Consider the following 144,179-nt stretch of genomic DNA (forward strand, 5'->3'; position numbering starts at 1 on the left):
GTTTACTTCCTACTTTTTTTTGTGTTGTTTTTTTTTCTTAAAAAAGTTTGTGTGCTCTGATAATTCTTATTGTAATAAAACACAATGAATCTGATTTATGATAAGAACAAGTTTTCTTTTCTTTATTTTTCAGCTGATTCTGTTGTTTCATCATTCAATGTGTTATCATAAATTAGCCCAATCTAATGTGTTTGGTATACATCTTGTGGCAATGGTGACCAATTTTGGGATATGATTATCGTATACAACGTAGTGTTATTTTGTTTAAAATCCTTACTTTTTGAATGTGTCAAAGAGGTGATGTGAATATTTCATATGTAGAAAAACCCTCATTTCAGCTGGTTTTAATAAAAATTACTTTTCAGAAAAGATTTCAATTGTTGTTGCTTCTTTCTAGAAAACGCCATTGATGTTGTTCCTTCACAAAAATACATAGGGGCTTCGCCAAAAATCCCCCAAATCACGACCACCACAGGTTCCCTCTCACTCTTCTCTGCCTACAAACGCAATGCCTTTAACCCTTGTAAAATCACTTTCTCTCTCTTCAATGTCTGTCTCTCTTTCTTTCTCTCCCTCTCTATTTCATGTTTTTTTCTCTGCTGCAATTCTAGAATTTTAGATTAATTTTGGAAGAGAGAACAAATTGTTTGTCGAGACAGAAAAGATCGAAATATAGGGTGGGGAGAGTTTCTTCTCTCCTCAATGGAAGGCGGCGAACAGGTTCCTCCTTCGGCCACCGCCGTCATTACAACGACCGTTAATGTCACCACCTCGCCTCCGCTCGTGGATCCCTCCGTTAATATCACTTCAAGGAGAAGCTACCTTGGTTGAGAAAGATGAGCTTTCGACCTGCAACTGGAGGCACCGCCGATCGAAAGCGTCTCCGGCTCGTTCCCTTCCTCTTCCAAAACGGGTTCACCAAATTGCGAGAAACGCCGAACTGTGCATCCACCACTGGCGCTCCAACCACCATTTCCACTTTTCTTTACCCATTGCTTCTTTCTTCTATCTGTTGGGTCTCTCTTTGTTGTTTGTCTATCTGGGAAGAAGGTTTTTGGGTAGGATTTCTGGGTGATGCTTGTAATGGAGGATGATTTTCTTTAATATTTTTAATCAAACATTTTTCATGTTAAACTTAGGACATTCCACATAACACTCAGCTTATGTCATGTTTTAAAAATTAACACATCAACCTCTCACCTGTGCAAATCCCGTTAAGTAAATTTAACAGTGGGGTTCAATTGATTCAAATTAACACTTTTAAAGACTCAATTGGAAATTAAAAAAAATAAGGAATTAAAATAGGAAAAAAAAAAAAAAGAGACAACTAAAAGTTTAAACCTAAAATTTAATATAATATTTTTTATTATGTGAATAGAAAAAAGTGTTCAAGTTAATTTTAGGTAGGAAAACTAATGTGATATAAAGAGGAACATAAAAAAGTTTGGCAAAAGTGAGATCGAAAAGATAATGATCAAATATGTATTTCTAGTTGTTAAAAAAAAATATTTCATCATAATCATAAATACTGAATCAACATAATTTTTCTTTCTTCTTCCATCGTGAATAAGATTAATAAGAGGATTAAGGAACTGAAATTTTGTGATTAAATAGTAGAACTGTTCAAAAATTCTCGAAGAAACAAAACCATTGCCATATAACGAGGCAGAGAAAAAATAATTTAAAAAAGAAGAAAACAAAGAAAGAAGAGAAACGTAACCCTAGAATTCGTGCAGTATTAAAATTGGATGTAGCGTACTCTCACTAAGAACACGCGCCTCTTCTTCCTCATTCATCTCTCACTCTCTCTTCCTCTGCACCGTTTCCTGTCGGCTTTCTCTGTCCACCCTCTTTCGTCGGATTTTAAAACCCTAGACTACCCGTTTCTCTAACCCCAACTCAAATCAGTTCGAATCCAATCCAATCGACGCGCTAGGTAACTCACTCTTCCGAGATCTTCGATATTCATTCCGAATTCATCTTCTATTTTTCTCTACAATCTATTTTTCGTTGAACATATCCATCAGCAAGCTACAGAATCATCATTTGTGCGTCCTTTTCGTTTTCCATTTCATTTTTCTTTCTTTGAAATCTGGAACTGTATTCAAAGGACGGCCTATGAATTGATGCTTTTCTTCTTCTTCTTCTTCTTCTTCCTCTTCCTTTCGACTCTGTGGAAACATAATCCCGAATTTGATTGAAGATTCCGCGTTTAGCACAATTCAGCAAATTTAGAACGATGAAGATTGAATTGGAATATTTGTCTTTTGTCCTTCTTTCTTTCCTGCTTGCATAATCCACACAAACAAACAGATAACCTGAGGACCAATTTATCATATTTTCTACTTCAATCTGTTTCTTCCTTAATTAACTTCGATTTAATCGTATGTGATCAAATTCACCATATTTGGGGTATTTGGTAATAATATTTGCTAATTCAACTTGTGCGTTTCTATAGTTATTTATTATTTATCGGAGTTTGTGATTCCAGGTACTTTGAACTAAGTCTCGGGATTTCCCTCTTTCTCTGTTCACGTTTGTTTTGGTCGATTTTTTCAATGATTTATTTGAAAGGATTTATTTTGTTTTATTACTTTGTTTTTCACGGGGTCTAACCTGTGTGTAAAGAAAGTTTATAGTTAGTCCCAGCGTCTTCTCGTTTTGGTTGGGTTGCGCTTAATTTATTGAAACAAGTTAGTTGCTCAGAGAAGAAGTACAAAAAGAAAGAAGAAACAGTTTTCGTACTAATGCTCGTATTTATGCATGTTACTGTGCTATTGTGTTGTACTCTTGTTCAATGTCCTGGTTCTTTTGTTCGCTTTTCTAATGATGTGTTGTTTTGTTGGGAAATTATACTGTCGTTATCCTGTGTCTCTCAACGTCGCCATTTTTCTTATTTTCTTGTTTTCGTGCTATTGCTTCCTAATTGCTCTGTTGTAATATTTGCAGAACTTTCTCAATCGATGCAGTCAGGCGTTTGTTGCTAGGCTGCTGTATTCTCGTAGCTGCTCCTGCTGTTTTATGGAAATACGTGTCATTAGTAATAGGTGAGGTTCGTTCAAATGCTCTCTCATATTTTCTTATATGCTAAATTTTGATGCATCAGTTAAAGCTTGGCAGACATCTAAGTCGTCTATTTTATAATGAATCATTTGGCATGATAAAAGTCTCATTATGGTTTTAAAAAACAGCTGGTCACAAGACTGGTTTCCTCCAGTTGGTTCAAAACACAGTATAAAGTGGTGGTCATCAGGGTCTGATAAGCACTTTTGGTGTTCTTGTGAGAAACAAACTAATAGAGGAGACAGTTTTTGTGAGAAACAAACTTACAGAGAAAGCAATGTGCTTGATTTATGAAATGCTGTATGGTGTAAAACATTTTATATATAATAACTATTGATTACTTCAACTACTTTCACTTGGCGTACTCTGGACAATGACTCAGGTACTCTCCATTTGGGGGATTATTTGGGTTGATTTTTAACACCTTTTTGAAGGGCGGGTATGCAATTTAATGACCTTTTGCTTCATGCATAACCATAACTATAGTTTTTGTTTTGCTGGCCTGTGATGCCCTTGCAAAACGGAGATCTTTGTACCCAGTTCATTTATTTAAGTGTTATTTTTTATGATTAGATTTATCCGCTTTCTTGATGATTTATCTTACGTTTCAATCCCTGTGGATAAAAATTCTAAAAGAAGTTTATGGACAAGTTTTTTCTTTGAAATTTTAATTTATAGTCTTTTTCTTATTTTGGGCCAATGAACATCTGGTGTTTGGAAAACATAAGTTTATTTTTTGTGAGTTTCTCTTCTGATGCTATCTATTACCCATTTTTATTTTAGCGAGCATGCAAAACTTGACTGCAACCATGTTTATTCTGGCAGATGTTCCAGTTCTGGCCATGTGGTTCGTGAATAGTATGATTGCTTCCATGGTGTGTTTTGGAAGGAGTCAGACGTTAGGTTAATTTGTACTTGCAACTGACAAACTGAACCTCAGCTTAGCCTTTCTATATCTTATAGATGGATCGGCGTGATACTTCTGGATTTGTCAGCGGGGGTGCATTGTACACCTGTAGACATATCTAACCCTTAACTTTGTAGATAAACATCTATATCTTTTTTACCCTGAAGTCAGGAAGGTTGTTCTGTTAAATTCATAAATAGGAGTAGATATTGTTTCCTACAGTGGTTTCATTACTTTAATGGACGTGAGGTTGAAATCATTTTTGGGATTTGCTGCTAATCATTCTGCAAATGCATTCAAGATTTTGGGCAATTCTATGCAAGCTGAAGGAAGGGGAGCTGATCAGTATGGTACAGATACCATCTTACGACTTGATTCCCCTGGTTCTTCAATTCCCACCCATGTGCCCTCTCCTAAGGGAACAAAAAGGAAGTGGGATTTAATTGATGGATGTATGGGTCAAAGAGTCGACTCATCTTTGTCACTTGGGCTTGGGCGTTCAACCAGTTCCTCTGATAGCAAGGGTAGTTCGGCTGCTGCTTGCACAGCTGTGTCTTCAGCCAAAGATGTTGATGAGGAATCATCAATGGATATTGAACTGGACTTTTCTCTCCATCTTGGCTGTGAGAAGGTACAAAGCCAGAAGAAACTTGTTAATTCAAGTTTGAAGACACTGGAGCTGCAACCAAAATTTGATTTGGAATTAAGCCTTTCTACTGGGCCCTGTGAGTCAGATATTACAAGCATACATCTAAATCCTTCACCTCTTCAATTGAATATGGAGATGCCATTAGCGTTCAGTGGGACACAGAATGCAGACGAGGGATCAACTTCATGTAGTTGGAAGCCAGGGATTGTTTTGCCATCTTCAAAGACGGCATCAAATACAGGCACTAGTTTTCTTCTAAATCAGGCTTCAGAGCAGTTTGATCATAGTCCCGTTGTTCTGGATCTCTCGTCAACCAGACCTAAAAGTTCAGTTACCTGCACTTCTGGGCTTACACAGCAGCAACAGCCACTGCGCCCCAGTAATTCTAAAACATGTCAAGTGGAGGGATGCGGAAAGGGTGCCAGAGGAGCTTCTGGAAGATGTATATCTCACGGTGGGGGTAGGAGGTGTCAGAAACCTGGCTGCCACAAAGGAGCCGAGGGTCGCACGGTTTATTGCAAGGCACATGGAGGTGGCAGGCGATGTGAATTCCTTGGTTGCACAAAGAGTGCAGAAGGACGTACAGATTTCTGTATTGCCCATGGTGGTGGCCGGAGATGCAGTCATGAAGGCTGTACCCGGGCTGCCAGAGGGAAATCTGGATTGTGCATACGACATGGTGGTGGTAAGAGGTGCCAGAGAGAAAACTGCACCAAGAGTGCCGAAGGTTTATCAGGCCTTTGTATCTCACATGGTGGAGGTCGTCGATGCCAGGCTCCTGGATGTACAAAAGGGGCACAAGGGAGCACAATGTTTTGCAAAGCACATGGTGGGGGAAAACGGTGTACAGCACCAGGGTGCACCAAAGGCGCTGAGGGGAGCACCCCTTATTGCAAGGGCCATGGAGGGGGAAAACGCTGTACGTATCAGGGTGGTGGAGTATGTACTAAAAGTGTGCATGGAGGTACCAACTTCTGTGTGGCACATGGGGGTGGAAAGAGGTGTGCTGTACCAGGATGCACAAAAAGTGCTAGAGGAAGGACTGATCATTGTGTCCGCCATGGTGGAGGCAAGAGATGCAAGTTTGTAGGGTGTGGAAAGAGTGCTCAAGGCAGCACTGACTTTTGCAAAGCACATGGGGGAGGCAAGAGGTGCTCTTGGGGCCATCCTGGTTCAGAGTATGGTATTCAACAGGATGGTCCTTGCAATTCGTTTGCAAGGGGGAAAACAGGTATGTGTGCTCTTCATAGTGGGCTGGTGCATGATAAGAGGGTTCACGGAGGTATCTCACTGGCATCTGTTGTTCAGAATCCTCATTCGAGTAAAACAGATGAACTAAAACAGTTACTCGTTGACAAAAACATGGATATAGATATGATGAAAATAGGGAGTAGCCTTGGCTCGGCTGCAACCTGCTCTGACTTCAAGCAGTTTGAAGCTGTAACTGCTCATATCTCAGCCAAGGAAGGTGGTCACTTGCCAATGTCAGTTGCTGTTCCTGAAGGCAGGGTGCATGGTGGAAGTCTGATGGCAATGCTGACTGGGAGTTCTAGCCGTGGCACAAGCAGCGGGAGAAGTCTAGTTAGCGATCCATCCGAACCAATCAAAGGTTATCCCATGCCCCAGAATTGGATGGAAAGCTAGTTATCGTTTTCTTTCTCATTGTCTCCTTAGTTAACAAATTTTATCAGCATGTTACATTATTACTCCATTCTACGTTAGATTTTGACGAATTTAGTTATTCTTTTCTTCCTATGAAATTGAGTTGGGAGAATAACCAAGTCGTTTGAAAATCTCGTGGAGGGGATTTATCATGTTAGGAAATTGTACTTTGATCAGGTAGTTGGTGATGTTCTTTTTCACATTCTTCCTTCCTCTGTAAATATTACCTGTAATGTAAGTTCTGTCAGTGTGTCATGTATTCTATTTAATAATAAAACTTCACTGAGATTGTATTTGTTATAATAGTACTTATTTTTCAACACACGGTGATCCTCGAGTTTGACACCCATTTTACAGGATTAAGGGGCCTTATGAGGTTGCATTCACTTGCTAATTTGTGCTGATATCTTGTACCGTCTCAATATTTGCTGATAATTGTGTTCTGTTTTTCACCTTTAATCTATCAAGGTTGATTAATGGTCTTTAAGGTCTGTATTATTAGGTTCAGATATTAAATATAAATAAGGTGTACAACGAGCCATGTTAAAAATAACGTAGGTATTCAAATACTAAGAATATGTCAATATAAACGATGCAAGAGGCGTGATTTTTAACATCTAACACAAATGGTTTGCATTAACTGTATTATTTTTTTAATGCATCAAATTTGTTATCTTTAATTTAAAAATTCTATTTTCTTAGAGATAAACTATATTAATTTTTTTTTTCTCTAATGCCAACGGTTCTTTTAACGCGATGTAAATAAAAAAAGTTACAAATTTATACTACGGATATGAAACTGTGCTTTGGATACTTTTATTTATGAACGTCAAAACTATATTCGAATTATTCATTTTCATCTTTTAATTTTTTTTAAATATTATGAATTAATTGTTGAAGATATGGAGACTTTAAATATTTAAAGTATTCTTGATAAAGTTGTTTACCTTCAAATACATTAAAATAGAGCGCATGTTATTATTTTATCAAAAGTAATCATAACTTTAAGAACAATACAATTTAAGAATTTACTGCTAAACGTTATTATATTTATATCTTAATTCATTTAAAAACATCAATAAAAACGACACTAAATAAGAATAACTTAATGTTAAAAGTCTAACTTTACTAAATTGTATCTTTTACAGGATTCTAATTAAAAGTATTATAAATTTTATTAAAGTAAAATTGTTAAACAACAAAAGTTACAACTACAAATCCGCGGTAACACTTTAGGACGGCATTGATGGATTTAAGTGCCTTACAGACAAAAGGTGCGGCATTACTGCCCTTTTATTTCTTTGTTTGCATAAAATAATTTTGATGTTTAAAATGCAGCATTAAAAACAGTTGTATCTTGTTGTACCGGGTGACTGATTTCGAGATTGAATGACTTGCTAGAAGCTATTTTGGACTCGTATGAGCAAAATGAGGAGTTTCATCAAACAATGTTCATGTATGAGTTCACTTCATTGAAGCTAGAATTTTGGCTGAAATACAATGAAAAATTACTGTTCAACTGAAGGTGGATGTACATGGGCCAAGCAAGATTTAAAACACAACAAGTGAAGGATGTATAATACAATTTTCTCACTTAGAATACATATTTTTTTAACCTTTAAGCAAATACATCTTTTTAAAAGCAATTTTTAATTAATATATATAAATCATGTTTCTATTTAATTTTTATTTTACAATTTAAAATTGTTATGCAGTAGTGGTGAGATAGGTTAATGTGGGTTGAGACCTAAACATAGAACTTGTATCCAACTCTTTTGTATGGTATGAAATTTAAATTTTATTTTATTTTCAGCTTAAGTAAATCTTATTATTTTTGAAATATTATTATGATGGCTATATTATATTAGAGTAAACTAATGATATCTTATATATTAATATTAATTTAAAATATAATAAAACTATTTTAAAGTTTATATAAAATACTCATTCCGAGTAAGGAAAACAAAATAAAAACTAACATAAAATTATTTGTGCATTTCTTTTACTGGTCTTTAAAATTTATTTTTATTAGATTATAACTGACATTATAGTTATAGTTATTTATTACAACCTGCAATACAACCTACCAAAATAACTATCTTTGATCCAATTATGACATTTTAAAGCGGATTAAGAATGGTTATGATTAATATTCATACTATTCTAGAGGAAGTATGTCACAAAACCTAATTTTTACTAGTGTGTGTGTGCGTTTTTTTTTTCTTTCAAGTATTAATTAACACAAGATGTTCATTAATTAATATCAATTAGTAATTAACAACCACGCACAGCAAAGTCCATCTTAGTCTTTGTGCCGGCCACCTAGTTTTAAACACTTAGTCTTCTTCTGACCAACCAAACATCGAACTCCGACCACCATAGTTCTCTTCATTGACCCTAGACCATGGGTAACTGCAGCAGCAGCAGCAACGGCGGCGGTGCCGCCTCCTCAACCACCACTTACTACGACGACCTTCCCCAGCGCAACGGCATCACCGTCCTACCTCCGAACACGAACCCTTCACCCCCACCCCCGAAGCCACAAGCGTCGTCCTCGCTGGGCCGGGTGCTGGGCCGTCCCATGGAGGATGTCCGGTCAATTTACATCTTCGGGCGCGAGCTGGGCCGCGGGCAGTTCGGCGTGACGTACCTGGTGACCCACAAGACCACGAAGGAGCAGTTCGCGTGCAAGTCGATCGCAACGCGCAAGCTCGTGAACCGCGACGACATCGACGACATCCGGCGCGAGGTCCAGATCATGCACCACCTCACCGGCCACCGCAACATCGTGGAGCTCAAGGGCGCCTACGAGGACCGCCACTCCGTCAATCTCATCATGGAGCTCTGCGCTGGCGGCGAGCTCTTCGACCGGATTATCACCAAGGGCCACTACTCCGAGCGCGCCGCCGCCAACTCCTGCCGCCAGATCGTGACGGTGGTGCATAATTGCCATTCCATGGGCGTGATGCACAGGGACTTGAAGCCCGAGAATTTCTTGCTGCTCAACAAGGACGATGATTCCCCTCTCAAGGCCACGGATTTTGGTCTCTCCGTCTTCTTCAAGCCAGGTTAGTTAGTTACTCTAATCTTCTGGTCACTGCTCATTGATTCTGCTTGTGTTGGGTCGTGTTTGGATAATTAGTCGGAGGAGGAGAAGAAGAAGGTAAGATGTTTTAATTCTTGAATTAAGTTTTTTCTCAATTTAAAATTAATTTATTTACCCATTAGAATAAGTTTTTTGAAAATGCCAAACAAGAAAACTCATAAATTAGGTAATGAATAAGCTAATCATAATTTATCATTGAAGCTGAGTTCATTTTAGTTTATTTATATAACCAGTTTCATTAACATTTATAGAAAAAAGAAGAAGAACTTTTCATGAGTAAAAATTAATCTATTCACTTAATTCTAGAAGCGTTCGCATTTAACTTTTTCAAAAGTTTACATGCTTGCGTTGATTTATTTTAAGAAACTTAATTTATTTTATATTCTTATTTTCTTTTTATCTCTTGCAAGTGTTTATTGTGAAATTTATTAGATTGTTGGGTTTTGAGAACAGGAGATGTGTTTAGAGACCTTGTTGGAAGTGCTTACTATGTTGCTCCTGAGGTGTTGAAAAGAAGTTATGGGCCTGAGGCTGATATTTGGAGTGCTGGGGTTATACTGTACATTCTGCTTTCTGGTGTTCCACCTTACTGGGCAGGTAGAACTCCTTCCTTTTTAACTCCCTCACTTTTATTTTTTAATGTCGAATAAAAACCATACCCCAAGGTTTCATGTTAAAGTTGTTGTTGTAATCTGTGATCCCTCAAAAGAACCTATGATTGTTTTGTTGAGCTCCGAAACGATTATGTTGGCACTTTACTGTGGAAGTTTTCTTTTCTCGTACCCTGATATTCTCAGTTTAGACCCTTCCAATGGTTTTCACTTTGTTTTTAATCTTTTATGTGAAGAAAATGAACAGGGTATCTTTGATGCTATTCTTCGTGGACATATTGATTTCGCATCGGATCCTTGGCCTTCCATATCAACTAGTGCTAAAGATCTGGTCAAGAAGATGCTACGTGCTGACCCTAAAGAACGACTTTCAGCAGTTGAAGTGCTAAGTAAGTTAAACTCTACTCATGAACATAACATTTTAGTTTTAATGCCAAATGTGCTTTATATTTTATTTTAATCTCACTGACACAGAAGAAGAGAGTCATTGTTTACCTTCATAGTGAGGTTCTGAACCTGTAGGATGGATTATGCCATGATTCAGTGAGGCCGAGATAGCTGCCGAGAAATAGGACATAAGGATATCCAAAACAGTTGTTATTTGATATATAGATCTGTGATATTGATAAGGACACTGGACTATTGGAAAGTGTGATTCGTTAAATAAAAAGAAAGAGAATGAGAATTAATTGTCACATCCAAAATACTTCAACCCCCCCTAAATAAAGTTATAAAGAATAAAAGTGTAGGTTAGGACCCATTGATTCTTTCTACTAATTCCTGGATTTACATTTTCTTCTTTTCTGGTTTATACTGTGCTCTTGTTTTGTCCCTCATTAGGATAAATTATTTGGTAGTTATGAACCAATGCTTGTCCTTGCCTGACCAATCTTCGTGACATGTATAATTACTTATTTAAGTATTTTATTTTAAATTTAATAACTTAAGTACACGTCACTTAAGCCTTGTTCTTTTGAGTGGATTTGAGGGAGTGGATTTGAGGGGATTTGAGAGGATTTATTTGAAGATAAATTTTTTTGTCGTTTATTTGAGTGAATTTGGAGTTAAATGAGACTGAATTTGGAAATAAAATTTGTGAGAATTAGTATAAAATTGTATTGACGTGACAAATTAAAAAAATTTATTTCCAAATTCACTCTCATTTACCTCCAAATTTACTCAAATAAACGACTAAAAAATTTATCTTCAAATCCACTCCCTCAAATCCATTCAAAAGAACAAGGCCTTAATGATTGATAGGAACCATAGAACAGCTGGTGGTCCAAACCACTTTATAACTTCCCCCTACTTACACGTGTTTGATATAAGGATAGAGTTATTAGTGGGAGTTTATTCTGATTAATATTTTGCTTGAAAGTCAGATTGCCTCTTTTTCTCAAGCACTAACGCATCATAATCACATTCAAACTAAAACTCTCTTGGTAGTTTACTTATTTGAATGAATCCATCATAACATATCATATATAGATAGTTCAATTTGTGTCACATATCTATATTTGACATGTATCGGTATATGATACTTTGGGATATTTTATCGACATTTATCAATGAAGTATTTAATTTATAAAGTACTAATACTTTTATGATAATAATAATTTAAATTTTTTTTGTTTTGACAATATTTAGTACATATTATTTTAATTTGGATTCACATAATAACAATCATATATTTATCATATTATTTTAAAAAATTGTATATTTTTCAATATGTATATATCACGCCTTGAATCCTTTTATTTTCAAATTAAACATATTGCCGTTGTATCTAATACACATATAGTATCCATGCATCATAGATCTTAACATAATATGTTATATATGGTGCAGATCATCCCTGGATGAGAGTGGATGGAGATGCATCTGATAAGCCTCTTGATATTGCTGTTTTATCCAGAATGAAACAATTCCGAGCAATGAACAAACTAAAAAAAGTAGCCCTGAAGGTAAATCATCTTTTATCGTCATTTTTTTTGGTTCTCATCATGAACATCATCAAGTTTTTTGTAAAATATCTGCAAACTCCACTATATTAAAATCCTTTTGGATTAAGATAGTATGCGTTAATGGAAAATCCATAATATAAACAAATAAATATGTAGAGAAGGTCTTCATAGCTGACTTGATCAAAGGATAGATGCTTTTGTTTCTTTCAGTTAAGCTAATACTTTGGCTGCTAGTGAATCCGCCTCCTCATATGCCAATGTAACGATTCTAGTACTTTGGAAGCAGTATATTATTTAGTTAGCAATAAGATAGATCCGTCTTAAAGGAATTCGTTTCACACACACCTTCAAGACTTGGTTTCACACACACCCTCAGTGTCCACTATTCGGATTAAATGGCTAATGAAATGAATTTTATTAATTTATGAACTATTTGATTGCAGGTTATTGCTGAAAATCTTTCTGAAGAAGAAATTATCGGCTTGAAGGAAATGTTCAAATCCATGGATACAGATAACAGTGGAACAATCACATTTGAGGAGTTGAAAGCTGGTCTCCCAAAACTGGGTAGTAAACTTTCTGAGTCCGAAGTAAGGCAGTTGATGGAAGCGGTAAGATCAGTGTCCTCTTCTTTTTCGGTTGTAAGTTTTCTTATTGGTTCTTCCAAAAGATTTGCACTCCTTTGTTGATTACCTAATGAGAATGTTTGAAGTTTACACGATATCTCATCCTATCTCTAAATGTGACCTTAAATACTACCCAAAGTTTTGTCACCCAGCATGCTGTAAGAAATTGCTATTGTAACATGAACTGGCAGATACCCATTGTGGTTTGCTTCAATTTTTACTATTCAGACTCTTGTATCTCTGGTTCATTTCATCGCAGGTTAAAAGTAAATTGAGTAACCTAAACTTGGGTTGTTTGATGAACTTACCCTTCTTCTATAGTATCTCAAGTTAAATTTAGCAGATCATGGTGAACAGTTATATATTCTTTCATAAATGAAAGGTACTAGGAAGCAAGAAAGACTAAAAAGAAGAAATTAAGTATGAAAATATTTCTTCTGCAGTAACAGGTCTGAAAAAAGGGTGTTCAGATCCTGGTATGTTCTGTGTACACGGTTATGATAGTGTCTAGTCTCTCCCAGCCCAGGCCTAATTTAACCTACCTTATACATATCTTTCTTTACATACTCTCTCTCTCTCTCTCTCTGTACAACAAACTCAGGTGCATTTCACCTTTTCCCAATCGTTTCATACTCCTTAAGCATCTTGGGCCATGGGGCCACATCACTTAACTACTGGAGCTTGGCTCCCCATAGCTAAGTTAGTTTGTGTGTGAAATACCGTTAAACTCATTCTGTGCAAGCTCATCCTGTTTTGTTTATATCTGTATCAAAAACCTAGGTTTGCATTTGTGATGCACTTATGCTAAACACATGGAGATATTCTCCCCATATCTAAGTATCTCTCCTAGCCCATGTACATACCTTATATACAGTTAGCTCTTTGTTTGCACTATTATTTCCTGTCCTGTAGATAATCATAAGCATGTAATCCTTTTTTGCACGTATAAAGAACTTGGTGCTTGATGCATCTATGTGCTGTGTGTAATAATCACCGAGACTGGAGATGCCAAGATGGATAATATTTTCATGGTTGCATGATATTGTAATCACTAGTCTGACACTTCTCTTGATTTTACTGATGTTTCTACATGATCGTAATTATTTGGTTCTCAGGCTGATGTAGATGGAAATGGAACCATTGATTACATTGAATTTATAACTGCTACCATGCACATGAATAGAATGGAAAGAGAGGATCATCTATATAAAGCCTTTGAATATTTTGACGATGATAAGAGCGGGTAATTTAATTTATTTTTCATTCATAATTTATACTATAGCAACATTATCACCTTAAATGTTGATTTTTGTGGTGGTTTTCTTCTTGTTGCTTCTGTTTAGTTACATCACAATGGAAGAGTTGGAATCTGCCCTCAAGAAGTACAACATGGGTGATGAGAAAACAATAAAGGAGATCATTGCTGAAGTTGATACTGACAATGTAGTTACTTTCCTTTTACTCTTTTTTGCTCCTTTATATATGTTTTTTTAGCATAATCACAATCACATGCAACAATAATGTCATTCTGGAAAATGCTGTAATTATATTGTTGGGTAATACTGCTTTCTTCTTTCTTTATAGAACAGGTCTAGAATTTTTCCTGTCTGTTGTTATCTAGAAAAGCTGTATTATCTCACAGGGAACAACATTGACGGTTGTCCTAGTTCCAAATTGTATAAGTTTATGCAGTGTTGTTTAATTATCCTTTGCAATATTAACTCTCAAATTTCTTGCAGGATGGAAGAATTAACTATGATGAGTTTGTAGCAATGATGAGGAAAGGCAACCCAGACATAAACCACATAACCCAAAGACGTCGCAAATAAGTTCTGCATTACTTTGTTGAGATCAGAGTCTTTACTCGTTTTAGTATTGCGGCCTGCTATTTGACTGGGCACTTACATGATATTTGTGGGTCTAGTTGCACCAGTTTTTTTCCCTACTGCCCGAGCAGACATGAATGTGTTTTCTATTTTGTACAAATCCAAGAAAAAACAGATCCAACTTTTTTCTGTAGTGAGTTTAAGAATGTGCGATTTAGTTTCTCTTGGTTTACGCTGAGTGCTAACTTTGTATACCAGATAGATCCTACGGAGACCTATTCGTCTTATGAATAAAGTAATCTCAGAATGTGGATATGTCCCAAGGGCAGATCAGGTATACTTTGTAATTGAGTTAATTGATTCTTCAAGATGTGAATCATGGCCAGCAGTGTGAGAATATGGATATGCATTTTGTGTCTGCAGAGGTACTGGGAAACATAACGAGAGACCATGCAGAACAGTTTCTGTACTGTGATAACTCCTAATCTGCTTTGTAATCTCAAGGTTGGCCTTTCTCTGCTATTTGCCAACTTGTAACAATATCAGACTCTGAAAAGTGAAACAAAGTCAAAAACCAATACTAAAAAACAATTATAACAAAAGTGAACAAGTTAACAGAATTGATTTATGGTAAATTAATTGATGATTTGCCTTTTTCCATCTAATTATCTATGGATTTGTTTAACTTTGACCCCTTTTAGATTATGTTAATAACCCGTGCAGTTTATAATGTAATGAAATTAATTTTAAATATATAAGTATAAATTAACATATATTTAAATGAGCCTTGATTATGGTTTTTTATAAACATATTTAAGATTTTTTTTTCTAAAAGTATTTTAACTAGATTATCTCTGAACAGTAATGCCATTTCATGAAGTAGCAACATGAAGTAGCTACAAACATGCAGAGACAGGTATTAGCATTTTGAACAATGCTTCTTACACAAATTCCATCATACAGGCTTATGATTATCAATCATCATAATTTATGTCATTACGAATATTAGAACAAACATTCTCTAAACTATTTTTCATATTTATTGATAGCAAATTGTTATTTTATCAAAACATGTTATAGATGGAAATTGTCTTTTACCATTCTGAAAATTATATGACTGATGTCACGAGAATAAAGCTTAAAAAACTGAATTAAATAAAATATATTTTGCGAATAGTTTTGTTAAGTAAAATGAGATTAATTAAGATTACTTATACTGTAGACTGTTTAGTATATATGCGAATTTCACTTGTTAAAATTTGTGAAAATACTTTTACAAGAATAAATTATTTATGACATGGTCTCTCAAATATCAATATTAGGTTATTATGAGGGGATATATTTGATTCATTACTTCTTTCACTTCTAATTAAAAATCATTAAGTGTACAAGTTTATTGTTTTACATAATAATTATTTTATAATTATTATTTGTTCAATTTAACTTAAATTAAATTAACTTGCTCGAATTAGGTTATTTATTGACTGAATTTAATTTTTGTGAATGTGGACTATTGTTCAAGTAAACTTAAATAATCTAAATATGATTATAGTTGGTTTTCAGGAAGGTTGAATATGGTAAAATTAAATGAATAAGTGTACAAGATTATATTTGTGGTATTTATAGAAGTGTAGAATTAATTTTGGAAAAAAAAAGGGTTGAATCAATTTCTTAAAGACAACTCTTTAAATATGATTCCAGATGTCTCTATTTGTATGATTTTTTTTAGCTAATTTACACTGAATTAGTTAAAAATAATAAATTATCTAATTTTAATTATTTTAAAAATTATTCTTGCATATTATAAAATGAAGTAGTTGGGATAGATTTAATATTTATGATTCTTTATATTTTCAAATAAGAGAGATAAACTTTTTGTGATTTATTTTAAATATTTAATTAAGAGCGTTTTAAGAAAAACAAATCAATACATCATTCAGTTTAAATACAAATAATTTTCTGAAAAAAAATTATAAATAAGACGAGTATTATATATATTAAGAATTATTTCCAGGTTAACTTGCATCACCATTAATGATTTTGAATTAAAGGTAAAAGTTTAGACTATATATACAAATAATATAATAGTTTATATAAATTTTGTTTGTTTTTTAATGTAAATTGGGCCTAAATTGTAACTCAGACCAAGGAGTGTTTGGTTGAGATATTACAGGCACTTTTACTAGTACATCTTGCAATGGAAAAACTAAGTTTATTGCGTAAATAATAAAATAATCAAACACGGTCTACATTGGAGGCAATTTCGCGGTTCCAATACAGTTGGAGTGGATTTTTCCATTCCAAAAGCGAGCGCAACGAACTCTTGTTCTGTTTTCTTCTTCGCTATGAGCTCAGATGCGAGTAGAGAACGAGGTGCATCAACCGTGGTACATTGTCTCCTCTCTTTTTTCCCTCAATTCAAACATGGACTTAACCACAAAGTATATTACAAACGTTTTGCTATGCTTCTGGAACTTTCTTCGCCTGTTTTCCGTTTTTATCAGATTCGTTATTCTGAGAATCGATGGAATTCTAACGAATAAATGCGTATTGAATAAGCACTGTTTGTGTCGACGTAACGAGATAATGTGCGAAGTGAAAATGAGATTTGTTGTTTCAAACTCCGTCGTCAATCTAAACGTGGATAACTGGCCTGAAAACGGAATATGGTTTGGCTGTATAGTTTGAAAATTTGGAAGGCATATAAGCAATCACAGGCAAATATATTTTGCGTCAGAAAATGAGAAAGAGATGCGAGTTGTTGTGTGGAGAGTATGGTGAACGTATGCTACGTTGGTAGAAGCTTGGGAAATGAAAATGGAATTCTTCTTGAACACAATTTGCTACAGTATATCGTATGCTATATTGGTAGAAGCGTTTTATGCAATATTCGTGTTCTTCTTCATTTCTTTTGTCTTTTATTATTTGGTGGAAAACGAGCAAACTTATCATAGTTGTATGTATGCCTGCGCGGAAGAAAAGGAAATAGGAAAAAAAAGCATTAAATATCTATATAATCTATTATTTTGTTCATTGCTTTCCCTTTGAACCTAAATGTTATATTATTAAAAAACTTGAAGTCATATATGTTCATAATATTTTTTTTTTTTCTCAATTAACAGGTAGAGCGGAAATTTCAATGTAGAACACTTTTGTTTTTGGCATACCAAAGTTTTGGCTTTTTGTTTGGTGACTTGAGCCTATCCCCACTTTATGTTTATCAAAGTATTTTTTCTGGAAGACTAAAACCAGTCCAGAATGAAGATGCAATATTTGGCGCATTTTCTTTGATATTTTGGACTGTTTCAATTGTTTCTTTATTGAAGTATTCAGTTATTCTTTTAAGTGTAGATGATAATGGCGAAGGTAAGGACTCTTTTCTTTATTTTTCTGTCAAACTAAGGTCTTTTTGTTACTCATTACTATAATTATTGTGGTAATGCTAGTACATTCAACACGTACAGGGGGAATTGTTGCTTTGTATTCACAGCTTTGCAGAAATGCAAAATTTTGTTTGCTTCCTAATCATCAAGCTTCGGATGAGGAGCTTTCTACATATCTCAAACTTGGTTCCTCAAATAGAATACCACCATCTCCTTTGAAAAGATTCATTGAGAAACACAAGAGTACAAAGAAGGCTTTGCTTATTTTTGTTTTACTGGGTGCTTGCATGGTAATTTGTGTTGGTGCACTCATGCCTGCCATTTCTGGTAACTTTACATTTTTCTCATTACAAATATGTTATTGTGTCTGGTGGTACAACTTATCTGATTGATGTTTACCATTGCATCAGCTCTATTGCTAATAAGAATTCTATCTTGCAGTTCTTTCATCCATTAAAGGCCTGGAAATTGAAGCAAAGATTACAAACAAAAGTAAGTGGAAATGATGCTAATCTTCCTCCAAAGTGTCTAGTACTCAGAGCTTAAATGATCTACATGAATAACCCGCTAGGTTTGGCCTAAATGTGAGGGGGTTTGTCTAGTTTGCTCAAGCTCTTACTTTCAAACCTTGTTAGCATCATTGTGCACACAAAAAATCTAAATGAATTAAATCAACCTACTAATAAATTGATACATACAGACTATATAGAAAAAAAGGTAACATATAATGGAATATTAAATCATGGAACGTACTTCAGAAACTGTTATTGTTACTTAAAAATAAAGTGATATTAAAGACCTTGACATAGATAACTCCCCTTATTTTATGCCAAGCTTATTATATGGTGCATGCGTTAATTAAAAAAAAGTATCAGTCTCTTGATTACGTTGTGCATTATGAGCTTCTTTATGAAAGGTTGAATTAAGCTTGATTTTCATTGTTCTTCAGCATAAGCAAAATTACTGAGGAACAGTATCTTGATTATATAATCATATTTGGAGGCTCAAGATTGGTTTTATTTAGTTTTAATATTGATAATTGATGTATGGTTGTATCTTGTATGATAAAGATTTGTTCTCATGATAACAATTGAGAACAAGTCTCACTTGACGTTTGTTATACGCTACTGGTCCTATATTCCTTCCTTGAAAAATATTATGCATTTTTGTTATCAGAACATATGTATATATCATTTAGGCGTGGTCTCGTATTTCCTGTGTTCTACTGATTGGACTTCTTGTTATGCAACATAATGGTTCCTACAATGTTGCATTTTGTATTTTTTCTATCAAAACTTACGTATATATCCTTTCATAGGTGTGCTGTCTCGTATTTCCTGTGTTCTAGTGATTGGACTCTTTGTTATGCAACACCGTGGCTCCTACAAGGTTGCATTTGTATTTCCTCCCATAATCATTCTATGGTTACTTACTATTTTCATGATTGGCATTTACAATGTCATCAAGTGGAACCCACGAGTATATGGGGCTCTTTCTCCGCACTATATTTACAAGTTCTTTAGGCTAACAGGAAAAGGTGGTTGGGTTAATCTTGGAGGAGTATTTCTGTGTGTTACAGGTCTGCATCTCTTTTAAAATTCAAATTCTGCTTAAGCCTTATGCTTTCCAAATTCATTATTTTTCTCGTCATTTCCAGGAACTGAAGCTATGTTTGGAGACCTTGGTTACTACAGACAAATACCTTTGAGGGTATGTGTGGCCAATAAGTATTAAGTTGGCTTTGATTTCACTGTTAACTTCCAATGTTGTGTTCTCGAATGACCCTCTCAATAGATAATACCCAAGAACTATTAGTGTTATTTAACTTCACGTTTCTGTAAGGGTGATTATTATCTCCTTAGGTCAGTAATAGTATGTGTACTAAGTTGTAATATACTTTTTAGACTTTTGATGTGCCTGTGAAGAGAAATAGTTGATGTTATTATGCTACTAAAGAACTGAACAACAGATTGAAAGATACCACAACATACTAATTTATATTATACATATATTAGTATAAAAAAGACAAACCTTTGTTCATAATGCATAACAAGTGATGGAGTATAGGTGATGTAGAATTTAGGTTCGAAAGAGAAAGAAACAGAAAGACGGGAAAAAAATACGGGAAAGGTGGAAGAAAAAAATAGATAGGACAGAGAGAAGAGAAGAGAAACAGAGAGGTCAAAGAAACTGTGCACTGCACTTGATTTTCATTTCAATCTAGATTCAACTGTCCAGAATACAACAACCTACCTCACTTTTAGGCATGCCAAACAACTATGAACTAACAATAGCTTACTAACTAACTAGCATCCTTCTCTTATTTATATTTACATATCAAAAGGGTTTATTAACCTGTAGGCCAATAACATTTAGAAAGTGATTCTTTAATTTGTTATCTAGAACATTTTGGCTAAAGTGGAACGTGCGAAATTCAAACTTTGAGTTGATTTACCTGATTGGTAATGTATTACATAGAACATACTTTCATCTAGGGGGGACAATGCGGGCAGGCCAGCCCAGGCCTAGGACTGGCCCACACTTGGCCTGCAAAATGTGGATTGGGCTGACCCGCGCCTCTTGTGAAAAGCGGGCTGAATATTATGGCCCACTTCGTATCCTTTGTGGCCCGCGGGCATGCGGCCTGACTAATATAGCAAGAATGTTCTCCAGTGAGTTGACTTTGGCCTCTGCCTGGATTCACCTGTTGGTTGTTGATCTTTTTGCTGCAAGGTCGTGGATTTTATCTTTGTCTTGGTTTCTCATTCTTTGCATATTTATCAAATTCTATCTATGGTTCTGAGTTCAGGCAAGTTTTTCAAGACGGACTGAAGAATCAGATTGAAACTCGACATTCTGTTTCTTTTTGCTTGTTCTTTAGTCCTATTGGGATTCTTACTTATGTCATCATCATCATCATTGCTTTACAGAAAGTCCACGAAATTGAACTTCAGCTCATGGTTTTGAACAAATGCCCCCAAGTTGGGAACAATTATATATATGGACCAAAAAAGTAAAGAAAATGAAATAAATTTATATAGGAGTAGAAATTACCTTAACCATAATATAATCTGCAAAAACTCCCTAGTATGAAGTTAATTTTGTACTTCACATTTTTTTCTTATATGCACTCATGTAAAAATTAGTCCCAACAGGTTCTCCCCAATCCTTGATCTGTTCTATACTCAGTTTGCAAATAAATTTTCCAGTAGTATTCAAAACCCAGCAGGAAGGACCCGATTGGGCAAACAAGTTTAAAACAATGGGAAGATCGAAGCTTCAAACTCACATTCGAAAAGTTTCAATCTTCCGCAACACGTCACTTAGATGAACCCATGGAGAAATATGAGAATGCTGTTAATTTAGTGTGGCCAGGCAGACCAACCCGTCCCATCCCAAACCCACGCGGGCTTAATTTAGTGTGGTCCGGCAGACCAACACGTCCCGTCCCAAACCCACACGGGCTATGGGTTAAGCGGACCAGGTTTATGCAGGTCAGCGGGCTCAAAATCTTAGCTCGCCTTAAGCTTTTCATTGCATGCCTGTTACCTGCCTCCTCAAGAATCGACAAAACAAGAAGAGTGAAAAAAATGTAGACAAAGATCCTTTTTCTATATTATTCAACAATTATCAACTCCAAACACAAGCATCAACTTACAAAAGAAAATTCTTCCTTTATATAGACATTCTCAGAAAGCCTCACCCCCCATAACAACTAACTTCTTAACTATTTTTATTTTTAAATTTCTTCCTATAATACACTTTCCAACCCCTCTCATTACTTCCCTGCCTAACAGGTCCTTTACATAATATATTGAGGTCTTAATAATGATTCCTCATTTTAAAGAGAGTTATAACTTTTAGATTGATTTTATTTTTGAAAATGTTTGTTGTAATTTTTATAATTTGTTATTGCTCCCCATTACTTTGCAGGTTGCATTTTATTGTGTCATTTACCCATGTTTAGTTCTTCAATACATGGGGCAGGCTGCTTTTCTTTCCAAGAATTTATCTGCAGTGCATATAAGCTTTTATGCTTCTATTCCAGGTCAGTTAATGTCAATACTAAGAATAAAATATCTCTGATAGGCCTTCTTGTAGAATTCTAGAAGAACGTGGAAATGTATTATGTTTTTGCTCCTGGTCTCACAAAATGTCATTTATGAACTTATGCTGACACTGACAAATTGGCAAGTATTAGATACAAGTTCTGGTTCTCCCTGGCCAATTTAGGTGGGGAAATTTTCAGAGATAAGATAACTTTAACCTTTGAGATTATTAATCTAACAATGAAATATTTTTGTGTGAATTCTATTTAGGGTGGACGTTTTACTGTGTATTTTCTTTTCACAGCATGTTTTTAATGAACTTTAACTTTTTCTTATATAAGTTGGTTTCACTTACATTTTCTATTTCTGTAAATTATTATTAATTTAGTATGATTTCCTAATTTGAAAAGTGATATGTATCACGTCTTGCTTAAGGTTATTGTTTCAATGTTCTATAAATTAGACCATTTTGTGACACTGTCTTTTTCTAACTGAATCACAACCTCTAACTAGAATGTATTTGATCTTATGTTGATCCGAAAAAGCCGAGTTCTTGTACATGAACTGTACTACTTTTAATTTATGGTAGAGGTTGGTGAACAAATTGGTAGATCAGATCCATTTCCTACCCCTATTATTCAATGTATCAAAGCCATTGTCAACTAGTTTAGCTTAACATTATTCGATAACTTTGGAGATAAACCCTAGCCAGTGGGTTTATCGTTCCTTGTGGTTTAGTACTCTTTTAACATTTTTCCCTATAAAAGAACCACTTAGACGATCCATGCATATAATTATCTTAACTTTTTACGTTAGCGTGCCGTGTATATATGCTTTCAGTGGAATAAAATCACCGTGTACTTGTAGTATTTGTATCAAGAAACTTACTTTAATGGTTAATGGAGCAAAATAATTGAGCTGGTACTTGTCTTGTCATATGTTTTTTATAAGACTGCAGTACTTGCTTTCTAGTATCCGTAATATATTTCAGAATGTTTTTGTCATTTTTGTAGATGTTCTATTTTGGCCAGTATTTGTGGTGTCTGCTTTGGCGGCAGTAGTTTCAAGTCAGGCTGTCATTGCTTCAGCATTCTCAACAGTCCAACAATGCCATGCATTTGAATGTTTCCCTCGAGTTAAGGTTGTGCATTCCAGAAGGTGGATCCCTGGTCAGACATATATACCGGAGATTAACTGGATTCTTATGATAATAAGCTTGGCTGTGACAGTTGGTTTAGGAGACATAAACAGAATAGGACATGCTTATGGTAAGTTGACAGAGCACCAGATGGTTGATTGGAGAATAGTGATGTTGGATCACAAAATACAATGAAGTTTGTTGGTCCAAAATCATAGATTACTACAGAGATGAATTCTCTGTATAAATTACTAGAAATCAGAACAAATCTTCCCCCCTAATTCCCCTCTTACACACAAATTTAGTATTATGTATTCTAATTTTCTGTCCTAAGCCGTCATCATCAAAGTTACTATTCAAGGTATTCTAATGTACACCTGCTTTTGTTAATTGTTTTTATATTACACAATTTGAAATGTTACTTTCTGCTATTGACTGTTATATAACCTCCCCTAACCCTCAGTTCCCATCATAAATTGTGTAACATTTGTTTTTATCTAATAGGGTATTTATTTTAATATTATTTGATATGGAAATATGATTGAGTTATGATTCATTAGCACTGTAAAGCTTTACATGCTCAATTTATAATGCCATCTATTTCAAAAATAGTAACCCTTACTGGAAGTGAAAATTAACATAATTTTGATCCACTGTCTGCATTAGAAATCTCTAAATTGTTCATCAATCGCGTAGTCCAACATTATTAGAAGAGTTGATTACGATATTAGCTTCCCAAGAACTTTAAGCCTTTTTTATGATCTTGCAGCACAATATTGAATGCTAGGGTAGAAGTTTCGCTAACAGTGAAACAAAATTAAACTTATTTTGCACGATTGTGTTATAGAGGGTTCAACGATTATTTGTGAAAATACAGTGATGTTCTGGGTTATTTTATATTCACTATTTTTTTCAGATCGTGGTTGTTAGTAACATCATCCTTTTGTTTACAGGAATTGCACATCTGATTCTTGTGTTTGTGACCACATGTTTGACATCACTAGCCATCATCCTTGTATGGAATCAAAGTCTTATAATTGCTCTGGCGTTTGCTTTATCCTTTGGTTCGATAGAGATTCTCTTCCTGTCATCATATAGCCTGAAAATCCTTAAAGGTGGCTGGATTCCACTCGTGCTTTCTGCAGTCTTCATGGTTGTAATGTATGCGTGGCATTATGGTTCCAGGAAAAAGTATTTATTTGACACGCATAACAAAGTTTCAACGAGGACCATCCTAGCATTAGGTCCTAGTCTTGGGATTGTTAGAGTTCCTGGAATGGGCCTTATCTACACTGGATTGGCTACTGGAATCCCTGCCAGTTTTACTCATTTCTTGACAAATCTGCCAGCTTTCTACCAAGTGGTTGTTTTTGTTTGTGTTAAGACTGTACCTGTGGCTCGTGTGCGACGTGAGGAACGTTACCTCATTGGTCGAATTGGTCCCAAATCTTACCGGTTGTATCGATGCATTGTCCGAAATGGTTATAAAGATGTGTGCAATCACGAAAATTATTCTGAAAATGATTTTGAAAATGAACTGGTGATGAGCATAGCTGAATTCATTCAATTGGAAGCAGAAGGTTGCTCTGGAAAGGCAGAAGGTTCAGCGGATGGACGGATGGCGGTGGTGAGAACATCAGGGAAGTTTGGGACACGATTGCTGATGTCGGAATCTTCTTCTTTTCAGGAAGGCAACAATATTAATCTTCCGGGAGCTTTGACCGTTACTAGCAGTAAATCTCCAATATTGAAGAGGCTGCAGGCCATGTATGAGCGGGAATCGCCTGAACACATCACTAGACCACGAATTCGATTTGAGTTGCAAAATGTAATATATAATGACCCACGGGTCAAGGAAGAACTCATGGAACTGGTAGAAGCCAAGTGCACTGGAGCAGCGTATGTAATTGGGCATTCTAACGTGAAGGCCAACTGGAACTCATCATTTATAAAGAAGTTTGCTATCGACCTCTACTCTTTTCTCCGGAAAAATTGTCGGGCCCCAGTTGTAGGACTAAACATTCCTTCGATTTCTCTGATTAAGGTAGGAATGAATTACCATGTGTAGCGTAAGTTGTGACTGTTTTGACAGGGGATGTATGTAACGTGTAACAAACCGAGTACTGAGTGGGAAAAGCAGGCAGAGTTAGTCACATCCCAGGAACACGTAGAGGAATATCCTATAATGGGAGACCAGAGGAAAAGTGAGGAAGAGGAAAAGCAACATTAAATTCAAAGATTATGTGACGTAGTGGGTGTGTCTCTGGTATGTGAAACCTCTGCCTTTCTGACTTTCTCTCTCTGTTATCCTTCACCATATTTCTTGATTATTCTCTCCTCGTTCTCCGGTTCCTCTGCCGTGAAAATCCTCTCTCATCCGTCTTACATATGTTTCTTTTCTCTGCAATATGTTATGCAGCTTGATACTTTTACATCAATAAAATTCCACGTTCTTACCCATTTCTGAGTTATATATCAGTTGATATTATTGGTTGTTCCTGTATTTTTATAGTCTTTGTGCACACAGTTACAATGTAATCTATGCAAGCCAAAAAAGAATTCCCCTTACCTTATGTTTGGACGAGGGATTTCAACAATTCTACCAAATTTGAATGATTTACTATTGAATTCTCTTCGTTTTTTAAATAATTTGTTTTGTTTGAACGAAGTAATTGAAATATCTCATATTTCAATTTTTTTTTGGGGATAAAGTAATTTAATTTCTATTTTAAGACAAACTCAACTTTATCTCAATTGAGTTAGCTCGACCTTCGACTCGTCTCGATTTTTAGTTTAGATCGATTCTAAAAAATTACACTTGGGTCGATTAGGCTCGATCTTTACTCTAGGATAACTGGACTTGACCTTCAGCTAGGATTTATTGATTTCAATCTTCAGTATAGGCTGACTCAGTTCGATCTTTAGCATGGGTTAACTCGTCTTGAATTTTGAAACAAGCCAATTTGACTATACCTTTGGTTTGAACCAACTCGATTAGACCTTTGACCTTGACTAATTTGGCTTGACTTTCGGCATGACCCTACTCTGTTTGTCATTCAATCGGGACTGACTCTACCTGATTTTTGTCCTAAACTGACTTGGCTCGACCTATGGCTTGGGCCACCACGTCGATATTTTGCTCAAGCCAACTCAACTTGACCTTGATCGAGTTGACTATGCTTAACCTTCAGCTTAGATAAGCTTCGCTCGACCATCGATTAGGCTAGCTCTACTCGACCATCGATTTGAATGGGTTCCTTCAACCATGGGCTAACTCGGCTAGACATTGACTTGGGTCATCTTGGCTTGACTTTTGGCACAATTCATCTTGTCTCGACTTTTGGTCCAAGTCGTCTTGTCTCTATCTTTATCTCGAGTTCACTCAACTAGAACTTTGTCTCGACTCAGTTAGAATTTTTAATGAAATTTTAAATTTTTAAAAAATTGAATTTTTTATGTTATTGCTTTGGTAATTACATGATTATATTTTTGAATTAGTAAATATTAATAAATATCTTTAAGTTTTAAATATTTAAATTTTTTTTTTATAAAAGTATAATGTTAACAATTCAGTTTTTAAAGACATTAAAAAAACATGCAGTATAAGTCTAGTAGTTATTTAAATAAAAAAATTGATAAAATAATTTAAATTGATTTCTCAAAATAAAATATTTAAAAGAAAGATGAAATTTAAATGCAAGTAATTGAACTTTCCAAATCCTTGATATTTTAAAAAAATTCAATGAAACAATTAAATAAATCAATTTGATGTATATTTAACAAATATTTAATTTCAAACATATCACCATGTAATGTTTCAAGCTTTTTTGAGGGAGTACACAAAATACAATTTATTTGTTTGAAGATATATAATGTTTATGTGGAGGGAAGAGTGTTTTAGACTTGTCAATTTACTATGATTTGATTTGAATGGAAGAAAAGCATAGAAAGTGAATTTGTTTGCATTTGAACAGCAGACATATACAAAGTAAGAGAATGGATGGAAAGCAATTATTTAAACTATTATAATGGTTTTAGAAAAAATAAATTCTTTAAACAGGGTATTATTGTGGTGAAAATAATCAGGACAATTTTAGTGTGAGACAAGATACTTTTTAAATTAAGTATATTGATTTTTTAAATAAGTGGTCTAAAAATAATATCTAACACATTTATTTTATTCATTAGTTATATAATTAAATTGACCTTATGTAAAGATATTGATGTTTAATTTCTTCTTAAATTTTTCATATTTAGTTTTACTCAAATTCCCTCTCTCTAATGAGTTGGATTACCCTCCATATTATTTATATGATCTTTATCATTTTTTTCTAATGGGATAATGATTTTTTATTATTAGTTTGGTTGGTATATACTAAATACCCAGCCACCAACCCAGAGACATGATTTTCTTTGTATTTGTATGGGAACACCATTTACTCAACACATTAAGATTCAATAGTATCTATCTGTGAGCATTAATATTCCCAATTTCCGATTGGCCATAGTTGCCAGATGCTACATCAAATCTGGTGAGAAAGTTTCTTCCTTTTTTCAAAAACCCTTATAAATTTAGGGTCAGAATTGAACACCACGAGCAGAACGGGATATACCATTTCAATGAGTCTGGATAGGAAACAAGCTTGACCTTGGTCGCTGTCTTTTGTTCTCCTTGGATGGAACAAACTGAAAGTGGGTAGAAAAGTTTCAAATCACATTCTCCTAGCTACCTTCTTATCCTAACCATAACAACCAATCCCCAAATATTAAACCCTTTTTGTTGATGTAAGGGACTAATTAGCAGGGTGGTGTTTGGGTTATTAGCCCTTAGGGTTTATAAATGTTGAGTACCTCTTCTTATTCTGCCTTTAGCCGCTCCTTTCTTCCGATCAAGGGTTTTCCCCGACCCGTCGCACTACGTCCTTTTCCTCGGATCTTGGAATCCCATGCCAAGTCTCCAAGAAATGTAAGCATTATGTGATACCTCTTGAAACTTGTGTTTTTTATTTTCTCTTTTTATTTATGTTTCTGTTATTTGCTGTTGGAATTATTTATTACATTTTTTTAGAGCTTCGAAAAGAAAAAAAAAAGAAGGGTTTGGAAATGTTCTTACCTTTGTCCCTATGCACCTGGGAATCTGAGTCCTCTGTAATTCGTTGTTTTGTGGGGGCTGATGAGTTTTCTTTCTGTGCATGCACACACACACACATATATAGTCGAACCAATTGTCTGAGCTAGTTCTGCTTCGCTGTTTTAATTTTTTGGGGCTTTCCTTGCAGAGATTGAGTATTCAGTGCTTTAGGCACGATCATCTTTCTCCAGAAACACCCCAACCTGAAGTTATAGAGCACTATTTTCATGAGGAACTGGTGCAATCTGAATTCAGTGACTCCAGTGTTGTCACCAAAAGAGACTGGAAATCATCCCTTCAGAAGGTCACATGCTTATTGTTTACTCTTATGACAAATGGTTTTCCATTTTCTAAGTGGATGTGTTGTGTGGTAATTTAAAGCTTGGTAGTCATATCGAGGAACATGTGTGCTAGTGAACGAAATTGAAATCTGCAGCTGATCCCTACCGTCAAGTTTCATGTCAAGTAAAATTCACTCACACTAATTAACGATGGTTTACGTTGGGTTTTCTTTCCTCACTGATGATAAGTAAACTTTGGGATGGTTTGATGGAAGTAGCATTCATTTATGTTTTAAAATCAAGAGAGCTAAGTAATTATTTGGTATGATATGCTGTTATGTGGAATTACTTAATGTTCTATTCTGCATCCTTACTGATAGATTCTAGTTTGCATTTGCTAAATGTGCTTAACATATACAAATATGAAGGTTACTCTTATCAGATAGGGGAGGTGTTACTTGAAAATAATATACGAACTCTTTATAGCTTAATTGCTTGAGCGACAACTCTCTGTAGATGTATATTTATGTACATGAACAACTACAATCATAACCCTTGATTCCAAGGATGACAAGTAGATTGAAAAGAGGAAAATAATCCATGTATAGTGTCTAAGTTTGGCAAGCTAATGGACATTTAATAAAAAATATTCGACATTATTCCTGAAGCTAGAATTTATAAATCATATGCTTGCATCCTTTTAGTTATCACATGTACCCAGGGCCACCCAGAGAAATTTGGTGAAGATGTTTGCTACTTACATACAAACTATCCAATATCACTTTGTAAGGAGGCAATCTTGATAACAAGTTGATGAAATGGTCAATGGTGAGTGCCTGTTGTGGAAACAAAAGATAAACAAAAATCTTAGAAACCTGTAACAAACAGTCCATATAAATTTTTCAATGCAGGAATCTCTTTGATAATTTCTTGGCTCCATTTTGGGTGAGGGAAAGCTTCCAATGTTGTCTTTGGGACAGACATGGACAGTGAACGAACAAGAAGTAAAGGCATAATAGGAAGGAGAACGATGATAAATAAAATATTATAAACAGGATTGGGTACCTTTTCAGACGTGATTAAATGAGGAGATGTACTGTCCTTTGGAGCAATATCTAATGAACGGGTAGTCAGTTGTGCTTCTCAAGAATAATCTGAGCTTTCTTTGTCTAGTGTCCACATGATGTGTTAGGGGCTGACGAGTATACGAGAGAAGGAGATATAGGAGAGGAAGAGAAGGGGACCGTACGGTAGAGGACAGGGGCCGAACGGTGGAAAGGGGGGAGCACGATGGCCGAACGGTTAATAACAAGGAGCGAGCGGACCAGATGATAGAAGGGGGAGAGGGATCAAACCGAGCGGTAGAAGGAAGAGAGAAAGAGGGCCGAACGGTGGGGAGCAACGAGGAGCATCCTAACTGACACAACAGTTAGGATGGGCGGGAAATTTATTTGAGTTTAAGGACGTATCTCAGGATATTATTACATATAGGTTAAATGTAGTAAATAAGGATAAAGTTATTCTTACCAGATAATCATAATAAATAGGCATAATTACTATTATTCTTTACCTTTTCGGGAGGGAGTGATTACTATTGATAAAGGGGGAACCTAGGGTTTTAAGGTATGTTTTTGATTGAGAGTTTTGTAAGAGAGGTTAGGCTCTCAGGTAAGTAACGGAGACCCTGCACCCAGTTATTGTTTGTTTCCTTTGATACAGTTATTTCCATTTAATAAAGAGGTTTATTCAGCGATTTACCAGTGTTTATTGTCTGTGAGTGTGTGAGCGGTTGTGTGTGGCAAGTTTACGTACTCAGGTACCTAACATGATGTCACTGGTGATAGATTTGAAAGGCTAATCTTTGAGAGCAGGAGTGACAGTGGAAGTAATGCTTCAGTCGTGGGACAAGTAATTGTTACATATATTGACGGGAAATAAGAGCAGAAGAGAGAGGGACAAATTTTTTGGCAACTAACGTCGTCATGTTCTAGAAGATGGTCATGTTCTAGAAGATGGTCATGTTCTAGAAGATGGTCAAGTTCAGGGAACTACAATATCCAACATGTATGGTTCGTCTGGTGGCAAGGAAATCATATGTGAAAAATAAGTGAGAAATAGGATGAATGGAAATAGGTAGGAAATAGAGTGAAATGAAAGTGTTTGGTTTGAGAGAAATTGGGAAAACATGAGTAGGTGAATGGAAATTGGTGGGAAGTATGGATAAGAGAACTAGTAGACCCCACTCCTTTTTATTTCTTTCCTCCCCACCTTGTTTCTCTTCCACCAAAGGGATAACCTAGTGCATCCCAAGAAGTATAACCTGTCTATCCCTTGTGTATGGTCGTGAGCAAAGAAGTATAACCGAATATGCATAATTGAAAAAAGAGAGAATAGACTCTATGAGATAAAATAGAATAAGGAATTTGATTTTGCAAGACTGAAAATAGCATTTGATTGATGAGATAGCAAGATGTAGTAATGGAATAAGGACAATTTCTATTAAGTAGTGATGCTTGTATTTTGGCAACTGTTGTTTTTTTTGGTGGAGTGTGTGGACTAGAAGATTGATGGCGAATATCAAATGAAGTCGTAAAGGATTAAAAAGTCACAAAAATATTCACTATTATTATCACGATGCAAATTGGATCAACAAATTTAATGGGTTAATTTAATTATGTATGGATTTTGATTCAAATGACTTGAAAAACAATTTATATCTTCCTTTCATTAAATATAGCCCGGTGCAAGTCATCAATAAAGGTAACAAAATTATTGAGATCCCGTCCCACATTGACTATAAATATAGCCAAAAGTAGAGCTTATAAATATGAAGGCTTGGCAATCATCTGAGTGAATAACAGAAAATGGGGACAACTCTCAGTTCTTACAACTAGGAAAGGAAGAACAAACATTATTTTAGTTGACTAGAGTATTAAGCTTTGATTGATTGACAACTCTATCTTGAAGCTTGGACAGGTTGGAATGTCCTAAATTACAATGAATCAATTTTGAAGACCCAACAGTGGCACATGAAACAAATGAGTGTGGTACATTTAGCTGGTACAGTCCTTGATATTTGCATCAGGAATAAATTCTGTTGTGTTTCCTGATCCTGCAATGTGGCAACTTGACAAAGTAAGCTGAAAGTAAGCAATGTGGCAAAACAATATAAGTGAACCAGTAAGTTGACAAAAAAGTTCAAATTAAAAGGACAGCTTGGAGCATACAGAACTCGTTTTAGTGCCAAAAGATTATTTTGGACTATCCATTTAGCAAAATTTTAGAGCCATGAGCCAAGACATAGATGCAAGAAAAGCAGATTGTTCTAACTTAAATTGGGCAAAAGTGCAGAAGTATCATAAACGTATTTAGAAGCAGTGACATCAAGGATCCATGAACCAAAAGGAGTAATACCGGTGATGAATTACCTAAATTTGCAACTAAAGCAATCGAAGTATCAGCCTGGTTAAATGCTTGTCGAGGAAGTTTTTATAATCATTGCTTGAGACATAAATGTCTTATTATTAGAGGGAGCTTCAGAAGTCTTGTTAGATTGAACCACATTGACATATAGCTACCTTGGAGTAATAATGTGAAGGACATAAAATCAATCGTGGGTATGAACCACTCAGTTGCAGTTTGTATATGGGTATGATTACCACAACCCTGACCACTTCCCTGTCTCACAAAAAGGGATAACAAAAGGAGGACGTCGATGGTAATGCAGCATACTGAACATTGTCTTTCCCAACAGAGGAACCTGATTGTAGGATTTGTGCAAATACATCTTCAATGGAAGGATTTGGGAAGTTACCCAAGATTTATTGTAAAAGGCATGACTTCGGGTGGGAGCCCTATGTTAGTGTAACTACTCGAATTTAGAAAAATTGCTCATGAGTACTATCGGCATCACTATGCAAGACATTAGCACATTTTTTAAACTCTATTGTTGGTTATCAATGTCTTGGAAAGGACTACTTACTAATGGCTCTAACTAGCGTAGGAAATGGCCAGACATTAATAAGCTTGAGCCTGACCTTTTACATATCAAAGACTTTTTTTAAAGACCTAAAAGCCTTTTTAAGACATCTCAATTAGTTGGAAACATGAAAAGACAAAAAATCTCCTCGAAATTCAAAAATAGATTTATACAAACCCAAAATACTAGTATTAATATAAGCAAACAAAAATATTCAAATTGTTTGAAAATGATATTAACGCTATTCACATGGCCTAGTGAAGTCTTAATGCATTAATTGTATGCTAGTGTCATCCTTTTCACCTAACATAATCTATACTCAATATAAATTTCCTGCATCACATAATTCCATGAAGAATAGTTATTTGAAAAATGTTTGAAATAAAATTCAAGTTTGCTGCATGACAAAAAATAAAAGTAAATTTTTATCTAATAGTTTTCTTTGAAGTATCTGGAAAAAATATAAATATGGTGTATTTCGTTGTCTAAAATTGCATGCTTCTACATATATGTGGTTCACATTCAATAATTATTGTCTAGAGGTGAGATTATTTCCAAATTAGATTGTTAATTGCTTCATTAAAAAAAATTATATCCTTTCACAAAAGTATTTTTTCAGAAATTAGGAATCATCCTTAATAGTAAAACTAATTTCACAGATTATAAACTTTAACAGAACTTTAAAAGAGTAGGTTAAAAAGAAGCTGGAGAAAAAAACGTAAGCTTATAAAAAAGTGTAAACAATGTGTAAGGTGATTGAGGAAAAGATTAAAATCTACAGAATGATACAAAAGAAATGAATAAATCTTACATAGGTTATATGTTCTACTTATATTGACAGTGAACATACCAAATGCCTTCATGGATAGCTTTTCGAGAGGTTTTGTTAATGGTGATAGATTTTGTTTGTACAGATTACATAACTGACACTAATAAAATCCCATTATGATCGGACAATTTCAATTTTAACTCGTGCTAGTTGCAGATTTGTGACTTTTTAGTGATAGAGACATGAAAGAATGCAAAATATTGTGGGAGAATGCAAAACACAATGTCTCCTATTTTGTTAAGTTAAACTGGGAGTACAAAGCATTGTAATTTTTTTATTCCTTCTAGAAATTTGTAATAACATTTATGTAGGCCGGCCTAACAACTCTAACAAACTTTTTCTAAGGCCTGAACCTTGTCTTTTTATTTAAATAGGCTTTTTAAAAAACCTTAACCTAACCTGTCTAATGAACAGGCTAAGCCTTAATTAGGCTAGGCCCAAGGCTCTTGATTGGCCACCTGACCTATTTTCACCCCTAATATTGGTGGAGGGTTCTGACTAACAAGGAAGTTGAGTAAAGTATTGTAGAGTGAAGGTCATCCAGATGTTCTTGGGATGGTGCTATGATAAGAACTTGGGTTTTATGGAGTGTTGAAGTCTTGTATTGAGTAGTATAGGATACTTGGTTGGGTATTTAATTAGTAGATTATTCTCCTTTAATAGCTAGTCTTTTGAAAGTTCTCCAGGTGCTTGGATGCTTATCAATCTCCCATCAAGTTCTCATTATAACACTTATAGAAACTCTTAAAAAGTGAACTTTAAGCCTAATTCAATTTTACATAACTAATTTGCAAAGTAATGTTTGCATCCCCTTATATACTAAAATTTTGTTATATATTTAGTCAATATGAGATCTTCAACGGAAACAATGGAAAAGAGAATGAATGATTTCTGGAAGAATTATTTCTGAATCTAACAAGTTGGAATATCAGTGGAAGGACTGTATAGTGTTGAAAAGCCAAAACACGAGCTGCAGAAATAGATTCAAAACTTTGAAAAAAGTGTGAAGCTGTGTGGAAACGTAAGAAAATGACTAAAATAGGTAGCTGGTTGCGTTGTGTTAAATAAAGCTGCGAGTTTGCCTGGTTGCATTGTTTTAAATAAAGCTGCGAGTTTGCCTGGTTGCGTGATGTGTTAAATAAAGTTCCAAGTTTTGTGATTTGAATTGTGGTGGTGGAAAAGCCATCTACATCTGGTAAGAATCTTGAGAGAATGTCACCACAAAAGCTAGCTATTGTAGTTGGAGAGTCTATGGCCTTGTAAACCCATGCTAGAATCTCTTGCAGTTAGATCCTAACATCTCACCACGTTATATGGCTGTGGTGCCCATCCCAGGTGTACATTTATATACATGAACAAATATATTCATATCCCGTGATTGCAGGGGTTACTACTAAAACGAAACAAAAGCCAAATAATATATTAGCTGCAACTGTCTAACTTTAGGAAGCTAATTATATTCAACGATATTCAATGGTGACATTAAGTTGATAATCTATAAAATGCATTTCTTTGGTAATTTCGTGATACCTAATGCATTTCATTCTTGGTGCCAATCACCCTTTGACCCTCAATCTAACATTAGGATTATGAAGGCTGAAATAAGTTTGGTCGATAGTTTAGTTCTTCCTGTCTATTAAAAGAAATACTTGTCATCAGGCATCTGTTTTGTAGGAATTGTGTGAACAGACTTTGTCAATTAAGTACCATGTAGTCATTCTGTGGAAGTGACGGGGTATGGAATTATGTGATATGGCTGAGGTGAATATCTGCCTTTATTTATGCAATTGACTGAGAAAAAAAAGTGTGGTTTTCTTTGTCATGCCGAATGTTTGGTTTGTGGTGTTGTTCAGCGTGCTGACATACAATATATCCAGAGAATAGAATATCTACTTTTATATACATTGGAATTTATTTATGAGAAGAGAGTGTGGTTGGTTGATTGTATAGGCTAATTTATTTATTTATTTTTGTTCCTTTTATGTAGGATAGATGTAGGATTTCAGACTTGATAGGTTGGAATAAGGTTTTCAGTTCGGTTCATGGTAGATTATAAATTAATTGGTGTATATGGCATGGAGATGAGGGTGATTTGCAGAGAATATAGGTGTTTTAGGGTCAGAGTAGTGACTGTTTGAGTGCTGTGTGCGGTACCTGCATTACCTGGATTTTTATTTTTTGTTTTAGGGCAAATTGATGAAAGAATGAAGTAGGATTTTGTTGTTGTAATCTATCACAATGTCTGATAGGGCTGAAGATGAGCATAACAGATACCCAGGAGTTAAAGTGTTTGCTTCTCACAACCAAGATTGCAGTTTATTTTTGCTTATAATACATAAAAATGATCAGTCTGTTGCAAGAAGGAATTACATCTGCCTACACTAACGTCAAACTCTTTATCAAATTAAAAGGAGTAAACCCAAATCCAATAGACTCTAGTATTACTAAACCTGTAAGAAAATTTCCATAAAACAAAACTGAGAGAAGATAAACATGAAAAGTCCTAGATTTCCTTCATGATTGAAATAATTATGGTCTAGTACAGTGATGAAATAATTATTTCCAATGGATTGCACCATATGCTATCTGGGAAGGGAGAGGTCTAGTATGGCGGCACCGTAGGCCACAACGGCATGTTTATGTCGTTAATTTTTTGGCCTTTTGTCCAATTCCCCATTTATAACAATGGTTAGCACTAAATTTGAAACTGAACTAGAATACTAGAATGATTTGCTCTGTAAACTTAATGCTTCTTGATTTTAGTTCATCTGCGTCATACTTGTCTGTCGGTTAAAATATATGAAGCTTTAGATGGTCTTTGCATGTGGAAATATCAAACATGCATCATTGCAATGGACAACAGAGTATTGTACAACGTTGTCAATGAAATAAAATTTTATATTTTAAGTGTTATCTAATGTCAATCTGTTTACCAAAATACTTGTTTTATTTTCAGGCTGCAAATGAAGTATTCAAGGTAATTGGTTATCCATGGGTTGTGCCATGGACTGCAATAACTATATTACAAGTAAGTGTTTCCAAAACTTTGAGCAAGTTGTGACTAAGTAGATTTCTCTTTTATATTTCAATTCCCCAGTTAAAAACTTATTGATACATGTGATGAGTGGAATGGAGATAAAATGGTTTTTGAACCAATTGAGATAAATTAAAATTCGAAGCAATAAACTGTCAACATGAACTTGTGACACGCAACATCATATGCAGGTTATGCTTCTTTGGACGACAGCATTTTGGTTTATAGGATCTTGGATGATTCCTTTTGCTGCCCACATAACTGGCTTTAGCAAGGAGTCTTTAACATTTAGAGGGCAAGCACTGTTCAGTCTCGTTACCGATGTAACTGAAGGACTTGCTGGAGTTGCAATTCTTCTTCGATGTCTTTCTCGATTTCGCCCTCTTCCACCGGACTGGTTCAGGTTTAGCCTGAAAGGCAATTGGCAATTAGATGTCATCATGGGATGTCTCATGTTTCCACTTGTCAATCGGCTGTCACAGTTCAACCTGGACCTACTACCCCTTTTACCCTCTACACCTGTCACCCTTTCTAGTGTTGAACAATCAATAAGGGCAAGGGATCCAGTGGCAATGCTATTGTATGCAACAGTTGTATCAGTCTGTGCTCCTGTATGGGAAGAGATAGTTTTCCGTGGCTTTCTACTCCCATCCCTCACCAAATACATGCCAGTGTGGTGTGCAATACTGGTAAGTTCAATTGCCTTTGCGCTTGCACACTTCAACATACAGAGGATGCTGCCCCTTATATTTCTTGGCATGGTAATGGGTGTGATATATACACGGTCAAGGAATTTACTGCCACCAATGCTGTTGCATAGTCTTTGGAATGGTTTTGTCTTCTTAGATTTGATGAAATAGCTTCTTCCAAGTTGTGATTCTCTGTCAGGGAGTCTATGGTGTAGGTAGAATTGCAAGCACTAGGATGCGGGCTGCTTTGGATCAGCATCTTCACAAGTAAACGCTGACCAAGTGCATGTGCTAAGAGTAACAGCAGTTAATGTGCTCTTACAGTTGTACATTGTAAAAAAACAGAACCCCCCATTTGTCCATATCTGTGCTGATATTTGACAGGTATAATTAAAACAATCTATTGAGTAACCCCTCTCCCTTTTCTGTGAAATTAATTCATTTTTGCTCACATGATGCTGAAGGACGGTTCTATTTTATATTCTGAAGAAGCTCATCCTTTAGAATTCCATCTAATGATAATGAAAAAGTACACTACACAAGAACTGACTCCATAGTTGGTCATTTAATTGTTTTTGCCTTTTATGGTCGCTGCTAACACCAGTCATTTATATGCACGTGTTGCTTGTAAATGAAAATCGATTTATTTATTTATTTATATGAATTTTATAAAAGGAAAATTAGTAGAAAGTATGAAAAAAAAATTAATAGTTTGACTTCAAGAAAATAGTGTCTTTGCAAATTTTAGACTTGGTAAAAAGATGAAATTAATATTACTTTAGTCCTCTTTTATAAATTTATCATTTCGAAATCTATATTTTGATGATCTAGAAAAGGTTAAAATATTAAAATTGAATTATTTGAATCCTTGCTTGACCTTGGTTTTCTTTCAGCACCTAAATTCAATCATATTAACTTGTAACTATACACTCCTAACATGTAACACCCTGTACTCCATCTTGATATATGCAATTAAAAATTCAAATATAGGCAACTATTTTTATTTAAAGTAATTTTAAGTTTTTATTTTGTTAAGGTATTATACACCTTATTAATGTCTTGCATATTGTAACGTTCCAAAAATATAGTTCAAACTATATGTTTAAGAATTTATTACATTATAATATTGTAGAACAATTTCTAGAAATAAAGTTAACTTACAGTTATCCATAAAATAAGTATAAATTTAAACTTTACAAAAATCTACCCTAACTACAAAACTATATACATGACTGAACAATCTATACATACTATATTTTTATGATCGACAGTCATAGACTACACCACTGGGTCTTCGTCGTCCAGTGCTTCCTCCAGCGAGCAGTGTCAAACGGAAACATGAACAAGATAGAAAAGAAGGGTAAGCTAGAGTAATTTAATTGATTAAGTTATCATGCAAGTTCAACAAATACATAATTATGTAACATTCAAACTAAGCAAGTTCATGCAATGGCCGACCACTCAAACAGACAAAAACCTAACATATTAATTCATGCAAGGACCGACTACTTGACTTGACCATTCGAATTGTATGAATATGTAGCTTGGACCGTTCGTGCACCCGAGTGATGTAGTAACTGGATACCATCAGTTGCCACCCGGGGTTAGTCCGTTATAACTCACCTACGATACCCTATAGGCTAGGACCTCATGCTATTCTCACGACATGATTTACCCAACTCTACTTGAGACTTGGTAATAATTAGAATGTCATGATGAACGTCGTGGATTTTGCTGTCCATATTCATACTTTACCACCACCTTGATACCAAATCACTGAGACATTCCTCCTTGGAATTCTCTTTCACATCTATATTACAATTATCATACCATACTTTTCCTTTTTACACCATTATGATAATGCATACATAAGTCATCAAAGTAGTTGGATCAATTAATTAAAATAACACACTGAAATAACTATGAACATAAGCCAAACAGAAATCACCAACATAGAATAATAAGACTGAACACCCTATGAATATTGGAGACCGAACGGTCAATAATAGATACAGTTGAAGAGAAAACCAAACGCTATTAATGATCGACAACTAAAGGATTCTGAGTACCACATCATGATCGAATACTACCACTAGTCCAAATACTAAGTTTAGACCGAACGCTTATGGCTTAGGCCGAACACCTATAACTTGGCCGAACGCATTTCAGACCGAATGCAAGTATGAGGTCGAGCACTAGTATAAGAACGAGCGCTACTAAGAGACCACACAATCCCCTAAGACCCATCGCTACTTAAAAGACCACTCAACCCACCAAGAACGATCGCTACTAAGAGATCACACACCCACTGAGACCGATCACTACTAAGAGATCTCACGATCCACTAAAAACGATCACTATGACTAAAACAAAATACTAGTACAAGACCGATCGATCATTAACTAAAAAGCTCTACAGAAGTAGAACTCAGTTAAGACCGAACACAAGAAGAAATTCGAACGGTCAATGAATGACACTCGGCGATCTACATAATTTTGCAGAATAGCTACAGAATTATGACCAACCACTATCTTCACCAATTCCTACCACTTCCCAACTTCTAATCCTCCAAACATGATTCATATACCATTTTAAGCCTATCCAAAGGTACCTAAAATCGTTTTAACATCATCCCAAAGAGTCTCATACCAAATTTCACTCCCAACCCCAAACTATCATATTCACACCCACTTTCTTAAGATTATAACAGATCAAATACTTATGCAGAGAAACTCCAACTAGTTCACACATTCCAGCATTCACAGATTCAACACAATTAAATCAAACATTCAAGTTACACACATGCAACCATCCAAACAGTAATTTCATATATAGAAAATCACAATTAAATTAACTAGCTTCCTTTACCTCTTTGACCGAACAAAAAGCTTTTACACCTTCAGGAAATTGTTTGAACTTCAAGAAAATCTAAAAACACCTAAAGATCATCGATTTAAAAAGAAAGGATCAACCAAAAGACCAAGAACATGATCAGAATTCAGAAGAAGAAGTTGATGAACAAATGCAACAGAATTTCCTTTGCATGCACCAGAAAACCGAAATACTAAGAAGAGAAGATGAAACTTACTTACTCAAATTACTCAATTAACTGGTTGACAAGAAATCCTTCAGCTCAAGGATCACTTAAACTCCTCCTAAATGAAGAACAGTTGATTAACTGATGAAGAGTTTGAGAGAAGGAGAAGAAAAGAGAATATCATAAAGTTGGAGAGAGAGTGTGTATGTAGAGAATGAAACAAAATTTAAAACTTTCATTTATATACTACTCTTAAAACCGTATTCAATCCAGTGCACACACTATTCTACTCCAGTTTCCTTTAAATCTCTCAGCTATCACAGTAATTAATTTTTACATATTTTTAATATATAAATAACCTTTTATACGAAACTAGTATTTTTCCAATGCAGTCAACTTTTTGAAAATATAACTGATGACATCGATTTTATTACATCTAGAAATTAAATTAGAATAATTCAATTAATTATTTAAATAATAATTGATTGTTAGTTATATATAACAATTAATTATGTTATGAACAAAAAAAATTATATAAAATTTACAACTCGTAAACACAATATAATCCATCATGTTTTTTTAACATAATTAATAAATAAGTTCCAAAATTATTTTAAAAAACTTTTTCAAGAAAGATTAAGTTATATTCAGAACCATAAAATGGACATGAAGTAAACTATATTTAATCCATCAACAAACACATTTACACAAGCAGATAACATTCATAAAATACAAGTTTAGTAAAATAAAAGTTTCATCATTAAAACTAAAACCTACAAAGTCTTCCATCTTAAACATTCTTAGACAACTTCTTAAGAAAGATATGTTTATTTTATAAATATTTTAAACTTTTTATCCAATAAAATATATTTTTATTAAAATAATGTATGATTTAATCTTGATTTTTTATTCATTTCTTCTCTTTTCTTTATTTATTTATCTTTCCTATTAGGTTGGGAAACAGTGGTGGTGCTAGTTTCCATATCAGGTGCAGTGCAGAGGCAATGTATCTATCTTCACAAAAAGCAAATTGCAGCATCACTTTGATATTTGTATATATATGCAATGCATTTTCCTCCCACTTGCCCAATTGATAGATATATACTTTTTTTTATTCCCTTCTAAGTGCTATTAATTTTATAGATCATCATTTTAATTAAAAAATTACTTCATTATTTGTGTATAAACAAATCCCAAACAATATTAAACTTTTATTGAGAGGGAAAGAAATTTATATAAACAACCAGATACCTCTAGTCTTTTTCATTAGAAGCTTTAGGTTTTATTTTAGCCTTTTGAATAAGCTAATTTTTTTTTTTATAAAAAATAAGTGTACCAGTTATTAATTCAATAATTAATTTAAAAAATTAAATTTCGTTTCTATAAAAATTAAATTTTAGAAGTTTAGTCTAATTAGTTTTTCAATTTTTTTTAAATTTTCATGTAAATTAACTTTTGTGCTTATTATCATATGCCGTTTAAGTGTCATGTTTATAGCTAAAAAAATATGAAGCGGCATGTGTTCCACGGATAATGGTGATAATCTTATTGGAGAATTTTAGTATACGAGTTATTTTATTTTATTTAAAAAAACTATTATATAGTAGTCATAAAAAAATAGCACGCATGATTTTGAATATGTATGAAATTGAAGATAGATATTAAAGATTTTAAAAGAACTTCATGGAGAAGAAAGGAAAGAGGAAGTATATCGAAAGCAGAAATAATAAACAAAACTGTCAAACCGACAAAGAAACCGCCAAAAATGGGACACGTAACAGTGCACACATGACTCACCAATCTTCTTCTTCCACCCTCTGCCGTTAAGCATCACTTTCTCAACAATCACTGCATAAATATCAGTTATTGCACCCATTCTATATTAAGCTTAGACTACTTAGTTGCACCACCAATATCAGAAACTCGGTGATTGTGACAGAGTTTCTGTTTTCTATAAAAGTTTGTGTTTTTGTTTTTGTTTTTGTGATGGAACAGAAAAGCATTCTGATATCGGCTTTGGGTGTCGGGGTGGGTGTTGGAGTGGGCATTGGATTGGCTTCTGGACAAGGCGTTGGCAAATGGGTAGCCAACACTTCTTCCTCAAACACTATCACTGCTGAGAAGATGGAGCAGGAAATGCTCAGACAAGTTGTTGATGGAAGAGAAAGCAACGTCACTTTCGAGAAATTCCCTTATTATCTCAGGTTATTTTGCCTCCTCTTTCAATTTCTAATATGCTCTTATTTTATGCTTTATCATTCACACAAACATACATACAGTATGCAACTTCTCTTCCTTTCCTCTGAATATGGACGATCAGCATAGTTTTATGGAGTAATGGACAAGAACTAAGATGTTTGAGCATGCATATATATTTTAATAAATCTGTGAATATATATTATGCAAATAACACACGGGGATAGTATCAACTTTACATAATCTTGTTTGCTGCATAATCTTCATAATCTTCATAATCTATAATTCGTTAAGAAATTTCATCTAATGAATTTGTTACTGACAAACTGTTTGTTAGATACTTGTCCTTTCCATGCCCTTATTGTTGCTCTTGATCTTGATGAATATCTAAAGCGATTACTACATATTATCTATTCAAAATCTGTTGGTGTATAACCCTTCACATCCTATGCGTGATAACAGTGAGCAGACAAGGGTTTTGCTGACAAGTGTGGCTTATGTCCATTTAAAGCATGCTGATGTTTCTAAATATACACGGAATCTTGCTCCTGCAAGCAGAACTATTCTGCTCTCAGGGCCAGCAGGTTAATCACTTGAAATATGTTATTTTCTACTGATAAGGATTTGATATTCTATGATGTTTTTATTGGTACTGTCGAGCTAACCGTATTTCCTACTTCTCCCTTTTTCATGTCTTAAAGAGCTTTACCAACAGATGCTTGCCAAGGCTTTAGCTCATTATTTTGAGGCCAAGTTACTGCTGTTAGATTTAACCGACTTTTCATTGAAGGTGAGTGTGTGTGAGAAGTTTTGATCCATATAATTTGTTTCTCCATTCTTCTGTTAATCATGTAAATAATGGCTGGCTTGCTGTTTGAGCAGATTCAGAGTAAATATGGTTCTTCCAACAAAGAATCTGTAAGCAATTCCTGACTTTTTTTTATTCCTGTGTAGAATACTGCCGTTAATTAACCATCATGGATAAACATGTTTTCTTTTCTTAACCTAAAGTTTGTTTGCTTGTCTTCTTTTCCTTTGTTTCCGATTGTAGTCTTTCAAAAGATCCACTTCAGAGTCTACTTTGGAACGGCTATCTGATCTATTTGGGTCATTTTCAATCTTTTCACAAAGGCAAGAACTTAAAGGTACAATTTGGCTTACAACTTCCTACTCTTGCAAGAACTATATTCATAATCAACAAAGAGCTTTGTCAGTCTCTAATACAAGGTTTTTCAGTCTTATGGTTTCAAGAATAAATTTTACTTCTTATGTGGAGGAAAGTGATAATAATGGTACTTCGATTAAAAGATGATGCAGAATATTAGATAGGGTATAGGAATGGTTGTGCAGATAGCTTTATCTGGTTTATGGTTCATTCTCTTCATTGGGACAGTAGTCCATAGTTGACTATAAAATTAAAAAGAAAGATGAAAGCCAAATCACTGATCAGGTGCATTCAATTGCAGGAAAAATGCACAGGCCTAGCAGTGTAATAGACCTCCAATCAATGTAAGTAGATGAACAAATACAAGTTTTCCTGCCAGTTTATTTATATTATTGCTGAGTATTTGGCTTTTGCTTTGCAGGGGTGCCGAAGCATCTTGTAATCCTCCACCACTCCGTAGGAATGCTTCTTCCTCTTCAAACATAAGTGGCCTTGCTTCCCAAACCAATGCTACAAATTCAGGTCACTTGAAAGTTGATTTATTCATTTACTTGTCACGATCTACTGGAAATTCTGTTTTAAGTACTGACCTAATCAAGGAATTCTACTAATGTCAGAAGCTTTCATTCAATGAAAGCCAAAATCAAGAGGGTTACATTTTGATCATGTTTAATTGAATCCACAGCAAAACAAAATGCACTTGTTTGGTTAGTTTACCCATAAATCAAAGTCTTGCTTCCTAAATTGGAGTCACAACCTGTATATTCAGAAACGGTTTTTATGCGTTGGATTAAAAGATCTGAGTGTGAACTAGCACAGTGTACAGTAAAATTATATTCCTATTCCTTTTCCCATTGCTTTCTGTCTCAAGCTTTCTCGTCTCCCTCTCCCTTCAGCTTCTCTGAAGCGCGCAACCAGCTGGTCTTTTGACGAAAAGCTTCTTATACAGTCTCTTTACAAGGTAATAATACTACTTTTGATTTTATGGATATTTCACCAAAAGAGCATTATCAAAATTGAACATGGCTTCTAGATCACATTCCTCGACAATTCAAAAGTGGAAATTCACTTGCAGGTTCTAGTTTTCGTGTCAAAAACCTATCCCATTGTGCTATATTTGCGGGATGTTGATAAGCTGTTATACAAATGGCAAAAAATATATTACTTGTTCCAGAAAATGTTGAAAAAACTATCTGGGTCCATTTTGATTCTTGGTTCACGAGTTATAGATTGTGGCAATGAATATGAAGAGGTGAATGAGAAGCTTGATTCACTCTTCCCATACACCATAGAAATCAGGCCACCAGAAGATGAGTCACATCTTGTCAGCTGGAAGTCTCAATTGGAAGAGGATATGAAGATGATACAAGTTAAGGATAACAAAATTCATATCATGGAAGTCCTTGCAGCAAACGATCTCGATTGTGATGACCTAGATTCCATATGTGTGGAAGACACAATGGTTCTCAGTAACTATATAGAAGAGATCATTGTGTCAGCAATTTCGTATCATTTGATGAAAAACAAAGACCCTGAATACAGAAATGGCAAGCTCGTCATCTCTTCCAATAGGTGAGATTCAAGACATTAATTGCATGAACTGTCAAACTTTGGTGAATAACTTTATCATATGTGAAACAGCTTGTCCCATGCATTGAGTATATTCCACAAGGGCAAATCCAGTAGAGGAGACACATTAAAATTAGAAGATCAAGCTGTAAAATCAGAGGTTTGCACTGCTTGACACGTCTTTACGTTGACTTGAGAACACTACCTACCATGTACTGATATACTTAATAAAATGCTCTCTTGTTTTTCCTTCTTCATGAACATAAAGAAAACAAGCGAGGAAGGAACTGATATGAAATCAGAAGCAAAGTCTGAAAATGCTGCTCCTGTAAAAAAGGCTGAAGCAGAAATATCAACTTCGGTGGGGAAGGCGGATGGTGAAAAATCAGTTCCTGCTCCCAAAGCCCCTGTATGCCTCTATAAAAAAATTCTTCTGTAACAATATTACCAAGAGTGTTATCTTAGGATTTAGAAACGCCTCGTTCTATTCTGATGACAATCACTTACTATATATTCTGTAAATTTCACGTCATTCATTTGCACTGCATGATTCACTTTCAGGAAGTTCCTCCTGATAATGAGTTTGAGAAGCGAATAAGGCCTGAGGTAATACCAGCAAATGAGATTAATGTTACATTCTCTGACATTGGTGCCTTGGATGAGACCAAAGAATCCCTTCAAGAACTAGTGATGCTTCCTCTTCGAAGGCCGGACCTTTTCACCGGGGGCCTTCTAAAGCCTTGTAGAGGAATATTGCTATTTGGGCCTCCTGGCACTGGGAAGACCATGCTGGCAAAGGCCATTGCAAAGGAGGCTGGAGCAAGTTTCATCAATGTTTCCATGTCTACCATCACTTCTAAATGGTTTGGTGAAGATGAGAAGAATGTTCGCGCTCTATTCACACTTGCTGCCAAGGTCTCCCCAACTATTATATTCGTGGATGAGGTTGATAGCATGCTTGGTCAACGAACCAGAGTAGGGGAGCATGAAGCCATGAGGAAAATAAAGAATGAATTTATGACCCATTGGGATGGACTTTTGACAAAGCCAGGAGAGAGAATCCTTGTTCTTGCTGCAACCAATAGGCCATTTGATCTCGATGAAGCTATTATTAGGCGATTTGAAAGAAGGTACCTATAATAGTTTCTGAGTTTATAATATTAGTACATCATATGCCTTATGTTTAACGGTGGGAGAAAGCAGCTAGAGAGGTGCAATATGATAGCCAATGATTGAATTCAAGCTATCTCTGATATGTGTATGACAACCTGAAGACCATGAAGCTGAGTAATAATTTTTTTATCATTTGCAGAATTATGGTAGGACTACCGTCTGTGGAAAACAGGGAAAAGATTTTGAAGACTCTTTTAGCAAAAGAGAATATGGACAGCGAACTTGATCTTAAGGAACTTTCAACTATGACAGAAGGATATACTGGAAGTGATCTTAAGGTTTTTACAATTCTTTGATATTGTTCACATTGGACATAACTTTCGTGCAATAAGTGTTATCTTGGTTTTTGTGCTTTTAACTAGCCTACTTACTCACTGACATAACCTGTCCAATGTAGAACTTGTGCACAACTGCTGCTTATCGGCCCGTTAGAGAGCTAATTCAGCAAGAGAGACTAAAGAGTTTGGTAAGTGGTAACTTGACTTATTATTTTAAAATATTATATAATCCTACATTTATGTGTTCATGTTAACTACTGAATGAGGTTTTTGGTTTTCTGGGGGCAGGATAAAAAGCAGAAAGCTGCCAAGAGACAGAATGAAGATGTCCAAGATAGTGAAGGTGGACAAGAAATTGACCAAGAAATAGTTATTGCCCTTAGACCGTTGAATATGCAGGATTTCAAAGAGGCCAAGAATCAGGTAACACAACTCGAACCAATAAAGAAGTATTAGCTTGTGGAATTTGTCAACATAACAGAGTTTGATACCAGATTTCCTGTTCAATAATGACCAATTCAAATATGTGGTCCCACATACATGCTATTATTTGTATAAGGAATTTTTTTATTGGAACTCCTGTTGGATGACTTAAAATCTTAAGAAATTATTTGTTTCACTTTCATATTTTTGTGACAGATTGACAGAACTAGTTAAATTAATCTAGTGATATCAATATATATACTGTTTCATCTGATCTATAACTTCTCGAAACCACAGGTTGCTGCAAGCTTTGCAGCTGAAGGGGCTGGAATGGGTGAGTTGAAACAATGGAATGATTTGTATGGAGAAGGGGGTTCAAGGAAGCAGCAGCAGTTGTCTTACTTCCTATGAAGCTTACTGAGGCTGCAAAGTACATTTTCAATGGAACAATGAGGGAACATTTTCTTTCACTGCTACCTATCAGACATCTCTTACACTTTCTGAGAATATCTGGCTTCGTTCATTTCCTTCTGCTTAGGAACTAGGCTATACAAAGGCTATGAATATGATACTTACAATGGTAACTTCTGTTGCCTCATAAAAATAATGTTTTAGCAGTTTTTGTCAATCAGTACAAGCAAAAGTAGCGATATTTATTGGCATTATATTTGTTGTATTGATGTTTTATAATGTAATCTAAACTAGAAACAAGAGATGATTCATCAGTGTGGGATTTGGCAGATTCAAAATCTTGATGAATTACGTGTAAAGTACTTCAATATAACAATATAACATAGGTGTGCACAATTTATGTAACCAATAAAGAGTACATTTTTATTCTGAAAAGGCAAGACTTTATAAAAAGATTTTCGGGAATAGAAAGGAATGACACAGATCATATCTATTGTAATCAAATTACACTTGTCAAAAATTTTCAAACTAAAAGTTTAACAAAATAACCCTAAAACTGAATATAAACAGTATTTGTATTAAATGTAAAATTAAAATTAATAGCAAGTCAATACTATAATTTTTAAATGAATTAAATATATATATATATATATATATATATATATATATATATATATATATATGGGTTTGCTAACGCGCGTACGACTGTTTTTCAGTTGGTACATTTTAGCAATGTGTACCGGGTTTTAGTAGACAAAAATATCTTTATATATCATGGATTCTAAGTTTTAAGGTTAAGGGTATTTTAATAATTTTCATTCTCAAAACTAAAAAAAAAAAAAAGAAACCCCAAACCCTTACTCATCTCTCTCATTCCTCTCAATCATTTCTCTTTCCTCTTTCTCACTCCAATCTTTTCTCTGTCATCCCTACTGTAGTCCCAATTGAAAAAATCAGAAACACTTGTCGTTAAACAATCTTACAAAAAAATGATTTTATAATGAGTTTTCATCTTATAATTTTTGTCTTATCTAATTTTATCCAATTTTCACAAGCATAAAGGAATTGGTAATTGACCTGGAAAAAATCAGAAATACTCACTGTTAAACAATTTCTTACAAAAAAAATGATTTTATAATGAGTTTTTGTTTTATAATTTTTGTCTTATCTAATTTTCACAAGCATAATGACATCAAAGGAATTGGTATTTGGCCTGGAAAAAAATCAGAAATACTCAGTTGTTAAACAATTTCTTACAAAAAATGACTTTATAATGAGTTTTCATTTTATAATTTTTGTCGTATATAATTTTATCTAATTTTCACAAGCATAATGACATCCGAAAGAATTGGTAATTAGCCTGGAGGGTTTTTTTAGAGATGATGATTCAACAAATACAGATGATGAAATTAGAGAGGTTAGTGAAGATGGTGAAATTGAAGAGATCTTGAATGAACCTTTGCCTTGAAGGTGAATATGCCAATGACTCAACTCTTTACAAAGACAAATTTTTTTAAAAGCAAGTGTTTCTGATTTTTTCTATTGGGGCTACAGTAGGGATGACAGAGAAAAGATTGGAGTCAGAAAGAGGAAAGAGAAAGGGTTGAGAGGAATGAGAGAGGTGAGTAAGGGTTTGGGGGGTTTCTTTTTTTTTTTTTTTTAGTTTTGAGAATGAAAATTATTAAAATACCTTTAACCTTAAAACTTAGAATCCATCATAGATAAGGATATTTTTGTATATTAAAACCCGGTACACATTGCTAAAATGTACCAACTGAAAAACAGGGGCGTTAACAAACCCCATATATATATATATATATATATATATATATATATATATATATATATATATATATATATATATATATATATATATATATATATATATATATATAATGTTCTACAAATTCAATACTTTTATATTTTAATTAATCAATAAATTTGCATTGTACTGTATAAGGAAACAAATATTTACATTGTTACTCAGTTATATTCTATATATTTTCCTAAAATGTACAATACGGACATGTTATTTAGAAGAGAAAAACTTCCTATTTAATCATCTTAAATATTAATTAAAATATTAAATGAATATTAATTTCTTCTATTTGAGAGATTCAAATTCCCTGCTTCAACATATAATTTGTACATTGTTTCAAAAACTTTAATTAAATAAAAAACTGTATCATACATACTAAGTTTTCTTTAAATAATTATTAAATAATACAATAGTATCATGTTATATGAGGAAAAAGCTTCTTATTGATACATCTTGATAAATATTAATTAATAAATTAAATCCAATGTTAATTTCTTTTATATAGAGATTAAATTTTCCTACTTCAACATACTAATTAAATAACCAAAGAATACCATTTTATAAGCAAAAGTTACTTTTTTTTATTTTTATTTACACTACATTAATTAATAATTATATATATATTTAAAATATGTTCTATAAATTAAAATTGAAATTTATTAAATAACAAAACTGTGTCGTAAATAAGTTATTTGAATATGTCTAAGTTTTACATTATTTGTATTAAATAATTTATTTGCAATAGTTGGATTATGTATTCTTTGAAAATATTCTATAAACCAAGATTTATTTTATGTTTCAATAATACTTTTTTGCAAATGATATAACTATCATTAATACTTTCAAATTCCTCTCTCCCTTATAAGAACAAATCTTCATTATATTCAAATAGTATTTTAAATTACATTAATGTTTCTTTCTTTTAAAATATACATCAAGATAAGGCGCACTAATAATTGCATCAACAGTTAAAAAGACCATATTTTTTTTTGTAAAATATCTCAAAATAATAGCACAATGTAATTAAATTAACCATAAGAAAATTGCTGACGAAAATTTATATCAAAGAGTTGATAAGGTCAATAACAAGGAACCATCCCATCACGTTGCATTACCAACACGCTTCTCATGTTACAGTCATCTTCCAGCTATATACAGTATATTAAAATTTTCTTTATCACCAAAGTCATTGTGGCTAAACCTCCACATAAAAAAAAGGCTTTGGTCTTTTAGAACGTTGAAATTCCATAACCTCCTCAGTTCACAATCCACATTAATGTACATAAGAATACATCAAAAGACTAAATAACTTTCGTAATCATAACAGATGTCCACATTTGAACAGGGAAAACATAATTTTGAGTAATGAACAAACTGGAGTTACCCGTCAATCCACTCGGAGATTGTTTAAGATCGAATACATACTTAACCAACAACACTTAAACGAAAGCATTCAAATGCAGGGAGTATATGTATTCATGATGTAAATACAAGCACAATAACAAGTCATCCATAAGCATATGGGATTTCTTGAGGGGTCCATGTAAGTAAACCAGTAGAAAAATACATACGATAATTTTCCTCCACAATGTCTAGTAAGTAAAGGTACCTAAAAAAATAAAATATGACATGATTATAGGGTTTTGGCTGACGCTGAATCTAAATTTAACAGAACATTTGATGAAACCCCACTACAACATATTTGTCCGCCTCTAGTACCATTTCAATCTTTCTTTTTATCTTTCAAAGGTCCTTTGGGTATCTTGCTCAAAACCTTCGCATCGAACACTGCATATTGCTTCTTAATCTCGGCAAACGCCTTCTCACCAAAAGAGTCCACTTGATCTTCGTATTTCTCATACAGCACAGGCACAGTATGAAGCAAAACAAAAGCTGTTTCACGAAAATATACAAACACATCACGTCGCTATATATACAAGACAATGTACAAACATATTTGAACTTCCAAGACAATGAGCATTAAAGGATAAAGAAAACACGCAATTACCTATGTAGAACAACGTCAAGAAGTTCGCCCAACTGCCCAGAATAGAGAAAACCCATAATCCAGCAATCACCTAAATAATACAAAGCAAAAATCATACCACTTTTAACAACAGCAAATGAGTTGGAAATCCTAAAAGAAATCTACAAAATCTCATGACACATAAATTATCGTCGTGCTCAATACTAGAAAACTTCCAGGATATTAATATACATTGGCCATAAAGCCAATAGATTGCAAGTGTACAGAACATGAAATGGAATCAACATACTGATAAGAACTTCTTGAGATCCCTTCCGGATGCAATATCCCTTAATACTGAAAATGCCCGATTAATCTCAATTCTAAGAGCAGAGGCAAATTGTAAAATAGGCTCCTCTGGAATGTGCACTTGTGGGATCTTTGGCGGCCTCCTAATGAAAAAAATAAAACAAGCAATTTAATTCACTATTAAATAATCGACCGAATTTCAGAAAGCCAACTAAAGTTAATACAGTATCAAAACCCTACTTGTTGATGAAAGTGGATGCATTGGACCACAAGAACAAACCCGCCAGGGCAAGTATTACGAAGTGGCAAACCAATGTGAGGAGGTGATATTCAAGCAATTCAAACAGAATCCATATGGCTGTAGCAACTCCGAGTGTCGATGCTGATATCTTCTTATTTCTCCACAGAAAAACATCAGCCGCTGTTGTATAACAAAATAATTTAGTTAAAAAAAACGCAAACACACAAAACCCCGAAAAACCAATATTAATAATTCAAAGTTAAATTTAGATTAATTTAATGTCTAATACATGAGATAAATCAAGAAACAATATTATAGTAAAGATGACTCCTCAATGATTGTCTCCGCAAATTTAAAGAAGTAAAATTTGAACAACACACGAAAATCCATCAATGATCACAACTAGAATGTTCGATTTTTTAGAGTACATATATTAATTGGGGAGATTTAAAAAAAAAAATAGATAACAACTAGAGTAACAGGAGATAGCAGATCTAAACCCTAAACTCTCTCAATCTTTTCTTATCCATCACAGTCGTCCAATAAAAAGGGAAGAGAAACACGAACAACGATCGTAACAACCAAGATCTCCTAGAACCTCATAAACCCTAGACCCACTATAGCCCAACTAAAAGTATATGACTCAAAAGCAAAGAACAGTTTCTTGATTCAGAATTAAAGAAAGTAAATGGACTCGTAGCTGAGAATTGGGAAGACAAAACACGAGAGCTAATATAAATTAAGAATGAAGAAAAACAAGAAAATACAATCGCATACGTTTTCCGCCACCAAGAGCATGGTGAATGGGTTTTTCCCTTCCGAAAAGCCTGAAAACCTTTGACTTCAGGGAATCAGAGGGCCCGGTTTTCTCGTTGTCGGAATCGGAAGAAGACGAGGAATCATGGTCGTGGATCTTCCCGGAAATCTTGTCCAACAAGGATTCACCCTTGGCCTCCTCGTGCTCGTGGTGCTCCGCCATGACAGAATCGCCGATCAGTGGAAGCGTCTAGAAGGAATAAGAAACTCCCCTTTTCAACCAGAGAGAGTGTGAGTTTGTGTGCTAAATCAAAAGTAACCCTCGCTATCTAACATTTCCATCTCTAAATAGCGTGGCCGATCATGATCAATGCATCTCAGCCGTTCGATTGTAGGACCCAAAATGCCATTAACTGAGTTCGGGTCTGAAAATGTGATCCGACCCGATATGGGTTTCGTTTCGCTAGCGCCAAGGGACCCGAGCCGTTGAGAAGCTTAATTTAAATGACATGAATTTGGACGCGTGGCATCAACTCCGTCACCGATGCCTCAAAGTCACCCACGCGGTTCAACAAACAAAATATCGCCTTATTGCAGCACACAGATTTGCGACACGTAGGACTGTTTCTGTGGGGACCATCTTACTAGATTCCCGTGTACAATTAATTTATTATTACTTATTAATTTTAAAATATATGAAATTTAAATCTAGAGAATGACCTAAACAACTTAGCTCTTAAGAAAATGGGAGTAAACGAAGAAACGATCTTACGCGGTGATAAATTTGAAAAAAATACCCGGCCCGGCCCGGCCCATGATTGAAAAAGTTTGTGGCATTTGGTAATAGACAATTAGCAGAATCTTCGGGGTGCATGTAAAGAAAAAGTGGGAGCAGTGTGCGTGATACGTGTCACACGTCTATGAGAAAACCTTCTGATTCATTTCAGTTAGCACGCTCTCGTGGTCATTATTTATTTTCGGTTCGGTCCGTTTGGGCTTTTTGGGTAGATTGATCCATTTTAATTTTTGGATCGATTTGTCTTATGTGATCAATGGGTAGGATCGAAAAGGGTTGAGAAACAAGGTATTGATCCAATTCCATACTTTAAATGGAGAAAAAGAAATCCCACACTTTGATTGATTGATTGATTATTTATTTATAAATTTCTTTATGTTTTTGAATTAGCATAATCCACTTCCTTTGCCGACTTTGATCATGTCCTAACAGAAAGTGGCAGCGCCTCCCAAGACAGATAAATAATTCAAAATAAACACGAAAAGTAGAAAACAATGATTTTATATATCGAACTTGTGATCCAGTGTAAAAAAAAAATAAAGGAAATAATGCAACAATCATTCAATGAAGGAAAAGCAATGACTATGAGGAAAAGAAGTCGAAAGGAGATTTATGTATCTTATTGCTAACTTGGTTGTTGAGAATGAGGGCGGTACAACCACCCTATTTGGAGGTAAAACAAACACGTAGAGCTTAGTTTTTCTTTTACACCCAAACAAAAAACGACATTCCTTTTTCATTTCCTAATAATTATTTTCAATTTGTATGCTTACAAGAACATACATCTCTCCCATGAATTAAAATAGGAAAATCTTTTTTCTTTTACACCACTCTTGCACACTTGATAACTCACTTTAAAGCTACTTTGATCATTAGAAAAATTATTTTTCTTTTATTTATAAAGAGAGATAGAAGGATAGAATGATAGATACAAAGTCTATGTAAAAATTTGTTGAGTGTTAAAATAATATTACCCATAAGAAAGTAATATAAACACTAAATCCTAACATAAACACTTATAAAATATTTATCTTACATATTTATATACGGTAGTTTAAATGAAATATTTATCTTAATTGTGTCAATCAGTTAAACTTACGCATATTCAAACACTTCATAAATACTTAACTTAATTATGCTAATTTTTAACGTGGTTGTATAATAAGTGTCTATCTATATTCACCTGCGTGGTCGTAAATTTTGTTTAACAACATTGATAAACTCTAAACATCCATTATAAATAACTAAAGCAGTTGTTTATAAAATTGGATGTAAATCGAAAAACAAATAATAAATTGAATAGTCTGGTTTAAAATTAATGTTTCTTTAAAGTAGAGAATTTAAGTCATTCTTTGTTTTTTTATTTAAAACCAATTCTAAGTAGTATCCAATCAACGTCCACCTATTAGTTATCCTAGGTTGTCTGTTTTGAGAAATAACGGCATAATTATTATGAACCCTAGGTTACGATTGCTGTTATTGGTACATAAGGATAGAACATTAACCCTATGTTTTGTAAAACTAGTATGGATTTTATATAGTGAAAAAATTTCACTGATAATTGAATTAATGATCAGTTTATAGATTCTGAATACCTGGTATAACATATAAGCCATCTAGAACAAACATGGATACAATATATTGCATCCAAGACCATTGATTTGAATGGATTAGTTGGGACTTCAATTTATTAATGTGTGGCTCTTTTTCCAGTTCACAAAAACTACAATGCCAAGAGGAAACCCCAAACATGTGTCTAGATTTTGCAGTGGTTGGCGTGTCAAATACATGCAAACCTTGATAAAAATATGCAAACTGAGCAGACACCCTCGATTTCGTTAAGCGAGCGAGAACCAGCAGAATAATCAATCTCAGGATCTTGCAGTTTTATAACAGTATATTTTTTATAATTAGAGAGCATGGAGACAAAAATAAGTGCCATTTATTATATGTATACTAACGAGTGAAAAAGGTGAAAAGTTTCTATATTAACCACCCTGCAGGTGTTAGACCAAAATGGCAGATACAAGGAAGAAAGTGAGATAGAAAGGTTTTTGTTATCTTGGTGTTTTATCTAACTAACTGACAGAACAGAAAGCAAGTATTCGAAATTGAAATATAATTTAGAGAAATTTATATGTATGGACATAGGGTCAGTGGGATTAGAAAGTAATTACCTTATTTAGTTGAGAGAGGTTGATGCAGAAGGCAGAGAAAGCAGGGCAGGGATGAAAAACAAAAGGGTTGGTAGAGTTGCTGAACTATGTGTCTTCTTTGTTTCTGCGTGTTGTGTGGTTACTTTCTTGCTATTACATCCTAGATCTATATATTCATGTTTGAATGGAAAACTGGTATTATGGACATTTGGAATGGAACAATGTTATGTTATTTATTTGACAACGTTTTATACCATAAAACTCTGTTTTCTTTCTTCATCCCTCTTTCATTGTTTAGTTGCTGTACCAATTCTTATGTAGGAATATCCTTTAGAATAATAAATGCGAGGTTGAAGGAGTTAGTGAGATTCGTCCGTCAGTAACGAATATGCGTCGGCTGTACCCTCTTACCAATTACAATTTGGGCCGGTACTGGTTCCATATATGGGTCACTACAATGCATAGTTCGGCCCATCTTGAGTCTCCCTTTTTTGAATTGTGAAATCCGAAAATCTGAAAATGAGTTTCAAAGTTTACATTTTGAAATGTAATTTTTTAATTTATTTTAGAATATACATTTTGAAACATGTTTTCGAATCCAAAAATATTTTTTGAATTAGATAATTATAAGTGCATTTAAAAGTTTAGGTACAGGTATAACTTTTACTTTTTTTATTATAATTTTAATGAAAGACCACTTAAGGTTTATGGATTTTATGGAGGTGGAGGAAAAAAAAGGAGGTGTAGGAAAACCAGCCTTCGGCCCATGGTCTCATAACCCAACCCAACACATCCAATTCATAAACTTGCTCATGTTACACAACCCCAAACAGTAAAAAGAAGTACGTAATCATTATGCATCATCACTTAGATGTAACGCTGGAAAGGCATTTTCAACGACTGATGCTCAATATCTAAACAACTCGGTCTCCTTTGAAAAATAAAACAATTTTTTCATAAACTAAAAATAGCGAATATTTGTAAATGTTATTTCTTATAATTAAGAAAAGTTTGGAAATTAAAAGTTAAAATGGGTGGATTAGAAAAGTTGATAAAACATTTAGAAAAGTTAGGAGACATGGCATGCAGAAGAATGTCCCTTTTGCATATGGATGCCGAGTGATTATTGTTGTTTAGAAAGAAGCCATTTCATTACGTGGAAATCAATGCAAATATATTCTTTTACTTCTTTCGTGCTTACAGAAAAGGATGTTTTATGTACAAATCCCAATTTTCGCACGAATCCGTTTCAGGTTTAGTGCTACTTTATTTGTTGGAACAGGAAATAGCTATCTTTTATGCTACAAGCAACTCTTTTTTTTTTCGTTTTACTTGCCAACATTTCTCGATATGTCAAAGGAGAATGGATGGAACATATTGCTTTGACTACTTTGCACTGCATACCTATGTAGTTTAAATAACTTTTCTTTCGGATTAAGAAAATTATATTTCAATTTACTGTTAACTTTTCTATTATGAAAATACCCAAACATAAATTATGTTATTATAAAATTAATTTTGTAAACACAAACTCTATTAGCACACGTATAATGAGACAACTTGAGAAGTGAAATTTTCCGAATAATGAAGCTGATAGAAGAGGACATTTTGCATGGTTAAACATTAAAATTTATACCTCGGAGGTAGATTTGTACAGTTATTGATAAAAAAAAAATAAAAGTTAATGTTCAACGGTGAATATATATCTAGCTAGTACATCATAGTTTTGGGTGAAATCAGACATCAGCCAGAGTCTACCGAACAACAAAACGGTACCTAACGTGTATGGTTTGATAAATGATGCAGAATCCTACCAAGAATAGTGATACTGAAACTTAAATCAGATGGGGTGTCTAGCATGATGCCATTCACTTGATTCATAATTATTTTGTTCTTTGATTAGAACTTTGAACTGATAAATGCCATATATACAGAAACTTCATCACCATCATGTCTCTGCTACTCTTCAGACCTGCAACCCTGAGAAGTGTCCCCATTTTCTTTCTTCACATGTGAACTAACTCAGAGAATATCTATATATATATAATTCATGTTTGTTACTGAGTTTTATGTAGTAAAATACTGATGGTATAAATCAGAATTTGGAGCAATAAATAATATTGTTATATTTAAAAAAGTGGAACACGCATAAACTTTGTGTAAAGGGTTGACAGAACCATGCAGTGTACATTGTAGAGTACTGTCCAATGCGATTCAGCAATGGAAGAGAGGCCCCATAAAGTAGCAGGTGGGTAGGTCTGCACTCTGCAGCCTAAAATTACAGCAAAAAAGTGAGCCCCGCCTGCAAGATTATTTCACTCAAATAATCTCAATTTTTAATTTCTGTCACTGGAGATTCATTAATGCAATGTTTATTGAATAATTGCAATCTTAAATTTTTCATGTCATTATTAATTCTTGACGTTCATATTTAAATTCAGATTTTTTTATTAATAATATTGTATTCAAAGATAACTAAAAATGGTATAATAATACAGCCACAATGTGAAAAAGAAACAAAAAAACATTTTCCGTTATACCAGGTTGGTAAAATCAATCCCAACATTATTCTACTTTACCAAAGACTACATAGATTTTCAGACACTCGATGTTTCTTAATAATTTTCTCTAATGCTATTTTAATACACGTTACGTTACGATCGTCTTCATTTAAACTTGGATGATGTTTATAATAAATAATTTAAATCTTGCAGTTATATTTTGTTATGTTATTTCTCAACACTTTCAAGCTGTGAATAAAATAAAATAAAAAGTAAATGTAATCAAATTTTAAGTATGAAAATATATCATGTACAAAATAGAAATTTAAACAGATGTCCTTTCATTGGAATAATTTGTTTTAATCATGGTCGATTACGTGGTACCGGTGAAACGGAAATGAAAAGAAAATGATGTAATGTTTTTATTTTTGTAAAGATAATGAATGAAAATGCATGTTGAGGTTTGAATAGGAATATAGTTTAATTTACATTGATCTTTCCGGTCATGATTTCCATACTTTAAGATACTAAATTGGGTTGTGTTAATATCTGGTATAAGAAATGCTTAAAATAATATATTAAGGTATTAGATATTTGTAGATATTTATCTTTTTCTCATTAGTGACATTGTGACTGTATTATAATCTAGAATATATTGTATGGGTAATCTCTTAAATTAGTTTTTAATTTTATACGTTACAAATTTAAATAACATTTCGATAATTACAAGTCATGGATTCCAAATTTTGAAGAATATTAAAAATTTCAAAATGAACCAAATATTTTAGACAGAATAAAAAAAATTAAATATTTCTTAGGAACGTTTTTTGTATAAAAGATGGTATCTTAATATTTGTTTAGAATTTCCAATTATTAAACATAACTCAATATTACAATTTAAAGTGTTTATTTTAAATGAAAAATAATATACAGAACATTAGTTTTGTATTTTTATTTACTTCAAAATGTGTTTTTATATTCTAAATTGTAAATTTAGTTTGATTATGTAACTAGTTAAAATAATAATATATGTGTGTGTATGTGTGTATTATTTTGTTTTTCTTATATGATTAGCAACATGACAACCAAAGTTCAAATCTGAATGAGAAATAAGGTTTGCACTTATTTAAAAGGAGATTAAGGTGTAACTTTTTTTAGCCCAAATTTGAAACTTCATTTCGACTTGTAAAGGAATTTTTTGGTCAAGTTTGCCTCCTTTATCAATCAAGTTTAATTAAAAACTTGAGTTTGATTTGTTAAAAGAGTATCGATTCTATGTTTTGACCAGTTCACTCATTCATACTTTAATTATTTATTTATTAAATTTTTTATATTGTTTTTAACTCTATCATTATATATATATATATATATATATATATATATATATATATATATATATATATATAAGTTTATAAGCTCATTTAAATTATTAAATTAAATTAAAAAGTTAAGTTTATATTCTTACCTTGAAAAATAATTGAATGTCGAACCTGGACACATTTATATAGCATTCTATACTCTGAGATTTCTTTTTTTATATTTATATTTTTTTAAAAATTTACCTTTTAAATATTTTTAATAAAATTAAAATAATTATTTTATTAATTTAAATTAAATTATTGTTTTCAATTTGACCATTATCTAAACTAATTATTTTTAATCATAAAACTACATATAAAATAAATAAATAAATAATTATGTCTAATCTCATAATTATAATAATTATTATTATTTTATTATCTTTTATTATCATAAAAAAAGTTAATATAAATGAGCGTATGTATTTTCAGTAGTGATAAATAAACAAAATAGTCAATATTGCATTTATATTACATCATAAAGTCTTTTTCATAAATGAAAATATAACTTATATGATAAAATTTATTTATTTATTGTAAAGTTTAATTATGACATGTTTTTTATATTAACCTTTTAATTATTTTAATTGTACAAAAAGATAAATATATCTAATTTAAATAATTTATTGAAAAGGCTAGTTTTATATAAATTCCAAATAACTAATAAAGAATAGAGACGCCTTGTAACACTTTAAAATATCTAATCAAAATGTGAGTATATACTTATATTTTTATATGGGTTATTCAATAAAATATTTTACATAATTATAAGGTCATTCCAAAAGAAAAAAAAAAAAAGTACACACCCTTATTCTCATTTATACCTATTACCTTAACTTGTAATGTCATTTTCTTAAATATAAGAACGAGTATAATAAAAGACACCTTACAAAAATACAAGATGCATCTATAGTAAAGAATATATATGAACACGTTACAAATTTAAACAAATTAGTTCACAAGAAATAAAATTACATTATTCACATTTATATAAATACACACATACCTATAATCAATATATATATATATATATATATATATATTCAATTGTTTTTTATCTCTTAACCTAAAAAGTCTGTGAACATAAAATATATTAAAAAATTTAATTATGTTCCTTGGAAGATAGCTTGAGTAATAATAATCAATTGAAAAAAAAAAGGAAGTTTCTTTAATTTTGTCTAAATATCGATATTCTTGGAAGTGAAATTTTTGTTTAATCTTATTCCTCTTTAATATGTTTCATTTGAAACAATATAATATATGGTGTGTCACCGATGCAAATATTTTACTTAAGTATGTAATATAGATTGTCGTTCAAAAAGAAAAAACTTAATGTAGTGACACTTTTTAATCTATTGATAACGTATAGGTTATTCATCGTAAAAATTATATACTATATTTTGAGTATTTGATTACAGACTATATTTTTACAACGAAATGCACTTTATGTACTTCCTAAAAATAGTTTATTTCATCAATAATAAACAAAGTATCATAGATTTAAGTTTGAAATTACTTCAAGAGATAAAAATTATTTTTACAAAATAATCCATTATTTATTGACGAATTATTTTAAAAAATTTTAGATAATCAATTAACTCAAGTGATAATTTAGTGTCTAAGAGTCATTTCAAGAATTATTTTTCTAGGATAATCAAAATAATAATTGATCATTCCAAATAACCTTGTTATTTCTTATTTTAATTAGGATAATCGATTATTTTAAGTGATAATCGATTATTTTAGTGAATTTTTTGAAACAATACTTTTTTTATCTTATTATTCTAACCATTGTATTATTACAAATGAAGTATTATAAAAGTTTTTTTCTTAAACAATCCATTGAACATCAGTTTCTTCTTGTCTTTAAAAAAATTATCATCATGATTCTTTTGACTTAAATTTCAATATGTTGCTAATAAATATCCCTTGATGATAGTTCCTAATTTGACAAACAATTTGTTATAGATCTTGAAAAATTTAGTTTAAAAAAAAACTCTTTCTAAAGATATATTATATGTAATAGCATGCAATTTTAACAAGGTAAGAAAAAGAAGGATTTACTCAGTTTTTTTTTATATATTGGTTTATCCTATAACTTAAAACTGTGTATAATTTTCAATCAATTGATTCAGTTTTACTATTTAGACTAATGTTGCAATTTAAAACACTAGTATTCGTTTATATCATTGTCATTTCTAACTAACATGTCAAGTATTATTTTGAAAGATAGTCACTTTTACCTAACTCGTTCAGTATTCTTTTTTAACATAGATAAAATTTCAAGTGTTTTTTTAGAATGTATCCACTCTCAACTAAGAAACTATTGTCTAAAAAATGATATAAACGATCTTAACATTACTAACTAGAAAGAGTAATTAAACACAATAATATTAATTGAAACATCCTTAATTGAATGTCAAATACTTAATTAAAATAAGAAATGGTGACGACAATATTGAGTGTCTATTGCTCTGAATAATACAATGAAAAATAATTTTTTTACCTTTATAAATAAACTACTATATTAACTAAAGACACACACACGAAATCTTTCTCGCTTAAGTCTCCTTTTATTTTAGCATGGAATATATATATATATATTAATGTTCTTAATTTGAACAGCTTTATACATGTTTTAGAAAACAAAAGAATGGTTTAATAAAGAAAAAACCAAATGAGGTTCGAAAATTGAAAATTAAATTAAAATATTTAAAAAAGCTGAGTCAGTATCCTCCCTCCAAACCTACTATGTTATTAGTCTTTCTGACTTGTCTCACATGGCATGACTCACCTGCAATCAACCAAACTCAGAAACTCAGAAACCAAAACAAAACCCACTCTTCTCTTCTCTTTTCTCCCCCTTCCATGGAACCCTTCAACTTCCTCAAATACTGGAAAGGCGCTGCCAATGCCACCCCAAACGACCCTTTCTTCGACTTGGAGTTGGCCTTGACCGACGAAGACGATTCCCAAGACGACACTAACGGAACTCAAAACGACGACGACGACGCCCAAGACCAAGATCATAACAACCAATCAGAACCAGACTCCGACTCCGACTCAGACTCAGAGAAAGAGTTCAACTTCACGCTTTCTCCTTCCGCTTCCTCCGACCACCCTACCATTTCCCTCTCTCCCTCTCACCATCTCGTCTTCAACGGAAACATTCTTCTCAACTCTCAACCCAACTCCAAGCCTCACTTCACTGCCTCCTTCTTCAAATCCGCCACCAAGCTCCGCGTCTTCATGTTGGGCCTCAAGAAGCCCAAGCCCAACGCCCACAACAAACAGCCCAACACCCACCCCAAGAAAAAGCTTTTCACCGTCAACTTCAAGGTGGAAGAGGTTCCCATCGTCTCCTTCTTCACCAGAGATAACAGCTCCAGAGCCAAACCCTCCAACACTCACAACGCAGACCAAACGGAACCGTCACACGCACAGATTGAAGACAAGCGCTCAATGCCAAAGTATTTGAAAATGGTCAAGCCTCTCTACGTCAGGGTTTCTAAAAGGTACGCCGAAAAGCTTAGGTTTTCCGACCAGGTCGAAGGCACTTCGCCGGAGTCTGCGCCCCCGTGCTCTACCGTGCAGGAGAAATCCCCGACGGAGGCTGAGGGTTCTCAGACGGAGGGAGCCGCCCCCGCCAACGTGAAGGGGCAGAAACAGGGGAATGTTCCTCTGCCTGCTGGCCTACGCAAGCATCTAGGCAAAGGTCGTGCGACAACACCGCCGCCGCAGCCGCAGTTTGATTCTTCGAAACGGCGTGATGATTCGCTGTTGCAGCAGCATGATTGGATTCAGGGTGCTATTTTGCATTGTAAGAGGTCCTTCAACGCTGCTTCTGGTAAACTACTATTTTGTTTTCTTTTCCCCCTCTGGGACCATTTTTATTTTTTTTATCATTATTGAAAACTGGTAAAAATGCACTCTATTTTTTGCAGTATAAGGATAGATAGAAAAAAGAGGTAAAGAGTTAAAAATTGTCTTAAGTGAGAAAATAAAAGATGCGTGCTAGTATCAAACAAGTCATTATTATCACACCAATATTTAGATGTAATCAATTTTATTGTTTTAATATGATCTATAATGAAAATGAAAGTTTTATCGGTGACCCTTTTAAAAAGTGTGAACATTCTTAAACTAAAATTTAGATTTTGATCAGATAACTACAAGGAACTTAGAAAAAGTTTGCTGTTTGGAGAGTTTTATTTCAATTTATTTATGGACTTTGTGGATGATTTATATATATGCAGAATGCGAGAGTTCTGAGGTGCCACGATCTGCGAGCGATCCATTGGGCGATGTATCTCCTGAGTTATCTGAAAAATCTACGACTGAGAAGTGCCTTTGAGACATATTATAATGAGTAGCAGCTGTTTTGGCTAGATTGGTCCGGTTTTCGTAGTAATTTATGCGTGTAGTTATGTATGTTGTATATTGTAAAGGTGTTGTTTCTGAGAGAGTGAAAGAGGAATGGGATGTTTTGATAAATTGATGTTTTGAATGAAGAGTGTAATAGAAGTAGGTCTGATGAAAAATTAGGTTTGGGTGGTGGAAATAATGGTTGTGTTGAAGATACGATGTTGTCGGGAACCTAGGTGGGTGCTTGTGGATTAAAGAAAGAGAAGGAACATAAATGTGGTTGAATTAATAAAGATGATAATGTTAAGGGAAGAGGAGGGAAAATGCCGTCAGAGAAGTGGGAGAAGTGGGAAAGACGGAACTATTGCTATTAAAACGGGTTATCAATCCAATTTAGAATTGGTTAATCATAATTTAATCTGGTTTGTTTATTAATTCCTTTTCGATTTATAATGAGTTGATGAATTGAGTTAAATAAATTGGTTTACTTAATTAAAAAATTATAACATTTTTTTCAATTTAACATTTTCTAATATATAATTAGTTTATCAAGTGATAGATAATGTTAGGATTTTAATTTTTTCTCATTGGACGTACTATTTACTTTTTTAATATATTGGGAAAGAGTAAACAAGGAGTAAAGAGTATTTAAATTACTTTAAATATTAATTTTTAATTAATGTGAGATTATTTGACACGATACATAGTCGAGATCTATCAACAATAACTATTTTCAATAAAATATATAAGAGGTTAATAACATTTGTCTTTTAAGCCAGTCGACATATTTTGTATCTTATCGAACTAAACAATATAAGAGGTTAATAACATTTTTAATGTCTCTTTTGTTATCCAACCCCTAGCTTCAAACTTGTTTTATTATTATCAAATATATTAACATTTGTCTTTTAAGCCAGTCGACATATTTTGTATCTTATCGAACTAAACAATATTTTTCTTATCTCCAAAATATTATTGAACATATTGATCTTATCAACATTTTTCTTATCTTTATATGAATATTGAGCTTATCAATCTAATTGACATTTTTCCTATCTCCTGATTAGTATTGAATTTATGGTACCAATCTACATTAAACTTACTATCACACAATCCCTTAGCCTTAACTTGAAAGAATGTGGAATAATAATTATACCTTGGTACTTTAAGAAAAAAAAGAGAGTAATAATAGAGCATATTGAGTGAGGAGTTTAATGAGACATAAGCAGTGAAAGTGAGATATTGTTTTGGGTTTTGGGAAGGGAAGAAAAGGTGTTGTTGACTGAGACAGAAGTGAGTATTTAATGCGTAACACCAAAAATGAAAGTGAAAGGGACAAGTAAAGAGAAGAAGAAGAAGAAGAAGAAAAAAAAAAAAGAAGTATATCTTTCTTTGATTTGAGCGTGCATGCTGTGTGCCATGCCATGCCATCGTTTGCTTCTCCAACGTATCGGAATGGGTGAATATCTGTCCCTTCTCCTTTTCCGAATAATCTCTCCTTTCCATTATCTAACTCATCATTCTATTTATTTACTCCTACCAATTATCTTCCTTTACAACTTTATTTTAACAATTTCTCTATAAATAAATCATTCACTTTAATATAACAAACAAATTAAATGCAAAACCTCTTATTCTCACACCCAATAATACTCAAGCTCTTCTGCTTTTATCCTTGACTCCTTACTCTTCCTTTTAATAGTCCGTTTTCCAATTGATCCAATTATTTATAAAAGGTATTCTAATATTTAAGTATCAATTATCTTACTTACATTTTCTATGTACACTGTTTTTGATGGATTTTTATATTTTCATATGTCTAATCACAGTCCAATAATAACGAGATAATCATATTTATGAAAGTAATTAAAGAATCATAATTTAAATTTAATTCATGCTTGATTCTTAAATTAGAGACTTCGATAACTACTCTCGATCGATATAAACTATAGGTGTTAATTCGATCATGGTCCACGAATCAGCCATAACATATTTTTTAAAAAGTTCAATTTTAGTAAAGGCCAAGAAAAAAAGTCTCAACCTTTATAATTCCTTCTCAAATAGCTTAGTGTGAGAGTTAATATAGGTTTAAGCTCACTATAAAATTTTAATTAACTTTAAGAAACGATATTGTTTATATAAGTGTATAAAATTATATATTTTATTGGATAATTTAATATGTTACTATTTTATTATTTTTAAATTATTATTTTTATATTATACTTGTTATTAAATAAAATATGTAATAACATTTTATATTTTTTAAGCTTTTATATATTAAATAAAATATATATATTTTTATATTGTGGTCTGTTATAATATTTTCTTACGATTTATTTTAATAATTTTTGACAAAAAGAAATCAGTAGAAAAATAAATACATCTAAAATTTCGTATAAATCCTCTTTCTAAAATTATATGATCAATCAATTAAAACACTGTTAAACTTAATTATGTTACATACTCCCATAATATAAATGTTTCTTAGCGTTCTTTTTTACTTTTAAGAAGCATTTTGTTTTTCATTTTTAATTTCGCAAACGTTGAAATTAACTATTTTAGTCACTTATATTAACTGTTATTGTGACTATTATGATCACATAACTACCATTTATGATAAAAACATAATGTTTGAATAGAATTTATAAAAACAAGAAAAGGTTAATACTTAGTAACATGGGTATCAAAAGTGTTCACATAATTCACCTTATAAAGTAAAAATTAAAAATTAAAATGTTAAACTATGTAAGTTGATAAATAAATGAATTAAAAATTCAATCATTATTAAACAACATTATAATATTTAAAATGATCAAATCATTAATTCATATAATTAAAAGTGATAATTATAATACAGAATTGTAAAAAAAATAATAAAAACATAATAAAGAATTGATGTTTGTCAATTACAAATTTGTTTAACCCATAAATGAAATGAAGTAAATTCAATTTAATTTATATTTAATTCAATTCAACTCGTATTTATTATAAATTATGTTAATTTTCGTGTTAAAATCCATTATGACAAGTAATTTAATCTTTCTTTTTTCATTCACTCAATAACAAAGTCTAATGATAGTAATTTATTATTATATTCTTTTTCATGTTAAAAAGAAAAGTTAAGGGGTTAATCATACGACTTTGTGGATATTTTGGGAGGGTTATTGCCTCCACCACCACAGGTTGGTTGTTCCTATACTTCTCTATTTTTTTTTTTTTTAAAACTGACTTTATTTAAATGTTTATGTTTTATTTTTATCTAATTTAATCTAAAACCCTAATTTGATCTCACTTCCTTTCACTCTTCACTGTCACAGTCCCACACTCTCACACCACAGAAACTTCTCTTCTTCTTCTCTTCCTATTTTCCTTGTTTACTGTCTATCTCAGCTCTACACCCCACACCCTTACATAAACTTTATTTTTTCTTTTCACTCTCTTCTTCCTCTCCTCCTAATACTTCTTTTATTTGTGATGTTTGTTTCCTCCTCCATTTCCGATGCTTCAATTGTCACTGAGTTGGCTCCAAAGATGATTGGTTCGTGAAGAAAAGTGTTGTTCGTGATTGATTTTTCCCCAAAATGTTGGTATTTGTGTGATGTTGTTTGAAAACCGTAGAAGAAGCAAAACACGAAGGCCTGAACGGATATGAGATATTTGTTCGGCCTTCAACGAGTCTTGATTGTCGACGGATGTCAAGATCCATTGAAGGCCCAACGGATCTCGTATATTCTTTCCTGCCTTCGTGTTTGACTTCTTTTATTTTTTTATTTTAGTTTATTAATTTTATTGTTTTGTATAATTCTAGATTTTGAGTTATTTATTAATTTAATTATAATTATTTAATTTGTTTAAAATATGTTTTGCATAAAAGAAAATCGTTCAAAGGACAAATGAATCTTGATTTCCGTTGATGGATGTCAAGATCTGTTGAAGGCCAAACAGATCTCTCATATCTGTTGATCTACATGACAAAATGAGAATAAGAAGATGCATGAAATAACATGTGATGGTGGAGGGAGTAACCCTCATATTTCGGTCATGTGAGTTTTTTGGATAAAGACTTTTTCGATTCTATGGGCTTTTTGGTCCAACCCACGTAGATTAGGACCAAATTTTATGAGAGGGATAAAATTAACAGGTTTAATATAAACAATATTTCTCATTTTATATGATTTGTTCTGTGATCGATTGATCTTAAATATCGATCTTGAGCTCGGATTAAATTGTATAATATAAAATTAAATTTAAAAAGTGACTTAATAGTACTACTTTCTAGTCTTAAGATAAAAGCATTGATAAAAGTAAATTTTTTTCTAAGAAAATTCATAATAATAATATAGAAAAAATCAAACTAGTTGCAAAAAATAGTTAGTTATATTTAATTTCACTACTTTTATTTTTAAAACTAATTATTTTTTTCTTAACTACTATTTCTTAAAGTTGATATTAAAAGTAAAATTGAAATTAAATGAAATTTTAAGATAATATCTTTAAATGAGGTATATGCAGTTAACAATTTGTTTATATTAATTAAATTTTATTTGTAAGTAAATCCTAGATCCAAATTTTGATAAAACTTTTAACTCAATTATATAATTGAGACCCATAAGCCAAAACATCTTGTCTCTTTTTCTAGTTATCAAGGCCCTTTTATACTAATTGTCTCATGTCCTCAAAGGTTATTAGATTGATTAACATTAAACTCTTACTTATTAAAAGAATCTTTAACTTAATTAGTTGAATTTTTACAAATGGATTTAATACATCATTCTATATTATCATTATATTATTATAATATATTTTTTAATTTCTTCATTATTTTCAACGCTGTCAATTTAGTTTCATATAAAAAGTCTTACAAGCATATCGGTTGAATTCATTAAATTTAATAAATTTAATTAATAATAACAAATTGTCAAAACTTATACCTTTTAATTATTGAAATTATATCCTCGTAATCTCTTTTAATATCCAGAAAACTAATGATAAGTATCCCTGTTAAAGACATTTGATTTTAGAAAACTAATGAACTCAAGAAGTGATTTGAGAAAAAAAGAACTTAGAAAAATAATATTGATAAAGTTCTGGAAAAGTTCTATAGAAAAGACTGGAAAGAGAAGGAGAAACAGATAACATTTACTATAGGATTAACTCAAATCATATATCCATAATCAGTACAATTAAAGTGCGAAAAATTGCGCAGTAGATGGAAACATCTTTGATGCAAAACAACCTACAAACACTAGCTATTTTCCACTGCTATCATCATCCTAACAAATTCACAAAGAATTAACATCAAAACCAACCTAAATATCAACGTTTCCAAAACAATTGTCACCATTTTTAATCGACCCAGTGGTGATGTTGTATGTGATTGTGCAGTTCATCTCAACCACAACTTTCCTCGAAAAAATGTTTAGTATTTTGACCTTACCATCAATCCTGGTATAGCTGCTGATATTCAAAGCCTGATCCTTTAGGTCAGTATCCAAATTTGGAATCGCCAGAAGCTTCTTTGCAATAATCTCCATGGTGGTGTTGACCCTTATGGTTCTTCTGGGCTTGGCTTTCCCCGGTGGAGATTCACCATCACCTATTTCCTCTCCATTATAGTAAACATCGGTTCTGGCGTTTCCAAACCTGAAGGTAAAAGCGTTTGGATTCTTCACAGATATATCAGCAAGAATCGTAACGTTGTCAGTAGAACCGTTGGCGAAAGTTCCACTGATAACGTTAATCCCGTTCGTCCTCACCTGGGGGTCTTTGACATTGTAAACGGTGAAGCCCAAGACCAGTACTATGACCACAAGTAGCACAACAATTGCAGTGGCACAACCGCAGCACTGGATAAACTTTCTTATTCGAATGTTTTTGCTGTGTGTGAATGCGTAGTCTTGATCTTCTTGAAAGTTGAAGTGGGATGATGATATGAATGGAGCCAAGGGCTTGATCTGCTGATCAGGACTCTGCTGAGCCATGCTGATTTGTGATGGTAGTGGGAATTTAACTTAGGATGAGATGGTCTTCTTGAAACTATACATTATGGCTTACTAGCAAATGGGTGGTGGGTACTTAGATCAATTTCCAATATGAAATGGTTGATTCCACGTTGATAGCGATAACTCTGTCTCCTGCACCTGCGATGTAATTGACAAGATAAATTTAGTCATTAAATATAACATTTTTTTTTTGTCTTGAATACTAATAAAATCTTGTTGTTCAGGTATATATATGATCAGATGTTGGTGGTGTTCGATCTCCACATGGGATAAGAGAGAGTGACCCATGAATAAATATTAGTATTTTTGTGCAATTAACTTTAAGTTTTTGGTTGAAAATCTTGTATTGATCAGAAATGGTAAAAAGAAGAAAATAAAGGTTATTTGTCTTGACCTTAAGGTATTGAGAATTAAGGAATTATTGGTTGATGTTTTCCTGAACGCGTTTCCAGTATTTGCACGGCTTGACCGATGACTAAATGGGAGGTTACTGAAATTAAAGGCAAAGAATGATTAAATGTACTTGATTTATGGACTAAAAAAATTGAGATGATGATTCAAGGGGAGTGACTTTGAAGGATTCTAGAAATAGGAGTGAGGGAAAAGACACATCCGGCCTGAAGGAATATGAAATGCAGCAGTGCAGAGTATTGGATCAGCAAATGCGTTGTAACAAACTAAAAAATTAGGCCAGTTTCATTCCACTACCTTGTCGATTTTCGCCTTTGAGAATGTGCAATTAAATATGTTTTGACTTGGTCATGAAGACCCAGCTTTTGGAAAATAATTTTTAACTCTTTGATGGGAAAGTTAATAAATATTTAAGTCATCAAACTCAATCCACAGGATTCTAATGTTGGTAGTCCCCACCATTTTATCCATCTCAATTCCCTTACACGGTGAATCGGTCAAAGAGATATCATAAATCCTTCTTCATAGAGCCATTTTTCATTTTCTTATTTGCTTTTTCCCTTCCATTTCACAAAAACGGTGGCACTGAACCCTTTCGGCCCTTTGGGCTTGCGTTTTACACAAGACTTAATGCATAGGGCCACTTTTATCAGTTGTGCATTTACTATATCATACGGATGTTGGATCTAAATAAAAAGGTATTTATACTCTAGACCCTCTCTATGCGCCGCGCCATCTGCTCTCAATTGCTCCACCATTTATAATAAGATTAATAATATCACAAAGAACATAACGTGCTTGATATATTTTTTTTATTTTCATAAATTCTGACATGCAGATCAGAAAATAAACAACCAATAACTCTTACTGAATATACGTTAGTTTTCGTATAGAAAGAAAAAATAGTAATTTGTAATGTAAAATTTTGTATATTTCAAATGGTGTGTACAGTTGTGTATTTACAATTTCATTTCAGCTGACATTGAACAAATCCCTTCTCCATTATGCAGAAGAGATTAAGCATCTGGAGTTTATTTCACGCACATCCTTTCCATCCAAACGAGGATTAGAGTAGCATTTTTTGAAGACGTGTTTAAATCATATTCGAAGTCTTTGCTGAAAAAATGACCCAAATGGAACCTTACTGAAGAATTTTATATTAATATACTCCTGATCTGGCTCGTAAACTCTGTGCAGATAGTTTTAATATGCATTGACTAAATGAGCACCGGAAAATATCATCGTGGCTCAATAGTTTAAGTCGTGTTCACAAACCAATGGGTTTGCTAACGCGCGTACGCCTGTTTTTCAGTTGGTACATTTTAGCAATGTGTACCGGATTTTAGTAGACAAAAATATCCTTATATATTATGGATTCCAAGTTTTAAGGTTAAGGGTATTTTAATAATTTTCATTTTCAAAACTTAAAAAAAAAAAAAAAGAAACCCCCCAAACCCTTACTCACCTCTCTCATTCCTCTTAATCCTTTCTCTTTCATCTCTCTCACTCCAACCTTTTCTCTATCATCCCTACTGTAGCCACAATTGAAAAAAATCAGAAACACGTGCCTTTAAAAAATTTTCCTTTGTAAAGAGTTGAGTCATTGACATATTCACCTTCAAGGCAAAGATTTATTCAAGATCTCTTCAATTTCACCATCTTCACTAACCTCTCTAATCTCATCATCTCTATTTGTTGAATCATCATCTCTAAAAAAACCCTCCAGGCCAATTACCAATTCTTTCTGATGTCATTATGCTTGTGAAAATTAGATAAAATTATATACGACAAAAATTATAAAATGAAAACTCATTATAAAGTCATTTTTTTGTAAGAAATTGTTTAACAACTGAGTGTTTCTGATTTTTTTCCAGGCCAATTACCAATTCATTTGATGTCATTATGCTTGTGAAAATTAGATAAAATTAGATAAGACAAAAATTATAAAATAAAAACTCATTATAAAATCATTTTTTGTAAGAAATTGTTTAACAGCGAGTATTTCTTAATTTTTTCCAGGTCAATTACCAATTCCTTTATGCTTGTGAAAATTGGATAAAATTAGATAAGACAAAAATCATAAGATGAAAACTCATTATAAAATCATTTTTTTGTAAGATTGTTTAACAGCAAGTGTTTCTGATTTTTTCAATTGGGGCTACAGCAGGGATGACAGAGAAAAGATTGGAGTGAGAAAGAGGAAAGAGAAAGGGTTGAGAGGAATGAGAGAGGTGAGTAAGGGTTTGGGGGTTTCTTTTTTTTTTTTTTAGTTTTGAGAATGAAAATTATTAAAATACCCTTAACCTTAAAACTTAGAATCCATGATATATAAGGATATTTTTGTCTACTAAAACCCGGTACACATTGCTAAAATGTACCAACTGAAAAACAGGCGTACGCGCGTTAGCAAACCCCATATATATATATATATATATATATATATATATATATTGCTAACGCGCGTACGTCGGTACATTTTAGCAATGTGTACCGGGTTTTAGTAGACAAAAATATCCTTATTATATATCATGATTCTAAGTTTTAAAGTTAAGGGTATTTTAATAATTTTCATTCTCAAAACTAAAAAAAAAAAAAAAGAAACCCCCAAACACTTACTCACCTTTTCACTCCAATCTTTTCTCTGTTATCCCTACCGTAGCTTCAATTGAAAAAATCAGAAACACTTGCTGTTAAACAATCTTACAAAAAAATGATTTTATAATGAGTTTTTATCTTATAATTTTTGTCTTATCTAATTTTATCCAATTTTCACAAGCATAAAGGAATTGGTAATTGACCTGGAAAAAATTCAGAAATACTCGTTGTTTAACAATTTCTTACAAAAATGATTTTATAATGAGTTTTTATTTTATAATTTTTGTCTTATCTAATTTTATCTAATTTTATCTAATTTTCACAAGCATAATGACATCAAAGGAATTGGTAATTGGCCTGGAAAAAAATCAAAAACACTCAGTTGTTCAAAAATTTCTTACAAAAAAATGACTTTATAATGAGTTTTCATTTTATAATTTTTGTCGTATATAATTTTATCTAATTTTCACAAGCATAATGACATCAGAAAGAATTGGTAATTGGCCTCGAGGACTTTTTTAGAGATGATGATTCAACAAATACAGATGATGAAATTAGAGAGGTTAGTGAAGATGGTGAAATTGAAGAGATCTTGAATGAACCTTTACCTTGAAGGTGAATATGTCAATGACTCAACTCTTTACAAAGGAAAATTTTTTAAAGGCATGTGTTTCTGATTTTTTTCAATTGGGGTTACAGTAGGGATGACAGAGAAAAGGTTGGAGTGAGAGAGATGAAAGAGAAATGATTGAGAGGAATGAGAGAGTTGAGTAAGGGTTTGGGGTTTTTTTTTTTTTTTTTAAGTTTTGAAAATGAAATTATTAAAATACCCTTAACCTTAAAACTTGGAATTCATAATATATAAGGATATTTTTGTCTACTAAAATCCGGTACACATTACTAAAATGTACCAACTGAAAAACAGGCGTACGCAAACCCCTATATGTATATATATAATCAAATAAATAAATAAAGGTTAAAACTATTGGTCACTTTGAAAAAGGAAAACACTATACCGGTTTCATTTACATAGATATGTATAATCCCCCTCTCCCCGTTAGGATCCAAGCAGAAGCAGAGGTAAGTCATTTGCCTCACTCTGAGTTCTCAAGAATTCCTGGAATCCCATGGAAGGAAAAAATGAGAAAGTTGCTCTTGAGAAGGTATCCCAGCCACATTCTTTAGTCCCTTTACCTTCTATTATCTTTTTCAAAAATGTCCATATCCAATTCACTGTGGATTTATCTGCCAACAGTCGATGTGGCTCCACAATCAGGTCAGCATCTCCAACGTAGTTGTATCGCACTCTAGGTGGTGGATGGTACCACTGCGCTTATCTCTTTAGTTATGAGGCCACATGTATACTGAAATGCCAAGCAATCTTGCTGGCTCTATGTACAATGCTTCACATCTATACAAAAAGGTTTTACTTGTTGATTATTAATCACATAATATGACCACGCCAAGTTACTAAAATGACGGGTTTAAGTTGTGAGGTGAGCCTGTTAACTTTAAGTACAGTTGGGAGTGCTCAGTCCAAATTCTTTAAAAGTGCTCCTTGTGGAACTCAAATTTTGTTGGACCCTTTTCATTGAACTCGAAGCAGAGCTTGCTCAGTTCTTTGGCCAAAACTGGTGCACCACAATAAAATACCCCTGATCCGAATCATGATAGCCATAATGTCAGTAAAGGGAGAAAATAAAAGGAAGAACGAAAGAATATTTTTGAGATAAGTGTATAAAAGAAGATAAAAAAAGTGAGACATATAAATAAAATTTTGTAATATCTAAGACTTACTTGACGTGTTCAAATGATGACATTGAAAAAAGAGGGTTAAAAAGAAAGTCTACCGACTACCAAAGTACGCTTGATTGCGACTAACTAACCTATTCTTCCATTATAGTGCTTGGAGCACATTTTATGGAAAACCTTCTTCCAGTTGGGCCTAGCAAAATGAGTTCGCACCTGGTAGTAGGAATTCAAAGAAGTAAGCGAGGTTTTAAATTTACTCACTCCGATTATGGCATTAAAATGGGGCTAAATGCTAATCATAGCGTATAATACATAAAAACAATGAAACGCGATAGCTTACTCTGGTCCCAGAAACAATGTCAACTCCATTTTTGGCATGGTTGAGTGCTTGTACCATGGTGATGAGGGCAGATCTAGCATCCCCTTCCTCGTATACGCTGGTCAAGTAGTTGTGCATCTCAATGACACCCTGAAGTCCATTTGATGTTCAACATTAGACATTGCGAAAAAAACATTATTCATCTTTGTGGCAGGGACAAGGAATACTAAAAGTTCTTCGGGAGGTAGTATAATAAGAAATAAATCTTCTGCAGAAACTAAATACCCTTTGATCAAGCTCTGCTACTTCATTCATGACTCCTTTGAACCAATCAAAAGAGCCTTGCTCTCTTGTAACCCAGTAAAAATAAGCGTTGGTGGTCTTCAGTGTTTTCTTCCGTTTTGGCGCAATTTTATTAAGAGATGGTGAGTCTGTAGTACTCCCAACACTAAGGTCTGAACCTCTACTTATATCAGAGATTGAATCCTGAATAAAAGTAACCCAGATAGTTATATTTCGTGGTCCTAAATTTGCATACAGATGTTCAAAGAATATTCATGAGCATAACAATTTGTATGCGACACATAACACGCCAGAGTTAAGCTATGAATCACATGAATATTAACTACTTTGCTATATTAATGTTCATTAACTAATACTATGACCGCTGGAACTCACCGCCATTTCCTCCATTTTGATGATGTTGTTGAGAAGATCTTTTAGAATGCTGATGAAAGGTGTTGCTCCTATCCCGAGACCGACTAGTAACAAAACATCATATTTTTTATAATCTTGTGCCGGTGCACCGTAAGGTCCATCGATCTTTAACTTCGGCAAACTGCATCAATGGTTAACAAGTTTTAGCTTGGAATCATGTATAAATTATTTGCCCCTACTTCCCCAGGACCAAAAATAAGAAAGCAACAACAGAAAATGGCAAGCGCCACATATACCTTTTCTTAGTGGTTTCATCAGCCCTGAGAAGCCCACTCTTCCCAGACACAGGAGGCTCACAGGCCTCAGAGAACACCCTTTTAAGCTCTTGTGTCCAATCACCCAGTTGCCGAATATGAACACTCAGGTAGTCGTCGCCAGGGGCTGAGGTAATAGAGAACGGATGCCTGACACAAAATATTGCCCCATGTTACTGTTAGATACAGATACTTGTTGAGTAAAAACTTCACAAGTTTCACTCCGAAACAAAATCGAGACTTCTAAAATAGCTCATAAACTGCAATATTGGTTTAATTTCCCTTCTTTTCTTGTTCAATATGTCTGATCATCAGGGGCAAAAGTGCTACCGGTTCGTTCTCTGTTTCATGGATACTAAAAATGCAGAGGAAAGTTCATTTTTCGAACTTCGTATCGTTTTCCATATTTCTTTGTTCAATACAGTACACATGCTACAAACAGTGTCTCAATTATGAAGCATAATGTAAATCGTAAAACCGCTACATGAAACATATTTTTGTTTAAAATTGAAATGCAACTCACCATTCAAACGGAGAAACAGCAGGACACTGCACAAACATGTATTGTCCGCTCTTGTAACGAAATTGAGGAGGCTTAGACATTTGCAATGTGAGAACATTTCCAGGATATATGGCAACCTAAACATTTTCCATTTTTTTTAAAAAAAAAAGAAAGAGGGAGAAAAAGAAGTTAGCATGCTTTTCAATTTATATTTGACTCTAATTTATATGAAGTTATAGAATTAGAGTAGTTTTTTAGATTTGGAAGTTCCTGGCAGTTTTTAGTTTGCTTTTTATGACTCTAGAGTCTGGATGCTCACAATTAGCCCAGGCCAATTGCACTTAATAGTAGTTGAGACAAGTAATAAAACCATGTTTGTTATGAAGTCGAAACTACATTTAGAGCCTAACTATTGGTTCACTTAATCAGCTAACCTTTCCAAGACGAACTGTATACAGACCAGAACGAAATAGTCTGAGTATTCTTTCGGACGTATAAAGTAAAACTGGAACCGCAAGATACATCCATGTCTGCAAACGGAAACCAGAACGTAAATCACTAATTAAAGGTAAACAAAGCATTTGAAAGATATTCTAAATAATTGAAATATGTATACCGTTTTAAGGTACCATTTATGCACGAGGTAAAGTTTTGTTCCGTGGACTATAAGAAGGACGTATACGATGACAAACAGATGATGTGAATACCAGAAGGCATTGAAGCCAGTGAGCCTACTAAATGGTTTAGGCAGCTTAATGAGATTTCTCCGGAACCATTTGGTAGCAAGTGTAAATGCTATTATCATAAGAATCACCATCAAAATTCCAGTCACACCCTCGACGCCTTTAGCCAGGTCTCCGTAACTGGGTTTAGTATCACCAAATACACCTTTCAAATACGTCTCATAATTGTCTTTAGACGTACTTACAAGTCTTGGAAAATCACAAGCAAGGTGATCTCCGGCATGAAGTATAATACCAATCACAATGGCCCCAGCAATTGTCTGTAAGAATCAGCAAGTAAAACTGGAAGTCATAAGAATCAATAAGTAAAACTGGAAATCATGTACCGAACTATCAGTGAACATAAATTTATTATGCTTCTGATATGTTTTTATTTCTAGCAGATTTATTTATTTATTTATTTTACTTTTGCACTTTAACTTTTTATGTACGATCATTACATTTTAAAGATAATTTCACTCTCATTCGTTAAGCCAATATAAGCTTTAATACTATTTCCGTATTAAATTATAAAAATATATGTATCTATTAATTTAAGAAAATTTATGCTACTCGCACAATTTAGTGATTTTGTTTAAATATGAAATATATCTATTGATTTAAATGTGCTTATTAATAAAATATGTTCGTCAGTTATAAAGAATTGAAAATAAATAAAATTGAAATAACATTAAAACGAAAGTCATTTTTAATTTAAAATAATAAAAGCAAATTACATTTAAAATAAATGCAATGGAAATACAATTAAAACATATTTAAAATATATATTTTTTATATGCATTCTTTAACTTATTTTTTATGATAATATTGTGAATTGTTTTCCCTTTATACCTAGGAGGGTAACCGTTAATTTTACACCAGTTATTACATACATTTTTTAAACTTACAAATAGAATGTACCAAAAAAAATCTTACAAATAGAAAAAAAAAACAAATATGATGTTTCCATCAAAATATAAACTTGAAATTACAGTTATCTTTTATATATATATATATATATATATATATATATATATATATATATATATATATATAGACACACACACACGTGTGTGTGTTATAATCTTTTCTTTCTCTTTCATCTAAAAAATTAGCATATTTTTAAAGGTGACAAGTTTAAAAAAAAAAATACTCAAGATTTAGTGCGTGTAAATGGTTTAGGGTTTAAGTTTAAGTTTAATTTAAATCAATTAAAATAATTGAGTTTCTTGTTTTTATTTAGAAACCCATACAATCAAATGGATTTGATTAAATTGAGTTATCAAATTAAATAATTAAAAAATAGTTTCTCTTATTTAACTCTAAGAAAGTTATAATTAACCTTTTTTTAGTGTTTCTTAATTATTATAAATAGCACTACTTATAACAAAGACATATATAATAGTTTCTAAAATTCTAAGATATCAAAATAATAAAATAAAATCATGTTTCAACTCAATGAATGTAATATAAAAATTGAAATATTTATATACAATATTTACAGATTAATATTCATACGATCATTTATATAACATTTTTTGTATGTTTATTTAATTGAGTAGAGTTGACTTTATGTAGTTTAAAGCTCACAAATTAGTTGACTTCTATTTGAATGCATTATCAAACTCTATTCATCCAATGAACTGCGTACCTTGTGAAAGTTTATGTTGTCATCAAAAGGCACAGCATAACCCAGCTTGGTTGTAGACCTGAGCCAAGTTATGGTGTTTCTGCACACGGGCAAGAGTATAAGGGCCATGTTGAATTTTAGAGTCTCAGCCCCACCCTTGGCCGTGGAAAGACAATAACCCATGATATGAAATGCATCTTTCCGCTTGTACTGTATAAACTTCCACGTGAATAGCCCCGTCATTATGCAAACCCACAATGTTAAAACCCAAAGTCTCTTCCAATTCTCTTGCAAATAGTAGATCAATCTGCGGCTCATTCTACGTATTGGACTTTTCTTCCTTAACCCCTGTAGGTTCTGGCTCAGAGCTTGGCTTGTGTAACTTAGAGCTTGACTGTAGTTGAGATACGTGTCCTTTTGTAAAAGAAGCGTCTCCAGTTGCCATAGCTGCAATGACATAGTGACCATCCAAAATGCCGTAAAACAATCAAAAGTTGAATCGTGTAGAGATATTTCAGCATGACAGCAGCATACATAAGCATAACAAGAGGAACAGAAGGCATCACGCGTGGACACGTCATGAATAAACCCCACTAATTAATATATTTTCTGTGGTGAGTCTATGAGTAACTGGCTAAAAAGCAGAAAGGCAACTTGGGAACTGAAGCATATGAAAAATGTACCTCAGAAAAACCACTCGGCATGAATATGATTCAGTCTCAATAATGCTGTTAGCCAGGGAGATAAGATAACCCCTCTCCGCTCTTTCGCCCACGATACAAATCAGCAAAGGCTAATAGCATTGATCCTTTTTTAATTTACCCCCCTTACCGCGTTACTTTAGCTCACCGTTGAGAAAGGAATAACAGAAAAATAAATTTGCTCTATGAAAATAATACTCCTTTTTTGTGTGTGAATAGAAAGAATTATACTCTTTCTACAACATTTTTACGATAGTGTTTTTACCTTTTATCTCTCTCCGTTATTTCACATCTGCATCTTTTCTCTTCCCAGTCTTTGCCTTTGTCAATACAATTATTATGAGATAGATACTTAAGTGGAAATATGTGAATAGTACTCTAGCTAGAATCAGCATGAATAACTACAATCCCATCCACTCGTTGGATTTTCCATATTTACTAAAATCTCTGAATACATACCAGCACTACCGAAAACTATAATGAATATCTTCTAAACAAGCTTATATTGGCCTCAGAAGTAAAGAGGTCATTGTAATAATGTATTAAGAAACTGAGTTATTGGAGATAATGGCTTAGTTATGTCACGTATTAAGGAACAAAGTGGTCTCCAATTAAGTTTACTGTTAAATTTGTTGACACGGTAAAAGGATGAAGAAATGAGATTGCACGTTGAGTGCATCCTATTAATCTAATACTAATAATGGGTTTTTCCTAAATGTCGGGTGATTTGCTAATTCACAATTTAGCTCATCTGTTGATTAATGGGCACAAACCTATGTAAGACGGCTAAACAAACAAGCATGGTTTAAAAAATGTGTAAAGGTATTTGTTTTTATAAACATCCAATATTTTATTAATTAAAACTTAAAACTTATTCTATATATTTAATATATTTTAAAGATACTCGATAATTAAAAACCTATTTGATTCTAAAATTTAAGAGCTGTTTGATTTGAGAGTTTATTATATTTTTTTGCTTATAATTGCAAAAATTGTTATCATATCATTTTTTTATTTCTATTTTTAATTAAGAAGTTATTATATTTGGAATTGCGAGAGCAATTGTTCCCGTAATATGTCGAGGAAAACCTTACATTTCAAGGAAAGGAAAAACTTGTGTTTTCTATTTTAGTAGTTTTATGGAAATTATATAAAACAATAATGTAAACCATAAACCAAGTCTGAGTAATATACTAAGACTGCCATTATTTTAATAACTTAATTTGAGTAATGAATTATTCCCGTTTATCATGCAATACATACGCTATCAATAATCATTTGTATGTTTTTTTTTATGAAAAAAATAATGAGCACACTATTTTGACTCTATGTATGCATGTGTTGATAGAACTAGAATATACTTATAATGGAATATAGAAAGATTTCCCACCTCGATGTAGCCAAGTCCTTCGGGGTCTAACTCTTCCATGATTAGAGCTGCATATTCTTCGGCCTGTTCCTTCAATCTGGACAACCTATTTGCAGAAGCGCTTAACATGATGATCTGAAATCAATAGTTGCGACACGAATAGGTTAATAAAAAATTTAATCCAAAAACTTTTGAGTTTTGACTTAACATTTCGTGTAAGAAAACAATCAATATTGGGGCAAAAGAAAAAACTTTAACTTAAAATGACAACTATGCCCCCACCAACTCCACTGAAAACGTCTTCATTATAAATTCCAAGAATTTGGTAAAATAAGAAAAACGAAAGCGCCATATGTGTGACAAAAGCCGAAAAAGTAAGACATAGTTCACTAACTCTTGAATATGCACCAACTAATTAATATTACGTTCTAGAACATAGGAAACGTTATAAGTAAGAACATTGAATATTGGAAGCAGTTAATTTAGTAACCATTAAATTAAGTTCAACCAATCCAGCCTAATGTTGATTTATTAAACCCCAAGTGGACACCATATGTAAGCAACGTACTACGTCCACAATATGAAGAAGAACAACACATTAAATAAAAAACGATATTAAAAAAAAATTTCAGTTGTAAACAAATATGAAAGATTTAGTTTCAGTTTAGATTTCGGAATATAAAACTAAAGTCTTCTATACCTCTTTCACTTCTTCTTCTGTGATTCTCCCATCCTCGTTCTTGTCCACCCTGTAAATTTTACCAAGATATATTTTAAAATACAAAGCACGTAATGATCATAATTGCATTACAACTTACAAGCAAAGAAATCATCAACGCTTTGACGGACATTTAAATATTAAATCAAATATGCAGTGACATTTAACAATGCTGTGCTTAATTTGTCATTAGGTGTCGTGGGCATAATTAAATAACGGAAAGTAAACAGAGGAAGATTATTTATCACTAATTAATTAAACAGAGGAGCATCAATTACTACAATGATGACCGAATAATTACATGTCGAAGAAGATCTGAAGCCGGGAATCGAAACTCTGATCAGTAATTTGCGACCAGAATTCAAACAGCTCTTCCTTGTTGATATTGTCAACTTTCAACCTTCGTTTACGACTCAGAGCATCAAACAGTTCCAGAGCGAATTCCTTCGAATCCTTCATACCTACAGAGATAAAAAAAAACATACAACTCCCTGAGTTAACAAAAACCAATAAGAAAAAGCAGTTGCGACAGGAAGAAAGAGTATTCATGCAAAACATAAAGCATCGAAACAAGCAATGAAAATTCAATGCAATAAAACAGGGAGGGTTGGGAAAACTCTGTAGAATAAACTAATCAAAAGATTTAAACAAACAATGCGAGATTCGAAAAAAGAAACAGACCTATGCATTGCGCAAAATCGGCCCGATTGAGAAATCCATCCTTAGAGATTCTATCGAAGCTGTTCTGCACCTCGTTCCACGCATCAACACCATTCGATTTGCTACTGATAAATTTCAGACCGCGAAGCGCTTTGTGCGCACCGGAGCGCGTGCGATCAAGCTGCGCGCGTTGCCTCCTGAGAGCACGAGCGGCCAGCGCCGTTTCGAATCCACCTCCGGCGCCGTTATGCCCCGAGGAAGAAGAGAGCGCGCGCGAAGCCTGGCTATGGCTCCACGAGAAGCGCCGCAGCTCCGATTTTAGCTCCTGCGAGAACTGCCTCGCCTTCGCCACCGCTTCCGCCTTCAGCTCCTGCGAGAACTGCCGGAAGCCCCGCGACGAGCTCCGCCGCATCGTCGGCGACCGCGATACCGACGCCGGAGTCTCGTATCCGCTCCCAGCGACGCCGTCGTCGATGTTAATAACCGAGGCTGGCTCGACGCTCCGAAGAACGATGGTATCATCATCTTGAAGATCAAGCGTAACCTCCACGAACTCCTCCACGGCAGAGCTGGAATCAGTTCCCGGCGAAGTTCCGGCGCTGACAGTGGCTCTTCCGGGAACAGTGTCGGACGCCCATCGGCGCTCGTGCCTCGGAACAGCACTCATTGATAAGAGAAAATGGCAGGAAGAAATGTAGCGATGGGAGATTAAGTGTGTCCGAAAGGAAAGGGAAGGTAAATCGGTTATGCAATGCAATTAGTGTTGCGTGGCTAAAGTGGAGCAGTGGTTGAGCAAAGTTGTTTTGGAAATTGGATTATGGTAAGTTGAGTTTGGAATAGGAAAGAGAGACCAAGAGGAATAACGCGTTGATAATATATGAGACAAGGACGTGAACGCGTGAATGCGAAGAAAGAAAAGAAGGGGGGTTTTGCAGGAGAGAAGAATAGGATGTATTGTATTTGTTAATGGGGGGGACCTATATAATGGAAGGGATTAAGAAGAGGAACAGAAATTGATGGAATGTTTCTAAAGTATGGTAAAATAATTATACGCAAGAAAATAAGAGTGTGTTGTTGGGTTTTTATATTAGTATGTGTGTGGGTTGAGAGAAGAGGTGTAAGGGCTCTGTATGAGCACTATAAGATGTTGGGTTTGATTTCTTTGTTTAATGGTTGTGTTTGTGTGGCTTGGTTTTAAGGGTTGAGAAGAAGTAGAGGGAGAGTGTGTGCAAGTGACCTTGTGCTGGGTTGGAAAACGAAAGGGAATATCTCTATTTTACGCTAGTGGGACCTCTTATTACAGAGGTTTTTAGGCGACGGCAGATATCACTTTTGTCAACTCAGCCCACTATCCTTTCTTTTTAACTCTTCCTCTCAATTTACTACATACATTTTCTTATTATACTCTCATTTTTTATCTGAGAACGGCTCCACTTCGCTAAATAAATAACAATGGAACGTAGTCAACTGTCACAATCTCTCTTTCTCTTTCTTTCCATCACACATTTCTTCAAGCTTATTTCCATTACAACATATTTAACCATTAAATAATTCCATTTATTTTAAACTATAAACCTTGCTGTAGTATACTTTACTTTTTAAATATACCATTCATAGCATTTACATTTATTTTAGTATTTAATTTTATAATAAACACTTTGTTATCTATTAAAAATATCGTAAAATTGTAATAACACTAAATTACAACTGTCTTGTAATAATATAAAACTCATATTTTTAAGCATTAAAACCTTGTGTGATTGAGCAATGTTACATCTGAAACATTTCACTACAATTTTTAATACCGTAACAACACGTGTATAAAATAACTGCATACTTTTTGGATTCGCCACATAAATTGATGTCATTAATAAGTAACCTTATAGATATATGATCAAAGTTTAAATATGGAGATCTCGAAAAGTGTATTAAGTATGTTACATGCAATAAATGTGACGAGACTTCAATAAAGATGCTTTCATGTAAGACATTAGAGAGAAAGAGAGATGAAGCTGCAATTGTTAAGTGTAAATAAATTAAGTGTGGAACAAATATAAATACGATATAATGATAAAGTTAAAAGAAAAGATGAAAAAAAGATTATAATAACTTCAACTCTTTTTTCATTAATAAATTAGATAATATAAGATTTATTTTTTGAGTTTGTAATAAAGAATAAGAAAACTTGTAAATTTAACTCTTATCACTCACTGCCAATTAACATTATCGATAAAAAGAAATATAAATTAAGGTATGTGTTACATAGGAATGTGTAGTTCTAATATATTCTGATGATATAAGAATTACAGAAGAATTTATAGATTTAGGGTAAACAAATCTCAAAGTTGAAGAAGATCATTAAAAAATGTTATTCTTCTATTTTGATTTATATTTATGTGAATATTTTTCAACATAATTCAAACATAAGAATGATGAGAGTATTAATTATATGGAACATTTAGAAGAAAACATATTTGTTTTAGAAACTGAAGTTATGTAGTTATTTTGAAGAAAAAAAAGTTGTACAATTGTTGTTTTTTTTAATCGATGGAGAATTTTACTTAATATTTAACATTCTGTAATTTATTAACATGCCTATCTTTTCGTTGAAATGCATGTGATGTTACAGTATGTTTGACATGTAAAATAAAATTAACATAATTAAATCTATTTATTTATTTTTTAAATTTGAAGATTAAACTGTATTAAAAAAATTTTAAAAAATCTCATTTCGTATTAAAATTTAAAAACTCAATACATATTTAGCTTCTAATTTAAAAATATTTAAAGTAATGCTGTTTAAAATATTTATATTAATAATAATATTTTATTTCATCTTCTTCTTCCTAGCTTCAGTCAAACGGTTGTGTTCTCTCAACGCACATCTCATCATAAGTTGACCTCAGGCATGGAGATGGGCGATAGTTACAATGCGAAATAAAACAAAATAAAAAATAAAAGGAAAAACGTAACAGTATGTTGCATTTGAGCATTTTTTTTTTTGCGATACATTATTTATCTTCTCTTTCTACAAGAACAACACGAGGAAATCACTTTTTTTGTTGCTTTCGTGCGCAACTCTTGTAGTAGGTAGTGGTGTACTTTTTCACATACATTAATTGAGAACTAAACTTGTGTTAAAAGACATCTCAAAAGGATTATACTTTCAATTCCAATTCTCTCTAAACCTATAACCATCATCCTATTATTAGTGTTTCAACAATTTTAATTAGTAACTTATTTTTTGAAATGTGATGTTAAAGAATTATTACGAAGATAATCATAAAATTTTAAATGTAATTACAATAATGTTTAACAAAACTAAATGAATAAGTTTTAAGTTAACACATGATGACCGGTATGAAGTTTTGTATATGACAAACTGCAGGAAACACCTTTTGCGCAAAGGTTAAACCATAAACGCCAAATGTAATACTAGCTAATAAAAGTATTTTTGTAATAAGTATTAGCTAACAAAGTTTTAGGTACCAATAAATTAATGTCTAAATTAGTTTTTAATTTAAGATTAAAGAATAATTTAAAATCAATAATAATAGTTTCGGTAGGATTGAGATCCCTAACCCAAAGCATTCAAAGTTGTCTACTACATCATTCAGTTGCGCTATTCTCTGTCTTCTCCAGTCGCGGAAGAGGGTGCTGGCAGAAGACACACTGACGCGCTCAAGTTAGTAACTTGGCTTAATAATGTTTAATCAATATGAGTATCCAGAATTCGTTGCCTGACCCTCTGTTAAACATATATTTAAAATGAGCTTAAATGCTTTCGTTATTTCATTAACTGTCAATCAATGGTTGTTATTATGATTGATAGTCTTTAATTACCTTAACAACTGTCTTTACCGATCGGTTACTGAGTTGTTAATTACTTGTCCGTTCGACGATCCATTGGCTTGACGGATATCCATACAATACAATAATAAATAATAATGTTAAAGTTAATTTATACTTTAATTCACAAATCAATTATAATTTTTTATTTATAATAGAAATTATTTTAAATATAACTTTTTTTAGTTTATATAATAGTATTTAATTTAGTCGATGACTAATTATTTTGATTTCCAAAATTAATTTATATTTAATAATTATTTTATAATGATATTTTATGAATAATAAGGTATTACAGATTACTTTTTTACTTAATTATTCATCATTGGAACAAAATGTTCTGACTTAAAGTGTGACTTAACAAAAAATTAGGTTAATGTGAGTATTTATTTAGACAATATTAAAATAAAATGTTAATTATTACATTGAAAGAACATAAAATTAAAAGAATTCCTAATTAAAATGGAGAAATGAATAAAGTACTTATATCAGTTACATCCTTCAAAGAATAGTATCCTAACTTGAACTTCAAAAAGACGTCTAATCAAGTGAATCAATTTTCGAAAACTACAAACAAAGCTTTTTTTTATGTAATTAATAATCAATAGTGGATGAAAAATTCAATTTTAAAAGTCCGCAACTATAATTTAAAATTGAAACATTTAATAAGTGCTCTTATATTGTAATTGAAATCACCCGTATTAATGGGTAAAAGAGCTTAGTTCCACATTATGGGCAACATTTAGTGTGAAAAGCCATAATAATATATACGAATTGCAGAAAAAATATAACGAGAGCATATATTTAAAGCCAAAAATAGGTGAGCATGAGGTGAGATTCGATAAATTATGTGAGTTTATTTTGTAAGAAAAAAATATTTGACAATTGTACTAAGTTTTAATCAGATGTTTATATTTCATGTTGACTTTGAAACTAGTATGAAAGGTTTTAATATAATGTATTTAACTTGTACCATAAGGCAACCCTTGTTCTTATGTTCACAGAAGCCTACCGTTCATAAGAAAATAACAGACAAAAGAGAGACGAAGAAAATGTAATGAAATATCTTTTGAAAAATATCACCCACCAAACCCCTTTACCATAAAATATATGACACACAAAACTTATGAGAAGAAAATAAAATAAAAAAGAAAAAAAAATATTATTTATTTATTTATCTTTTTCTACCAACAACACAACAGAGGAAGAACCATTCAGGCAGTTTCACCTAATTAAAATTATTGTTGACTTGTTTTGCCACCGTAACTATTGCGGCATATGAATTGAATTGAATTAGGGTTTCCTTTTGAAGAATCATACAATTGTGGAATTTCAGAATCTTTATATCATTCAGTCTCGGTTGGGAAAATAGCACCATCACTTTTCACAACTCCACCTACTCACTTAATTTCTTTTCACATTTTTTTCTTATAATTATACAAGCTAAATTATTTTTTTCTACCATTTCAAACTATCAGAAACTCAATTACACAAATGGTAAAATATTAAGTGTCTATATAAATATATATATATATATATATATTTTTTTTAATTTAAAAATTTAGGTGCACTGATATATATAAATCATACTATAATGACCTGGTCTTTGGCGTTGAACTGAAGGAAAGGGATAAAATTATGTAGAAATATAATGTGGCTGTTTCAAAATGATAAAATTTAGTATAGACAAGAATCGAAAATTGTAATTATTTTTTTACCGTTTGAATTACTTTGCAAATAATTCTATGGTACAGTCATTACAATTATTCTATATCCTATAATTTTAAATTCTTGAAGCCTGTTGGAAAAGTCTATTAGACTAAAACGTGGGCCAGAAGTGGTGGTCAAAACGTGATGAAGTCAGTCATCAGTGGAAGAAATGCAATAACGTGAAAGAAAAGAGACCATACATTTATTTTCAGGTGGTGGGGGACTTAATACCAAATAATTTTTTTATAGTATAATGTTTAGGAAATTATTAATATTATTTATAAATGATATATTTGATATAATCTTTCCATTTTTAATCAGCCCATGGTACAATAAAATAGCATAAAATGACAATATTTGTATTTAACTAGATATATAGAAAAATAATAAAAGTTTGAGAATATGGGTTGTTTCAGTGATGAGAAAAGTGTTTTTTCAGACACATGATTTGATTTCAAAGTGAGGGTATACTTCGTGGTTTGCACTTTTAAAATGTTCACACGTGCTGGATAGAGACTTTAATAATTCTTTTGTCCCGCTAATTTTCATTTTTCAATATATTATATTAGTATTTTTTTAAATATTAGAAAATGTATTTAGATAAGAATATATTACTCAGATGAATAAAATCTTTGTTCCACCCAATTTCATCTGTCTGGATGTCCACTCTAACCTTCGTTATAAATTCGATTTAACTAGGAAATTAATTCAAATTGAATCGTTTCATGAATTAAAAAAAATAGAATCACGGTTTATCTAATCACATTTTCTATTTTCATTCTTTATGAAATTATATATTTTTTATTTAAAATAATTGTTGGACGACATCCAATTTAATTATTTGAATAGACAAAGGTAAGAAATTTATAAATTACAAAGGGAAGGTTTAATTTTTTTTTTAAAAAAACTTGATTATATGAGAAATTATATTGTTCTGCATATCTTTTTTAAAGGTTAAACAAGAGACGAGAAAAGAAGAAACATAAATGTGAAAAAATTACATATCAAATATATTTGTGATTATAACCTTCTTTTAGTTTGGAAAATTTCCTCCTTTTTTAAAAGAAAATGCTTAACGATGTTTTAAAATCAACGCAATTGGAGAGAACCTCTTCAAAATTTTACAAAATTAAGTTTTAAAAAAAGGTGAAAACTTCTTTTATCTGTAATAATATATAACGAAATTATCACTGTTTACGCGAAATAATTTTCTATTTTACTTTTAATAATATATGTTATCTCTAATAAAGCCTATACATACACTACAAAGCCTGATAAACACTTTGCCATTAAATAAATTTATGGCAGATCCACTGAATGAAACGTGCCCAACTTTATATTTAATATCTTTAATTAATAATAAAATGTATTTAATAATGCGATGATAGTATTTTTCATATAGATTGTTAGAAATTGAAGTCGTGGTAATGTGATTAAGGAGATAATTTATTGATGCTACATTAAAGTTTGTAAAAAAAGAAAAAAAAAAAAAAGAAACAGAGAATTTAGGGATAGGTGGGCTTCTAGAAGAGCATTACGTATAAGGCCCATACAGGGAAGTGGGCCATGAAAATCCTTGAAGTCAATGCTCACCAACTCCCATGTTTCGAAAAGAAATTGGTAATTGGTTATAGACATAAATGGAGAAACTAATGTTACTTTTTAATGTTGTTAATTGTAATTGAAGTCTCCAATTTATTTGCTATATTTCACTGTCTCACACATGACACATAACTTCCTCCTTTAATCAATAATGTGCTGTAAAGCTGAACTGCTTTGCATTCACATCGTTTTCCCACACTTTCCATTTCTCCATCGTCCTGCCACCTGCAACTAAAAACTAATAATCATTTTCTTCTTATATTAATTAATAACTAATATAAGAAAATCGAAATGCTAACCTTGTCAAATCATTCAATTGTTTTTGCTATTATCGTCGTTTGTACTATCATGTATTATTGTCGAGTGTTGCTGTCGAGCTTCCCTAAAAATAATGATAATTAGAAAATGTTTATTTGATTAAAAGAAAAAATTTTCATTTAGAAGTTAAGGAAATAAATTCGATCCTAATCTTATTCCAATCCATTTTATAGAATTTTGGGACCAAAAACTTTAACAAAACACCTGATTAATGAACTGAGAGAATAAGATTTAGTTCTAAATAAGGAAAAAACTTACCTGAAAACTCAAAATTAAAATGATAAATCTATTAATTATCATCACTCAACTTCTAGGAGTAGATATACTGTTTGAGAGTGAGTTTTTATCTTTTTTTTTTCTAATTTAAAATTTTTTCTTTATCCTTATTTTTATGTTGTCCAAATAAATGTTTATTGATTAAAATATTAATTATCATCACTAAACTTATAAGTACATACACTATATTTTGGTTGTGGTTTTTTTTATCTTTATTTCTAATTTAAAAATTTACCTTTACCCTTATTTTTATCTTCTCAAAATAAATGTTCGTTGTTTAAAATATTAATGAAATATTTCTTATAAAAATTATTAGTACAAAAAATAATATTATCAAGTACTATATATTAAAATATTAAAAAATGTTTTGTTTTCAATGTCAAATAAAAAAGAAATTATAATTATAGTAAATATTAAATAATAGTATAAAATAAAAATTGGATAAAATTAAATAATTATAAGAAAAACTAGAAATGAGCTTGAAAATAAGTAGAAATCAAATTAATAATCTATAAAATAATTTTATATTATCTAATAAATTAAATGTACTTTAATAATTTAAAACGAAAACATATATTAAAGAAATTTTATACATATAATAGTCTTAAAAACATATTTATATCTTCTCCAGTGTTAGTAGGAAAAATTAAACTTAGAATATCTCTTTTCTTTTACTTTACACTCATAAATTTTCTGTTTCTGCAGATACTAAACCTTGTTAAATCATCTCTAAAAGTTGTAGTAGTGTAACTAGGACATTCTCGTGTTCTTTTTCAAGCATTATTATTGTTATTATTATAAAGTTTGTCTTGTCAAGAAACTAATAACCCAAAATGCTGCTCTCTTTCTTACCTTTACAACGGAAGCAATCATTGTTTGGTTATAAAAATTTAAAACCATTAATTCCAAAATCATTTGATTAATGACATAGAGCACACGTGTCATTGCTACACGATATCATCTACTCAGTGTGAAATGGTGACATAGAATATTCAAGCCGTATAGTATTGTTTTAAAAAGTGAACCATGAAAAACATTATTGTGGCACCATAATCTGGAAAAAGGCGATGTATTAAGTCTCCAATACCAATTAAATTAAAATGTTTATGTTTTCAAAAGTTTGTGGAGCAAATACGCTTTGTAAATTGAAATGAGAACCTCGTGTAGAATAATCTCGCAATGTCTACATAATACTTTCAATTATTAAGAGGGTGCATATAAAAACATTCACAAATTTACACCAATTTTTATTTTTTAAATGTTAGAGATAGATGCTATCAACAACTAATCCTGTATTAAATCTATTTATATAAAATTAATTTATAAGATGAAGTTTATAACATATATTATTTTATATGTGTTGATGATCTTAATTAATATAAAGTAATAATAATAAGAGTTTGCAAAGTTTGAAGAGGTCCATGTTTAATTAAACGTAGACCACGCGTTCTTGCGGAGGTAAAAGGAGAATAAAGAAGCAAGACTTGTGTTCTTCCGAGGTCTCACAAAGTCAAACATAATAAAAACAAGTTTGTCATTATCTGAACAGTACAGAAGTGTAGTCTTCAATGTGAACCCGCGTGTGATAAGGGTTTTGTCTTCCAAATAAAGAATAAAGGAATAAAATTGTTTTTTTTTATAATATACAAAAATGTAGGTTTCACATATTTTATAATATCACAATTTCAACACACTCTCCACATAATTGAAAAACGGGTCATTTCCCAAAAAAAAAAAGTTCAGTTGTAACTTTTTTTCATATAGAGTCAATAAAATTAAGTAAAGTTAACTGACACTTATTAACATAAAATTATATATTTACAGATCTAGGCAGAATTATATTTTTTTAGATAAATTCTAAGCTGTTTTAATGCAAGTTTTTAGTGTATAATAATGGTCGGACTAAGTAAAGTTAGAACTATGATCTTATAAAACTTAGCCAATAATCCTTATGTAACCTTAGGATTTAATCCATAGAACGATGATCTTATTGTTTAATTAAGATTTTGTTATGAGTTCTTATTATACAAAAAGCTTTTATTATAAGTATTTTAAATCGAATAAATTATTTCGTGTTAAATATCCATTAATAAGCGTTTATATAATTTTAAAAAATTTGAATATGGTTTGCCACATAAATACTTATGTGTTTTTGTTATTTGTAGAAAATAATAATATCAAAATCTTAATTAAAGAAAAAATTACAATTTTTAGAAGTCAATATTTACATTCATATTGATAAATATATAAAAATAAAATTTACAAATCATAGTAACAGACGTTAATCTAAAGATACGCTGTGAAAAATCTCCGTAGCGTATCTAAATTTGTTCAAGACAATAATGTGTTCTTCAAATTTCATGCTAACAGATGTTATGTAAAAACACAGGACACCAAAAAGACCGTTCTACAAGGAGTTATTAGGAATGAGCTATGTGTTTTTCCATAGTAATCAATGATTTTCCTACTGCTTGTACTGCTACATGTTTTTGTATATAATATTTGGCATACACGTCTTGGATATGCTTATTGACCTATTATAAATTGCTTTTTAACTTTGTGCAATATTTCTTGTAAACATACTAATGATTTTCGCTATTTATGCGTTGTAGATAAGTCTCGTCAGCTTCCCTTTAAAGATTCTACTACTGTTTACACTGCACCGCTTCAATTAGTTTTCACGGATATCTTGGGTCATTCTTCTATACCTACTTCATGTGGTTCTCAATACTATTTATCTTTCTCGTTACTATTTATTCTCTAGTAAAAATAGCATGACTTTGTTGAAAGGCTTAATCCATGGGGTGCAAGACTAACTGATGGGATGCAGAATGAAGGGGAAAACGGCCTTTAGGTTCACTTAAATTGGATTAAGGTTGTCTTTGACTATTCACACTTTGGATAGGGTGCAGGAAGAAATATGTTAGGTTATAGGAAGCAATTTCCTTTACAAGATCTCTTCGAAACATTTTAGGTTGGGTTTAAAAAATAGGCCCAATTTATGCTCAGAATGAAGTAGAGTGTTTCTTTCTATTCTACCTCACATTTCTCTCTGCATCCGTACATTTTTTAAATTTCAAAATTATCTCCTATATTTCAAAAAACCATACACCCTACTTCTATTCTTTTTTTCAACAGATTTTGAAATTCATTAAAGAAAAAAATTTCAACAAATTTTGAAATTTATTGAATAATTTTTCAAAAAACAGATTTTAAAATCCGTTTGAAGAATTATATTTTTAAAATGTGGAGGTGAAAAAGAAATGCGAGGATTTCTTACAAAATGTCGAAATCCAATTTTATTTTTATTGGATATTATCGAAATTTGATTATAGAATTATATTTATAAACGTTTCACTCTACTTTATTTAATCATCTATACTTTTATCAAATACAATGTAAAAAAAGCAGGTAAGAAAAAACTACAAACATTAATAAAGCAACGTAATATAAAAAGAAAGCGCAAATATATACATATCTGATTTTCATATCCGATTCTTCATTAATCGGATATTGATATCCGATTACTTCATTTTCGAATTTTCATATCCGAGTACACATCTTCACAGTTTTATTTTTCCTAAAATATTTATATTAAATTAAAAGATTCATAAAAGTTATTTTTTAATAATTAAAATTTATCTCATTAAATTATAAATTCATAAAAATTAATACATAAATGTAGACATAATTATAAACTAATAAAATAATTAAATAAGTAATATAATTGATATAGAGTAGACAAAAAAAATGTTGGGAGAGAAACACTATTAAGCACCGTAAGAGATTACCAGGGATGCAATGGGGTGTAGGGATTTTTAATAAATGGGAAATGGGTTGGGGAAATGAGGTATAGGTTTCTTAATAAATAAGAAATGAAAGTGCATGTTTGGGTGAAATGGGGTGTTTCTGAATAAACAAAAAGTCAACAGATAATCAGGGATATTTTAGAAAATTCAAAGCTTGGAGGTGCTAAGTTAAAAAAGAAACACTTCTACAAAAAGAACATAAATGACTCCTGCTATTTACACTCCCCTATTGTATCTTTTATTTAAAATGACATACTTAGCCTTGTGTTTTTCCTTCTTTTCAGAACACTCGTATTGAGCTCAGGCACTACTCTGCATCTTTTTATACTTTCCCCCTCCGAACTCAGAAAAAGCTTCTGATGTTATAAAATTAATTAAAGTGAGGTTTCCAATTAAATTAGAAAGTTTTTACTGTCATAAGATTATTGTTTTTCCTCCCAAGCCTTGCTTGGAAATATCTCTTGAAAAAATACTTCCAGAAACATTTGTTTTGTTTCTTAAGTGTTTGATAGAATGCCTGTAAGAAAAAAAAATGTGTTGGAGAAACATTTGTGGAAAGTTAAACAAAAAGATTGGTACGAGAGATGTTTGCGTGAAGAATAATAGGTTTGTATATCCTCACCTCTAAGAACGAACCTTTTAGCTTCAATATTTGGTTTAGTTGGCTACAACTGTAGTTTGCATTAACAGATACCAACTCAGTTTTCCAATGAGTGAAATATTCCAATGAGTTTTCCAAATGAGTCTAAAATCAAGTTAATGAAATCTAATAATGCTAAATAATCTATGTTAAATTTCTTGTTGCACACCAATTATATTTATTACTTATTACTTACTATCGGTATACTTGCTTCTCCTCTTAGAATTAACTTAAAAAAAACAATATTAAAACTAAATAAGGTTACTACGTGAATACTAACCTTATTTATTTTTATTTTAGTTTTTTCTATAATTAATATTCATTTAATAAACACTAATTTTAATAAATATTAATCCATCGACACTAGTTATATTTATTTTTAATATTTATTTAGTTATTAACACAATTTTTATTCAATAAAAGATTTTAAACAAATTACTTTTTTTCTTTCTAAAATCATAATCTTTTGCATCCTATTAAAGTCAGATAAATGGTAATAGCGTTGCAAATTTTCTAAAACTAATATTTTGAAATTAAATTTGTTTTTATAGTGATTTTTTATTTGAAGTTAATCATAAAAAAATATTTTTGACAATGTTATTACAAATTTTAATGCAATAATTTTTTAAAATAAATTGGGGTGTGAAAATTGATAGTTACATAAATATACATATACTTATCAAATATTGTTGTATTTCAAATTAATTACAAAAAGTGTATTTCTAACATTGTTAGTGTAACACTTTCAATGTAATAAATACTATTTGAAATAAATTAAAATACAAAAAGTAATGATTACACATAAATACATAAGATTATGAAATTTCAAGCTCCATCAAATTACCAATTATTTGAAATTATATATAATTATTTGGAATAACATTTAACCATTATTTGTGAAATATTCTTTTAATTGAAAGTGTTACCTTATAAATTTTGAATCACAAAACAATTTGGCATAAATGCTTTGAAATGTGTATTATACTATGAAATTAATCATGATTAGGACATAATAAATTATCTAGCGACTAAGAAATAAGTTTGAATATCATTTTCCAAAATTTTTAACATCCACATAGTCCGGATAAAGCTCCAGTAAATTTATTTATTTATCTTTCACCAATTCAAACATATCATTAAGAAACATTAAGCCAAACATTCAGTTAAATTCAGTTAAGCAAGATCAGAAATGACGAAATGAAACGATCAAGCGTCCAACAAATCAAACTTCGTTTAGCCTAAAAATTCCGCTTTTGCTCAGTGAATTTAAATGGTTAAGTGAAATTGACAATTTATCTAAAACTTCGAGGAAAAGAGGTTCGTAGCAGAAAGAAAATAAAAGAAAAAGAAAAAGAAAACTGTTCAGAACACTTAAAAGAAGCAACAAGATGATGGATTTTTCATTTTTGTTTTTCCTACTTTCCAGTATGAAGCCAATATATGCCATGCCTCCAAATTAAATAACAGTAATAATATGATAAGATAATACATTTTTACATTCATTTAACATACAATATAAAAATAAAATGATTATAGAGGATTTTTCAATAAAAAAAATAAAGAGTAAAAACAAATAGTGTAAGGTCCTGAAAATATATGGCAGTTGAGCCTTGTGTTGAAGCAGCCAGGTTCATAACAACTTTTCATATATGAGTTCATTATCCCAACTTCGCATTCTCTCTCTAAAAATCTTGTTTCTCCATTTCTCTTTGCCTTCTCTCTACCATTCCCTCACGTTTAGTGGTTGCATGTTGGATTAGGTGGTGCTCTAGTGATCGCGGCGTAGAGACATTCGCAACCATCCGAATAGATTTTCATTTTTCAACAGGTAAGTAGCTCTTCATTGTTCTCCGCTGTTTGGGACCTAGGGCAAGTTGCATGTGCCTAGTGTACCCTTCTTTACGTTTTCCTCCGTTCATTCTAACTCTAAGAGCTGTTCTTGATCACCGCATTGCGGGTTGTAGGGTGTTGTTTAGATTATTCGGGTGTGGGGTACTGGAGCTGCGGGTCTTTGAGTTGAGCAAAGAAGTTTGAAGGTAAGGGGAGCTAGAAGATTTCTTTAATTGGTTGCATGAACTATATGTTGAGTTTTGTACTGTTGTACTGTTGATATTGTGTTTTGATTTGGAAAGACTTAGTTGCATGTGTTGGGTTGAGTGACTGTGAAATTGGATTGTGATGTATGTAAACTGTTTTGAGATGTATTTAAATTCTATAATGTCTATGTTGATGTGTTTGGGCTGAGAGACATGTTGTAACAGTGAATGGATGGAAAAATTGGTATTCTGTAAGGGTTTTGGGTCACTTGAGAGGAAGTGAGGTAGTGATTTTGGGAAGTAAGGGTTCTGGGCACATTTGGGCTGTGGGGACATCTTAGGCAAGTCATTTGTGACCTGTTAGGATCATAAAACTGGACTAGAACATGTTAGAAGTGGTAAAATCGAAATTGGGTCCTTAAGTTGTGGAAATTGATGTTCAAAAGACAAAACTTGATCTTAATCACTTTAGAATGGTAGTAGGAATGTTCAGAATAATTTAGATGAGTTTAATTAAGTATAAAACAAGAATTAAGGGTGTTAGAAGTTAGTAAAAATGGTTAGGAATGGTTGTGCTAAGTGTTGTTCATAATTCTGCAGAAATTTTGTAGAATTATGCAGTTTCGCAACTGATAACCGTTCGGTCATGCACTGTTGAGCGTTCGGTCTTAGCGTTCGGTCGTAATAGCGTTCGGCCTTAGTGCTCGGTCTTAAGTGGAGTTCGGCCTTAGTGCTCGGTCTTAAGTAGAGTTCGGCCTTAGTGCTCGGTCTTGTTAGCGTTCGGTCATAGCGCTCGGTCTTGTTAGCGTTCGGTCATAGTGCTCGGTCTTAAGTAGAGTTCGGCCTTAGTGCTCGGTCTTGTTAGCGTTCGGTCTTAGTGCTCGGTCTTAAGTAGAGTTCGGCCTTAATGCTCGGTCTTGGTAGCGTTTGGTCTTAGTGGATGGTCTCTCAGGTAGCGTTCGGTCTCTTAAGGAGAGTTCGGTCTCTTAAGTAGCGTATGGTCTTAGTGGGTGGTCTTGGTAGCGTTCGGTCTTAGTGGATGGTCTCTTAAGTAGCGTACGATCTTAATGGGTGGTCTTGGTAGCGTTCGGTCTTAGTGGATGGTCTCTCAGGTAGCGTTCGGTCTCTTAAGAAGAGTTCGGTCTCTTAAGTAGCGTACGGTGTAACACCCTACTATTTTAAAGGGTATTACTGATAGTAGAGACTAAATTAATTTGATATCTCTTATAAACAATCAAACTTTATTTCATTTAATCCAAAGTACAATACCAAACTTACAAACTTTAAACAATATAGTCTTCACCATTGAAATTTCAACTTATAAGTTTTACACAACATAATCTTCCCCATACAAATTTATTCTTTTACAAAACCCCCTGAAAGTTTTTACCCGCATCTCTCTCATCTCTAAGCTTGTTCAACCGCATCTGCAACATTATCTAATCACATATAACATGAGTTATATGATCATAGTACAAACAAATAAGGGTAAGCCAACCATATCATAAAATCATTAAACTTGTAATAAAAATATTATAATCATGTATTTCTGCAATTGATAAAATATCCTTATTCCGATGTCATTAATTCATCATTATCAAAATCATCTTTTCCATTTCCATAAATCTTACAAGTGTACCATGCTTACTCATGAAGCCTTATGGTCAGACCGCTCTCTGCCTGCTTCCTTAAGCCTCACTTATATACTATGTCTTACTTTCTGAAGCCTTATGGTCAGACCCCTCTCTGCCTGCTTCTATATAACTTACGAATCATACGTTTATGTCAAAGCCTTATGGTCAGACCACTTTCTGCCTGCTTTCATAAACCTCAGGTGTTACGTTGCTCATACCAAACTCTCATGGTATAACTCGAACATACTACTCCCGGTAGTAAACATCATTTCATAAGTAATGATTTCTCATATCCACTCCAACATTTCATAAAACCAACAATTCATACCCTCTTATCCACCTAACTCAATCATGTTCATTCTTTAATCATGAATTCATAATAACCCGTTTTGGTATCAATAAATTAAACATATTGCCATATATCATGCTTCATATTATAAACTCATTTTGCTCATAACGAGTATAACTCAACATATTTTCACCAAACAAAGATCATGGATCAACCAAAATATATCAACATATCGTAGGAACTACATATTAAAGTCTGGGCTCAATGTAATGATAAATAAAATATATATGAAATTTTTACCATGATAATATTATGCATCTACAATCAACTTGTTTTATTTTATTTTCATCCTAGTAGAGATTTTTCTTTACCCCAATTGGTCACCGGAGAGGACCCAGATGTCTGAACGCATCAAACTCACCTTCGACGCCAGCACATATGACTAGTCACAACTGACTGGACCAGGCCAGGGCTGCTCTATGATCAGGGATGTGCCAACTCAGGTTTTTAAGGTTCCTCTATCCTACCAACAAAGGGAGGCCCTCAATAATTAATCAATTTATTTATTTAATTTATCTACCTTGTTGTCTTATGCTCTAAATCTAAAATGTCTAATTTTAATATTTTTACTTCATCTCACAACAACCTCAAACAGTATCTGTATATCTATTTAATACTCATATATAAGCAATTACAGAACCCTTACTCCAGACCTTCCAACAAGATCAATTTCAGCCAACAAACTCATTCAATAAATTCATCGCATCTCAACATGTACAATTTAACAGTTTAAGTTATAACACCCAATATAATAAAAGTCATAAAACAGTTTCGCAAGAGAACACCAGTTCAACATTCGTATATTTATAAATTCATACAAAAATAATTAGTTGCCCTTACCATCAAAATAATATTAATATAAAAATTCAGGGGAAACAAGAAGTTGAATCTGGCAGAGCCGGTTAGACAACTTCTCATCCTTCCACAAAGATGCAAAAAAAAAAATAGATAAGACAATAAAATTTCTGGGGAAACAAGAAGTTGAATCTGGCAGAGCCGGTTAGACAACTTCACATCCTTCCAAAAATACAATATAAAGATATAAAAAAAACAACAACAAAAGCTTTGGGGAAACAAGAAGTTGAATACAACCAAAGTTTTGGGGAAACAAGAAGTTGAATCTGGCAGAGCCGGTTAGACAACTTCTCGTCCTTCCAAAAATACCATATAAAGATATAAGAAACAACCAAAGCTTTGGGGAAACAAGAAGTTGAATCTGGCAGAGCCGGTTAGACAACTTCTCGTCCTTCCAAAAATACAAAAGAAACAAATAAATGTTCTCATTCAAAATTCAAGACCATACAACAACAAAATACTACATATTCAAGATTTAGGATTAGAGAAAAGCAAAGTATAAGAGTGGCTTCCCTTACCTCTATTACAGACTTAATCTCCTCGCTCTCTGAAAACTTCCAGAATATCCCCTTTGCAATTAGAAATTCTTCCAACTCTCTTCTCTCAACATTTTTCTAAGTTCTTTGGTGTAAATTTCCAGCCTCCCCCCTTGGCTATTTATAGTAAAAAAATTTACTATTCATTTTTACTATTCATTTTTACTATTCATTTTTTTATTCATTTTACTATTACAAAAATAATTTTTTTATTTGCAAATTGGTGAATTCTGATCTCAATGCTACGTGTAACACTTATCCTTTCCAAAAATAATTTTTTTTTTTTTTACTATTCACTTTTTACTATTCACAATTTACTATTCACTAATTTTTTTGTTTTTTTTTTTTTTTTTTTAAGTATCTAACAAATATTTTCAAGGATCTTACATACGGTCTTAGTGGGTGGTCTTGGTAGCGTTCGATCTTAGTGGATGGTCTCTTAAGTAGCGTACGGTCTTAGTGGGTGGTCTTGGTAGCGTTCGGTCTTAGTGGATGGTCTCTTAAGTAGCGTACGGTCTTAGTGCTCGATCTTGGTGGCGTTCGGTCTTAGTGGATGGTCTCTTAAGTAGCGTACTGTCTTAGTGGGTGGTCTTGGTAGCGTTCGGTCCTAGTGGATGGTCTCTTAGGTAGCATTCAGTCTCTTAAGTAGCGTTCGGTCTCAAGTAGCGTTCGGTCTCTCTCAGTGAGCGGTCCTGAATAGTGTTCGGTCACTCTTCAGTCTTACCATTTATGGACTGCTCCGTCCTGTCCTTTGGGAAGTGAGATATCGTTCGGTCTCCACCATTCACAGGGGGCTCGGCCTTGCCCATTATGTGTTGATGTTTTCTGTTCGGCCTATATTCCTATTTATTCCAGTATGTTATTTTACTTAATTGTTCCAGTTGCTTTAAGGGTTTATGTATGCATTAACATGTTGGTGTTAAAGTGGAAAGTATTAGTATTGGACGTAATTCCATGATCCTCAAGGGGGTACATGGTGGTGCCCTTTCAGTGTGTTTAGAATGATTTGCATGGTAGCTCAGTCTTGAGGGTTTTCCTGACGCTCCAATGGTCTTTCATTCTCAAGTAGAGAGGATTGATCCATGTGGTGAGGAGTAGCAGGAGGTCCTAGTCTTGGGTGCTTTCAGTATGGCCCAAGGTGAGTGATAATGGACTAACCTCGTGAGTGTGGTAGGGTGAAACTCATTGGCAATGACTTTGCAAAGCAGTAGAAGCCACCACGAGTGCATAACCTTCCATAGCTCGGCAATCATTCTAAGTCCGGACGAGTCAAGTTAAAGTGCAACAAGTCATGTTTGTATAGTATAGTATATTCGTCTTTAATTGCATGTTGTCTATGACTGTTATAACATGATTTTATATCTAGCTCACCCTTGCTTGTATGTTTGTGTTTGCTTGGGTATGCTTTCTTTTGCATTGATCATCCACTTGGATGTGAGCAGAGATGAATGAGGTGCCTCTAGAGCAGGCTTTGGAGGAAGATGATGTTGCTGCTTAGTCTCCTTAGGATTCTATCAGTCATTCCTTATTTTTTTTTTTGAGATACTCTAGTATGCTTAAGTTTTAAATTCTGACTCCTTATCGAATGACTGTACGCTTAACAAACTTTATTTAGAGTCTACTCTAACTGTTTTCTTTTATATAAATATGGACTTACTACGTATATGCTTCTATATAATCTGGGATGTTACAAATAGTGTCAAATAAATATAAAAGTTTTATCTATATCAAAATATTATTTTTTCATATAAGCCTACAACTTAATATTAATATTTTATAAAATTTTACATAAAATAAAATGATAATAAAGTCATATGTTTTTATATTTATTTTTATTTGACACACAATATAAAGATATTTTTTCAAAAATAAAAGAATAAAAAATAAAGAAAAATAGTGTAAATAAATATAAAAAAAATTGTGTACCAGAATATTATTTTTTTATAAAATAATAATATGTCAAAAGAACAAACATAAAATGCCAAAAATAGAATATACAATAATATATTAAAGTTGTTTATGCGTATAGAACACATAACCAGTTTATAATTGACATACTAGTTTGATTTTGAAATTTACGTGGTTGTTTTATGAGGAATCTATGTGTTCGGTTTGGTAACCTTTAAACCTAGTTTTACCTAGCTTGTTGCCTAGCCATACATTGTCTCTGGCTTTTATCTTCGAGAATTTCCTCCACAATCAAATTGCAGGTTTTAGAAAGTCATTCAAACCCACTTGTTATTTTTTTTTTTTCTAAGTGGAACTGACATAAACCCCACTTACCATTTCTACCAAGTCTATATCTCATTCAAAATATATAACATAAAATAAAGTGAAATTAAGCATGGCCTTTGATGATTGTGAATAGGTATATGCCACCAACTTTTTCAATATTTCGCCTAAACCAAACAAAAAAGGAATCTTCAAGTTTTGTACATCTTATTAAGAAGGGCTATTCTTATTTTTATAACTATACTTTTTAATGTTAATGATTAATGTGACACACCTTTAGAATAAATCCTATGACATCTTTTACTTTATATACATATTCTGTATGTGCATCCTTAGTATCTGTGTGCGTGAATGCGTCTACAATAAAAAAATTAGCAGAGGACTAGGTAGTAATACAAGCACTGAACAATTTACTATCTTTAGTGTATAGTGAAAAATTATTTAATATTAAAATTAGTATATAAGAAAACGAATCAAATTCTATGATACTGTATTATATATACTGAGTAACTAAGTTTTTTCAATAATTCAAGAATAAATAGATTGACTATATGGGACACATTGATCAGAGACAAAATCAAATTATAATATATAAATAAAATACAAACCTCACTTACAAACCAGTTTTATAGGGTTAAGCATTCTTTATTATAGTATCAAAGCCAAATTAAAATATAATTATTGTTTTCAATAATGTTGATTGAATTGCATTAACGAAAATTCAATGTTTCAAAAGTTTAGAAGATAAATTTTGAGTAGAATTGTATTTTGTGGGAAAGAAGAGCACATTTATGGTACCTTTGACGGAAAATGGAATGCAATATTAGAATGTGTGTGTTATGATATTATGATTGAAAATGTGTAAAGCATTGGTGGTTGGATAAGAGAAGAGTGAAAAGAGCTTATCCATGAAACACTGTGCGAATGCAGGCTAATGCGGCAACTGTTCACCAGTTTCAACACACTTGCAAATAGAAAGCCGTTTTTAAGCATAAAGATCTTTATATTATCACATGCATGGGCAGCCATAAACTGTTTGTCCATAATTTAGTATGTAGATGAGGTAATGCATCAGACAATAAGTACTTATCTCAGACGTTTTTTTTTTATATTTGAAATCGCATTAGTGACATCATCGCAGGTCTTTTATTAAATGCTTAAAGGTGCTTTAGTTCTAAATTTTTAGTTGAGTTAAAAGATTAATTTCTACTTATTTTTAAAATTAAAAACTAAAAGATATTAATTAAGAACAATTTTTAATTTTGCTTAAAGTTTAGGTGTGTTTGGGTTTTATTTGCAAACTTCTTTTTGTATTAAAAATCTAATTAAACATGGCTGCTCGTACAATTGGTGGAGGCTAGTGTAAAACACTTCATTTATCATATTTCATTTATTATATTAAATGATATATTTGTTTATATAAAAAATTTCAAGAAAATAATTATTTTTATATAAAATTTGAAATATTTTATTGTTTTTATCGAAATTTTGAACATAAATTTTCGGATAGATGATAAAATATAAGTAATTTAATGACTCCTGATATATCAAGTTCATGAGAATTGAAATACAATGAAAGATCTACTTACATTATTGACTGGACTAGACCGAATTGCACCGAACCGGATCGAACTGGATCAGATTGAACCGAATAAGACTAGATCGGAATGAACCGAACTGAACCTAACCGGACTGGATTGGACCGGACATAACCGAACCAAACCGAATTGAACCGCATTAAATCAAACCGAATCAAGCCAAGTCGAACCGAGTTGAACGAGCTGAGAGGAGACGAGTCGAGCCGGACTAGACTAAACCCGACCGAACGGGACCAAACCGGAACGATCTAGACCAGATCGAATCGAATCAAATCAAACCAGATCAGACCAAATTGAATCGAACCAAACCGAACTAGACTAAAACAAATCAAATCAAACCAAACTAGACCAGACCATACTAAACTGGAACAAACTGAACCAAACTAAAACGAATTGAATCAAACCAAAATGAATCATACCGGACCAAAATCCTTTGAACATTTTTTTATTATTTATTAGATTCTAGATAATATATCGTTATAGTTTGGCATACAAACAGGTAGAGATGAAACCCGTACTGAACCCTGTTCTCATGTTCTTTCTAAATTCTCAATCTGGCTATATGATACACACGAATATTGGTTAAATTTGCCGACATAGCCACATAATGTTTTGAGCATGGCTTTCTCGGTTTCCATGAATTTAAGAACATGATAACATTAAGATGTAACATTTTCCTATCTTTTCTTTGTTTCGTCTTTGAGTGCTGTTACATTACATTATTAATATTTGCATGCAGCAGAATAGTCGCTGAACTCTGCCAAGTTATTCAGTGCCACTTCAAACTTTCCAACTCATGACTTTACTTTCTTCCTTAATTTCTCCACGAAGACACTAATAATTTACTGGGATCCTTAATTCTGTGTGCTCATTCTCCTCATCCGAAAAATAATGATAATAATACAATATATATATATATATATATATAACTGTTACAATAGCTGCAGATGAAATATAAATATTTTATCTTAAGAAGTTGCCGACTAGGGACTGGAATTGATTTGTCTTTATCTAATCAGCTTTTTGATAATCACATTTCTTAATTGTAATCACATTTCTGTTTTTCTCTATTCTAAATTACTTTTAAAAAATATAACGAGCCTTCTGAATAGTAAATACTCTCTGATAAAGAAAAAATGGACCTTTATTTCACCGTTATTGCTGTCTTCGTTGATTTACAGCAACAATGTTCCATCTGCTTTAATTATTGTAGAATATATCACGTGCACTCTGGAAATGGTAGACCCATTGCGCATGTCCTTTGCTTTTTCTAACTATAATGAGAAAAAAAAATTAAGAAAATTGGCATAAAAATATTTAGTCAAAAAGTTGGTTCGAAAAATTACAAATTTTCTTTGATCACTCTATAGGTGAGTAGTGATGAGTCCTCCTTCCGCAACTTCAATCACTTCCCAGTTTCCTTTTCCGTATCTTTCGCGAAACCATACGTAGCCAACAAACACAAACAATTTTGAAGCACTCAACCTTTGAAAAACTAAAAACAAGATATGAGATTTGTGAGTGTACGATGCAACCTTGCCGGCACACGCGTCACCATTCTCCAACACCCGTCAACAATGATTTCATCATCAACAGTTCCTTCCAAATATCTCTCCTCATTCATCTTATCCAAAATAAAATAAAAATTGTATGTGTAAATTTAAGGTACACAAGGACGGTGGATAGCTAAAATCATTCACACAACAACATTTTTTATATTCAAGAAAAAACATATTATTCTTGAATGGACAAAGTATAATGTTTATTATCTTTCGGGGACCAAAAAATATTATCATTTGGGGACCAAGTTCGCGTGATGTAAGAAAGAGCATCGTGTGGTGATGTTGCTTGTTTTTTTTAGTGGACTAAAATGTTCATTTGATATATATATTATACTCAAACTTCTATAATTGATCCCCAAGACCGAATTTATCATTTCGTTACACGCCTCTGTACGTGAATGATAAGATCAAATTTAATTTAGACACTCATTCCTGATTCCTGCACATATATGAAGATCTCAGTCAAACCGATCCACCTTTTATTTTCCACTGTTTCAAAATTCGAAGTTCGAATTTATCTCCCTTTTTCACTTTCCTGTAGAATTTGGAATTTGCTAGTGTGAACGCAATGAGCAAGGAGTGTTTATAATATTTCAAATTGCACTCTACAGTTGATAAATAAAGAAAAAGAAAATTACAAAAGTAAAAGAAAGAAGTCAAAGAAGTGGAGAAAACAATGAATTGGGTCCTAGAGCGTGTAACTTTTGATAAAGACACATCAACATTCTCGTCCCACACTAGCCTCCAAAAAGTTGCTGTGTTCTTCTAAGTGCTGATTAACCCGTATTGTCGCCCTTGGCTTTGCACTAGAAGCAGAATTAAGACCAACTCCATCACCTATTTTATTGTTTGAAAACGTGGCCACATATTCGAAGTCGTGTGAACGCGTAGTATACCTTGTTGTAGCTCTATATATATATATAATACTACCCCTAAGAGGTTACATATATTCCGCCGAACCATTACTGACAGTGTTAACCTCAGACTGAAGAAAATACAAGTAGAAAGAGTTGGAGCAAGATCATGAGGGTGTTTCCTAGGTTCAAGTTTCTGTCACGAGCAGTGCACGAGGAACACGAGGGTGAGCATGATGGGGAGAGAAGCAGGTACCCTTTAACGGAAGGAAGCTTGTGCACGTCCTTAACGCTAACAGTTTGGAAAAAATCCCTAGTGATTAGTTGTAAAGGGTTCACCGTCATTGATTCGTATGGAAACCTTGCTTATAGGGTTGACAATTACATCGGGCACCCCAATGAAGTCATTCTTATGGACGCTTCAGGAAACTCTGTCCTCACTCTGCGCCGCTCCAGGGTATGCATGCCTTCCCCTTCATCTTTCTTTCTATGCTTTAATGCATAAGTTGTTCAATTTCTCTGTACAAGACTTTCAAGATCGAAGCAGATGAAAATGTGATAAAATTGCAATTTTGTAACTGGTGAAAACTCTTTATAAACAAATGGGATACGACCATTATTGCACTGTTTGCACTAACTATAATATGCGGATGGTGGTTCTTTGTTAATTATGTAAAATAGTACCTGTGGTTTGTAAAAGAATTTAGTTAAAATGTACTATCAGAACGATTTTGTTGTGCACACGTCTAATCATAGATCTGTTTGAAGTGATTTCTGATGAATTAGGAGTGTAAACATCAAATACGATTGGTTGATGGTTGATGCCATTAAGAATTAAATAATTTAAGATGGTATTGTAGATGACATGTTGATTTTGTTTGATTGCAGAAGCTGGGATTAGTAGATAGCTGGTTTGTGTATGAAGGGGAAAGAGGGAAGCAGGGTACGAGAAGTAAGTGGAGTAAATCGAATAACAGTCCAGTTTGTTGTGTAAGGAAGCGTGTGAATATTTTAGACGGCAAGCCCAAGGTTCAGGCCTACGTGTATCGTGTAGCATCGGACTCAGATAAACGACATGCGGCATTCACAGTTGAAGGTTCCTATGCACATAGGACATGTAAAGTGTTCGATGAGTGCAAGAAGGCTGTGGCTGAAATCAAGAGAAAGGAGGCCAATAGCAAAGACGTCTCTTTCGGGATAGAGATTTTTCAATTGGTTGTTCACCCTGGCTTTGATCCTAGCTTTGCCATGGCACTCGTTTTACTACTGGATCAAATGTTTTCGTAATATTCTCCTAGAGTAACACGTTTCTTGTTTCTATATCCACTACCATTTTACTCCAAAGGCATTGTAAATTACAAGAGATGTTTATAAAACGAAAAAGACAATTGACGTAGTCAACTATTTACAGTGTGTTTAATTTCGTGTTTAGGAACAATGAACGCACGTCAAGCAAGAAGCTAGACAGAGCAGCGTTCACGTTTTATTTGGTTTGAGGTGGAAAACCGCTGTCACGTACATTCACAACGTGGAATCAAAGATGGCTTAACCTGTCATTATATCTTACGAATGGGAATTCATTTCTTACTTGTGCTTCACAAGAGACTGATGAGTATACAAACAGTTCAAATCATCGGAGACTTCGTCCTCCCTATAAATAAATGCCTTAAAAGTTAAATAGAAGGAAAACTCGTTCTATTCAATAAATAAATGAGGAAGGAACTCTATCATTTTACCATATTTAAAAGACAAGACTATTTGCAAATGGACAGTATTGTAAGGTACACCTGCACATGGATGCTAATAAATTTGGATCCTCTTCAGCTCCCTTCCCTCCTGCGGCCATCATGCAGCCAATATCTAAACCCTTAAATTTGTTATTACACAGAAATGGGAGAGCGGAGAGATGAGAGTGTATAATGGATGATTGGAATTTCGAATAGAGGGAAGTGTAAATGGAGAGAGGCCGGAAGGATATGGATCCGAAACTGCGAACCTAGCAATTTGGCAATTACCTCAGTAGAAACTAGTATAAGAACCATGGTTTAGAATGATAGTTGCATGCAATAAATGAAAGATCCACACACAAAGAAACAAGGAAACTTAATCTTACTAATTCATCGTACTCTGCGGTGAGAAAAAATTCTGCTGTTTTATACACCTGTTTTAATGTTACAACATTTGAATCCTGTTTGCCTCTGAACGTGAACACTAGCAACGAATTCATCGTAGGCTTGCAGCCACAACATAACATTATATACAAAGTAGCCTTTTACTAACCTAACACCTGCTAATCACACAACAGCTGCCAGCTACTGATGTGTCTACAGTCAATAATTGTTTGATCAATCTGTGTTGTCTCTTCCCCTTTTCCAATCCATCACTACTAATTTTCCAACCTGCTGCTGACCATCATGAACCTTATTTAAATCCCTTGCAGGCGGGGGCATCATACAATGTTGCTTTAAGATGCTGGCATTTGTACGTTTGTTTTCCACAAACGAGTCTCTAACTTGTTTACTAGGTAATGATCTACTTGACTTCGAAATAGGCCACACAAAGTGTCCTTTCTTAGCATCATTATTGTAGTGACTACTGTTCTTGTTCTCAACTATGGAAAATCTTGCCTTCTTTGAGGGAATTATCTGCTCCATACTTCTGCCTGCCATGTCAGATCCAATCGTTGAAATTGATCTTGAAGTCATCTCTTCAAGTTTTTCATTTGATTTATAATGGCATGCTTTCATGGCTTTTTGTGAAGTTTTCCTTTGCCATCTTAATATTCCATCCGAGCTCTGCCTTGGAGAGCGAGTTGCAATTTCACAGAGAGTTTGTGCAGCAGTTAATATTCTTGGACAACGCTCATCTGTCACAAAGAAAAATGTCAAGCAGGAGATCTCGCTATACTATAAACTTCAGTGAAACTTTTAGGTTAACAGGAAAAAGATTTACAAAACAGTTAAACAAGTGTACACATGAAAAAAAAAACATACCATTTTCTTTAGTATCAACTTGGCCTCCCAGTTCTGTATTTTCAGATAGAAATCAGTAGATCATTCACACAGAGAGATAGAGGGAAGGGGAGAAGAAAAGAATCAGAAGATAGAAAGAAACTAGAGATGAACAGTAACAGATTCAGGTAGCCTAAGAAAATCTTTACCTGCTTTAGCTTGAGAGTCTTCTGAACAAGATACAGAAGATGAAGAATCCAACTGATGGAAAGGACGGTTAGCAAAAAAAGATGAGAAATTCTTCTTTTCTGAACTACCAGACGAAGGAACAAGGCTCTGATCATAACTGAATGTATCAAGGTTTGTGAAGGAACTACGATCAGTATTTGTAGAGCCCGTAATGACACCTATCCTCGACCATTTACCTTGGCATGTGCTTCTACTCGCTGATGACTTAACTGCATCAGAATTAGTTCTAGAATGACCACCAAAAGCATGTGACCATGTAAAGGCAGGAAGGCTAGGCCGACGAGACAACTGTTTGCCAGAGCGTTGGTCATTATTACTATTCTTTGTGGTGGCAGCAGGCTTGGACACATCAAGCAGCAAAGACTCTAATTCCTGTAATGGATGGACTGCAAGTCGTTCCAAAACATCCTTTGGCTGATGTAATGGGAAGTCAAGCGGACTAGTTGAACTTTCTATTTCGCTACAATGATCCTGGATGTCAAGAGCTAGTAAGTTCAAAATGATATCAATATTATATACAGTTTTATTATCAGTGAAAGTAACTAGGCATAGATGCACATGCAAAACCAACATGTTTTCGTGACTGGAGAAGCCAAATATGATGAAGGCAGCCTTTATGTAGCATATATGACAAAACTCATTGAAATTAAAATTTTATTTTATAAAAGCCAAAAATTAGCCCTGGCCCACCGGTCTCTGCTTATTCAGGAATAAGACTGTACAATGACCTTCCCACATACTTTCACATTGTCATGAGCCTTTGGCACAGGGTCCATTAGTTCTTTAAAGCCAAAAATGAAAAGATACTTGAAAATTTTAATACTAACCTTCTGACATGAGGACATATCTAATGACTGCTCTTTATCCCCATTACCAACACTTTCTGCTGCACAAACTGAACTCAATTGGCAAGTGGACATTTTCATGTTGGAGGAGTAGTCCACCTCAGACATATTTTGGGACTGAATAGATTTCGGGAGCTGAAGGATAGAGCACGCCTTTTTAACTGAATTCAAAAAACTTACACTCATATTTGATGTTTTTTTCCCTTTATCTTTGCTTAAAATGGGGCAGTCAAAAGTGCCCCTAAGGAGATCATCTAACGGTGGTTCATCCATAAGCTTTGTGACATCATGAAAATCATGTTTCAGACCGTATAGCCCTGGCAACAATTTCCAAACAAAAAACCCTTTGAAATTTGAAGTTTCACACAGTAATCACAGCTTTAGAGCATAAAAGAAACCAAAAAAGTTATTCTGGTAGAGAAGCTACGCATTATTAAACTTGTTAGTATTAATTAAACAGCTTTTATTAGTTGCTTCAAATTGTAGATAAACAGTGTTAGAACATATATAATTTGCTGATATCGTCACATGTGGGTTAGCTACTAATTCTCAGACATATAGCAAACTGATGCAGAATCACATTAGTAAGCAAAAAATTTCATATGTTCGCAAAAAGATATGGCTCAGAAATAAATATAGATCATAGTTAAAAAAGAATAAATAATAGTCTATACCTCTACAAGTGCAAAGAATTTAACATAATTAAACTGCCTCTTCAGTGGCACGAGTATAACCAACCAGAATGATATCGTGTTCAAGATTCAAGAAGAATGTAAAAGGGTGCAATTCTTGAGAAATCAAGGGCATTATTGTAAGAAAACTGTGGTTCAAGAATATCTGTTATGAGCAACACAGCACGTTTGATTGCCTTTACTGGATAAGCACATAATGAAAATAGACCTGTTTCTGCCTTCAATATCATTATAACCACGATGGCAAAAACAAGCCTCGGTTGTTTTATCAACTTGGTTTATGAAAGAATACACAATGTTTTTATTTCTGTATATAGTTAAGTAGACAACTTCAGACAGGCTTCCTCAAATGTTAAACGGAATGACCTGAATTTTTAGATAACTTAAATAACAAACAGATTAATCTTCCATCACAATGTCCAAGATGTACACTAAACAGATATATAGGGGAAAAACTTCATCAAGAAAGAGAAATTACATGAGATTTACGGAGAAAGAGAACAATAGGCCAAGCAATTACATTACATACCAAAAAAGTTGTTCCCTGAACTGGTAGAACTGAATATTGATGCACACGTCTTCATTGAGGATGAATCAAATTTAGTTTTTGCAGAAGGCACTTTAAAATTCCTCTTATCACCACGTTTGCTAGCATTGCTCCTTTGCTTTGGTAATTGACTTTTCTCTATACCAAAAGAAAATCAAGGAACAAAAAAGGTAAGAGCGTAGATAGGAAAACCACTGATAACTTGTTTGGGGGGAATATACCTGGAGAAGTACAGCTTAAATTATTTGACCCAAGTTTATCCGAAATATCCTTTGACTCCTCAATTCCAATAGGGCTCAAAGAATCTTCCGGCTGGGATATCCGGGGCCTCTTTGAACATGAACTATTAGTCCTGCTGGATTTTGCAGCTTTTCGTTGTAACGATACACCTTCCAATCTGGAATTAATTACAGGACTACTTTTTCCATTAGCGCTAGGAGAATTTTTGGATGCCTCTTCACCCTTGAGATGAGGCAGCTGACTAGAATTCTTACAAAGTTGAGTTTCTGCAAATTTGTTGCAGGAGGAAAACTCGGCTGCTGTTTTTATATTTGCAACATCTGGCACAATAACAGTCGGTCAATTAAACCGTGTAATAAAACAAAAAGATGATGACGATATGGTTAAGGAAAAAAGAAATTAGTTGGCAAAACCCAAAGGAACATCTCAACCACTACCACAGGTGTCCACAAAACAGATATCAGATAGCATGGGATAGGAACTAGTGTTGAAAGTTATACAACTGCAAAGTGCAAAAAGAAGCACAGTGGTTTAATCTGACACCCTATTTGGGGATGACTCGGATCTAAGCATTGAACAAAGAGAGTGAGCAAATCCAGATTCTCCACCACTAAGCATTTTCTCCCAATTCCTGACGCTTAGCTAACACATGCATGGCATATCAAGTTAAACCTTCCCTTATTTATTCAAGAAATATTATTGACAAGTGTAAGAGCTACACAGCCGCTGCCTTAGTCAGAGCACGAAGTTTGTCCCTAGGTTCATTTCTAACCATAATGATATGAAATTTATCAATATCCAGGCCAAAAAACAGTACAAAATCGCATAAATGATCTAAAATTACATTTCCCCAGCTTTCAAAATTGCATTATTTCATAACAGTCAAGACCACTAGCAAACAAACACCATAATATCACAGATCAAATCACAAAATCCCCAAAGCCAAGGACACACCCATACACATGCAGCAGTAACAAAAAAATCAATACAAGGGTAGAAAACAGTAAGGTAGAAAAGAAAACAAAAGAAATGAAAATAAAATTAGGGAAAGGATAATGAGAGAGAGCAACCATTTTGAATTAGCGAGAAACCCTCGGATCCCATCAATTTGGGTGTGGGTGCCAAGTCAAGTGGTAACGGCAATTCGAGAGCGTCCATAGACGGAACCCTAAACCCCTTCGCGAATCTGGTGGTGATGGTGGCGAGTGAGAAGTGAGGAGAGAGAAAGTGAGTGTTTGGTAAGAAGGAGCATGTTGCGGCTGTTGAAGAATTTCTAGGGCAAATTTTGGGACTCAAAGATCGCTATATATAGTTTTCGGGAAATGATCTGAAGCCTTTCGTCGGTGGGGAATATTCCGGTGAGGACACTTCTACATTATTTTTATAGCACGCCTTTAATCTTCTTTGAGGCTGTTTTTTTAACCTCCTTGACGTGGCATTATCCATTTTCTGATGCATTAATAATACAGTGGCGCATGTTTATAACCCACATTAACGGACTATTACTGTAACTGACCTTTATTAAAGATATAAATGCATTTTTAATCACTCATTTATTTTTATAATTAAAAATCTTTCTCCTTTTTAGCCTTTATCATACTTAAAAACATCTTATTGTATACATCATTTTAATATATATTTTTAGTTTCTACAATAACAGCTAAAATGAGTTAAAAATGACACTGTAGATAAATATCCTACTTGCTTTATTTCTTCTTTTTACTTTTATTCCACCAATCAAATTTTCCCCTTTTATTTATATATACTAATAAAATTACATTTATATGTTCATGTTTTTTTATGATAAATAATTAATTTAATTTTAAAATATAATTATATTTAAATAAATAATCATTTAAAAAGATAAATAGTAAAATAAAAAAATTATTATTTTAAATTAAAAATAATAAGATAATTATTTTAATTTTTAAAAAAATCATTTAAAGAATGAAATTGAGTGTGTGTGTGTCTATATATATAAATATATATATATATATATATATATAGAGAGAGAGAGAGAGAGAGAGAGAGAGAGAGAGAGACTTTTTAAAAATATATAAAGGAAAACTTAATTTGCCAAATTATTTTTATTTTTGCTCTTAGTTAAATGATACTAAAATGTAAACTGAAAAGTTACATTAAACATATGAATTAGAAAAAAAAACACCCTCCAAATCCAGTGGAAGAAAGTTATTATAACCTATTAAATTTGAATTGAGTTGAGTAATAAGAATGAAATGCAGTTGATTTCCTCATTGATTATTTTAAGATTTTTTATTGTAAATGCAATGTAAAAAGTGCATAAAAAAATTCAAATAAAATAATTCAGCACCTAAATTGATCAGTAAAAAAAGCGTTATAACTTAATTGGTAACATGGAATTTATAATTTAAAAGTGTATTTGCATTAAATTTAATAAAAAATGTATCATTTATTATTTGTATTCTATTCAAACCCACCTAACTAACTAACCGGAGTCATTTATAAAAATAAAAAATAAAAAATAAAAAGAAAAACTCAAGCCCATCTAGGATTGGTAAAATTCAGAAAACTACTAATGTGTTAACTCGTGTATTTATTTAGTTGTTTATTAATAATTAGGTTTCAAATTTATTCTTGTTACAAAATACATGTTCTGTGATTCTGTGCAACCTAATTATATGCGTTTCAAAGCTCTCTTTGACAAAGGATGAAACAGATAGGTTGTCGACTAGATATACGTGTCAATAGCAAGAACACACATAGTGAAACTTTCCATGTGAAACATGATTGGTCAATTTTGTTGAAATTCAATCCATTGGTCAAACTACTTAACTATAATAATAAATCTATAATAGGATAAAAACCCCAGTCAATAAGTTAGAGTCAAATTGAATTAAAAAAATATAAATTTTGATATGAATTAAAAATAAATTCAGTTAATTAAGAATCTAATTATCTAGTTGAATATGTTGTGAGTCATTGACTCATCGTATTATTAATAAATTATAAATATTAAATTATATTAAAAATATCAAAACTTTAAATACTCTTTTATCTTTAAATATATTTCAATTGTATTGTATTTTTTTAACTTTTTATTAAATTCTAATTAAATTTTTTTGTAACTTTTTTAGATTGAAAATTATGGGTAACCCTTAAAACCCCAACTTAGTGAAGTACATGTGTAAGAGAAAGGAGTGTTTGAAATTCAGAAAGTGGAAGACATGTGTGTGATGCAGATTGGACGAACGGTTTTAACGGTAGGAATAAAACTTAAACTTTCAAATTTTCGTGCCACTTCTCTGCATGCACTATTCATCTTCAATCTTCTGAATCTCCTCCTTCTCTCTACCATCTCCACCTTCTCTCTAAGAAAATCTCATCTTTTCTTCTTCTGATCACCTCTCAGGCACCGTTTGAACTCTCCCAACGTCAAGGGCTTTCATTTTAACCGATGGAGTTGTGGTTCTAAGCCGGTGAGTTACTTTTTCCTTAGCACGTTCGTTTCATTTCACATGCAAACATAGATTTCTGGTTGCATGAGTGGACCATCTTATTTTGAGTATTTATGGTCTTCTGTTTGATTTAGTTTCTTAAAGCGTGACTGTCGAACGCTAAGGTTTCTGGTAGTGGTGAGCTATATTATGCATCTGTGAGCGTTCGGTTACGTTTAGAGGTAAGGAAAACTTATATAATTTGATTAAGATTCTTGTTTTGAATGGTTGTATGTTTGTATGATACTTTGTTTGATTATTTGATGAATATGAAATATTCGTGTTACTACATGTTTGGATGTGTGTATGGACGATTGATAAATGGTGTGAACTGAGTTGAAATAGGGTTTGATCTTCAAATTACAGTATTCTGAGTAAATTCTGTAATTGTGGTCGAGCGTCATTCGTGATCGTTCGATTCTTCATGGAAGTGTAAGGTCTTAACTGAATTCTCATGCTTTAAGGATATTGTCTGAGAGTCACTCTGTAATACTCTGCAAAATTGTGTAAACTATAACCGAGAGTCAGTATTGACCGTTCAGTTTTCCTTTGAGTGTCCGTCTAGACTAAGTTCTTATTCTGTAGAGAATTTAGTTAATGACAATCATTTTATATTATTAGATAAATGAGTGTTCGGTCTAAGTATAGTTCTCCTTTAGGTTTCCTAAACAATTTAGTTAATGTATTCTATACTACTTAAAGTCGTAAATGTTATCGTTATTTTTCATTAAAAAATAAGTGTGGCGTAATTGTGTATATATATTCCTTCATTTTATTTAAGTTTAGTAGTACTCGGTCTTGGACCAAGCGTTCGGTCTCAGTAGCGCTCGTTCTTGATAAGTGTTTGGTCTTGGACCAGCTCTCGTTCAATAGTGTTCGGTTTCTACAATGCTCGGTCTTAAACCAAGCGTTCTGTCTCGTCTCAGTAATCTATTATTACCGTTTTATTTTAAATAAGAGTGTTCGACCAAACTCAATAGCGTTCGTTTCTTCATAGTATCTCGTCAGTTATTAGTATTTGGTGTCAAACAGTATTGGTCTTTAAATGGTGTTCAGGCTAGAGTCTTAGTACACGGCTTAGACTTCGTGGCGTTCGGTTTGAACTCTTAAGGGTCAGCTCATTGAAGCAGATCAATTTATAAATAGCGCTCAATCATGTTAGTTTCTAAGGAGTGTTATTCCATTAAGACTTGTGCTATGATGAAAAAGTGTGATCTTATTTCAGTTGAATATATTGATGATGAAGTATAAGGGAATTTGAAACGTGATACGAATGAAATAGTTTGGTTATGAAAGAGTATTCCAGGGAGGAATATCTCAGAAAGTGGTTATTGAATGGTAAAGTATGAATGTGGGCAAAGCTTAGCAGGCGTTTATTCTGATATTCCGTGATTACTAATTCTCACTTAGAGAGGAGTAAGTCATATGTGGGAATGACAGGAGGTCCTAGTCCATAAGGTTAACTTGGACAGAACGGATTAACCTCGGGTGGCAACTGTTGAGGGTATCCTAGTTACTACATCACTCGGGTGCACAAACGTCGTAGCTACACAGGATTCATACAGTCCGGACAGTCAGAGTCAAGTGGTCGGTCCTTGCATGCCATGATGTATGAATTATGATATGGTTGTTGTTTGATTTAATCACGAAAATTGTATGTTTTATTAAATCAATTAAATTACATAAGCTTACCCTATTTATTCTCTTGTCTGTGTTGTACGTTCGATTTTTTGTCCTGTTGCAATGATCATCCGTGTGGATGTGAGCAGAAGGAGAAGAATTGTTGGAAGAAGCACTGGAAGAGGTGGAAGTGAAGGCCGAACCTTAGGAACGTTCGATTATTATTGCTACTTATGTTCTGTAGAACCGTTCGTTATTGGCATTTTGGAAACCATTCGTTTTAGGCGGTAGAATTTGTAAAGTTTTAAATTATGTACTATTTTGTAAGGCCGTTCGGCCATAACTGTGTTTCCGATCTTTTGTAAGACTGATCTGTCATATTATTAATATGCGATTATTCTCTTATATGATTTATACTGTAATTTTGGGATGTTACATGTCGGAACAGATTTTTAAATTTTTAAAACTCAGTGTTAAGTGAATTAAATTTGATTGGCTTACTAAGTACCAACTTGTGATCAAATCAAATGACCCATGATAATTCTAAATAAAATAAAATAAAATAAATCATACGGTAAGTTTTACCAAAAAATGTTATATTTCAAATAAAAAAATTAACTAATTTAACTCAATTTATTATTTTATTATTGTTGTTTATCTTTACAGAAAATTTAACTTTGAAATTGAAAGTTTCAAATTAAATGCAAATAATAATATAAAAAATTATTTATAAATTCATTATTTTAATTGTTTTTTATAAAAGACAGCATTGTAATGTCTTATATAAATTTACTCACTGTGTTTGTCAATGTGATATAGTATTACATGTAATGTGTTTGTCCTATTTATAATAAAAATATATATATATATATTTTCATAATAATATATATATTTTCTATAATAATATATATTTTTCGTAATCTACTACTTCATGACCCATAGGGCCCTAGTGTTTAATTGATATTTACGTGTGGCACATTCTTTTGTCAGTTAATTTATAGTATTGTTATAATCACTTTCCAATTTCTTTTATTTAGTATGCCCTCTCGTAATTACATTACTAAGTTTTTTTAAGATTTTTTGTCAATTAATAGTGTTATTATAATCACTTTTCAATTTTATTTAGTATACCTTTCACAATAACCTTATTCACAAGATTTTTGAGAGTTTTTATTTTTTTAAACATGTTCATGAGGCATTTCGAGTTTTTACAACTTGTTTTTATTTATTTATTTTTTTAGTTTTTTTCTCAAATTCTGTACATATCAATATTTTATCCTTTTTTTTTTAATTTTATGATTGATTTCCTTCCTTCATTTTCAAGAGATTTTAGTATGTGGGAGACAAACAGTAGGTTTAAGGCAATATGATAATGGGTTTATGGATTGAGATAATTGTGATTAAAAATGTTTTCGTTGAAAAAATAATATATAATGTGAAAAGATTCGTATACAAGAGAGATTGTTAGAACATCTTTTTCCCCTAAACAACTAAATATTTTTAACATATATCGTTTTAGAACTAAGTACTTTCAAACACATATTAATTTTTTCATATACCAAGTATAGTTGTTTCCAAAATAACAAATACAAGGTCAACTCATTGAAAATAAATTAATCATATCTTGACCATTGATGAAAAAAGACAAGTCTAAAAAAACTAAAAAACTGAGATGGAAAACTTATAATGACGGTTCTTAAAACACGCCTTTGAGAAATATATACAATCAATTATCGTGACTATTAACTATTGTTAACCTTTCGATAAATTTTGATTTAGTTAAATATTGATTTATAATGGATATACTTGTAATTAAAAATACTTTATATATTAGGTGCAATTCTAACTTACATGCATTAAACTCATTATAATAAGTTTTCACTTTTTTTTCATCACCAAAACATTTACTATATATATCACTTAAAACTGAAACTGACCTATAGTAAATGACCTACAAAAATATTACTACGTCATCCTTTATGTTATTACGTATTACGTCATTTTTAATGACATGTGCATGACACGTGTTCATCATCATTTTATATTTTTACACTGATATATTTACAATATTTATAAAATATAAGGGCAACATATATACTAATAATAAAAATATAATTAACTAAAAAAAATATTACTTACTGAATATATACTAAGAGCAGGTAAACACAAGTAAAACCAATTAAACTATTTTGCTAATGAGAGAAAAATAAAATGCACCCTATCATTATTGATAAAAAGCTTGTAATATATTCTATAGAAGAGTAAATTTGTTACCTTTATGTATTTTTCTAAAGCATTTATGAACAAACAGGCAAAATAGCACAATCAATTATAGACTTTGGAAGATACCACAAAATTTTACATATTATTTGTTTCAGTGTATGGACTCTTCATGAAGACGAAAATGCAAGGTAAGTTGCATGTTTGTTTTGAAGAATATGCGGATGACTGCAAGCACAGATTGGGTGATGAAAGCTAGAAACTTTATTCTTTGTAGTGACAAGATACGAAATGATGTACTGTTCGCGCATGTTGTTTAAAAAAAAACACATTATTTTTTTAATGAAATATTGGGTGCTTTTTATGTGTTACCATATGCTTTTAATCATATGTAACATAGCCAAACATTGAGATTAAATAATACAACTTTATTAATGCAATTAATAGTTGTAATAATAATAATAATAAAATATGTTTTTATAAGACCAAATTAATATACCTAAAAAAACAATCTTGAATTTCTCACACGTGTTTCCACTGACCATTTCTATTTCTTAAATTGAGGTGTCATAATTATTTGTCTTTTCGAAATTGAGAGCGGAAGATGATCGCAAAAAACACGACTCAATCAAATGCGTCGGTATAGTAATTAATGGATGTAGTTAATTTAATATATGCAATTGTTATTTGTACTATGTTTTTGAGTCTTTACTTAAATAAAACTTTTGAAACATTTTTTTATTTATCATATTTATTAAATCATTCACAACTTTTTTTTTTCGAATATTTTTATTCATCCCTTAAAATAAACAACGCTACAATCATCTACCTGAATTTTTAAATTCATCCATTAATTGATTTTCAAATCCTTTCCTGAATCCAGACATATCTTTCAAAGTATTTTCGTTTTCATATTTTTCAATAACTTTTTATCTATGAAAGAAAAATAAAATATAAAAAGTATGCAATCTTCTACAAATGCAAGGCTGAAGAAAAAAAAACATACAGCTACCAATGCACGTAGCAGTAAACAACTTTTGCATGATAAAAATTAAGAAGATGTTTTTTTAACAATTTTTTTTTGACAATTTATAATAGTTTATATGGTAGTTTATGATTGATTCATTTTAAATATACATACTAAAAGAATAGTGACACATAATCTATTTTCAAAAAATTATTAACACATTATCCTAAAAATTATTTATTAAAATATATAACATAAAATTATTATGTTTGGATGAGACTTTAACGACCAACTTCTGCATTTTTCTATATATATAATCGATTCGAGATCCAATACGAGGTATTTTGTTTTATAATAATAATAATAATAATAATAATAATAATAATAATAATAATAATAATAATAATAGAAATAGAAATAGAGTGCTACATATGTCATTTTGCTCATTCTTATTTAATGTATTTCTTTATTTTTTTATATTGACGTAATCAGATAACAAACTTGAAAAACTGGCTTATCGATAGAATAAGGAAGAATAAGGAAGATAACTGACATCACTCAACCACCGTTGATTTTAAAAGAAGACATGCACTATGAATAGATACAGTCATTTTTACTTTCGTTGACATTAACAATATCTTCTCGTCAATTATTATTTTCACATCTCAATATTTTTTATTTGTTGTACTAATTCACATTAAAATTGAATTTAGATTTCCGTTCACATTAGATATTATGCAGAAATGACTCAATCAGTTCGCACTGCTATACACAATAAAAACGTGAATGTCCCTGTAACCTTTTCTTTTATCAACCCTATAAAATGTCCACAAAAATGGTAAAAAGTGATTTTTTTATTATAGAAATTCAGGTTAATTTTAACATTTATAAACTATTATAATATAACAAATTAAGATTCATAAAAATATCATAACGTTGGTTTTCCATCTTATTAATACTTACGCTTTTTATTTACTTAAAACAGATACAAATTATGTAAAAAAAACGTAATTAAATTAAGTAAGACACTCAATAATTCCAAATAACATTACCAAAAAAAAAATTACATGGAAATTAAAAAAAAAAACTAACTGAGTTCTAAAATTAATTCCGATGGAAAAAAAATTCCAGCCTTTTCGATTGTTATTAATTTAACAATTTAAATAACGAAAACCAATTGAAAGATCAATACAAATTCAAATTCCCATGATCAATTCAATGTTTAACCATGTTTTGACTTCTTACAAATGTAATAATCTTTACAAATTTATGTTCTCGTGTTTTTATTTGTAAGTTTTAGATATTAGTTTATTCTTCTAATGTTGTTTTATTCCATACCTTTAATAATATTTGATTTAACTTTAAAAAATATAAAATATTGATTAAGATAACAAATTCAATTATGAAATTTTAGATTAATATGATTAAATTATGTTTAGGTGTATCGTTCATATTTATTATTTTATACATATAAGGTAATTACTTATATTTTTTCATTTTAATGTCGTGACCAATATATTTTATATTATTTTTGTTAAATAATATATTTATATGTATTTATCATTTTAAAATTAAAGAATGATAAATACCAAAGTACATTTAATGAATCATTACAACATTACATTTAGTACGATAAAATTGTATTGTATTATATTTAATAACTCTGTTATTATTTTTGTCTTTGATGTTGAAATTAATGTTTCTAATATATTAAACATGAATTATACAACAATCAATGAAAAATATAATTATAATTAAAATTTCAAACGTTTTCATATATTGAGACTAAATCATACACTCCTGAGTAAATCATAATTCTGTTCTTAAAAAAGTATAACTTGCGAAAGAAAAACATCGAACCAGTAAAAACAATACAGATAATATAAAAAATTGAATAAATTATATATGCTTATGTTATTTATAGAAAAAACATATTTAATTTAGTCCAGTTTCTAAAAGAATATAATTATCTTAATTTTTTTATTTTACACTTTCTATATTTAACATTAAATTTATGGGTGCAAAGTTATATGGTGTAATTTGATCCGTTTTAATATACAAATCCTTAATTATTCCTTTCTCCAAATTTTTTAAGTAAATATTTATTTATGTTTTTTTTTTTAACAATTGAGTCTTAATTTTATTAAAATATGAGACATAACAAACTTTAACAACACACAAATTTTTACATGTATATAAATCCATATTTATATATTGTTTTATCTAATGCGAGATTTTGTTTATATTTTAACGACAAAATTTGCTAAAAATTGAAACATGATAAGAGAAGAGGTAAAGGATGGAGGTGATGTAGTTAATGATTAATATTGTCAAAAAATTTGTGGAGTTATGTAGTTCATGGATGAAGAGGAAGGAAAGATGATTTGTTGGGAATGAGAAAATATGGAAGGTGAGTAGCTTAAGGATCTAAGAAAAATTTTAAAGATAGAAAAATGATTTCGTTTATCCTAAAATTTTTGCGTTTTTAATTCACAATAAAACCTCAAATTTCATTTATAGTTTTAAATATTGTTATCAAGTAAAATTCATAAAAAAAATAATAATATGTTACATATGTATTAGTTACCAAATAAACATGTCTCGTAATTAAATTGTTAACATCGTTAACAAGACCTCGTTGAAATGCTTTAACAAAAATTAAAATTCAAAAACAATAAAGACCTGTTTGAAACCTTTAAATCAAAATTGAGATAAAATAATAATAATTAAACATATGTAAAAGTTAAAGGAGGTTAAGGAAAATAATTTTATCTAAAATTAAGTTAGTTTGTAAATATATATTATAAATAAAAAATAAGTAACAATAAAAATATTAACAATTAATTCACAATTAAAAAAAATATGATTTTGTACTAGCTAACAACCAAAAAAACAAGATTTATAGTTGACATTTTTTTCGTTCTTTTATAATTCTATACTTCCGATTTAGGTATTAGCTCATATTTAAATTATTTTTTAAATATATTTCAATTTCACATTTATATTTTACCTCGTGTGTAGCACAGGTCAATTATAAAGTCTAACTAGTCGCATTAAAAAAAATGTCATATATCTAAACCTTAACCATTTTTCTCATAAAACACTAACACTTTTCTTTTGAAGAAATTAGCATCAATTAGAGTGATTTTTACATAAACTTAAAGCGTATTAAAGATCGAGACATTCATCACATAAATCCCATGTTGAGTAATATAAGATCTTGATTATCAGGGTGATGATGATGATGGTGAATTGCAGACTGAAAAAAAAAACTACGGTACATGAGGGAAGAAAAGATGACATGGCGACCCATTGCACGTGCGAGGAGTGGGGTCCCACTTCCTAAAATGTTTCAGATAGGGTTGCAGACGAGGATTCAGGAATGCAATGCATTGCAGGGAGGCAAAGTAAGGTATCAGATTTATTTTTCTTTATTACTTTTTAATCATGTTGTTGGTGCCATGACTACTTTTAGTAAAAAAAAAATAAAAATTAAAGAATTTATATATGGTTATAAATTTGTTACTAATATTATTATTTTTTTTTTGGCAATTTGCCTATAGAGAAAAATTAGAAGGAAGATGAATGTGTATTATTATTTGTCCTTGTCACAAGTAGAACTAGGGTAGGGTTGGTACTAGTGGCCACTCCCCTCCGCCAAACCCAAAGAGTACAAAACCTACATAACTATTAGCGTCGTCGATGTCTCTCTAAACAACTCCGTTTGTCATTTCCGTTCTGGAAGCGGGAAACGGCGCCATTTCCAATCAGCCCCTCGTCGTTTCGCTCCTTTCCCCGTTTTGCGTTTTTGATTCGTTCGTTAAACCCTTTGCTTTGCCTTCTCTCCATCTCTTATTTTTTCTTCGGCTTTATCTTTAAGCCAAAGCGTGAACCCTTTTCTTCTCCTTCTCAAACCCATAACCCGATCATCCGCTTTTGAAATTATCGCGAGATGGATGAGAATTTGCTCGACGATATTATCCGCCGGCTCGTTGCGGCAAAGAACGGTAGAGCAACGAAGCAGGTGCAGCTTACGGAGGCGGAAATTCGACAACTCTGCGCTTCCTCTAAAGAGATCTTTCTCAGTCAACCCAATCTTCTCGAACTCGAGGCTCCAATTAAGATTTGTGGTATATTTTTTTCACGTAATTAGTTGATTAAATTATAATTTTTTGTATTGCTTGTTGTTTTGTCGGTTTTTGTCTTGTAATAATTGTGAATTGTGATGTGTGGATTCTGTAATTGAATGGAAAACGTGGGGTGAACCTGCCTGTGATTCTGCTTGTTTGTTTTACATGCGGTTTGGGATTACCGTTTTTTGCATGGAATTGAAATTAGGGGGCGATTAGGATTGGGCGTGACTACGAAGGTCTTAGGTTACGGCGTCATGTCTCTTTCCTATCTCTTTTGGTGCATTGAATTTGCTATGGGCCATTTAGGTTGGTGTGTGCTGAAGACGGGATTGCTGCTCACTCTTTTGTTTCGTTTTCTTGCGGCTGTTTAGAAGACAGGTGAGGAATTGGGTGGTAGCAAAGGGAAGTGTGATCAGTGGTGATAGCTACTACACTTCTGAGATAATCAACAACTTCTGCAAAATCATAAATTCTTCATTTGTGTGGAATTGTGTGTTGAGGTTTCTGTTTAAATGAAGAATTGTTTTCGATGCGTTGTTGGATAGAATTTATGCCTTCTAAAGTTCTATACCTCAATAATTGCATTACTACTTGCAGAAACTGATTTTCTGTAAGTTTGTTGTTTATCTGTCAGTGTCACGTATATGGTTGATAGGGACCAATAAGGGGGACCAAGGGTGGAAACAGAAGGGATTGATGGGCTTTTGGGGTTGTAGATATTGTGCCCCTTCTGTCAGGCTTCTGCTGCCTTGTGATGTTTTCCTGGTTCGACCAAGTTGCTTGCCTTGATGACTTTTCCATGGTACTTGGTTTAAATGGCCAATAATTGTGACAACTCCCGAAGCCTACCCATCTAACTTTCTTTGTCATGAATTTAAACTTTAGGGTTGCGGTGTTGGCTGCTGTATTTATTTTTGTTTTTGAAATTTTGACATTGGAGCCTGTTTTCAACTTATTATTGTGCTTTGCACTTGAACATCTTTTCAGTTTTAAGTAGTATTGTCATGTTTGAGTAGTTGATTTATGTTAAATTGGTTGAAATTTTACTGTTTTCTTTTCTAATTTTAATGCCTTGCTGCTTTAGTTTTTTACTTTTTGGCACCTTTTGGTTTGAGGTGGTAAAAGCCCTAGAACATTTAGGTTGCCTTCCTTTGCTTTTGACCACTGTGTTATCTGTAAATGTTAAATAGTAGATGGCATCTGTGTTAAACGATTCATTTGCAGGAGATGTTCATGGCCAATACTCAGACCTTTTAAGGCTGTTTGAATACGGGGGATACCCTCCAGAAGCAAATTATTTATTTCTTGGAGATTATGTTGATCGTGGTAAGCAAAGCATAGAGACAATATGCTTACTCCTTGCATACAAGGTCAAATTCAAGGAGAATTTCTTTCTTCTCAGGGGTAACCATGAGTGTGCCTCCATCAACCGAATATATGGTTTCTATGATGAGTGTAAGAGGAGATTTAATGTTCGCATCTGGAAGACATTTACTGAATGCTTTAATTGTCTACCTGTTGCTGCTCTGATAGATGAGAAGATTCTTTGCATGCATGGTGGACTATCACCTGATCTTAAACATTTGGATCAGATACGGAATCTTGCTCGTCCTATCGATGTGCCAGATCACGGTCTTCTCTGTGATCTTCTATGGGCTGATCCTGATAAAGATCTTGATGGGTGGGGAGAAAATGATCGAGGTGTGTCATTTACATTTGGGGCTGACAAGGTTGTTGAATTTCTTGAACAGCATGATCTTGACCTAATTTGCAGAGCTCATCAGGTAATGAAACCTATACTTTCGATTTCTCTATAGTTTGGCATGCATGATGTATGCGTTTGCAATTTACTACCCATATTGTTAATGTTTAATGAAGAATAATCACATGCATTGAGTAGATTCATTATTTTTTATGACTGAGAATCAGAGGGAAAATTAGGGACAGAATGCATGAGAACGTGATTAATTTGTGTTTTCACCTCATGCATTGAGTATTGCAATAATAATTATTTTGTTTAATATTTTAATCCGTAATTTTCTAGCACCAGTTGGGTTTTCTCTTTCTTTTCTGTAGCATCAACTTTGACAGCTTGTTATCTATGGTGTTTGATTGATGATCCTGATTTTTGTTAATATTATACTTGTATTGCATTGTTTCTCTGTCTGTCTATTCTAATTTATTGGACATTTACTTGGCTCATCGGTCTATATTCTTTTTAACGAATTGGTGAATCAGTATATAGAAATATTGGTGAATCTGGTTTGATGTTTCCCTTTTGAAATTTTGGGCTGTGTTTCAGGTTGTAGAGGATGGATATGAGTTTTTTGCCAAGCGTCAGTTGGTGACTATATTCTCCGCCCCCAATTACTGTGGTGAATTTGATAATGCCGGTGCTATGATGAGTGTGGATGACACTTTGACATGCTCTTTTCAAATACTTAAATCTTCTGAAAAGAAAGTGAAAGGTGGATTTGGCAACAACACATCAAGACCGGGAACTCCACCTCATAAGGTAATAAAGATTGAAATTACTTTAAGACATGCACTTGTTCATTAATATTTACTATTTATGCTTATGTATGTGGATAGCTGTTTGTATGTTCTAATGTAAGTATGTCCCAAACTCGAGTTTTAATCAAGAAGGTGACTGTATCATAACTTCTAGGTCTATCTATTAACAACTATGATCCATGTGTATTACTTAAGTTGGTTATTGTACATATGAATCAATTAGTGTGGATTTAACCTGTCCAAAAGATCCAAGTCTCGCAGCCTTACCACTGCTCACAATTATCTTAGACTTTTATACCAATTTTCTGGCTAGGTTACGTTCTATTTGGGGGCATGAGCGTCAAGTGAAACAGTGACCTCTAGTGCAGAGCCCGTGTTATGTCGTGAGGGGGGCAATTCCTCTTAACGAGGTTTATACCTCCTTCACGTGTTCAAGGAGTGTGATGTTTGTAGATATTAAAATTCGTTTAGTTGTTCACCAATGTTGATTTTCCCTTCTTTTTACCTTTTTGCAAGCCCATCAGTGTGAGACAGGATGAATAAAAGGCGAAAAGAGTAGTATGGATTTTGTTAAATTACTTGAGCATCTATTAATTGTGGCTTGAAAATTTTGGCGAAGTTGTTAGCTGCCTTCTTTTCATTCTATCATATGCTACGTATGTTTTTTAAAATATACTACCGAGTTCTAATCTATCCTACCCTTTTGCATCCAGGGTGGGAAGAATTAACATTTCGACCCATACAAAGGTCGATGAGCTCAATAGAGGCTTTCATTCTTCGTTTAGTTCAAAGGCTTATCGTTCTGTTGCCTGGCATGATTCACAGCATATATATAAAGCATAGCGTCTTCTTTCCTTGGTAACGAAACTAAGCTGTGTAGCAAGGAACAGGGCACTTCATTGTGCAACTGATTGACCCCCTTTCCTTTGTTTCTTTCTTTCTTCCTTCACATAGTTTTTTTAATGTACAATGCAAATTCAAACATTGTAAGGAGAAATCTGGATATCTTATTTCGTCGCGGGAAGTTTAATTTAGGTTAAATTCACTTCTCCTTGCTTAAAAAGTTACATTTTATATTTTAGTCATTACTAATGAAATTTACACTTTAGCTCCCTGTGTTTTATATATCATTTGTATTGATTTTTACATGTCATAAGTTGGATCCTATCGAATTAATTTGAACCAGGTTTGCTTTTTTATGAATTGAAATGTAAGTTTTTAATGTTGTGATTAAAATAAAGGAGTAGGGCGTCAGGTACTGCAGAAATCTTATTTTAATCTGTTTTATTTGCATCCCATACTGAGTGTGGCAACCTCTAACAAAAGAAAAATATCACCAGGCAATGCAATATTTTAAATGTATGTAAACGTTTAAAACAGTGTAATAAGCATGCAGTCTGTTAGTATCTTGAATAATGTTATATGAAGATTAAAACATCGTAATTTGTATGTGGTCTTTGAAAAAACTAACATCAACAGCGCTTTAAAACTTGTGAATTGTTATGAGTGTGTAATTATTGAAACTTTAAAATCAGAGGAAAGTCAGAGTAAATGTACCTTCAGTTCATTTTTTCAGGATTTCATTCTTCTAAAGAGAGTGAGTGACAATGTGTTTATATTTCAACACATCTGCGAATTATTATACTATATGATATTTACATCAACGATTACCAAAATAAAAACTTATTCTATGTTTAAGCGTTAACCAATAAAAAAAATGAAGAATAAAAATGAAATATGAAAAGTAGTTTTTAAAATATTTATCTTCAATTTTTTTGTTCTCCTCTTAATTTTCTCTCTTCGTTTATCATGACAGCAAGCATCATCACTATTTATCTTTTTCTTTTTTCTTTTTGTTCCCATGCTTTATCAGTATTAAAATTCAAAACGAATCATTTTCATAAAGAAGGGAAAAACTAATATGCACACCAAAATGTAACACAATCAACCATCAAACTATAAGTCATATTGTGACGATTTAATATACTAGTTAAATATTTTACATTCACCCGTTGCAAATACGATGTATGTGACAGATAAATGATATTTAATTCTTATTCTTATCATATACAAAATCTCGTTGAATCGCTGACAATTACAAAATTACAAACTAAATCAAACAAACTAGTTTTTTAGTTATTAAACTTGGAAAAATGTATAACAATAAAAAATTCTATCAAAGCAAACATTTTAAATAATCTTAATATTAACCTTGTCTTTTTCTGAATTCATAAAAAAATTATTAACCTTGTCTTGTTTTTAATTGATGAAAAATATTTCTAGAAATAATAAAATTTAAACCAATTCTTTTAAAATATATCCAGAATAACCGTCTTCGTCATACTAATACTTTTGAAAGTATCATCTCTAAAAATGTAGTATGATTTGGTGAAACAAATTTGTCCAAATTGAAAGTCTATGTATCCCAAAAATTGAAAATTAATGGAAAGATGTGGACACGCGTTAATACAAAATTAAAAAATGCGCCACTTTAAACTTTCCATAAATAAACATTCTATGAAAGTGGAACAAGGACATATATAATTTAGACCCAAAAAATAAATAGGTTGCTTTGGGGATTAAATAAACTGTGTTGTGTGTTAACTCTAGAGAAATAAAAAACGTGAATCTAACAATTACAAACTAGCAACAGCGAATAGAGTTCAAATCAAGTGTCCAAACCAAACCTTTTCGTTTAAAACCAAAACTCGCGAATGGAGTGATAGAGTAATAATCATACATGCGCTGTGTAGCGGTTATTCAAAAAAAAGCAATGAAGTGAGAAATTCGATTATCGATGAAGTGCAGATCGGTGGCGTGCATATGGTCCGGCACGCCGTTTCCTCACCGCGTCACCGCCGTCGCCGCTTTGACGGAACCACCGACGCCAACCTTTTACACAGCCGGATCGGATGGCTCCATCATCTGGTGGACCATCTCCAGTTCCGCTTCCACACCGGTATTTTCAATTTTTCTGTTCTCCTTTCCAATTATCAAATAATTATAACAACTATTTCTCCTTCAATCGCTAAGAGCCGCGTCGATTTTGCAGGAAGTTAAGGCGGTGGGCGTGCTGTGCGGTCACGGCGCACCGGTTACCGATCTCGCTGTATGCAGGCCAATTGCAGATGCAGGAAACGGTTATACTTCGAGTGCAAGTAAGTTCAGTGCGTTGATAAGTGCGTGCTGTGATGGTTTTCTGTGTGTGTGGAGCAAGAACAGTGGTCATTGCCGGTGCCGGAGGAAATTGCCGCCTTGGGTTGGCACTCCTCGTTTAATTAGAACCTTGCCTTCGACACCGAGATATGTGTGTATAGCGTGTTCTTTAGAGGGGAATGAAGGATTAATTGATAGAGAAACTCAGCCTAGGAAGCCTCCTAAATGCACTGTTCTTATTGTGGACTCCTATTCGCTTTCCATTACTCAAACTGTGTTTCATGGAAGTCTATCCATTGGTCCAATTAAGTTTATGGCACTGGTGTTGGGTGATGACGAGAAGAGAAACTCTGTGTTTGTGGCTGATTCGGCTGGGAGGCAGCAGATGGTTCCGATATCAGAGGATCGAGGGGAGAGCTTGGCGGGTTCACTTGGTGATAAAGGTCAATTGGAGACCTCTTTTTTCGACGAGGAATTGAGTAGTGTGGAGCAGATTGTTTCGGTTTTAACCTATGGGAATGTTGTTGCTTCAATATTGGAAGATCGGTGTGTCTTCAGGTTACTGAATCATAGTGTGATTGGAGAAGTTTCTTTTGTGGATAGCTTATTCAGTTTGGATCAGGGTTCTATTCAAACACATGCTGTTGGTGGCATTTTTCTTGAGAATGATGATGTGGAGAATGTGTGCAACGGCAACGAATATGGAAACTCGATTACAGTACGATTTGTTGTGTGGAATAATGTAGGTTATGCAGTTATATATAATGTATTGTATCAGAATGACGTTTTCCAATGTGAACCTCTTTTTGAGATTCCTGGTACTCGTTCTCAACCTGATATGAGATTATCTGTTTTTTTTCAACAAGTAAGTCAATATCTTGTATGCATCAAGTCAATTTGCTATAATTACGAGGACCCTTTACTATGGAGACCACTTGCCACAATGTGGTCATTGCATGATTTTAGTGATGAACCTGGTAGATTGTATCGTCAATGCAGAATGGTCGGTGATGGTGTATCTTTCACTGGCTGGTTTGAGAAATCGACTCAGCTCAAGGGACTCGATGTACTTGAGACTACTTCTACTTTTGGTGTGAGTCCAAGTTCTGATATTGTAGACAACAAACAAGCTGGTACTGGAACTAATTGTTATGCTTACAAAGGGAAGGTCGTTTCTTCCTCCATGATCATCTCCGAGAACCTCTTTACTCCTTATGCTGTTGTATACGGTTTTTTAAGTGGAGAAATAGAGGTTGTAAGGTTTGATTTGTTTCAAGGGATTTGCTTGGATGATGCAAGTTCCAATCCTGATGAAAAGCCAACTGCTTGCAAACAGTTTTTCTCAGGACATACAGGTGCTGTACTTTGTTTGGCAGCACATCAAATGATGGGTAGTGCCAAAAGCTGGAATTTTAAGCAGGTTTTGGTGTCTGGAAGTATGGATTGCACGATTCGAATATGGGATCTTGACACTGGCAGTCTTATCATGGTAATGCATCATCATGTGGCTCCTGTCCGTCAAATTATTCTTGCTCCATCTTTGACTGTGCATCCTTGGAGTAATTGTTTCCTTTCAGTAGGAGAGGATGCATGTGTTGCTCTTGTTTCTCTAGAGACTCTGCGAGTGGAGAGAATCTTTCCTGGACATATGAACTATCCTTCTAAAGTTTTATGGGATGGAGCAAGAGGTTATATTTCCTGTCTCTGTCAAACACATTACGGAACTTCTGATGCTACTGATGTATTATACATTTGGGATGTAAAGACAGGTTCACGTGAGCGAGTCCTACTTGGGACAGCTGCACATTCAATGTTTGATAATTTTTGTAAAAGCATCAGCAAGAATTCCGTATCTGGCACATTGCTGAATGGAAACACATCAGTCTCTTCCTTACTCCTTCCGATAGTTGATGATGCAAGGTTCTCTAACTCCCCCTTAAATCGTTCAGACAACTTGCTTACTTCATCAAGGTCGTCACCAAATATTTCAAATATGACTGAGCTGAATTCTTCCAAAACAAATGCAGGTAAAGAAATTTCAGTGAAGCCACATTCATCCTCTCAAATTGGTCTTTTGAGTAGCAAGCTTCCTATCAAATGCGCTTGCCCTTTCCCAGGGATAGTGTCTCTGTGTTTTGATCTTGCATCCTTGATGTTCTTATTTCAAAAGAATGAGTCCATTGAAAATGGTGGTGGCAAGCCAGTCAATATCAATTTGAAGCAGCAGGGAGTCCAGGAGCAAAATCCCAGCTACCATAATGCAGAAACTTTAGAGGGGCATGACTTGGTTAACCTGTTTGAAGAATACTTACTTCGATATAGCTTGTCATATCTACATTCTTGGAGTGTAGACATAGAGCTTGATAATTTGTTGATAAGTGACATGAAGCTGATGAGACCAGAAAACTTCATCGTAGCTTCTGGTCTGCAGGGGGATAAAGGATCATTGACATTGACATTTCCTACTCAGAGTGCTAATCTTGAGGTAATATTTTGGACAGTACGTTGGGACTTATTTCTTTTATCTCTGTTTCCAACGGTTCCTGAGACATTAAAAACCATGTTTCAGCTCTGGAAATCATCATCCGAGTTTTGTGCAATGAGATCGTTGACAATGGTGTCCCTTGCCCAACGTTTGATTAGCTTGTCTCACTCTGGTTCGGCAGCCAGCAGGTATAGTGACAATTACATTAATAGAAAAGAAAAAACAAATCCAGTTATTTGTACTCTTAAATCTTTTTGCTTTTATATGAAAATCTTTTAATCACAGCTTTTTATAATTTTTTTTTCTCGGAACCCTCTTTTTTTCCCTAAACTTAACTTATCTTAGAAACGTACTTTAAATTTAAATTTTATAAACCACGAGATGCTTTTTTAAATGCTACAAAGTTTCAAAGTTCTATTTGATGTTCTTTTCTTCGCAAACTGGAAAAACCATCCATTTACTTATGCAGTTCCATGTGCTATGGATGTCATGTTATAGGTGGATTCTTGTTATTTTTTGAAACCTGCAGCTCCTTGAAGTTTTTCTTGCAACATATACATATTTTTTCATGAATAGAAAAATGATGAAAATAATAAAAGATAAAAGATGTGCCCCCGACTACCATGGCCAACAAGATATTTTGGATCCTACGTTGGCTGCAGTCGAACTGGTCAATAAGCAAGACAAGTTTGACATTTTTGTAAAATTCTGAATAGAAAAAGTATTCATCAGGTGTAGGATAAATAGTAGTAGGTTTTCCATGGCTGGTTTTGGTCAAAATCCCTTAATTTTGTGCTGCAGTTAACATTTCCTTGAACAATTTTAATTACATAATTAGGAGATTTAATTAGTTTTCACAATTAGGATGATTAATAGGTTTAACAATATATTTTATATTTATTATACAAGATCATTGATCTTGAATTATAGGGATAGACTATATCCATCATAACTTAAGATTTTCAGTTATGTCTATGTATTCTATTTGAGAGCAATTGCTCCTCTATGAATAACATACGAAACAATTTTTCTGACATGGTCTCAATGCTCTAAAATCCTTGGGAGCCTGTGTAATCTCTTGTGCAGCCTGCATTGCTGCAAAACAACATTCCTTTCTTTCTTCCGCTGTATTCACCTGCGTAGCATGCATTGCTGCAATAGCACAAACCTTTCTTTATTCCAATGTATTCATTCTAGGCCTGCATTACCATAGTTCAAACCTAAAAGATGTCCGATACACAGAAAACTCGACCCACCACAAAGTTCAGCACAAAGGAGATTGTAAAATTAAGGGGGTTGCTGGACACAATAACAAAACCTGCAGACTCAGGTAATTGCTCCTTAGCATTCGAATGTCATATTCTTTATTCCTATACACTCAATGCCTTAAATTCCTCTAAAGAAGTTGTTTGGGTAGTTGATTCTTGTGCCATAGACCACATGACTCAGTTATCTACTAGGTTTATATCTTATAGACCCTGTTCAATATAGAAAAGAATTTGGTTGGACCCCTTTTGATTAGGCTCATCCATCATTCAGTACCCTACAAATTATGTTTCCTAATTTAGTTTAAAAAGTTGACAAACAAATGTTTCATTGTGATACTCATGAATTTGTAAAGTACAAGTGTGTAATATCCTCGGAAAAGCTAAAGAATAGTAGTCTTATTCAACAACTCTCTAAATTTCCTCCAGACTTTAGGATAACAAATCATCTTGTAGCTCGAGTCTTTGGTTATGTATCCTCTGTCCATGTTCATCCTAATCTTAGGGGAAAGCTTGATCCTTGAGCTATTAAGTGCATATTTATTGGTTACTTACCTACCAAAAGGCATACAAATCCCTCCAACAAGACAATTCTTGTGTTGTGATGTCACCTTTGATGAAACTACACTATATTTTCAACCTTATCTTCAGGGGGAAAGATCATGCATTGAAGATAAGTGTTAGAATATTTACCTATTTATCATTATTATATTATGTCTAGGATTACCCTATTTATCATGATTATATTGTGTCTAGGATTACTCTATTTATCATGATTATATTGTGTCTAGGTTACCCTATTTATCATGATTATATTGTGTCTAAGGTTACCCTAATTATCATGTACTCTTTATCAATTTATTTTTATAAATAGAAGATTATGAGAGGGATCAATCAAGCCCTCAAGAATTATTTTACAGTTTAATTCTCAAGTTGGTATCACAGCAGGTTGTCTGAATCTTTTCTACCTTTGTCGCCGATGGCCCGTGGCAGCTGCCACCGGCGGCCTTAAAAATTTCATCTTTTCTTAAATACCTCAATGAGTAGTCCTGTTCTGGTTTCTATCTAGTCTCCAAACCCTAGTTGTTGTCCGCAATTGTCCGGCACTGTTTGTCGCTGTCTGGTGCCGTTTGTCGTTGTCTGGTGCCATTTACCGTTGGCACTATTTTTCCACTGTGAGTAGCTGTCCACATAAGTTTGTCACCATCAACCTCTGTGTTCTGTCATTCCGACGTCGTCCGCTAATGCCCGCCACCGACCACCGCCACAATTTAGTCTGGCGACCAATGGATCTAGATTGCCTCCTTGAGCCATGGTCAACCCTGCCTGTGTCAAGAGCTAGTTCTCATCCAAGCACTGCCACGTGCGCCACATTTGTTCAACCTCCGTCGTCGCTGTTGTCTTGTTTTCTCTGGCAAAGTTAGGGGTTTTGTGCGCATCGAGGAGCACGACCCATCCCTGGTTGTCGTTGCCCCATTCTCCTCCACATGCAACGTCACGCACGACTTCTCTACGATCAGCTTCCAGCGTGTGTTTGTCACGCGCCACCTTTCCGGTGTTGAAATTACACTGTGATACTGCCATTCGTCTCGCTGGAGCCTCCTGAGTGCATTTTGGTCCTTGTTTCTTAGTTTTGGTGGTTGTAACTCAGACCTAGGGTTTTCTCCTTTGGTTGTTTTGGAACTCTAAGTCCTTCAGATCTCTGTTTCATCATTGTTTGACTCATCGAATCATGTTGAGTCCATACACGTCCTTGGTTCCTGATTTCAAAGTCAGCAGACCGCTCTTGATGCCACTTCGTCACTTTCAATCGTTATTGGTCACTTTCTCCTTGGGCCCGAGTCTAGTTTGTTTAGCTCGTAGTTCTTGTGATACAGTGTTAAGTATCACCATTTGGGAGTAGTCCAACACAAAACCTTTGGACCTCCAACCTATCTTTGGTCTTTAATGTCATCATAAGTCTCAATCTTTGTTCCTCGGATCTGTCATCCTTACAGTTCTCAACACAATCCAACCATGGTTCCTAGTGATGCTTTGATGAATAAAGGAGACCATTATGACATTCCACCTTCAAAGTTTCCGTCGTTCGCCGTGAGGGGAGTATGTTTCAGTCACTACAAACCCCCATCAGTCAATGATGGCAGTTTAGTCCCTGCAGTATGTTTTTGTCCATTGCAGGCCCCATCCTTACTTGATGACAATTTAGTCCCTGCAGGCTCTATCAGTTAGTGATGACAATTTAGTCCCTGCAGGCCCCATCAGTCAGTAATGGCAATTTAGTCCCTGCAGTAAGGGAGAGTATGTTTCCAGCCACTAGTTAGACACTAGTCAAAGGCCCCAACTAGTCAGAGATGACAGTCCCTGCTTTCAGCCACGGCAGGCCCCAATTAGTCAGAGATGACAGTCCCTGTAGTTTTGTCGCTTACAGCCACTGCAAGCCCTAACTAGTCAGAGATAGCAGTCCCTACATTTTTTTCGCTTTTAGCCATGCAGGCCCCATCCTTATTTGATGACAATCCAGTCTCTGCAGTTTGTCGTTGTCTGCCACTCAACATTCACTTTTGATGGAAATCAACTTTATCAAAGTCACCCTACTCGAAGGTTCATGGTGTTAGATGAAGTTTTGTGGTTGTCCAGTATTATTCTCCATAAGCTTATGAGCAGTCTCTTTGGTTACGATATTCTCTCTTGATGATCTGAAGCATATGTGCATCTTGTTTGAAGCCAAAGTTACCACGTCTATTGTCTCGACATTTTAGACAAGTTGATTTTGTTGGATTGAGTTTATTTATTTCAAGCTTGGCACATACAATCTGTATGCTCCAGCTTGAGGGGAGTGTTAGAATATTTACCTATTTATCATTATTATATTATGTCTAAGGTTACCGAATTTATCATGATTATATTGTGTCTAGGGTTACTCTATTTATCATGATTATACTGTGTCTAGGTTACCTTATTTATCATGATTATATTGTGTCTAAGGTTACCCTAATTATCATGTACTCTTTATCAATTTATTTTTATAAATAGAAGATTATGAGAGGGATCAATCAAGCCCTCTGAATTATTTTACAGTTTAATTCTCAAGTATAAGGATAATTCAATCTTGACAGAAAACCTCATTTTCCCAAAAATTAAGTCTCATTAATACTCTATCATCTATTGAGTCTAATACTTCACCATCTATTGAGTCTAGTCCTAATACTTCACCTTCTATTGAGGCTAGTCCTAACCGGTCATTCATTTTAGTCTATTATTGGCAAGTTGGGAATGGATGACATCCACTCACCAACTTGAGGGGGAGTGTCAGAATCCCTTGATCTATGTTGCAGTTAATATTTCCTTGTACAATTTTAATTACATCATTAGCTGACTTAATTTCATTTGATAATTAGGAGGATTAATAGGCTGACAATATATTTTATATTTATTGTACAAGATCGTTGATTCAGAATTGTAGGGAGGGATACATTATATCCATCATAAATTAGGATTTTTAGTTATTATGTCTATGTATTCTATTTAATAGCAATTGCTTCTCTATGAATACTGTCAAAAACAGTTTTTCTGACAGTTTTTCATGATGCTTGCAAAGATTCTGTCCCTATTATGTTATATTTTTGCCCTCTTACTAATTTTACTTTTACTGTTTGGGTAGTGGTATTTTTGTGCAGTTTAGAATGTAGTAACACCTTTTTAAAGCCGAATTCTTTAATTTATTAAACAATTAGTCTTAAATTATTTTCTAAAAATGCACTCAGTTTGAAAAAATGTGCTGATGATTGATAGTATCATATGTATGCAGTGCTTTAGCAGCCTTTTATACTCGGAATTTCTTGGAAAATTTTCCAGATGTGAAGCCACCTTCATTACAGGTTGTAATATGTAAACGTGCTTTTGTAGCTTTATAATTTTATTTGCAATTGATTTTATGCATGTCCTATATTATTTGTGTTGTGAGCTTGTGAAGAATATATGATAACTTACGACGCATCACACTGCATTAGACATGAGCCAACTCTCAATAAAAGAATAAGATTTGGAGGGATATTCCAGAAGAAAAAAAATAATAGGAGACTAGTGGTTAGGTTTAGGTGGTTTCAAGGGCAGTGAGGAGGTTACATAGTTAAATTAGGTAAATTGTAATAGGAATGTATCTTTTTGGTAAATAATCAAAACTAAGATTTTCAGTGGGAGGAGGGAGTGCCAAGGATTCTTCCTCTTGTATTCTACATTTTCAATACTGATATCCTCCTTTCTACCTTTCTCTTTCTTTCCTATTCCTTTTAAATTCTTGTGAATCCTTTGCAGTTGTTCTGTTTTAGAATCTTATCTTTTATTTCTTTCACAATATCTGTTATTGCTATTTTCTTCATTTTACATTCTTTTAAGTCAATCTTTCTGGTGTAGAGCTGCACATATTCAGAAATGTATCTTGTAAATTCATTTCTCAAAGAGGAAAAGAGTTACAATTCAGTGTAGCTCAAGCAGTTCGATTTAGAAGTAAATCAGTTTTTTTTTTTTTTAAAAAGTAAACTAAAATAATAGTTCAGCTTTTTTCAGAACAATTGTAATTCAGTTCAATTCAGTACTAATGTGGTTCAGTTCAATTTTGTAATAGACCTAGTTGTGAGGCACGAGTATTTCAGAAGTAGTACCACATACGTTAGGTACTTTTGAGGATACAAATGGCTGGAACACAAGTTACAATCCTCTCCTCCTCCACTTCCAATAAAAACTGCATCATTATGCTGCAATTTTCCCTAAAAAAATAGGAGGCAGTTGAAGGAAATGGATTATAGCAAGGAGAAAACCCTCAATTGTTTTGCCTTTGTTGTTTGATTGTTCCTGTTTCTTGTTTTTCTTAAATTTCCTTTTTGAGGAAAATTTTTGGTTTCAAATACCTAATTGGCCATTGAATGCTGTCCGTTGTGTGTTTCCTAGAATAAGCTGCTCTAAAGGGAGTTTGTTTTCTGAAGGTTTTAGCTGCATTAAAAATTAGTGGGTTGATTAATAATATGCACTTTTAATTCATTGAGGGTGGATACTCCCTTACTTTCTCGCTTAAGAAACAGACTCAATTTAGGCCAGCTTTGTCCATGTTTCTTGTGTTTTTGAGGTAGCTTAAAATCTGGCAGTTTAGTCTATTCTCTTAGTTGCAGCATAACATTTTATGAAAGCTATTTTTTATTTGTATTTTTGTTCCATGATCTTACTGGAATGATCAATTCCAATACTTGATTAATATTTTTTGTAGTTTGTCATATTATGGGCGGTGGACTGTGCCCATGCCCTGTGGTATTGAAAAACTTCCTTATTACTTGATTTCAACTTCTGAAGGCTATCTCCTCTTTTTGCAGCTCTTGGTGGCTTTTTGGCAAGATGAAAGTGAACATGTGCGTATGGCTGCACGCTCTATATTTCATTGTGCTGCCTCTCATGTTATTCCTCTACCTCTATGCAATTTGAAACCTACTGAGTCAAACGATATGAGTTTCCATACTGGAAGTCGAGACAGGCATAACCTAGGAAACAAGCGGGAAGAGAGTATATCTCCTAAGGTAGAAAAACAAGGAGTTTCCCAAGATGAGGAATCCAAGATACTTGCTTGGCTAGAATCATTTGAAGTGCAAGATTGGATTTCTTGTGTTGGTGGAACTAGTCAGGATGCAATGACATCTCACATTATTGTTGCTGGTGCACTGGCTATCTGGTATCCTAGTCTTGTAAAGCCAAGTCTTTCCAGGCTAGTTGTTCATCCATTAATGAAGTTGGCTATGGCTATGAACGAGAAGTATAGCTCCACTGCTGCTGAGCTCCTTGCAGAGGGCATGGAAAGTACATGGAAAGAATGCATTGTCTCTGAGATTCCTCGTCTGATTGGGGATATTTTTTTCCAAGTAGAGTTGAGTGGCCCATCTTCCAAGTCAGTGAAAGAAATATCGGATGCATCTTTTTCTATTAAAAAGACATTGGTGGAGGTTCTTCTTCCAAGTTTGGCTATGGCTGATATAACAGGCTTTTTGGCTGTGATTGAAAGCCAAATTTGGTCTACTGCATCTGATTCACCCGTCCACATGGTGTCCTTGTTGACTCTCATAAGGATCATGCGTGGTTCTCCAAAGAATTTGGCTCAATACCTTGACAAGGTTTGTGAAAACACTTGTTGCTAACGCTAGCCTTATTTTTATTAATCTTTCTGGTAGATTCATCTTACTGCGTCTAATTCTAGTTTGATTTTTCACTTCACCTCATGTTTTTGGTTAGGTATCTACCTCCAGACTTAATTTACACTTTTAATTTTTTTGGCTTCAATCCACCTTTGATCCTCAAAGTTGTGACTTTACAATTTTGGACTCTACAAATTTAATTGCACATTTGGTCCTTTAGTTATCAAAATTAACTAATTCTGATCCTTTTCTAATATGTCATCCAATCGCTAATAAAAAATGCTAATGTTTCTGTTCCTAATATTAGGTGTTAAACCTTGCTATTAATATTATGCATGAATAAATAGCTAACAATGTTATCATAATTGGACACACCAGTAGTATTTTCTGTTAGCAATTGAATTCAATGGTGGAGCAAAATTGCATGATTTGGAAAAATTAGTATATTGTTTTTTAGTATATTGTTTTCTTATTTTTCTTTTTTGGAAGATTAGATTGTTACAAATAGGTGTAAGGAGAATGTAATAGATATGAATGATTATAATAAAATTCATTCTCTTTTCAAGTATGACCAAGAAAGGTTTAAAGGTTAACAAACAGGCATGATTTGAGACAAAACATCAGGGTATCCTTTTATCCATGTAACTAATCTCACTAGCGGGAAAAACCTTTGTTGTAGTTTTCTTACTTATATACTAATGTTGACAGCTTGAACTATTTGGTATTTATGCTGTGCAAACTGAACCTTATCAGTATCTGTCAGTTCTTCATTTTAGATATGCATTTGTTTCATTTTTATTTTGTGTACTTTCTTATAATGAATTTCCTATTCTTATCTCTTTCATTACTTATTTCTGTTCTTTTTCTATTCCTGACGGTTGGGAGCAGACTGATTCTTGTATTTTGAGAGGCTATCATCTGTTCGTACTGAAACATATGATTTTCTAGTATTTCTGTCTTCCCCATTAGATTTAAATTCATACTGCTTATTTGTTTTGAAACATTGAAGCATGAATTTTTGTGACAGTGCGTCAGATCTGCAGGTGGTCAACTTCATTTTACAGACTATAGATCCTAGCAACTCAGTCATGCGGAAGGCATGCTTCCAAAGTTCAATGACAACTTTCAAGGAACTTGTACGTGTATATCCCATGGTGGCTGTCAATGATTCATGGACCAAACTAGCAGTTGGAGATGTGATTAGAGAAGTTAACAACGCAAACATCAGGGTTTATGATATGCAAAGGTATTAGGATTCAGATATAGATTGTAATTATTGATTTCAGAATGCGTTCAGGCTGAAATGTTGAAATATCCTCCAATTTCTGTCTCTCTTGTACTTGAGAGAAGTGCACTTGATTTTATGCCATTTATATATTATATGCAGGGTGGGAAGATCAAAGAAATAAAAACCATTAGAAGCACCTAGTAGAATTAATTAAAAATTTGAAGGGAAAAAATAACAATAATAATATATTTAAAGGGGTGAAAAACAAGGTGTCAGTCTAGCTAAGATGCCAAAATATATAGTGTTGCCTAACATGACGTTGTATACTTGCTGCTTAGTCTTACCCCTGATTTTATCCTAAGTAGCTGACTGGTATTTTTTTTTTGCTTTGATGGTATTCTTCAACATCATATTCAGAGAATGATGGAGAAAATCACCAGATCTAATACGTACGGTGGCATTTGTAAATCATTGTGACAGTTTTAATTTTCATTTTCAAATAATGTGACTAAAATGATAATTTATAATTAGTACCATCATTACCATGGTTAGGCTATGGTGATATAGACAATTTCTTAAGAACTTTTAAGGTTTGATAAAGTGAATTAGAAATTTATTTTCGACCTAACCTACATTCCCATTTTATACGATAATGGCATGTATAACTTGTTCTCTTCTTTTCTTTCGCACTTCTATGGTTCCCTTTTTGAAATTTCTGGTTCAAAATGTTGTCATGTGTTTCTTGTCTCTTAGATATCTGGAGATAAAAGTTTCCTAAATGGAGAGCCTTCGTTTTTTATGCAGTGTGACAATGATAAAGGTTTTAGATGCAAGTGGGCCTCCTGGACTTCCAACTCTACTCCCAGCATCATTATCAGGAACAATGTTGACCACTGCTATTTCAGCACTGAGCTTTTCACCAGATGGAGAGGTACTGACAAATTATGCTGATAAAAAACCTTGACTACTTGGTGTTTCATGATATGATTTACTTAGCAGATTTTGGATTACCTAACCTAATAATTATATATCTAAAGGTTTGATCTTATTCAGAATCTTAATTATATTAAACAAACTATAAACTCTGATATATCTGTGACCGAAATATGGGCTGCTACTGGTTTCAGATCATATGTATGCTGTGATAATGTGATTAATAAATTCAGTTGGGAATTACTGACTACTCAGAAGAGCAATGTTCCTGACAGACTTCCTTGTGGCTCCCCCATCCATTTTCGTTCACTATATTGTTTTTTATGATTTGAGTAAGCTTTTCGCATTGGTTCACTTTACTTGATTGGACCAATTAATAAGATGAAAACCTTTCTTTCACATATATTCTTTTCCAAAAATCTGAGTGCACTGTTAACCAGAGAAAGCACTCTTGTATGAGCATAGTGCCTATAGGGTAGAATCATTACAGAACATTATAGCGTCATAAATCATTTGATCCATGGAGTTGACCCATTCTGGTGAGGAAAGGCTGGATTGTTGTTTTCTGCTGGAACATACACTTCGAATTTAAAAGAAAATGTTTGAAAACTTGTTTATTTTTTATTCAGAAGGAGAAATGCATCGGATTATGTGTACCATGCACCAGAACTTAGGGGTAATAATTTCCAATTCGTTCCAAAAACATGTTCTGTATGGATATTATTAGGAAGTTTGCGAAGGTTTGCTTTAGTCTCTGCACTCTGCAAGGATCAGGATTACACGAACATCCAAACTCTTTCTATTGGAGAAAGAATATTTGTGAACTTTTAGGAAGTAATGATCAAGAAAGGGGTAAATTCTTTAGTTCCTACCCTTCTGGTCAAATAAAAAGATTCCTAACAAAAGTGCTACACTTTCTATAACACATTACCTATTATTGCTTACAAAATAAGGAGCTGAACTTGTTAAATAAGATATGGAACCCTCAAAATAATTTGATTTTCAATAAATATCAACGAATAACAGTGTGTTCAAGAATATTAGAGAATGTGCTGCTAGTATTTTCTTTTCCCTGATTATTAATAGCGCCTTTAATTTCTGCCTATTTTATGCCAAATAGTGTTTCTTCTTTATCGATCTATTTGCTTCAAGATTGGTACTTATTGTCAGCATCTCAAACTGATATTTCTTTCCCACCTATACCCCAATATTCTTCACTGTTAGGGGCTGGTGGCTTTTTCCGAACATGGACTACTGATTAGATGGTGGTCACTGGGATCTTTCTGGTGGGAGAAACTCAGCCGGAACTTTGTTCCTGTCCAGTGCACCAAACTAATATTTGTTCCTCCTTGGGAAGGATTTTCTCCTAATTCTTCAAGAACAAGCATAATGGCCAATATTTTGGAAACTGACAGGCTGCAGAACTTTCAGGTAATCTTTATATATAGATTTATGTGTGTGTATGTGTGTGTATGTGTGTGTGTGCATATATATATATATATATATATATATATATATATATATTTCATACTGAAGCTATTTACATCCAGCGAATGAGCCTAGAACCCGATCTTCAACTGAAACTGATACCTGCGAGGAACAAATATTAGTTTAACTAGGTAAATGATGAAAGCATAATAGAAAGTTGTTTGAAAGCATACTAAAATACATTCAATTGGTTGAGATGCATGAATATAAATGGTAGATAGATCGGGATGAAAACGTTCATTTTACCATTTTCATTAGGAGTCATGAGGTCATTAATTAATTAAGTCATCTACCATGTCAAAAAGTTTATTTCTTATATTGAGAAATAGCACCTATATTTTCTTTGTAGGATAATGCGAGGGATTCAAATCACGGGGACAGTCCAAAACAATTGCTTCATAATTTGGATCTCTCCTATAGACTAGAATGGGTTGAGGGGCGGAAAGTACTTCTTACAAGACACGGTCATGAATTGGGCACTTTTCAGTTATAAGCGTCTACTAGTACCGATTCTTAGAAATTCTTGCTGAGAATTTTCATTGATTCCATAATTTAGTTGAGGCTGTCATGAAACAACACTATAGCTTCTATAGCCAGCCCAAACTAGCAACAGAAGATTTTTTACTAGCTATACTAGCATAGAAATTGAAAAGTTATTATGTGGAGCTCCTATAATTTGAGACACAGCCTTTGGAGGATTTTTAAAGAACAGCTTGATGATATCACTATAAGGAGCCAATTGGATGTCCGTAGTATGAGTTGAGATACTTTGGCTATCTTTTGGATGAAATACTGGGAAAAGGAAGAAGTAGGCCTTTCAATATAGGAACTACGAACTTATTTGCATTTGGGGTGCCAAGTAATTACTAAGTTATTCAAAATGATTAACCATTCCGGTTGACTATTTGGTCTCATAAGTTAAGTAGTTTCTGAAGTCCCCGAAGAATAATCTTGAAAAATTAGTCTTCACATATTGTGTAATCTTTATATGGACAGAAATTACGTTGATCTCTCCCCAATTTTTCGGAGAGCATCCCCTTAAATTTTGTATAGATCTCTGGCTTCTCATGCAATTTGAGTATTTTTTTTTCCTTTTTCTGAGTATCACTTTGATTTGATCATGCTCACGTAATATTGTAAACGAAAGGAAAACAAATAAGACAAGAAGGCCACGATTACGTGTGGTAGTTATATGTAAAAATAACAAGATTATTATATATCAATGTAGATTTATTTATACCTCCTTGGTTGGGCAAGTTGAATTACTATAATGAAATAGAGTGAAGGATAATTATTGAACTCCACCGTCATTCAATACAAGACTTGTGAGATCTCAGGT

At 33.0% G+C, this 144,179-nt stretch overlaps 12 protein-coding genes and 1 pseudogene across 16 annotated transcripts; 9 read left to right on the forward strand and 4 right to left on the reverse strand.

The window, feature by feature from the left end:
• Nucleotides 1-1,715: 1,715 nt before the first annotated feature.
• On the forward strand, nt 1,716-6,603 carry LOC124827313 (uncharacterized). 2 transcript variants are annotated; one of them, XM_047300342.2, is made up of 3 exons: nt 1,716-1,936; nt 2,950-3,052; nt 3,889-6,603. In XM_047300342.2, the coding sequence occupies exon 3, from the start codon at nt 4,209-4,211 to the stop codon at nt 6,261-6,263; it is 2,055 nt and encodes a 684-aa protein (XP_047156298.2). In that variant the 5' UTR covers nt 1,716-1,936; nt 2,950-3,052; nt 3,889-4,208; the 3' UTR covers nt 6,264-6,603. The 2 variants fall into 2 exon arrangements, with proteins under 2 accessions (XP_047156298.2, XP_047156297.2); XM_047300341.2 differs by having other exon boundaries at nt 2,950-3,047.
• A 1,928-nt stretch (nt 6,604-8,531) lies between these two features.
• LOC124827310 (calcium-dependent protein kinase 1-like) lies at nt 8,532-14,737 on the forward strand. The gene is made up of 8 exons (XM_047300339.2): nt 8,532-9,349; nt 9,841-9,984; nt 10,235-10,387; nt 11,847-11,962; nt 12,406-12,573; nt 13,704-13,831; nt 13,932-14,031; nt 14,328-14,737. The coding sequence occupies exons 1-8, from the start codon at nt 8,686-8,688 to the stop codon at nt 14,415-14,417; spliced, it is 1,563 nt and encodes a 520-aa protein (XP_047156295.1). The 5' UTR covers nt 8,532-8,685; the 3' UTR covers nt 14,418-14,737.
• A 1,908-nt stretch (nt 14,738-16,645) lies between these two features.
• Nucleotides 16,646-25,444, forward strand: LOC124827309 (potassium transporter 3-like). The gene is made up of 9 exons (XM_047300338.2): nt 16,646-16,801; nt 17,537-17,780; nt 17,879-18,124; nt 18,239-18,289; nt 19,116-19,376; nt 19,455-19,507; nt 21,731-21,845; nt 22,860-23,114; nt 23,938-25,444. Exons 1-9 carry the CDS (start codon nt 16,760-16,762, stop codon nt 25,050-25,052), a joined length of 2,382 nt encoding a protein of 793 aa, XP_047156294.1. The 5' UTR covers nt 16,646-16,759; the 3' UTR covers nt 25,053-25,444.
• A 1,943-nt stretch (nt 25,445-27,387) lies between these two features.
• On the forward strand, nt 27,388-37,378 carry LOC124827308 (CAAX amino terminal protease family protein). Its single transcript, XM_047300337.2, has 4 exons — nt 27,388-27,950; nt 28,264-28,419; nt 36,161-36,232; nt 36,430-37,378. Exons 1-4 carry the CDS (start codon nt 27,825-27,827, stop codon nt 37,096-37,098), a joined length of 1,023 nt encoding a protein of 340 aa, XP_047156293.1. The 5' UTR covers nt 27,388-27,824; the 3' UTR covers nt 37,099-37,378.
• Nucleotides 37,379-41,667: 4,289 nt separating this feature from the next.
• Nucleotides 41,668-47,508, forward strand: LOC124827307 (uncharacterized). Its single transcript, XM_047300336.2, has 16 exons — nt 41,668-42,168; nt 42,623-42,744; nt 42,862-42,950; nt 43,043-43,078; nt 43,212-43,305; nt 43,627-43,669; nt 43,747-43,847; nt 44,222-44,286; nt 44,401-44,897; nt 44,967-45,054; nt 45,163-45,303; nt 45,456-46,024; nt 46,207-46,345; nt 46,465-46,533; nt 46,634-46,768; nt 47,066-47,508. Exons 1-16 carry the CDS (start codon nt 41,951-41,953, stop codon nt 47,177-47,179), a joined length of 2,520 nt encoding a protein of 839 aa, XP_047156292.2. The 5' UTR covers nt 41,668-41,950; the 3' UTR covers nt 47,180-47,508.
• Nucleotides 47,509-50,437: 2,929 nt separating this feature from the next.
• On the reverse strand, nt 50,438-52,602 carry BTI2 (VIRB2-interacting protein 2). Its single transcript, XM_047300335.2, has 5 exons — nt 52,292-52,602; nt 51,514-51,694; nt 51,275-51,416; nt 51,007-51,076; nt 50,438-50,891 (listed from the first exon to the last, which is right to left on the reverse strand). The coding sequence occupies exons 1-5, from the start codon at nt 52,491-52,493 to the stop codon at nt 50,722-50,724; spliced, it is 765 nt and encodes a 254-aa protein (XP_047156291.1). The 5' UTR covers nt 52,494-52,602; the 3' UTR covers nt 50,438-50,721.
• A 9,264-nt stretch (nt 52,603-61,866) lies between these two features.
• LOC124827295 (putative membrane-associated kinase regulator 2) lies at nt 61,867-63,892 on the forward strand (annotated as a pseudogene). Its single transcript, XR_015785255.1, has 2 exons — nt 61,867-62,928; nt 63,338-63,892. The product of XR_015785255.1 is annotated as a putative membrane-associated kinase regulator 2 (transcript).
• A 4,672-nt stretch (nt 63,893-68,564) lies between these two features.
• On the reverse strand, nt 68,565-69,655 carry LOC124827294 (late embryogenesis abundant protein At1g64065). Its single transcript, XM_047300318.2, has one exon. The coding sequence runs from the start codon at nt 69,425-69,427 to the stop codon at nt 68,756-68,758; it is 672 nt and encodes a 223-aa protein (XP_047156274.1). The 5' UTR covers nt 69,428-69,655; the 3' UTR covers nt 68,565-68,755.
• A 3,727-nt stretch (nt 69,656-73,382) lies between these two features.
• On the reverse strand, nt 73,383-82,905 carry LOC124827304 (respiratory burst oxidase homolog protein A-like). Its single transcript, XM_047300331.2, has 14 exons — nt 81,820-82,905; nt 81,440-81,599; nt 81,121-81,169; nt 80,442-80,555; nt 78,372-78,797; nt 76,615-77,001; nt 76,433-76,528; nt 76,020-76,135; nt 75,479-75,646; nt 75,204-75,363; nt 74,811-75,011; nt 74,547-74,675; nt 74,341-74,419; nt 73,383-74,109 (listed from the first exon to the last, which is right to left on the reverse strand). The coding sequence occupies exons 1-14, from the start codon at nt 82,463-82,465 to the stop codon at nt 74,000-74,002; spliced, it is 2,841 nt and encodes a 946-aa protein (XP_047156287.1). The 5' UTR covers nt 82,466-82,905; the 3' UTR covers nt 73,383-73,999.
• Nucleotides 82,906-105,619: 22,714 nt separating this feature from the next.
• Nucleotides 105,620-107,245, forward strand: LOC124827303 (protein LURP-one-related 17-like). Its single transcript, XM_088103218.1, has 3 exons — nt 105,620-106,115; nt 106,547-106,941; nt 107,091-107,245. Exons 1-3 carry the CDS (start codon nt 105,828-105,830, stop codon nt 107,152-107,154), a joined length of 747 nt encoding a protein of 248 aa, XP_087959344.1. The 5' UTR covers nt 105,620-105,827; the 3' UTR covers nt 107,155-107,245.
• Nucleotides 107,246-107,750: 505 nt separating this feature from the next.
• On the reverse strand, nt 107,751-112,569 carry LOC124827301 (uncharacterized). Its single transcript, XM_047300326.2, has 7 exons — nt 112,253-112,569; nt 111,164-111,502; nt 110,925-111,080; nt 109,686-110,020; nt 108,819-109,329; nt 108,652-108,684; nt 107,751-108,524 (listed from the first exon to the last, which is right to left on the reverse strand). The coding sequence occupies exons 1-7, from the start codon at nt 112,338-112,340 to the stop codon at nt 108,004-108,006; spliced, it is 1,983 nt and encodes a 660-aa protein (XP_047156282.1). The 5' UTR covers nt 112,341-112,569; the 3' UTR covers nt 107,751-108,003.
• A 10,510-nt stretch (nt 112,570-123,079) lies between these two features.
• On the forward strand, nt 123,080-127,237 carry TOPP3 (type one serine/threonine protein phosphatase 3). The gene is made up of 4 exons (XM_047300325.2): nt 123,080-123,595; nt 124,823-125,382; nt 125,901-126,113; nt 126,826-127,237. Exons 1-4 carry the CDS (start codon nt 123,418-123,420, stop codon nt 126,838-126,840), a joined length of 966 nt encoding a protein of 321 aa, XP_047156281.1. The 5' UTR covers nt 123,080-123,417; the 3' UTR covers nt 126,841-127,237.
• A 1,477-nt stretch (nt 127,238-128,714) lies between these two features.
• On the forward strand, nt 128,715-143,932 carry LOC124827315 (Transducin/WD40 repeat-like superfamily protein). 3 transcript variants are annotated; one of them, XM_088103221.1, is made up of 10 exons: nt 128,721-129,071; nt 129,165-131,753; nt 131,838-131,941; nt 132,967-133,083; nt 136,827-136,896; nt 138,382-139,170; nt 140,235-140,437; nt 141,224-141,350; nt 142,577-142,783; nt 143,190-143,932. In XM_088103221.1, exons 1-10 carry the CDS (start codon nt 128,910-128,912, stop codon nt 143,331-143,333), a joined length of 4,512 nt encoding a protein of 1,503 aa, XP_087959347.1. In that variant the 5' UTR covers nt 128,721-128,909; the 3' UTR covers nt 143,334-143,932. The 3 variants fall into 3 exon arrangements, with proteins under 3 accessions (XP_087959346.1, XP_087959347.1, XP_087959345.1); XM_088103219.1 differs by lacking the exon at nt 132,967-133,083 and having other exon boundaries at nt 128,722-129,071; XM_088103220.1 differs by lacking the exons at nt 132,967-133,083; nt 141,224-141,350; nt 142,577-142,783; nt 143,190-143,932 and having other exon boundaries at nt 128,715-129,071; nt 140,219-140,409.
• The last annotated feature ends 247 nt before the right edge of the window (nt 143,933-144,179 follow it).

This window comes from Vigna umbellata, chromosome 1 (genome assembly GCF_029865625.1).
Source record: "Vigna umbellata cultivar VRB3 chromosome 1, Vumbellata_1.0, whole genome shotgun sequence".
NCBI lineage: Eukaryota > Viridiplantae > Streptophyta > Magnoliopsida > Fabales > Fabaceae > Vigna > Vigna umbellata.

Excerpts from the sequence above, each read along its gene's own strand:
- BTI2 (XM_047300335.2), bottom strand. The coding sequence starts at position 52,493 with ATGGCGGAGCACCACGAGCACGAGGAGGCCAAGGGTGAATCCTTGTTG. Across the intron at positions 51,695-52,291 it reads TGCTCTTGGTGGCGGAAAAC|CGGCTGATGTTTTTCTGTGG; the intron begins GTATGCGATTGT and ends GTTATACAACAG. Across the intron at positions 51,077-51,274 it reads ATCTCAAGAAGTTCTTATCA|GTGATTGCTGGATTATGGGT; the intron begins GTATGTTGATTC and ends TGTATTATTTAG.
- LOC124827315 (XM_088103221.1), top strand. The coding sequence starts at position 128,910 with ATGAAGTGCAGATCGGTGGCGTGCATATGGTCCGGCACGCCGTTTCCT. Across the intron at positions 129,072-129,164 it reads CCAGTTCCGCTTCCACACCG|GAAGTTAAGGCGGTGGGCGT; the intron begins GTATTTTCAATT and ends TCGATTTTGCAG. Across the intron at positions 140,438-141,223 it reads AGGGTTTATGATATGCAAAG|TGTGACAATGATAAAGGTTT; the intron begins GTATTAGGATTC and ends TTTTTTATGCAG.
- LOC124827304 (XM_047300331.2), bottom strand. The coding sequence starts at position 82,465 with ATGAGTGCTGTTCCGAGGCACGAGCGCCGATGGGCGTCCGACACTGTT. Across the intron at positions 76,529-76,614 it reads ATAAATGGTACCTTAAAACG|ACATGGATGTATCTTGCGGT; the intron begins GTATACATATTT and ends TTCCGTTTGCAG. Across the intron at positions 74,420-74,546 it reads ACATTGTTTCTGGGACCAGA|GTGCGAACTCATTTTGCTAG; the intron begins GTAAGCTATCGC and ends TCCTACTACCAG.
- LOC124827310 (XM_047300339.2), top strand. The coding sequence starts at position 8,686 with ATGGGTAACTGCAGCAGCAGCAGCAACGGCGGCGGTGCCGCCTCCTCA. Across the intron at positions 10,388-11,846 it reads TTCAGCAGTTGAAGTGCTAA|ATCATCCCTGGATGAGAGTG; the intron begins GTAAGTTAAACT and ends TATATGGTGCAG. Across the intron at positions 12,574-13,703 it reads TAAGGCAGTTGATGGAAGCG|GCTGATGTAGATGGAAATGG; the intron begins GTAAGATCAGTG and ends TTTGGTTCTCAG.
- LOC124827301 (XM_047300326.2), bottom strand. The coding sequence starts at position 112,340 with ATGGACGCTCTCGAATTGCCGTTACCACTTGACTTGGCACCCACACCC. Across the intron at positions 110,021-110,924 it reads TTCAGGGAACAACTTTTTTG|GGCTATACGGTCTGAAACAT; the intron begins GTATGTAATGTA and ends AATTGTTGCCAG. Across the intron at positions 108,685-108,818 it reads AGACTCTCAAGCTAAAGCAG|AACTGGGAGGCCAAGTTGAT; the intron begins GTAAAGATTTTC and ends CTGAAAATACAG.
- LOC124827313 (XM_047300342.2), top strand. The coding sequence starts at position 4,209 with ATGGACGTGAGGTTGAAATCATTTTTGGGATTTGCTGCTAATCATTCT.
- TOPP3 (XM_047300325.2), top strand. The coding sequence starts at position 123,418 with ATGGATGAGAATTTGCTCGACGATATTATCCGCCGGCTCGTTGCGGCA. Across the intron at positions 123,596-124,822 it reads GGCTCCAATTAAGATTTGTG|GAGATGTTCATGGCCAATAC; the intron begins GTATATTTTTTT and ends ATTCATTTGCAG. Across the intron at positions 125,383-125,900 it reads TAATTTGCAGAGCTCATCAG|GTTGTAGAGGATGGATATGA; the intron begins GTAATGAAACCT and ends GCTGTGTTTCAG.
- LOC124827303 (XM_088103218.1), top strand. The coding sequence starts at position 105,828 with ATGAGGGTGTTTCCTAGGTTCAAGTTTCTGTCACGAGCAGTGCACGAG. Across the intron at positions 106,116-106,546 it reads TCACTCTGCGCCGCTCCAGG|AAGCTGGGATTAGTAGATAG; the intron begins GTATGCATGCCT and ends GTTTGATTGCAG. Across the intron at positions 106,942-107,090 it reads CTACTGGATCAAATGTTTTC|GAACAATGAACGCACGTCAA; the intron begins GTAATATTCTCC and ends TTTCGTGTTTAG.
- LOC124827307 (XM_047300336.2), top strand. The coding sequence starts at position 41,951 with ATGGAACAGAAAAGCATTCTGATATCGGCTTTGGGTGTCGGGGTGGGT. Across the intron at positions 43,079-43,211 it reads GTTCTTCCAACAAAGAATCT|TCTTTCAAAAGATCCACTTC; the intron begins GTAAGCAATTCC and ends TTCCGATTGTAG. Across the intron at positions 43,670-43,746 it reads GTAATAGACCTCCAATCAAT|GGGTGCCGAAGCATCTTGTA; the intron begins GTAAGTAGATGA and ends TTTGCTTTGCAG.
- LOC124827308 (XM_047300337.2), top strand. The coding sequence starts at position 27,825 with ATGTTGAGTACCTCTTCTTATTCTGCCTTTAGCCGCTCCTTTCTTCCG. Across the intron at positions 27,951-28,263 it reads ATGCCAAGTCTCCAAGAAAT|AGATTGAGTATTCAGTGCTT; the intron begins GTAAGCATTATG and ends CTTTCCTTGCAG. Across the intron at positions 36,233-36,429 it reads CTGCAATAACTATATTACAA|GTTATGCTTCTTTGGACGAC; the intron begins GTAAGTGTTTCC and ends CATCATATGCAG.
- LOC124827294 (XM_047300318.2), bottom strand. The coding sequence starts at position 69,427 with ATGGCTCAGCAGAGTCCTGATCAGCAGATCAAGCCCTTGGCTCCATTC.
- LOC124827309 (XM_047300338.2), top strand. The coding sequence starts at position 16,760 with ATGAGCTCAGATGCGAGTAGAGAACGAGGTGCATCAACCGTG. Across the intron at positions 18,125-18,238 it reads ACTCATGCCTGCCATTTCTG|TTCTTTCATCCATTAAAGGC; the intron begins GTAACTTTACAT and ends TCTATCTTGCAG. Across the intron at positions 19,377-19,454 it reads AGTATTTCTGTGTGTTACAG|GAACTGAAGCTATGTTTGGA; the intron begins GTCTGCATCTCT and ends CGTCATTTCCAG.